Source organism: Diprion similis, chromosome 2 (genome assembly GCF_021155765.1).
Source record: "Diprion similis isolate iyDipSimi1 chromosome 2, iyDipSimi1.1, whole genome shotgun sequence".
NCBI classification, from domain to species: domain Eukaryota; kingdom Metazoa; phylum Arthropoda; class Insecta; order Hymenoptera; family Diprionidae; genus Diprion; species Diprion similis.
The window spans coordinates 16,586,779-16,708,674 of record NC_060106.1 but is presented as its reverse complement, the minus strand read 5'-3'; the positions used below and the strand labels follow the sequence as shown (position 1 = coordinate 16,708,674).

The 121,896-nt window shown below is 43.1% G+C and overlaps 5 protein-coding genes across 5 annotated transcripts; 2 read left to right on the top strand and 3 right to left on the bottom strand.

Moving 5' to 3' along the window:
• Nucleotides 1-9,427: 9,427 nt before the first annotated feature.
• LOC124416525 (cyclin-dependent kinase 5 activator 1) lies at nucleotides 9,428-22,224 on the bottom strand. The gene is made up of 4 exons (XM_046897681.1): nucleotides 21,688-22,224; nucleotides 20,875-21,117; nucleotides 10,181-10,477; nucleotides 9,428-9,554 (listed from the first exon to the last, which is right to left on the bottom strand). The coding sequence occupies exons 1-4, from the start codon at nucleotides 22,120-22,122 to the stop codon at nucleotides 9,459-9,461; spliced, it is 1,071 nt and encodes a 356-aa protein (XP_046753637.1). The 5' UTR covers nucleotides 22,123-22,224; the 3' UTR covers nucleotides 9,428-9,458.
• LOC124416528 (chymotrypsin inhibitor Ani s 6-like) lies at nucleotides 17,764-18,564 on the top strand. The gene is made up of 3 exons (XM_046897684.1): nucleotides 17,764-17,818; nucleotides 18,032-18,165; nucleotides 18,297-18,564. Exons 1-3 carry the CDS (start codon nucleotides 17,764-17,766, stop codon nucleotides 18,471-18,473), a joined length of 366 nt encoding a protein of 121 aa, XP_046753640.1. The 3' UTR covers nucleotides 18,474-18,564.
• A 7,119-nt stretch (nucleotides 22,225-29,343) lies between the features above and the next one.
• LOC124416271 lies at nucleotides 29,344-30,748 on the top strand. Its single transcript, XM_046897201.1, has 4 exons — nucleotides 29,344-29,590; nucleotides 29,936-30,219; nucleotides 30,334-30,464; nucleotides 30,546-30,748. The coding sequence occupies exons 1-4, from the start codon at nucleotides 29,344-29,346 to the stop codon at nucleotides 30,691-30,693; spliced, it is 810 nt and encodes a 269-aa protein (XP_046753157.1). The 3' UTR covers nucleotides 30,694-30,748.
• Nucleotides 30,749-35,946: 5,198 nt separating this feature from the next.
• Nucleotides 35,947-41,652, bottom strand: LOC124416526 (protein gustavus). Its single transcript, XM_046897682.1, has 5 exons — nucleotides 41,400-41,652; nucleotides 38,832-39,061; nucleotides 38,379-38,709; nucleotides 38,004-38,162; nucleotides 35,947-37,916 (listed from the first exon to the last, which is right to left on the bottom strand). The coding sequence occupies exons 1-5, from the start codon at nucleotides 41,422-41,424 to the stop codon at nucleotides 37,777-37,779; spliced, it is 885 nt and encodes a 294-aa protein (XP_046753638.1). The 5' UTR covers nucleotides 41,425-41,652; the 3' UTR covers nucleotides 35,947-37,776.
• Nucleotides 41,653-41,691: 39 nt separating this feature from the next.
• Nucleotides 41,692-112,122, bottom strand: LOC124416270 (POU domain, class 4, transcription factor 1-like; the record flags this gene model as incomplete). Its single annotated transcript, XM_046897200.1, has 2 exons — nucleotides 111,513-112,122; nucleotides 41,692-41,821 (listed from the first exon to the last, which is right to left on the bottom strand). Coding segments are annotated over exons 1-2 (573 nt in total), but the record flags the coding sequence as incomplete, so codon positions are not given.
• Nucleotides 112,123-121,896: the final 9,774 nt, after the last annotated feature.

The window sequence follows — 121,896 nt, the reverse complement described above, 5'->3', positions numbered from 1 at the left end:
AATTTTTAGTATAATGGAATCTACTTTTTCACGTGAAAATTAATAATTTATTATAGATTATTTTAAATGGTTAAAATCGCATAGATAAAAGTACCAAAACATGAACTAATAAATGTCTTTCTCATGTCGCCATTTTTCCCAATCACCACTAATCCCCACCAGTTGTATAATATAAAATGGTGCTCAAAGTTTTTGTAGTGTAAAGATGGCCGACGGAGCTCGTACCGAAACATTGCCAACAAACACAACTTGACCTGCACTTTCGAACATTTGAACTTCTATAAAAATATACAATATTGAAACCGAAATTTTTCCATCTACCCAGCTGAGCGGAGGATAGTTAATCATACTTTTTCTATATTTAGACTAGCAATATTTTCCGATGAAATTCAAAATTATCCCTCCAGCTTCGCAGCACGCGATCAAGCGATTCAATTCAATAAATTTTGGTGAAAAATTGAAAATTGAGTTGTAAAGAGCATCAGTACTGAACACATGGTTTCACTTACTGTCCCTTAAACCAATGCTTATCACCAAGAAGATAAAAAAAATTATAACTTGGCACGACTGGACCGTAATTAGATATAAATTCACAACTTTATCTGGATATATTCTAAAAAAAAATCCATTACCTTTGGCGTGCTTCGCATCATCTGAGTCTTTCTTTATACTCCTTCGTTAACACCAAGATAACTCCGTTTGAGCTCTATTATTGTGTTCTCAGGGTATCCAAGGCGATCTTTCCAGTTCCATGACCGAAGCTAATTCAATGGCAACAACATGGAACGAGACTGTGACTACTAAATACACCTCAGTTAACTCGAAACTTGACGAAGTGGTAAGCGTGACTGCAGCAACGATGAAATAGGTCAAATTAGCTCAATAAATAAAAATCTCAACTTTTTGCAATAGGGATGATCGGATGAAAGCATTCATAGTCCTCTACAGCTCACAAGTTTAATTCGTTGAATGTCGAGTAGATTCGTACCCAGGGTGGCATCACTACAATTCAACCTCGGGAAATTCATTCAGATTTTCTGATAAAACCCGCAGAGAAAACCGACACAAATTGGGGTGGAATAAAAGTAGTGGGAAAAAATTTGTTGTTAAAAAATATTTGCTGGATGAAAAAAAAAATTTACATTGTTTGTACATCAGAAAGCAAAAATTCATCATCACGGTATCGTAATTACGTAACTGAAACACTTCGAAGAATGAAGAAACGATAATTGTCATTTTCAACTTACGGCGATTGAAGGAGTATGAATTTCGTAACCGAGTACGATTGTTAAGTTTTTGAAAGTTGGGATGATTTCAAACGTATAAATCTCCATGATTGTGATTTTCAGACTGCAACCAGCTCGGATAATGTATCAACTGCTCTTGCTCAGTCGGCATACACGGCAATATTGACCCTCACTGACGCCCTTTACAACCTTTATTTGACAGTGGTAAGTGGAACTTTAGTACAGCGATTGAACGGGTAGAATAAAAAAATAGAGACTGGAAAAGTCCTGAAGAGGTTAAAGTTATCAAGTGCCAAATCTATTTCACATAGTCGATACAAAGTTTCATGGCTTTACGACATCATACCCCACATTTAAGTAGTTTCCCTAATGTAAGAGTAAAACTTCTACCGGGCGACGTAAAAAAATCCGACAAAAATCACAAAAAATCTCACCATGTATAAAACTCAACATCTCTGTCTGTCTGTCCGTATGTCAATTTATGATAAGATTTTAATTCTTTTTTTTCAGGGCAAAAATATTTTTCTTACGTTACTATCAGATCAATAGTTTTCGAGATGTAATGATATTTTTAAATCAAGGTGGAACGCAAACTCACACTCATGCCGACACTGTTTAAGCTCTTACAGATAGATGATAGTTACGTTCAAAAAGTCTTTTTTTGTGAAATTTTCGAAGTCTCGATAAACTTTACAAAAATGTCCGCGAGAACATACGGCTATGTCTAATAGTTTTGATACAAGAAGGATTTTAAAATATTCGCGGGTGAAGTTGCAGGGGGCTGCTAATTATACATGAAAAGAAATTCGCATCTACACGATAAGAATAATTATGACATGAATTATTATAAATACAGAACCTCCGGTAGGTACCTGGGAAAGAAATGTAGTCAACTTTCGACGTGCTTCGCGTGCTCTGACAATGAGTGGTTCCTTATCCTCTTATTTCAACTCTACGAAGACTCCGGTATATCTGAATAATTGTGATCCTTAGGGTAACTGAGGCACGAATGGAATTATTTCTTTTTTTCAGATTAGTGCATTCAATGTTGCTTTGACCACAATTGAATCCTTCAATACAAATAATACCGCGACTAATGCAACCAACTGCGCTATCAACTACACGACTAAAATGACGACTGATTTTAACACAACAGTATCAGATATGTCGGATTTCTTAGATGATCTGTATGAAATGGCAGAAACAGCGAGCGCGTGCACTACGAATGCGTGTATGTCCGGGGTAAGTTACACTCTAATTTTTCTGTAGTACTATCATATAATGAAAAAATTTCGTTACACACTCTGCACAAAGGTCGAATCGTATTTTCAGCGTTCTCTTACTCAAATGGCTCAATCATTCAGCATGTTAGGGGAAAGCAGCTCTTTCTTCATTATTGATCTTTTCCGAATAATTTCCGCACTTTTCAAGCGCAGTGGTTCGGTAGAAGAAAAAGTATTCATCCACTATGTGGATACACAGTGCAGCTTACAGTAAACCGCGACATTAAGATATTGCAAAAATATTTCGTCGACCAATCAGAGGAATATCGAAAGTATATAACGCAAAAAAATTTCAAAACTTATGTAATGCGCGTATATAGCTGGTGAACAATTGTTATTAAGATTGTTTGTTTTGTGACGGCTTGTATGAGATTGTTCGGTATGAGGTGAAAGTGGAGGGTAAACGGTTTGGTGCGCGGATGCGAATGATTTGTCCCTTAGGTGGTGAGTGTGGCCTGTATTTACGTTTTTCTTTTCTAACGTATGCACGTCGGTCTAAAACGATATTTTTGCGCAGGTGGCTAGTGATGCTACAGAGAATACTTCCGAAGCCTTTTCGAGTGCGATGGACGGCGGAAGCGATTTTATAGACGCCTGGGGCGAAGTACTTTCACTATTGGAATCATGTGCAAGTGGTTCAGACTAACAATAAGATCCAACAGAATAATCAAAATGTGCAGAGGCACTGCGTGCCTAGTAGATCATAAACTTCTTCACAAGTAATATGCTAAATTACGGTATGACATCCAACGTATTATATGTATATGTATTCAAGTCAAATAATGAAACACAATGGCATTGCAATTTTCTTTAATGCATTTCACACCAAAACTTGTCAATTGCACATTAAAAACGTGAAAAACGGTGATCACCACATCATCTGCAAAATTCTTTTTCACGTCAATTGATTACGTGTTATGCACTAGCAGATAGGCTAGGGGTCTTGTACGTCGCTTGGAATATTTTGATGTCGTCAAATCGACCTGCTACATATGCGCAACAGCGGAAAACTGCACCACGACGATGTTTTTTCTCGTTTTAGAATATTTAATACGGTAAGTCGAAGAGTATAATTGCGTTGTCACCTCCTGCGCTGATTCTCATAATTTCTTCTAGAAACAAACAATTTCAAAACAATACAGGGGTATTTAAATTGGTAGGAAGATAACTGATCAAATTGTTCTTCACAGTCCGAGGAATACGATTACAGTCCCAGAGCGGTGCTCGAAAGCGGCAAAGGCCTCGCGAGTGTCAATAATTGCGAGAAACTTTCGAACCGCGTACGTTCAAAGCGAACTGCGCGTGGCGAGTGCGCACGACGCTGGTTTATGTTTGTGGAATTGCCGTCATCCATAGCGTCGGGCGTATTATTCTGAAGCTGGGAAAAGAAAGCCGAAAGTGCAAAGGTGATGGCAGAACCCTGCATTACCGACTCATTTATTGGATCACGAACTCTGATTCGCGCGAAAATGCAAGCAAGAAATCAATTTAGGTATCGGACGATGCGGGAGAAAAGTGTGAGCATAAGGCGGATTGATTTCGTAAAAATGATTATTTGACGTCATTTTTATTACGATGGATCAAAAATGGCCGGGGATGAATTTTCGAACTTACATTTATTTTTAAACAAATCAATAACATTGAACTCTCATGTTACGGGTTGTATATTGTATTGTTGTACAGGTAATAATGCATCACACTACGCAGGATAAATACTCCTGCAGCTGGCCAATACCATTTAGGTTCATTTAAGTTCAGATCACAAATTATTATCGTTTACTTATAATATGCGTAGAATATTATTTTGCTATCGTCATTTTTTTTTGTTCTGTTTTTTCGTGAAATAAAAAATAATAAAAAATTCAGACTAGATACGAGCTTCACCATAATAATAATAATAATAATAATAATAATAATATATATATGTATATATAAGAAGCAAATTAACAATAATAATGAGAATAACGGATAAATTTAAAGACATTCGCATTATTTGTATATAGGTAATACTTAGTAGTTCTATCATCTAAAGTTTAATGGTCGTTCTGCCAATTAATTAATTAATTCATTATCTTCGGATGAATTAGCTAATTGAATATTTAAAATTCTAAATCATCGTTTTTTTTTTTCAATTGCAAATGATTTATACAGGAGTATGTTTTACAATACAATATATGTTTGGTATTTGAGTATTAATTAATTAATGTATAATTAACTATTTTGGCTTGAGCTGAATCTGTTATGCTACTGGCAGCACGGATATACTGTACTGTATATAGCATTTACGTGGCTTCGACTTATTATAAACAATATTGAATATTTGTAACACCTCGCATAAGATGAAAATCTTTCAATCCTCTCAAACTCACGATTAGCCTTCGATCAAAACGTTTCCTTCCCTTTTATTCATCAACGTTCCCTCTCAACGTATCGTGTAAAATATTATGAATCACAGGCCAATTGCACCAAGCTCGAAGGCGATGACTACGGAATCGGACTAAATCCCGATCCCAAGAGACTTTCAACCACGATCGTATGCCTTTCTATTTATTCTGTTATTTTTCTTCTTCTGTCCGTTTCGGTCAATCGAAGATTCGAGTTCAAGAAAATTACGAATTTTTTCGCGTCGGTCAGGAGCAGGATTTCTGATTTCTGATTAGTCGCCGTAGTCATCGTACGTTCAGGACCGAATGCTTCAGCCGGATTAAAAATATACGTTACAGCGTAATATCAAGTTATTCACGCATGTATACAATTTATCTATATACTGGAATATCTACGCTATGTCCCGACACTTAACACGTGGTTCCCTATGGTGAGTAATATGTTGTTAAGTGGGTATTACAATTACAACCTGATAAATGAATCTGACACCGTAAAAATAGAAAATTCTGTTTGTGATGAACAAGAAGGTAAAAACACGTGGGTTGTTTGCTTATTATTTACTTTTTGTATCGATAATATTTGTTGTTTTTTTATTTTTTTTTTGTTTTTTTGGTTTACTCATCATTCTCATCATTCGATTATTATTATTATATGAAAAAATGTTATTTCACTAAGAAATCGTTCAATCGCGTTCGATACAGATCGCAGTCAAAAGTTTCAGAACATCGCAATATTCTATTTATGTATATTCGCAACCGCACGGTAGACATGAGGTGTATTTCTCAACACAATCTCAGGTTACAGGCTGCAAGTTGCCGGCAGATCATAAGGAAGAGGGAAAATGAGGAACGAGGACGGGGGCAGGTTGATAAATAAAAGTGAACGTGAAATAAGAAATGGGTATAAAAAATTTACGCCGACATAACAAACACATATCAATCACAGATCAACGTTGAAATAAATAAATCACACTGGACAAGATCTTATAATACTATAATGCTTGAAATAATGAATATATCGCAAACTGAGAGAGAGAGAGAGAGAGAGAGAGATGAATAACAAAATTTTCAATCCGCTTTGCGGGGCAGAAAATTGAAAGAGAAAATGAACATTCATCCTCTTTTCTCGAATCGATTTCCGGGTACATTCCTACAATATTGTAGTACGGCAGAACTCATATCGCGTCAGGGGTTCGTTCGAACCATACACGTATGTGGAGTGTACCATGAGTGCATGCGTAAGTACACGGTTTCTCATACGGAAAGGTATAGAATAATAATAACATTAATAACAATACACCGCAACTCAGTTTAAGTAAGTAATATATGCATACATATACGCATCATGCTTGGGGTCATACGACGACAACCCAAAGTCAACGAATAATTTGAAATCGTGATAACGCGGGGTGGGAATCAGGTGTATCAAACAATACCCTTGTTTCCACTTAATTGGCTAAAATTTATACTAATTAATATTGCACGCGCCGGCACTGGGCCACCTCGCAAACTCCTCGGGGCACCAACATCTAAACTTTACGAAACACGTGTTTGATTCGAGGACCGAACTTGGCGATCACGACTCCGCCATCAATCGGCATCAAATCTACACCAATCATACTACACTTCTTTCATCAGCTTCGCTGCGTGTGCGTATAACGCGCACTTCACGCTGCAAGCTCCGACTTTCATAGTTTCTTCTACACTTTTGTACATCAAATCGAAAACGAACAATATGGAGGGGGGGGGGGGGGGGGGAGGGGGTACCAATTACACTTTAATAAAGCCGGGCAATGCCCGCTGTTCGCCAACGTTCAGCGGGTATATAATTTGCTTGAATTTTCTCTCAACGCACTTGGATTGTTTCACCGGTTCGTGAGCATCGTTATAATTTTTTTCTTACAAATAGTTGTCTTCTATTAATCAATTAATTTTTCTCTTCCGTTTTTACCTCACTTGCTTAAATTTATATCGTTTATTAAATTTTTGGTTGAACGTTGTTGTTGTTGATGTTGTTGTATTTTTTTTTTTTTTTTTTGTTTTTTGTTATGGTTGTTTTTTTACGTTTTTTTCCTCTCTTTCCAGTTTACGGGTTACATCTACTTACACGCTACAACTTGTCATTATATATCAATATTATCATAATTATTTTTATTTATTTCTTTGTTTTTCACTTTTATTTATTACGAACTACTTGTCATCAGACCTTGTTTTATTATACATTACATAAATATCGTCCGCAAACCGCGATCTAGGCAGGACCGACCGGCGACATGGATTATACATATGATACGCGTCAATATAGGTGTGTACCGCGTGCGCAGTAAGGAATTATACGGAGATACGAAGGCATGCACCGCAGCCTGCAGCTATTAGTTTCAACGCAATATTGTACAGGACATCGGGGATTCACCCTTAAGTCGTATGTTATACGATCATTTCGTCGCATATGTATCATAATAATTTCCCAACCAAAATCAGGCGCGCCGTATGTGTTCAAGTTTTTGACGTTTGCGCACTTGCCGCGATGTGAGTTACGACGACTCGTACGTAGGTACATTATATCGTCTGCATTTCCAATCACAGCTACAACTCAATCTATACAATATTGTATAATTTGGTTATAACATGTCAGGTTTAACGTTAAACGCTTCTCGCTATGCGTAATATGCGTGTGTATATATATATATATATATATAGGTATAGGTAGGCCTTGCCAGTTAATTGCGAATTTTCCTTCCTCCCGTGCGCTAACCCTCGCACACTCGTCAACGATTCGCAATCAAACGGTGGTCACGTACTCGCACATCTCCGTCGACTCGACGACGATGCTGTTCGCAAACCAAGGGTCCCCGTATTTTGGGCCCTCCTCGCTCCTCGCTCGGTTCGGTCCCCGCGTCGCGGTCTCGGCCTGCATCCTGTACCTCGGAACCTCCTCGCTGAGCGACCTCTTCGCGTGGTGTTCGACGGCCGGGACTTCGAGCAGAGCCTTCGAGCGGATTAGCTGCGGCCGTTGCCGGCTGCGGGATTTCACCTCTTCGGATTTGGCGCGCCGCACCGTCGTGCAGGGTTCGAGAGCAGGACTGGGGGAGGGATGCTCCTTCCATGCACCCTGGTAAATCGGAAAGGGGGATACCCGGTTCAGGAAAGTCCACCGGGCGTCGTCGTCCGGCTCCGTCAAGGTCTGCATGGGGGGCGGAAAGGAGGTCGGAGTCACGGGACCGAAGGAGGACCAGCTGTCCTTGGGACGTTCGTCCCGCGGGCTGCGGAGCGTTGGTTCCACCTTGGCAGTGCGAACGCCGGAAGCCGGCGCGTCGGTGACAGCGATTTCCGGAAATAACTGACGCCCGATTTCCGGGGAGATCGGCTTCTGCTTGTTCTTGCAGATCTTTGCCGCGGCTGCATCGCCCAGCGACTTCTGAGTCCCGAGCCAGCTCGACCCTCGCTCGAGAAGCGGCAACGAGAGGTGCGTCTTACCGGCAAACCGGAACTGCTGCAGCGCCAATTTTCCGCAGCCTTCATCAGCTCCGGGTTCATCGGCTTGCTCCCGGAGGTCCCACCTCTTCGAGGTAGTCTGCGATTCGACCCTCGTCTGCCGCCTGAGCTCGCGTCCCGCGGGTTTCGCTCTGGCATCCGGGCTCTTGGCGGTCTTGATCATCGTCGTCGTACTCTCCGCGTGTTTCTTCGAGGCTTTGACTTCCGGGCTCGCCGACCGCGCGTGATAGATCCAGGACGCCGAGTGCTCGTGATGCTCGGGGGAGGAGGAGTCGTTCGCCGGCGACAGAGATCGCCGCTTGGCTTTCGAGCAGGTGCACCGGTTGTTCCCGGGGTTCGGAAGAACCTCGGGCACCTGGAGGGTCCACCTCGCGTCGCGGGCCATGCGGGTGTCGTCGCTGTTGTGCTTACGGAGGTGGTGACGGGGCGCCGCGGCGTCGGGGTGTAGCGTCCATTTGTCGGTCTCGGCGCTATGGTGCTTCCGCAGGTCGCCGCGTTCGACCGGCCGCCGGTCCGCGTCGGAAGCGAAGCTACCGCGCGGACAAGTGCACTTTGACCTTGAGCTTCTGGCGATGTCGACGTCGGTCTGCGACGTGTGAAGCTCCCACCGGAAGTCCGCGTTCCCTGCCCTCGACCCCCGCCCCCGGAACTCCCACCGCGGCTCCTCAGGCGACAGGAAGCTGTTCGCCCACCGCGTCTCGACGCTCCGGTGCTTCCGCAACGTCTCCAAGCAGCCCCCGGGCCGCTCCGTTACGCAGCTGCATTTCATCCCCGAAGACGTCGCGCCCTCTTCCACGTCCGGCAGCGGCGCCGGCTCTATCGCGTCCAGGTCCTCGATCGTGTACGAGGCGCCCTTTTTACGCTGGAGGGCTTGACTAGATCCGCCCTGCAGACGAGGGTGCGCGGCACCTCCGGAGGTCGACGGGGACGGGGACGACGGGGACGACTCAGGCCGCGGATGCTCCTCTTCGTCGGCGACCCGGCGGTCAGAGCGTCGTGACGTCACACCCGTGTCTGGCGATGCGCACCAGCAGGTGTGTGTAACTCCGTCAAGCTGCCTTGGTTGGCACGGCGATTCCGGAGACGACGAGGCTCCGCTCCAGACCGCTGTCAGCCAGGGTTCCTCGATCTCCTGCTCCGCATGCCTGCGAATCACAGGAATTTTCTCAATTACCACCACAATTATGAGTTTTCTTCTTCTTGGAAGGATTCCTTTAACGATGTATAATTTTCATTTGATGAACAAAAAATGCCCATTTATTTTCAAAAATCAAGACTTTCACTTCGAACATGTACCAGATTGTTTTAGTTTGATATTTCAGAAAGTACTTTGCTTAATCACAGGGTAAATTAATATACTAAGGAAATCTGTTTGATTTTTTGATATTAGATCATCGGGTTCAGAATAACCTTTGTTTGCCGCGAAAGACGTCTTCAACAAGTACACTTCCCGGACATCGGCTGTAACTCGATTATAATTAAATATTTGCACACTAATAAATTACAGAGTGTTCTTCGGATGATACTTTTTGAAATACAAGATTTCTAGAGAAATTTGATATTACGGTTTTGTAAAACAAAATGTCCAAAAATGAGTTGTTTATCGCCTTTTACGATTTGGCATAATCTCTCGAATAACGCTGCAATATTTAATCACAGTCTGCCACCATTTACTTCAAGGAAAGTTGAATAATTAATTTTTTAAATACAATCGCAGACATTCGCAATCGTTGACAAAGGATGTAAAGTGTGGTGGAATTTCCATACTGACCTTGAGCTCGGTGAAGATCTCCGTGAAAAATCCGGGTTCGCTGTTAATGCGAAGCATTTTAGCGCTAAGTCGATTGACAATCAGGAGACATCGGTCCCAGAACTTGTCCTTGTTGTCCTCGATAATGAAGGGCTTCAGGGGATAGCTTATCTCGTTGCCCATGTAGCTGTAGCTCAAGTATAAGCACGTCAATACCGTCGCCTGCAGCTCCTTCTCCGAGGCTTCCTCGCCGTCGACCAACTCTCTAACCAACATGTACACGAACACGACGTTCGCGGGGTTGATGAAGGCGACGTCCTGCCGAAGGTAAGAAAAACGAAGGATTCAGAACGAGGCGGATTCACTTTCGCCTGATTGCGAGATAAATCGTGGCTTGTTAATAATAATGAATTAGGAAATTATTACCTATCGCCCAGAAAAGGCACGCGAGTACGATTCCGTGACGAATTAGATAATTGGAAGAGACTAGTAGCAACGATTCCTCGGCCATCCGTAAGGAGATATCGAGAGTAATTAAATTGATGTTGTTAGCGCCAGGCAATTAAGACCTAATCCTCTTAAGAGCAGAGTGAAAAAAACCGCTCAAATTTTTTACAAGTATCAAGCAGGGCGGTGCTTTTCAAAATAGATTCTATTTTCTCCCTAATTCATTCAATATCTGTTCAGTGGTTAGATATTTTGCAAAAATTGGGTTCTTTTCCCTTTCAAGATAAGTGTAATACTATAGTTCGCGTGCAGAGGAAGCCGAGTGAGCCCGTTTTATCGTGGCAGACAGAAGAGTGAGTCACGGTTCGTATGTCGCGTGTTTTAGGGCTTGTAAGTCCGGTAGCAGACGCCTACAGCCTTAACGATCGGCTAATCAATAGCCAGGTAAACCCGAGTCGGTTTCGCCACAGTGTAATCTCAAGTATAATAATCTCCTCTCAAAGTTTATCAATGAATTAAAGAACAAAAGAAAGTAAAAAACTGTGCGCATTAAAATTCATCGCTCGAATGTTGGTTCCAGCAGCAGTTTCTCAAACTTGGTGTCCTTGTTTCAAAAAGTTTGGTACGGTATATGAAACCGGATGAAAATGGTGTAAAAACTCGCGCCATTAATTCAGAAAAGCTCGGATCGGTCGGCAGGTAAACAACCCCAAGATTCCTACTTCTGAAGGAATCGTTTCACACTTTGAAGTGCAATAATAATTCCACAGAGGACATAAAAACGGTCTACGCTGGCTGCACGAAAGCGAGCAAAGCGATTCAGGTCGCATTCACGGCTGTGACCACATTCATCTAGGGCATCGATCGTTCTCCAGGTATCTAGTTCATCCGGAACCACGGCGACAGGGGAATCCGCCCCGAGAAGAGGAGGAGAGCCAGCCTGCGCACTCTGCCTCCGGTCCATGCACCTGGCTGAACCTTGTACTTATCGTTAGCCGGGAAACCCACTCCGCTGGTGGAATTAACACGCGAAAACATTTAATTAAAACTTGTGCAGCGAAAAGCGGGCAACCGGAAACGCAGTGAAAACATCTCGCTAATTGGCATCGACGAAAACAGACGAGAGTGCCTCACGTTTCTCGTGTAATATATCTGCTCGAGCAGATTTTTTCAGGAGATTCGTTGCAGTGAAATAGAGTGAAGAGAAAAGCTTGCTTGGTAGGGTCTCGTGACAAGTGCCTTCAAGTCAAGATGTCGGTCATGCCAGAAGTCTTATCGTAACAAGCGGCACACTCCGAGCTTCCATTATAGTCCAGAACCATTCTACTCGGAGAAATCCTGAGCGATATTCTCAATTCCCCTTCTCAAACCCCAAAGGATGTTGAACCAGGATTCGAGGTGGACCTTTCGACGTCCTCGAAGTCGGTGAGGCCTCAGGCTGACCCGACAGGATCGATGCCCTCGATATCGGGGGCTCTAGCCATCAGCCTGCTGCCGTAGTCGTTGTAAAATTTGCACGTCCTTGATAATTTTATTGCCTGTGGTGGCAGCGCCATAACAGGGTACTTTTATATATGGCGTGATAGATTGATATTGCACTTCAGAAGGATCGTTAGGACGATAAACTGACTGAAAACGATATCTGATGATACGTTATGCTAATATTATCCACTTCTCGCAAAATCAAAGTGAATTAGTTCCAATTAGATACGATTACACAGAATACACGACAACAAAGAGAGATTCGTGTTGATCACTGTCAATCTGTTATGTATAATGAAATTGATTCGAGCTGTGACTTTAAGCCTTTTCTTTTATCACGACTAAAATTGCATCATTTCTCTTTCGCAAGAACTTGTCTAGATTTTGGAAAACTTTTATTCTCGAATTTCTTTTCTTTCGAACGAGTTAAGCCTGCTTTGATACAGCAAAAACGATCAACAATTGATATTCGCGTTTCTTGTATCGAAAACTTGTGCCTTGATCATGTTAAACGTGGTACTCTTGTGTGATCCGGCGAAATCTATTCACGTCGGTTTAATTTTGATCCCCGGTACGGATTATCCCACGGAGATAGCGGTTTCCGCGATTCAACGGAAGACGTCGCAGCCACCGGTGAACCTAACTAATCGCCAAGGAAAGTGCAAGTAATTGATTTCTCGAAATCGGATAAAATGGCTTGGTTTGATTTCACGACGTCTTCTCGAGCCTCGGCAATGCCGCGGGATCTAGAACCTATTATAATGACGCATAATGTAACTTCTGTCGTAGCTTATGTACGTATAGTCACTTGATGAGGTAGCCGCAGAGCTTAGACGTGGTATTAACACCAGAACTACCAGACCAGTTAAAATGACTGGTTTTATAATTTCATTTGAAAGTTCCTTCTTCACGTTAAATTTTTTCCCGCAATGATGTATGTAATGATTTTTACAACGATAACCAAAGGAGTGATATGATGAGTTTTATTTTTGTTTTATTCGACTGGCTTTACAATTTCATTTCAAAATTTCTACTTCATGTTACATTTTACCTCGGTAGTTCTAGTGTTAGTTAGTAACCCTGTACCGTCAGTGTCGCAACTGCGTACCAAGCGTACCAAGCATGACGTAGATGTATCGATGCTTGGGTGGTACGATTGCTTTTCAGAAGTGTTAAGGCAGGGCAGAGCGAGTTACCTGGAAATTTCCGTGCATAAATGTTCAATTACAACGCCACCTCGCAGCAGCTTTTCACCTAATTAAATAAATTGGGTCAGCTTTGGTCATGGCTGGTGTACAGAACCCAGTCGCTTAAAAACCAATTCATATTGCGCTGTTGTATTTCGGAGAAGTCATACACTCGCTTACTCGGAACATACATCATACGAAAGTGCAAATTAATTATTGCAGATTCAAAAAAAAAAAAAAAAAAAAAAATCTTCTCGGCTTACTTCGTTTTATACGTTTTCCAAATTAGACAGCTTTGGAATCGTACTGCACAGAAGGAAGCCAATGAAAAGTTACCGAGGTTCAAATTAAACGACACGTGCTGGTTTCTGGATTTCAGTAGCCAAATTCATGCGCTTGGCACACAGTACTTCCTCATCTTCTAACCATTTCATTCATTTGCAGAGATTCTTTCTCGAAATTCGATTCGACGTCAAAGCGGAACTATCTATGACTGTACGACGTTGAGTCGATCGGTCGATATTGGAGGGGTTGGCGCCCTCCTTTCCCCCTTTTACGCTGCCTCACCCTGGACAACGCCACCCTCGTTTTAGTCTCGGGTCACGAAATATGTTGACGCCTTGCGCTGATGTGGCCGCTATACCCAAGACGAATCAAAACCCTGTAGAAGATGATTAATCGAAATTATCGACCGGCGACTCCGGCTTAAATCATATTATCACACCCCGGGCTGAAGGGTGAAGAAACTAGAGCGGTGGTCGAGGAAATTGAGAATTCTTTCAGCCCCTTAAGAAATCGGGTGATGATCAACGACGGATCAGGTTGTAATATCGACTGCAGGATGAATCATTGAGATCTCGTTCAAAATCGAGAGCTGCATAGTTAATTCAATTGGGATTCAGTTTTTACGAGGTTTCGAATCAGCCGATGGTCGGATAGCGACGGTTCTTTTTACCTTTTTATCCTCCACCTGAAACAAGGCGGGCGACTCGCCACACGTGCGCAAGACATAACGAAGGACTTTTTTGGCTTCGCGGTTGAGCTGTCCAGCAAGAATCGAGAACACCCCTCTCGACTTTACGTCTAGCTCGCGTCCCGTGAAGAGAGAAATTTGTTCGTTCATTGGCGTCGACGACGTCAATGACGAGCCGCGCTGGATCGCGAAAATATTGATATGGATTCCCATAATTGGATTTTTACCCGTGTTCCACGCTCTTTGACGCCGACCAGCGATGGTTGGTTGGTATAATTCACCCTGCGATTCCCGCCTGGCAGTAACGATGCTTCCGTCAATTTTACTGCGCAATTCTGATCACTTCTGGTGACGGACGTGAGGTTAAACGCGGTATATTTCCCAGGTGAATTATACCTCTGACCAAATTCCTTCTGGAGGCCGTCTGCGGAACGTGCGGGTTACCTTGTACGTCAACGATCGAGTTTACATTACTCACCGGCTGTAATATCTTATTGTCTTGAGTCCCTGATGAACAACCGTTGTATTGATCTTTAGCATTTATTTATACACGCCTGACCTACACCATGTTTCATTATTGACGCGCGCGACGTAGTTAGGCATACGTCATTGAAATACGTCGTTACTTCGAATTTCAACATGTTCAGATATAGGTATAATGCAAACAAAAGGTTATCCTGAAAGGTATGGACATTGAAAAATTTTTTAGAATATATCAGAAAATTCTCAGCATCGTTTTGGTGCCTGATAAATTCCTCGAATATACGGAATTTAGTGAAACTTTTGAATGGATTTGTTTTCCGGCATAGTTATTTACGAAAAATGTCTATCAAGAAAATATCTTCAGCGGAGAAATCGTACGATTCTACCGATCGGAATGTGTTTTTTTTTTGGTTTTTCTTTCTTTGTGTTGCACGTATTGCAATAACAAAACTGTGGAGTACGTCGAGAAAAAAATATTAGCTTTTGTTTGCAATATTTTTTATTTACTAAATATAAATTTATTGACTTTCCGTTCAGAAAAATATGATTTAACCAATATTTGAATATTTTCTCCGGTGTTGTTTCCAGTCTTCATCGCTGCATCACATGATTGTATGATTACTTCAAATGGTGTTAACGGATATATCGATAGTAAAAAATATTTTCATCCCGAATGCTTGCGTCGCCACGATTGCGACGAAAGTCATCACTCGAACTATTATAAGAACAGATCTTGCACGTAGGATGCTTCATGGTTTCCCGTGAGTTGGATGCACATTAACCTTGAAATCAATTACAATTCTTACATGGAGTTATCCACAACTTTCCATGCACTATGCATAAAAATCTTCAAAAATTGTTCGTGCATGTGATACAGATTTCAGGAATGCCACTCCGATGAAGTAATTACTTCGAATCATGTGATCATCCCAAATTGAATGGCCCGAAAATAGTAGATGAGAATGAATATCCTTATTGTCGAAAAGTCATGGTTGATGTGTTACTTCATTTAAATAATTTTACTTGCAAAACCCTTTGCACACTTGGCTGTCAAATTCACAATGTTCACCGTAACAATAAAGAAATGTCTTTGGCCGTACCTGCGATTACTACGATATTGAACAAATGACAAGTTCAATAATTGGCTCACTGCAATTACGCACATAAAAGAAGTCGTAGTCAAATGTTAAGTCAATAACGGAGGGTATTTTGAAAATTGATTGTTCTCATCATCAAATTCAATTACGGCATCACAATAGCCTATTCAACCTGAATTAGCCCACGTATTTATTCTACCTACGTTAACGATCCATCACCAATTAATTGATTATTCATGGAGCGTTGAGTTTATACGCAACCGTGTGTGTTATTTTTATCTTATCAGTTATACAGTACAATACGCACTGGCAATATCGAATTTAATTCCGGTAGTCTCGTGTATAAGCCATTACTTTCGTAGATGTTAATCTACTACTCGAAAATGGTTTGAAATGTGTCTCTGAAACTTATTTATGTAGGTTCTCACAACTGTTCAATTGAAAATATTTAACAATTGACATAATTCTTTTTTTTTAAGTTAGAGTTAATAAAGACATGAACTCTTCAAAGACTAGATATAAGGTCGATTCTTACATTCGCCGAATGAAGCTAGCTGGTATTGAAATCATACATTCATCGTAACTGATTTTGAAAAATTTTACGTCGGAATGCAAGCTAACGGAAATAGGCCATGCGATCATTAGGTCATTAAGTTTTGAGAACGGATAAAGAAATTGCAGTAACCGAAGCATGAAGATTAGAGAAAAATGACCTCAAGTGACTGCGAAAAAGGACATGGGAATGAATAAAAAAAAATAGGATGAGCAGCAAGGAGGGGGGGGAGGTGGATAAGTAAAAAAATGCTGGCTACTGCTTTTCCAATCTCCTCACCAACTCCTATAATAATAAATAAATGTATTTATAGCTGACAAAAACAAATATGTACTGATTATAGTAAGTCTATATTTGTCGCCAGCAGTTATTACTTCGTAAGCCGTCTAATTAGATCGCATAAAATACGACCCAAAAGCCAGAGCAGATTAGAATTAACTCAACCTCAATCGCAAATATGTATCTACAGCCTGATAGCAACAAACTCTGTGCTATATAGATGTAGGTCATTGTTCTGGCCTTTACCATTATCGGCGCAATATATAGTAACCTTCGTTTCATTTGAAAAACAATTATTGTAGCGTGGCGCATGTGCTTCCGCCATTGTTCTAAACACTTGAACAATTCTTCGAACGAATTGGTATGCGAATAAAATAGTAGGTGACCAGAACTGTCTTATAATGTGACAAACGATCGCCATAAAATGTTGCACCTTTAACATACGTGTATATAATGATATGATATAAGGTAATCAGGACAAGACACATAATGCTTGTGACTCAAATTAAATAGAATAAATAAGACGTGCTAGAGATTGGATACCTAGATTTTTCACCAAACACTTGAGTTGATAAATTTGCAAAACTAATGCGTCATGTTCTTACCAAGAAAGCACATCCAGCTGATCCAGAGAAGATTACAAACTTGTTAGTTGTATTATTCCGTCACCACATTACGTGGAACAATTAGCAAAACGATTAAGATATTTTTTGTCATTCATAAAATATGCAGATACACTTCTCCGTGGCGAAACTAGACAATTCCCTTTACCACAGACATTTGACTAAAAAATTTGCAACGAACAAGTGAAATATATTTGTGTGATTATACTCGTACTTCCACACAAGTGATCTCAACCTATGTTTTGATACAACTGAATTTTCCGACTGTAGCACCTCTGCTGTAAGTTCGGTTCGAAACGGATCGCGCAAATAATTGCGGACTAAAAAACGGTCGCAATTGTACAAACAAGCAACGAAGACGAAACATTTCTGTAAGTCAAACAACCGCTGCGTAGGCTGTGTAAGAATCGTGTTAACTGCTTATGAATTCAAAAAAATACTTCACCAGTATTATCCGAGCCGTGAGAGACCAATGTCGAAATGATACGTAAGCCGTCTGTTTTTTTCATCATATTCTTACTCGACGTGGTGACATGTAAGTATTTCGTGTTCCATTTCGTCCTTTTCACGTTCACTCTGCGTCAGTCGAATACTCTTGACTTTTCCGAATAAATTGGTCATGTTTGTACGTCGAAAAGGCGACACGAATCATAAAAAAAAATATGTAAATAATACAGGATAGATATTTATGATATAGAAAATGAATATGATATTCAGCTGAACTATTTTTATTGCACAAATCAATCAGCGGCTAGTTTACGACGAGGTATAATATCGACTCACCAAACGCTCCCGTATTGCGGACCGAACACAATAAGGACGGAATGTGGAAATCCCTGTCAATTCACATGCGGTCAACTCAAGCCAAAATATTGTCCCAGGGTAGGTAATCGGTTTTGTGTACTTTTAACTAACGAATTATCGCTATAAGTTTCGCACTCTATTAATGTTTGGAAAACGTTATCGATTACCAATATTTTTATATTACATATAATTAAACAGCTATTTTTCAGGTTTGTATACCTGACGGATGTGTGTGCAAGCCAGGATACGTTAGACGCGACGAAAACGGTCCTTGCATTCCCGAATCATGGTGTACAGTGGTGGCAGAGAAGTGGAATTGGATCCAACGTCCTCGACCGAGACCCAGAGGCGAAATGGCCGGACCAAAGAACACGTGGAAACACTAACTGTGAATACTGTAAACGAATGGCACGTACGAAGAGTCGTTGGAAATCTGTCCAAATGAATCCTTTCGGGAATGGGATTAAATATTTTGTGTTTGAACGATCAACGGTCAATATTGATTACCTATTAAACACCTCTGCCACCTTGATAATCAACGTGCGTTTGACGACCCGTCACGATAAATGAGAGGAGTTGAAGCGTTCAGCAAATGTAGAAAACCACCGACCGAAACAACATAATCATTTTCGAAATGGTATCACTGACCAAGAGGGCTGTTTACTTATTCAAAGTTTAAACTTTTGGAACACGCTCCGGCTGTCACGCATATCTAGGCGGGTAATTCCGGCGCTTCGTCAAGCGAACGTTTATTCGCAAGCTGGTTAATTATGTGCAACTTGAAGGGCAGAGGTACCCCCTCCACCCCTGTGTCTCCTAAACAACCTAAATTCCCTCAAGAATTCCCCAGCAGACGTAATTTGGCAAGTTCCAAACCCTCGGGACTCGGAACGCACAACACCCCTGCAGCTTGTACGCAGACGTGCTTATAGAACTCATAGAGCTACGCGGAGCTTTTCGCTACGTACAAAGGGTGAATGCCCTTCTACCAGCTACGCATTTTTCTACGCGTTCCCCGCGGGGGGCTGATCAGTTGGCTCTGTTCCACGCGCGTGTGTCGGACGTAATCACGCTTCCTTACATACACAAGCACGATTCACGCAAGCACCCTAGTTTTTCGCATAAAACGCACCACCACCTATACATCTAATTCCCGCGCACGTGACCCCTTCGGCATTTCTGCACACCCTCCGGAGTTTGGGGTTGCCGAGCAGGCATTGCCCTCTGTTGGGGCGAGGGTGGCGTCTGGCTCCCGGATGACGTCCCGGCGCATCCGGCGCTAACGAAGCTGTCGAAAATTCGAGGAGGGATTCGAGGAAATGTGGACGAAGGCTGCGGTTCGATTTGCAAAACTCGAATCGCGCAACCTGTTGTATAGAAAATAAATTTGCACGCATATCTATATCGAGATTTACGCGGGGATAAAGTGATTGCGATTCTTTCCCCATTTCGCTTTGGCTTTGACTTTGATAGGCAAGTTCCCCTTTTCCATGCAGCAGTTTCCTCGTCGCAATATCGACGCGTCGACGTTAACGTTATGCCTGCGCCGCGGGGCGTCGCGACGTCCCTTTGCGGCTGGCGCAATACGGATGCAATTAAACCGCGTGTAACCATACGGATGAAAGCTTCCCGCTGCGTGTTTACTCGCGTGACGTAGCAAACGCGCCTCGTAGCCTTTTAGGTGCAGTGCGTAAGGGTGGCTGCACCACAGCTGGGGGAAAACTGTGCGTTCGACCCTGATCCACGTTACCTTGGAAATCTCCCTGCATAACTCATGATCAAAGTCATCAAATTTTCACTCAACGAGCTCGAGTCTCCCGCTATAATTCCCGAGAGTAAGTCACACCCAGCCGACGACGACGACTCTTGCGGGACTTGGACGTAAAGCCTCCGAGATCTCGAGGACCCTTTTTTCAAGTCTGATAAGGACCGTGGTATATTGTTCGTTACGGCTAATGGGTTTTCGGTGAAAGGAAGCAGCGCGATGTACGAGTTGAGCTGCGGGCACCCTCTCAACGTCCCGCGTCGCGTCGATTCTTCGGATAGGATTGCACGCTCCGCGAGACACGCGTCCCTTTCATCGAGATCAAGACTACAACCAAGCGAACCACGTTACGCTAAGAGTCCACTGATCACTCGGTGAAAACCTCGACCATTTTAATCACCCCGGCTCGGAACGAGCTTTCCTGGAGCTCTCGAGTGCAGGGGATGTTAAGCTTCTGGTGACCTAATCAACGTTCGATAAAATTGCACAATCGACATTGGCACGGAGTGCGTTATATCAGCCGGTCTCTGAACGTCACTTTCAGTTTTACGGTCCGATTTCATCGCCGGTTTAGGGCTGCGGCCGGTGAAACATATTGCAGGGTGAACAAACGCCGCTCCCCATGTCGAGCGGAACGAGTCCAGGTCCCCGGGGATAACAGGGCGCATTTTGACTCGTCTTCTAGCGAGTGGATCCAACCTCCGGTGGCAAGGCTTGGGGGGAAAATTCGAACGACCTTTGCGCAGGCGCTGCTTTCGTAAATATTTACGATCCACCACGTCGGATGATGTGGGACCATTAGAGAGATTGTTTTGTTGGAATACGATTAGGGGCGATATTTTATCGGATTACCGCGCTATCGACCCGGTCCAGTTGAACAATGCAAATTCAAAATGGAATACAGTTTTAACGAAGGCAACGCCACCGGTTAACGTTCTCTGCACGCTGATTATTATCTGTCAGTCACCGCAGACCATTTCGAGCGCTCTTGGTATATTGTTTATTGGTTTTCTTTCACTGACCTGCCATCCCTGAATGAGCAGCCTCCGGTCGACTTTCTTGAGCCAAACGACCGCATCGCCAGCCTGGAAGTCGCGCAACCGTGTGCATTTTCCATGCAGGTAGACACCGAGGCACTTGAGCAGCTCCGACGTCGAGGCCTGAATAACAGTCTTCCTCGGGCCGGGGGGCAGAGGTTTTTGGACCAATTTTTCGCAGGTTGGATTGTGCGTCGTGTGATTGTTGTTTGTCACGGGTACTTTGATCTGTGAAAAGGGTGCAGGTTCTGGTGTGAAAATCGTGGTAAGCGCATCGTTACGGAATGCGGTTGGTATACGTGTACTTGCCAAGATATTATCACAGCGAGAGCGATACGATCTGACGTTGATGAGTAATATCGTGTTAATGTCATGCAATGTCCAAAGTTGAAGAACTGAATTTCGTTCAAGGTAGGTAATCGTTACTATTACGCGTATTTATTCTTCGACGAACTAATGAAACAGCTATAGGTTCAACCTCGAATTAGTCATTGATTATCGGCACTGAATAATAGAAGTTGCAAGAACTGTCAATGTCGGAGTTGAGAAATTAGAGCAAGGAGGATAAAAATTAAAAAATAAAACAATCACAAACATACTGCAAACGGCCTACGCGTTATCTAGACATTGATAAGGACTTGGACAACGTTTTGACGTCGTGCGGAGAAGGATGACGAGGCAAATCAAACTCATCACCGCTTATCTGATGATTGCGAATTGACAGCATGGGTTTATTATAATAAGTACTCAATCGAAATATAATGAGAGAGGCTAGTATACACGACGTAATTAACTCACCTGCGGGGTCTGTATATTCTTGTTCTTATCAACGATGGGTATATTGTCGAGAGGCTGTCTGAAGGTAATGTTTTTATTTTTGTTGTCAAGTTTCTTCTTGTTGTTATTGGTAGTGCTGAACCGTTTCCACGACAGAGCGTTAATGAACAGCGAGTGCTTCTTAAGGTTCTTGTCGAGGGCATTTTTCTCGGATATTATCCTCGCGTTGTCGTTGCAGTTCAGATTGATATTATTGTTCTGCAGCGAGTTGTTGTTGGGTTGATTCGTCGGTGCCGGAGCTACCGAGGACGTGCTCTTGTTCTCGCGATTCTTGGCGTTGTTCAGCTGCTCGTAGTTGAAGTTGTTCAGGGTGAAATCGGCGGGGTGCTGGTGGGCCGCGGTCGGGTAACCGGACCCACGCCGGTCCCGCGGACTGAACGACAGCACGGTCCCCATCTTCTTGTTTTGCGCCCTGGCCGCGGAGGCGAGCTTCGCCCGAGTCGGTACGGCGAGGGTTTGGGGCTGCTGGGGCGGGGGTGGCGGGGGTGGCGGTGGCCTGGGGGGTCGCGGGGGGCTCGGCGAGGACGCGATTAGCGGGAGGGGCGGGGGCGGGGGTGGCGGTGGCGCCTGCCTCGGCGTCGAAGTCCCGCTGGGTCCCGTCAGCGAGGGTGCATCCCAGGGCTCAATGGCCTCCTCCACGGCGGGACCCACCACCTCGCTCAGCCGACCGCCCAGCCTGCCTTCGGTCTTGAGCTTCGGGCAGTTAATATGGCCGCCCTAAAGAACGGAGAACCCCGGCTGCTCGGAGACGATCAATACCCAAAACCCCTAGCGAAACGATCGCGGAACCCCGTCGTCTTGGCCTCGTGGCTGGTGCACCCTGCTGCACGACCCTTGGAATACTCAAGGCGGTGGTCCTTGCTTCCGCAACCTGGGGGATATGCACCGCGCTACAAGGGTCCCGGCAAAATGGCGAACGCGCGATCGATTCCCCTTCACGAATCTCTCGGCACCCGCGTGCGGTTCCTCCGCCTTCTTCCTTCTCCTTGGCGCCCGCCGTTGATCTGCTTAATCTCCCTTTCTCTCCTCGAACGATTTGCTGATTTACGATTTATTTCAGTTATACTCTCTTCTCACCACCGATGGGCTTCGAGTACAACGTTATACGGTTCACCTGTACGGTTGAGCGTTTACAACGAAGCACTGCACTTGTTGTTTACTATGGGTGACACGGTCGGTTGGTCGTTGGAAGGCCGGCGCGGTCATGCGAGAAAGTTCTGCATCTTTGTGGAGTACAAGCGATACAAGCGATACTTGTTACACACTTATACGAGTATAATAATTCTCTATCACAGTCCTCCGCACGGCGTCAATAAAACGATAAATTACTCTCACTATATCACAGTCTCTACAGGCGTAGAACGAGGAGATGATAATCCGTAATGTGTGCAGTTAATGCGACACGCGGTGACTATCGGAATACTCTAGAAACACCTCGTCGTCCGCTCGCGTCAACGAACTACACTTGATCGGTTTCACAGCGCCGATGATAGCCTCGAGGGCGCTCCTCAGGAGAGCTGCAACTTCTGTCAAACTGTCCTGTTGGTGTGGTTTCGTGTCCGCCAGCCAAGACGAACGCCCCTCGGTGTGCTCACTGCGCGCGCATTCGTTCGATAACGCGAACGGCCGCCGTCGCGGGCGTCAAGGGTGGCGGGGGCGTAAGGGAGCCTCGGGGTTGGAGAGACGAGGGTGCGGACTCACACGCCGAGGGCTCCTTCGCGTCCGTGAAGACATGGTTTGCCTACCACCCGACGTTTTTTCAATCCACCGTCATCCCCGTCCTTACGGTTTGCCAGAAAGAGAATGAGGAATGTAGAAGCACCGAAAAAACGGATGTTTCGTCAAATTTTCGATGGACCCGGGATTAACGTGGGTTCTAATCTTCTTCGTCCCACGCGATTCCTCCGAGGCGCGGCGGGCAAAAAGCTCTTCGCCCCTCCTCTACGCCGAGATAGCCAAAAACGACGGTAAACAGACATCGAGTGACGCACGTAGTCTGTAACTACATGTCCGAGGAATGATTTGATTGAATCGCGGATAGCGGCTGACACTTCCACGGGAAAGGACCAACTCAGAAATTACGTTTACCCATTTTCCAAGCATCGTATCATGAATAATAATACTTCCTCGTAACGATGATCGCAATCAAAGTTTCGCCTAACAGGCTGCTCGCATTTATCAGAGACCTTCGTCATTGAGTTTGGTTTCCGAATTGAACCTCGGGTATGCGGCGTGATGGAAACCGTCTCTGTCGCGGGCTTCTACGAGGGATTTAATTATCCTTGATTTATTATTGATATCGTGTGAGCCCCGCTGTTCCTCCAGCTCAACTCACGCTCCCCCTTCTCGACCAGGGAGCCACTGGAGCGGTGCTTCGCCTTTGGAAAAGACGGAAGATATCTGAAACCAGGGTAGCAAGAAGTGTCGAAAACAGACTCATAAATCAAGATCCCCCCTCGAATCCGTTTTCGCAACGTCATTTCAGCCGCTTCGTCGCAGCGTGAAATCGGAAGACCGAAACACAGGCGCGTGTCGTCACTTTGATGTATGTATGACGTGCAAATTTCGATCCAATTAAACGTTTTTTTTTTTAAATTTAATTACTATTTTTTATAGTCCTGCTTTTAAATCCGTATTTTCCTCCAATATTTCACTCGTACGAGTATATTTACGATCCTCTGAAAACGGTATGAGCTAAAGATAAGGAGGAAGTGATTTCCAGTGATAGGAAGATACGTGCAACTGTATTTTATTATCTGTAGAAAATTTTATACATCTCGTTCAAACACTGTGCTGCAGCTGTCTATCCGGATGAAAATTCGCTGTCAAGATTTGAAAAAAGCCGATTAATTAGCGCGATATTCGGTTCTTGACTAGCCAAACTCTCATCGAGTGTTTGTGTAATGATGAGAGATAACATATGATACCTAGCCGGAATTAATGCAGTCATGTGTTTATCGCGTGGCCGAACGGATTAAGTCCGAAATAAACTAGACTAGGTCAGGCAAGATGGTGGCTTTCGCGTTTCGATACGAAGTGTGGCAGTTTTCCGGGTTAATCCGCAGCTTGTCGATCCGTGAAGACCACTAAATATCGGACACGTCTCACGAAAGGGTGGATTTTATCACCCTCACAAATTCCAACACCAGGCGATATGTTTTTTTTACTCCATTTCTGAAGCTACACTACACTATTTACAGACAGCTTTATAAACAGCTTTTCTAGGCATTTGTAAACGCAGGCGTGAAATCCAATTTCCTCCTAGTACTCGATCGTTTGTCAAAAATACAATGGCGTGACGGCTAGGTGTCTTCTGATATCAAGTAAAAATCATCGACATTGGAGTTTACGAATTGCCTAGAGCGAAAAGCTCAAGTTCGTAGTGCATTAAGAAAAATTTGAGCTCACTTACTACAGAGACCTGCAGCAATAAAGTGCAAATCACTTTAATAAGTGAAAAATCAACCATGTAGTCTGAAAATATTATTAATAATTTAATTTTCTCAACTCAATTTGCTATTAAGTATCGACTAGCTCAACGAACTGGAACTTTGGATAACCGTCAGGATCTGACTTTTTCTGGGTGACCACAGCACCACCTTAATCTCAATTATCAAAGCGTGTAATTTAGATTCCACATACAGACGCACAGATGGCCGTTAATTTTGGGTGAAAGAGGCCTTCAATTGCGAAGTTCCAATTACGTTGAAGCAAGGATTTGGGAATTCAGCTCCTTCCTCGAGCACCCTGCGCTGAAAAGTTCGTGGAAGCCTGTTAAGCGAACCTTGGGCAAACCTTGAGCTTAAAAACTGAAAGGATGAAGGACGTCATAAGTGTTATACGTCCTCGTACTCGGACGCAGATATCTAGGTCCAGGCCACGCAACTCAAATACCCCCGTTTAAATATAATGCAACCTCCTTTTTCCCGCAAGGGTTGCGCCACGCTGGAATGGCAATTACATTACATTGTTGGGCAAAGAGCCTGTCGCTCACTTTTTTGGTAGTATACTCTTGAGCTTCTTTAGCCTGAATAGCCGCCGTGGCATGCTCATCGTCGTGCCCTCTTTCTTTGCATCGTCTGACGACGATTAAACCTCGAAGAAGAAAAAAAAGACACAGTGGCTTATAAATTAAAAAATGAAAAATGAGCGGTGCGACTTTGGTTGAAAATTCGTCACCTCAGTCTGTAAATAAAAATAAAATTATAAAATGATCGAGCAGGTCGTGCGAAATTGTGCCGGAGTGGATTAATTAATGAGACCCGGTAACATTTCCTCAGATGGATAAACCCACTCGGGCGTGATTTCCCGACGAAATAACATTGGCCTAGATCTGGGAAATCTGCAGGTAGAGGTAAGTTGGGTGGATGGGTGGATGGGTGGGCGAAGCCGAGCTGTGATATTATTATATCCCGGATAGTTAATTACCTCCTCAGGTTGGCTGGGCAAAACAAAAACAAACCGATCGATGCTCGACTGGCTGGGTTGGCAGAGCAACGGAAGTGAGAAAACAGGGTCATGAAACTCGGCTAGTCGATTATCAGAAATTTTTCTCCCGTCATGTCATATGAATTAAATCATATAAATTAAATCGTATTAGCCATCTTGTATTCGCATCGCGCGTGCAGAACTTTTTCACTGAAACTCGGTCATTACTACACCCGGTTATAAACCAGAATCCCGGAACTCTTGCTATTTTCTCCTCCAATCACAACTAGCGGTAGTCTGGACGGTTCACAGCTATTTGAACAGCGAACTGCCTCGCGTGTTCTGCAGTGGTAATAGCCCGCTACGATCAGACACAGCAGCTCATTCAGCATTAAAGCTGCTTCCGATCGGATTCCGTTAGTTATCCGACGCTTCCACTTTGTTGGGGTAAAGCAGATCGGAGTGATAAGAGAACGATATGCGCACTGATTCGTCGCGGTTTGATTTTCCAAGCTCTTCCCTGTTGACTTCGAAAATTGGGCTATAAATACTGGAAAAGTATATTACGCTTATTTTTTTTCTGTAGTATTGTATTATACAACTGTTGTATCTCTCGAATTTCATTTTTCTCAATGAAATTGCGCGCAAGCGAAAGCAAACCGCTTCATGATTTCAATAGGTAGCCAAGAAATGAGACTCGAGGGCCGCGCATGCAGAAGAACCAGAGGTTCAGTTAGTGCAGAAATCGCAGGTGCTGGTACAATATGAAGAGGGTTGAGCACGGTCTAAAAATACACTTTTCCGATATATCGACGCATCGTGGTGCAAATTGTACGGCGGATGTGAACAAGTTTTGACCTCGATAACAGATTACGTACGTGGAATGATTTTAATGAAAGACGAATGACTATGAGACGAAATTCTGAGAATTATAACGACATGTCGCTCTGCCAGGTAAATATGTTTCATATTATGTACTATCCCACTGATACATACGTCACCCAAACAGCCCATACGTGACGCCAGGAATCCAGTTCAGAAGATCCCTGAAATGTAAATCTAGCGGCTGTCTTGGTCAATCCGAGAGAAATAAACGCGCACATTCTCGACATTTAAGATGTCGTACTGAAGTAGGTAGGTAGATCTCTGAGACCTTCCTTCCGTCCGCGGTTAAAATTCCAGTCCGAGAATACGGGAGGATATCCAGCTTGTGTATCTACCATAAGCTGATCTTAGAATGACAGAGGTCACGGTAGGGTGGTTGGTAAAGAAATAAAAGTGAGCAAAATTGATGAAAAGTGAAGTACGTAAATTGAAATTTAAAACGGAACAAAGAAAGGAAATCAATATTCACGAACACGTTGCTTTTGCCCACTTTAATGTATAATTAACATGTAATGAAAATGTTCTATAGACTCGAAAATCTGATAAATCCTCCAACTTAGTGTTATACATATTTTCAACAGTTATGGAAAAATTCTATCCACAAAGTTAATCGAGTGTTCTATGTTTTATAGTACACATTTACATGGCCTTTAAAATCTTGACTTCTCATTGAATTTAGAGGATCAGGAGACGATTTTACGTGAAATTACTGCCTCTATTGAAAGATGTACGAAATTAGTACGAAAATTGCCAAAGTGTTAAAAATGAGACGCGGAATTTGGAGCGACGCACTCCGCAGGGGCAGATTTAGGCATGAAACGTAATCGCTGCGATAAGGGTTGGGTAATCCTCGTCCCGAGATTTCCGCGATTCTTCATTGATTCGGAACGAGCGAAAGCAAAGATTCGATATGCGCCGTCAGACAACGTCATGTATCAGGTCCTCGGCATGGGCGCATGGCGTCATCCCCTCTTGCCGCCCTCGCCTCGGCTCCAGACAGCCGAACGTTGTGTCCGTCGGGTGTGCAGCCCCTCCTCCTTTGCCGCCCCATCGCCATAGCAACCCCTGGAGTTCAGACTCCCCGTCCACCGGAATCCCATTCCAGAGCGGCGAGAAACCCGCGGGTGGAAAGAAGAACTACCAACCTACCATCGCCTCTTACAATCTACGGCAATGATACGGCGTAGCCTTAAATCCTGTGACTCTCCGCTTTCGCCCTTGGGCAGAAAAAATTCTCGTAATACTACCCGCGACGGATAAGATTCGGCATCATTTTTTTTGTTTTTGTTTTTTGTTCCCCCACTTTTTTCCTCGCGTGGAATATAACACCTGTACTTGAGACCGTTGGTCAGTCTGTACGAATAACTATACGGTGAAGCTTATTGTTAGATGACAACGAGGGAGTGGTAAATTGACGTATCATGTCGAATTCGATAAAGTAGTACATATAAGCTCTGATTTTTGCAGACTGACTTGAAACGTGAAAGCACGGTAGATTCGTGTATAGCTAACGCGGTTCGCTGCCTGTCTGTTGTTTGTTTTCTCCCATAATCTGCACCGTCATCGGATGGTTTTGCGCATGATATCCAAGATGTTTATCACAGGTTCCACTGTTCTCGGCATGCATTCATAAGCAGCATTGAAATAATAGATATGCAATGCGATTGATGCTTGGTTGTACTCGTAAAGTAGGTATTGTCAGTTACGAGGGGTGGATACCTGGCTGCAAGACTCGGAGTTGGGTGTCTGAAATCAATACCTCGTATAGCATATAGAGAAGTTCGCATCATCGGCAAACTCTTCGAAAAGTTGAAGTAGAATTACCCCTTGGAAACCCGAGAGATGACTCATACGTGTCCAATCGTAGTTTTCGATCTCTGCCAAGTCGAACATCTATGTCGTCATGAAGAGACGTTCGACTGGGCGAGTAGCCGGTTTCCCGTATTTTTTAACCGTTCGAATGAGAACGAAAACGGGATACAACTGACGGAGAAACTTTCAATACTTCTCAAGCAGATACGCGCGAAACCCTCGAGGAGAAAATGCCGAGTTCATGCCCATTTCACTCAGTCCGTTCAGCGGAGTGAAAAATTCGAAGTACTCAAAGAAATTATTTGCATTACTCGAATTGTCCCAATCTGACAAAGCGGAATATAACAAATTAACTTACGGAGCCTGGAAATACGCTGGAACAAATTGACGAGTGATTAAGTGCCTCTTGAATTCTCAGAAGAAGCCGTTTGATCGCCACAGGGTGACATTCGTCGCAGTATTCTTTCAAGATCCGTACAAAGCTCGATAATGATGACTCTCGGACTCCAGTGGAAAACAGCAGTGCTCAGCTGCTGCTGTTTCGCGATATTCTGCTCGGCTAACGATCAGGTGCAATTTACCACCGTGGCGTCTCTGCAGGAGAGTCAACTCGTCGCATCGAAGGAAAACAAAAATCCTGACGGCGGCTGGACCTGGAGTCAACCGGATACGGCGTCATCACTCATCTCCGAAACGCAAACTCCTCCGCCAAACTTCCTCTCGAGTAATTATTTGTCAGGCAAGTAAAAGTGGCTAGTTTTGAGGGAGTAATTCTTCTTCTTTTTCTTCTTCTTTTTCAAATTGCCACGTTATGGCAAATATATATGATTATAAATTTTTGCGAATTAAACGTTCGCGTTGTAAACGACTCGGGATGTCACAGCACGGCGTGACAAAATTACGAGACTGACTAATGAGACCCGTGCAATACAATTTTAAAGGTCGGTAGTGACGTCGTATATGTTAATCGCACAAGCCTTGAAGAGTCGTTATTATCTGCCACCCGTTTACCTTTGATAAGTTTGTTTATTACCCCCATCATTTACCGCTGATTATCCTTAATCAGGACGTAATTTAATTACAGGACAGAACTTCAATCGAAACGGGGGCGTCGCACTGAGGTCGGAATATTTTCCGTACCCGTACGAAGTCGGTCCTCCAGTAGACGATGCGCATCCTGTGTTCGCAAGCCAAAACACTGACAACACTCTAGCGTCGATTAAAAAGCATTTTGCCATTGTCAGTTTCATTGGGCTTCTTCTACTCTTCGCAATAGTCCAGAACAGCATATCTGCATCGAGGCAAAAAGAGGTCTTATCGTTGCGCGAGAAACGTGACGTCGCCGCAATCCATGGATCGGATCCCATGGTTCGAGGATTGGAGAATCCCTCTTGACTTTCCTGAAAAACAATCTTCTCTTGAATTACGGCCAACTTAGTGCCAGACGATGGTTAGGCGAAATTAAAAAATTGTTTTTTTCAGCTCCCCGAGATCGAAGACGTCTTGAGTGAGGATACCAAGGTACGTTGCATGCAGCGTACTCTGTGTCTTGAGAGTAAAAAACTTGGTCAGCATTTGGGAAGAACTGGAAAGCTTCTGGCCAGTTACTTGACGTAAGCTGTAATTATTGCATTTTCAAACATCAAGCATGCATATTCATAATTGCTATCGGCTGTTTACTCGTGGCATTGCAGACGAACTGTCGAAAATTCTTTGGAGGATTCTTCCGGCTGGTACAGACTCCTTCAGGATGCTAGCCAGGCGGGTCTTCGGGGGGAAGATTGTAGAATTCTCTACAGGGATTGCAGCCCCGCTGAGGAATCGAGACCAAAGCTTGATTAGATTGTTGAAAAATAATTGAAATTTCGATTTCCACATTCATTATCATACGTGACTTTAAATATGGGAAAGATAATCTCAGTTTACCGTATCGCAAGAGGCTGTCATCTCAGATAGTTTTCAGAATGATTTGAAATTGGGTGAAATAAGATGAACTGCCCCAGCAAATAATTATACGATATACATTGTAGTCGATCTCAGTTAAGTTCTCCAGGCACCCGGCTAAGAGGTCAGATTTTAAATGAATCTACCCTACATTTGAAACTTTATTTAGCTTTCTATATGTGGAATAGAACAAAGTGTGAATTCATTCCAACTGTTATACTGTTGAAATAATACGATAAACGGCGCTGGGAAAACTGAGTCAAATGCAAGTTTAACATATATTTTTCCCAAGCATTACACGTAATGTTTACTAATGTAAGTTATATATACAGAATATATATATTTTAAAGTAAACTAATCAAGTTTTATTTTTACGTCAAGCATGCATTTATATGTATTATACGTACTTGGTTTCTGGAGGGCTCCAAATTTTCGAATATTTTAAACATTCGTCGAAAAATATTTGCGGTATATCTTGTTAAACGAAGTTTTCGTGAATTTCTTCTCTTGATCAGCTCGGAATATCAGGCAAAAATATGAATTGAAGAAAATGACTGGGACATAGCTATTATTTTCAGTTTCATAGCAAAATTCATGGAACTTATACTTGGATTTTTCATAAGAGAGTTTTTTGCATTTTCTATGCAAACAAGCCTTTTTAAACTCCTGGAAATTCCTAGAAAACGACGTTCTGAAAACGGGTTATCAATATTCTAAAATCCAATCAGTCAAGCACCAAGAAGTGGAAAAAGTTAGACGCGAGTCGGAAAAATCTTATAATTTCTTATTCTCGAGCTTTTTGGTTAAAGTTGAGTCAAAGGTATGCAGACCAGACCGATGAATGATTTTAGCAGATGTCAAAGGTTGACTCTCGTGTCCATATTTCTCCTTGGAATGATTTGGAGGTGATCTGCGGTGAAAAAATAATAAATTAAATATGGCAACTAAGCTGAAGGATCGCACGAAATATTGAGTATAAAATTCAGTGAAATCACGAAAAAATTAACAGGCTAAGCAATGTGAACAAATCGGATGGTATAAGTTGAAGAATCAAATACGGATGATTAATGTTTTTTTTTTCAATTTTAATTACAATATGCTGTGATTTTTTTCAGTTTTTTTTCGTTTTTTTTTCTTGTTTTTTTTTTTGTATTCCTTTATCCGCTACAAACATCGACATCCAGCCTGAACTATTATACAGCAGTCTGCTTGCATTTCACACACTTTTTCATCACTTATTAAAAACCTACATTCGTCGAGCATTATTCAATTATAAAAAAATATCAAATCACGAACAGAACTGAGATAGTTAATAATAATTAATTAACTAAAATAACGCTATTATTATTATTATTGTTGATGTTGTTATTATTATTATCAACATTAAGTTAGGTAGGTATTACATATCAATATTTGCCTCATCTCATTCACATTATGTGTCCGTATCACTACTGCAATACCGCACTAACTAAATTCTTACTTACAGAGATATATGTATATTTATTGTATATACACACACATATGTTGTTGTTGTTGTTGTTGTTATTATCGTTATTATTAAAATTAGTCGTGAGATCGCTTGTTGCAATAGTCCAGGCTTAATTTAAAAACGTAAAATTGTTTAAATATACACGTTAAATGGCAGAAGATCTTCCGAGCTCGCCTCGTCGCTTATATTACATGTATGTATATATACACATATTTATATATATATATACGAATATGTGTGTGTGTGTGTATAAATTATCATTACACTCTCACATATAGTTAACAAACTTTTACCAACCAAATTTTCCTCGGAATGCAAGCAGGAGAGACCAACTCCGAAAGAGCCGTCGCCCCCTCGCCACCTAAGGCAGGCTAATATCTTACCGTAAATCTCTCCCTTCCGTCGCTCTACTTTCGAACTTTATCTATCGTTTACATTTACAGAAATGAGACATAGATTTGACCAGGAAACAGGTAGGTATAATTATTATACAGGCAGGTGTGGTATTTCGTCAATTTGATTATCACTAATAATTTATTTATTTAGCTTTTTTTTTATTTCATTTATTTCTCTCTTTTCTTTATTTAATGTAGGTACCAGTTTTTAAATATTGGTTTTTATAATATACGGCACTTCAGTAAGAGTGAGACGGTTCGTTTTTCGTCAATTCAATAACGAGATTATTATAAGGATTTCTTATAAATGATTATTTATCACGTAGTAATCACAGGAAAAGCAAAACAAAGTATGATATAGTAAAATAAGAATAAGAATAAAAAAATAAAATAAAATAAAAAATACATGTCGCCTACCAATTTCCTACTGTCGGTTTGCAAACTGAGATGGAACTTTCTTGTGTCATGCTACGTGTAGATTTACAATCACGAAACTTATTTAAATTTCACTGATTCCATTCATCTCCATGATTGTAAAATGAAATTTAAGCAAAAGGTATAGCTTCATTGCCTTCCCCACCGTCCAATAGAATTGACAACCCAATTCAATCGTCTTCGAGTCTATTTTCATCAATCTTTCAGATCTCAGTATTGTATGGATCGTAATTCGTGGAAAGGGCGACGATAAATAGCCAAATGAAAGATGAAATATCATTAACAATATTGAATAGAATTTTGCCAAAATTATACTTGAAAAACCTAATTAAGGCAGTGGTACACGAAAAGTCAGTTCAGTTAACTTCTGTATACATAGATGAATTAGAGTGACATCATTAGTTTAATCATAGTTAGACACATGATTGCATTTCCACGTTCACTACTAAACTTGATTCCTGCTTGCATCCCTTTACATATCGCGATGGGTTTTGCCTTCACTCGTTATTACGCTTATTGTTGTTGTTGTTATTATTATTATTATTATTATTATTATTATTATTATTATTAATAATTAATAATTATTGTTACTGTTTTTATTATTATTTTATGATTAAATTATGATTATAAAAGTATATTACTATATTTACACGACTTACACAGTAGTGCTCGAGTTACTCAAATGCTCGCAATTCGATCTCTTTGCCCACCTCTTAAGCCTCGGCAAATTCCCTGCTCGGAATGGCACTGTCATCGTTCTTCACCTACCAATTAAATGCGTATCTATTGCATATCAGCTCAAATTGAATTAAAGAAAATGTAAATAAATAAAACACGCACACTCATCTAAAGCTAAATGACGACGACGAAGACGACAGCGAAAACGAGATCGACGAGTATTTCTTGCGAGTTCTTACGTGATATTGATTATCAACACTGATGTTAAAGGTATATACTCCTATAATATCTTCTTTTTTTTTACGAAATCCCTCGTTTCAAATCGGAGCTTGGAAAAGTGATCGTTACTACTTTGCAAATTTAAATGAAACTAATATCAAGCACGAGAAAATGAGAAAATGAACTAAATGAATATATGCCCGCACTTTTGTATACTTAGAACTCGCAAGAAAAATAACGTATTAATCCGTCGTGAACTTTTGAATACGTGTCTATCATTATATTTAATTTTAACGTTATCACTGCAGTTAAAGTCTAAAAGTTGAATATTCCGTACTTGAATATTCTCTGAAGAGGCTCTGTAAAGAATTCTGGGTGTAAGACAGAAAGTTCACCAAACGGTCATGAACACGATATAATATATGTACATGTGCATTGAGAAGAAGAAAATGTAAAATTATGCGGTACAACAAGAGAAAAATAGCGAAAACAATATCACGAAAAAGAAAACACGGTAATTTGTTTCTTTTATTTATTTCTTTATTGATGCCTTGTTTAAAGTATAGGAAGAGCGCGGCCCAGAAAATCTTTACAAGCCGCGCATTCTTATCCGTTTATGCGATTCTCATACTTCTCATGCTAATGGTTACACAATTTTTATTTCATTTTTTTTTTCAACTTGATCGCCGATACTCGCATTTAAAGGTGTATTTTTTTTTGTCTGTTTTTAAATATATATCAATTTACCATTCATCATTTAATCTACATAGTCGGCGTCAATCAACCCTACGATATAAAAGGAATTCATATTAATATATACCGACTATCGTAATTACTTAATTAATTAAACTATCAATTAATATAATAATAATGACAATAATAATGACAATAATAATAATAATAATAATAATGATAATAATAGTAATAATATGTACAACGTGATCATGCCTATTTCTGTTTTTTTTTTCTATCTCATGCTCAGATCGTGAGACGCGTCGAAATATTATAAAATAGTATATTATTACAATGTGTAATAGTAGTAATAATAGTAATAGTAGTAGTAGCAATAAGTATGTTCGTGACTTTATAATTTATTTATGCTATTATGTGCATTGTTTGTTTTCTTCAAATGTCATCAAATTAAAATGTTTTTCTTCCTCTTTAGGCTCATGTACGTCGGCGCCACGATGATAATTAAAATAACAATAAAAAATACGCTTAACACATAACGTACTTTATGAATTATTATTATCATCATTATTTGATGAGCGTGTATCTTAACATTTATCACCGTTGTCTGTTTCTTGAAGTAAGAATTCTGACAATTTCCGTACGGTACGTCGCAACGCCACGAGCCGTTTAGCAATCACACGTCATTCATTTAAAAACCAAAACACAGGTTGCGAGCACGTCATACTGTCTAAATCCGACAGTTGCGATATCACATCGCCCTCTCAAATCTGTGTTGTACAAACAAAATAAAAAAAAATAAGAATTTATATACTCTCCTCGGAGACCAGTTATAAATTGTTGATGCTGTTAATTTTCTATTGGTATTCGTTACATTACGGTTCACATTTTCACCGCTCCATTATGCGCGGATGGATAGTCGTTGGGTTACACTGACGTAGGTTTAGATCGATGACAGTTTTAATTCATGTTTGGAATTCTGCCAATGCCCATGTTCAGTCAGTTTGTCTTCTTCTAGCAGCAGTAGCAGCAGTAACAGCAGCAGCGGCAGCAGCAGCGGCAGCAGCAGCAGCAGCAATAGTAGTAGTGTAGTAATAGTAGTAGTAGTAGAAGTAGTAGTAGCAATAGTTGTAGTAGTAGTAATAATAGTAGTAGTAGTAGTAGTAATAGCAGTATAGTATTATCATTTATTGTTACTTTTTGTATTTTTAGTTACTTCAGTTTAGCCGAGGTAATAGTTTTTTCATTTACTATTTCTTTCTTCTTGTTTTGTAAGAAAATTCACTGGATGGTTGCTTTTTACTTTTATGCAATAGTCCATCGCCTATACATATATTTTCTCTTTCGATTTCTTTCCCACTCTCTCTCCACTTTTGTGTTTCTACGTATCAGTCGCTCCCTCTTCTTCTTTATCGATCTTTATACTAGCCATTTCCTTTAACCTGTCATCATTTTTCACACTCCATGCTAAAATTTTCCACTGCAATTAGTTACATCTAGAGCACGCTTATAAAATACTTGAAACGAACTTGAGTCCATCGAAAAAGTGGCTCAGGCAATTTCAGCTGCGGTTGTCACACTACTACACACAGATTTCTATTTTTTTTTCATCTTCTCTTACTTCCTTCCCTCACTACTATTTATCGTGCTGGTCATTTTAGTTAAAAATTACAAAGTTTGGTTTTGTTTGGGTCATTCTGTTTGGTTTTTTTTTTCTTCTTTCGTCCATTTGATTTAAGAAACTCGCCCTTTGCGGCCTCCAGGCTCGACTAAGTCTAATTTTTTATTTTACTGGCCAACCGTGGAGCACCGCCGAGTCGCTGATCAAGATTGTTCATGTGTTTTGGTATCTCTTCCTCAACCCCGAAACGGTTTTCCTTGCAGCCCGCCCCACACATCACCTTTACGCGAACGCATTACAATTTTTGCTTTCCTCTTTTTTTACATCTTCATTTTTCTTTTATAATCTAACAACGTATGAAACAAAAAAATAAAAAACGCGGATACATGTGATGTGAAGCGTCCAACGCCATCCCGTTGGTGTAATAACAATTAATAAATGCTCTACGATTTTAATCGTAAGGACAACATAAAACAACAATATCACCTAATAGTTTAGCGTTTTTCCTCATATGTTTCTTTAATTAATTCATTTTATGTTATTATTTTTTAAAAAATTTTCTGGGTATTAATTTTTTTTTGTTTTTTTTTTTACAAATTTTCATCTGTTCTTTCTTCATTGTCTCTTCGGTGAGGTGTACTGACTTTCTTAATTTTTTTCTTTTTATAATTTTTTTTTTTTTGGATCGTTCGAAGGAAGAGGAGAAATTCTTTACAGTAGATGAAGCCATCGATACTGTTCTTCATGTGACGTTTAAAGCCACTATAATTATCTGATAACACTTTCAGCTGTTGCTGATATTTTTGTTTTTTTTTTTTTGAATTTTTTCAACGTGTACAAAACAAATTTTCATACTATAAATTTTGGCAGAGGGAAATTTTCTTTTTCTTACTAATTAGTTCATTTCTTCTCCTTGTTTTATTTAATTTCAACCATTTCTGTCTAGATATTTTAGACAGTCGTCTGGAAGATTATATATATATATACCATATAAATATGTGTGTTATGTATATACGTATATATGTATAGAGGATCCTACGCACGTGTGTGCTGCTGATGCGTATTATCGAACACTATAAAGAGAAACACGACAGACTAGACTTAATATTAATAATCGATCTTCCTCGAACGTCCCAACTCCCGACCCAATCCAACTCGAAAAACAGAAGGAAAAAACAAAACTACAAAAACAATAAAGAACTTTGGAATTTCGATTTAGTTTTTAGGTGCGGCGTGTGTCTTGTCGCTTAATAACCAACCGTTCGCGACACACGTGGTCTTTTTTTCTAAGGATTCAGTCGATCAGAGGCGGGAGAGATTACTGCAATTGCTTCCCGTTGCGTATCATCGGCAATGGTACTATCATAATCTATCTCTGTCACTTCATGGTTGTTGGTGTCGTGGTCGTAGTTACTGATGCTGATGCGAGATGAAGCCGGAAGATCACTCTGTGGTTACCTTCTGTCCCGGTAGAGGAGGTACGTTTTTATTGCCTGGGGCAGTCTTAGCTCGTTGATTCTGCCCTCGAGTCTCTGCTTACCGACCCGTTTTCGAATTACTCTCCGGCAGAGGTCCATCAGGGGTAGAGGTTCGGCTGTAAATTCAACGAATGCGCGAATAAGTTATTACTCTTCGACGTCGAGGGTAAAGGATGACTTCAAATAAATATTTCTCCACTCACGATCAAGGCCTCCGATGTACTTCATCGTGATTTCACAGTGTCCCCAAACAGCTGAGACTATCGGATGAAGTTTCCTTCCTTTGAGTCCTCTGAACGCCACTCCCAAGTACTGACCGTCGACGACGAAGGATAACGTACCTTCGTCCATGTCCAGGACCACTGAAATTTTACATTCATCAACTATTGTTGTAAAAATTTGTTATTCGTTTTTCTAATTACGTAATTGACCAAACTTGACAATTTGTAGAAACTGCACGATCTACTTTCAAAAGACGCCATAATCACAGTTCGAAATTGTCCCACTAAATCCTCGTAGGCTTTGAAAACGTTGGATATAAAATAAAGTAGACTTAAAAAATAAAAAATAAAACTCACCCAAAAATTTGTCAGGAACGATGAACGTTTCGTCCGATTTTAACAGGGCTGGATACGTGACTCCGTTATTGTTTTTCGCGTCGTGATAGAGTTTGTTTCTACCCAGGTCCCAACCCCAGCTGAGCTGGTTGTTGCCGACCAGACTTTGGTAGCCAACACTATGAAGAGGTGCTTCCGCCGTCGCCACGCCGACCACAGCGTGCGTTCCTCGCTGCCGCGTACTCCAGTGTAATTCCCAAACGTGGAGACCCTTCGTGTACCCGATGCGCCCTCGTATGCAATCCGTGCTCTGTGCTACGGGATGGCGATGAAAGGTCAACTTGTCGTCATCCTGAAAATTTTTCCAAACTCCGATAATAAGAAAATCTATATACCTGATTGCGAAAAGTTGTGGAAAAGAGTGAAAATAAAAAAAGAGTGTATCCTGGGATTTTGGAGTTTTTCGAAACCTACCTTGACGAATATATTGAGACTACGGTCATCGGCGTTCCAGCTATGGCTGATCTGCGTCTCTCTCGAGGCGGGCGGCATGTCGAGGAGGACATCCAGGCGAGCTGGACGCGAAAAATCCTGCGCCAGTTCTCTGGGTACAACAGGCTTGTACGTGACTGCTCCGCTGCCAACAACACCTACGCCGCCTCCAGTTCCCGCACCGCTGTCACGTGTCACGCTCTTCACGCCGCCTGTAATTCCAAGTATGCATGAATTAGAGAGAGAGAGAGAGAGAGAGAGAGAGAGAGAGAGAGAGAGAGAGAGAGAGATAAAGTTGCAAACAAAAAGAAAAATTGCACAGCTGCCACGGATATATACAGACTAATGCTATTTGTTCGTCGCTTTAAGCTTGCAATATTTTCGAAAAACCGTAGGTTGCATGTACCTAAAATGCGCGCTTTCGCATTATACCTAAGGTTCCGAAGGTCCCGAATTTTATTTATATCACACATGCACCGATCGAGAATATCAGCATTTAAACTACAGCGTGTAGAATATTTGTTGAGAGACTTCATTTTGCAAACACAGTCCGCCAATTACAAGGCTGTACAAACATCACTGTCGACATATCGGTAACTGTACCTGTACCTGTACCTGTACCTGTACCTACCTATATGCGCCTTTTGCACGTTTCGACGTGTCCCACTTGCGCTGTCGTTAACGTTATTTTAGCCCAACGTATTTGCGTGAGTTTCGCTTTGGATGGAACATTAAAGAGTTTTCAGCAGCGGAGCTCAAAAGCGCTTCTATCGTTTTTCGAGACGCACTTATCGGAGTGACCTTTTGACCGAAATTGAAATATCTGAATCTCGTACGGCTGACACGCAATGCGATACTGCATACATTAGATTTCTGTTTCTTTTTCTTCAGTCTCGCCTGTTTTATGTCTCATTGATATGCCAGATATTTTCCGACCAAGCGTATATGTAAAACGACCCAGCGAAGACATTCACATTCGTGTCCATATTTCAAGCACCTGTCCATCAGGCGCCAAATCGAGGAAGTTGTTGACATTTGATCTACGATAGTCTTCAAGATAACTGCCCATTTTTCTGATGCAGTTAAAAATTTCTCAATCCTTCAGAAGCGAATGAAACGAGAAAAAATTGACAACTTGCGTTGTAAGTATAACGAGTGATTGCTGCTGCAAAGTTTCCGCGTTGAATCAACTGGAGGAGAAAGATCGACTAACAATAAGACGTAACAGAAGAATTGATTGTCGCTATTACGATCCGAGGTTGACCGATAAAATTCTTTGGGGTAAAGGAATAAACAGAAATCACAGCATGACAACTCCAAGTCCAAAAGAATTGCGAGAAAATTTCCCACTGTAGCAGAATTATTTCTCCACGCAGCACCACCGAGAGGAAGTATAACAAGAATTAAAAATACCTGATATCTATAAGAATTTAGGGCAGGAGGTGAATCGAGGAAAACTAAGGAACAGCGGGAAGATTGCGCAGGTCTCCGTCCGTGAGTTTGTACATAAGGAAAGTGTCTCGTAGAATCCCGCCCTCGGGTTAAAGTAGCCGGGACTCCGTGGTTCTCGAGATCCCTCGGTAACCGTAGTATAACGTATAATATATCTCTTTGGAAGAAGAAGGTCGTCGTCTGAGCCGGAGGCTGCAGGGCGAGAAGGAAATACACAGGGAGGCTGAAGTGTGGTACTTGCTTGCGCAGCTGTCTCTGCGGTCTGAAAGCCTCGAAGGGTCGAACCTTCGGCCGAGGAGGGTAGCCGACCCTCGATGCAGAAGTCTCTTTCGAGGCCCTGACGAACCCAACCTAAACCCGAACCCCCTGAGTTCTGACCCTGTGGCCCATCCCGATTTCTGGGGTATAATAAACTCGGCCCTGATCCTCACCGCAATCGTAAATTCTTCGATCCGACACACAGCTGGAAGGTGTCAAGACAGCCCTTGATGCCGAGTAAGATTAACGCCGATGCTTCTTGCGCTGTACATTGTATGATGTTTTGTCAGCGTGTGTATCGTTATACGTAATATCTGCGACGGAAAAACTTTCACACGTTGGGAATTTCTTTATAGGTATGATAAAGGTATCTGGTAAAAAATTGTTGCATCGTAAATGCGATAACTTTTATATGATATTTGAAAACTTTGATATGATTTCAGTGCCAATCACAGCTTTTAAAATGCATTTCTGTTCGTCGTATACGCTGTTTCCAATTCGAATGTCACCCATATATAATATAACAAGCTGAAGCGTATCATCCAAGTTTAATTACGTTCTCGATCTGCGACAAAAACATATCTCCGATCCAATACCAAGTTACGCGGGGCTTCCCGGAAGATCCGTCGATACATGCATCTAATTTCTCTCTATAACTCTAAAAAACTGTCGTTATTTCCCGTGGGTAACTAGCTCTGCGTGAGATGAAACTATATAGGTATAATATATATATATATATATATATATATATATATATATATATACAGGATATATAAATCCGATCCCGCGTAATACGGATCGGGAAAAGTTTCTTAAACCCAATCGAATATATAATCTGACCTGAAATCTTTTGGCCCATGTTCATGCCACGGTGGTGGGATCGATGGTGGGGATGATGCCGGTGATGGTGAGGGTGGTGACGGTGATCGCTGCACTGCTTCCCCGCGGGCAGCTTGTGTCTGTGGTGGCGTGTCCCTGTTGTCGTCGTCGTCGTCGTTGTAGTTGTGTGTTGATGGTGGTGGTGATACCCGGTGGCCGGTGGTGGTGCACCCCCGTCCAACCCGCCGCCTCCGCCTCCGCCGCCGCCTCCTCCTCCTCCTCCTGCTCCTCCTCCTCCTCCGCCTCCTCCCCCTCCGCCCCCGCCGCGGCCTCCTACCGCCCCCCCGCTTCCAAGACCCCCGCCTCCCCCGGTTCCTCCAGTTGCCCCAGTTGCTCCGCTGCCGCGGCTTCCGCCCCCGCTAACGCAACGACTCGCTTTATACCTGTAACAATGATGGCAAAAACAAACGTCAGTTTACAGATATATGGTGGGTTAATGTGGGTAGGTGGTTGTAATAACAGACACAATATCGAGGTGTCAAGACGACCTGTAACCTTTCTAAATGCAACCATCGCATAAATCAACAGCTGTACAGCGGTATTGTTGAAGCACATAATATTAAAGGTCGTTTTTAAGGATATATTGTTTGTGGTATAATTATTATTGTGATATAATATTATTACTGCGATATAAGTTTTGAAATACGAAAACGACAGTGTACTGTCAGTTTCGTGTTGGATGGATTACAACCTTCACATTTAGAACTCTTGCAATTCCGAAAATGAGTTGAAAACTTTTTTCTAAAAATGTGTTTCATCAGCACTTAAACTCAGGTGACAATTAATAGCTAAACGTTTTAATGTTCATTTGAATCAGGTAGTGAAGATCGAAAATGAAAATTTGGTCAAACACCTTAAGCCCCCAATGTTTGATAGAATTAAACTTTCAAATTGAATTAATACTTTCAAAAAATCCAATACGTTTGGATGCTAACTCTGGCTGCTAGCTTCAGCTTTACTTTGTTGATGATTTCAAGTTCAAACATCATTTCCAATGATTCAGCATAAGCTCTTATTAATCTATGTTATCGCAACATCGGGGAATAATTTCTCACTGCACGTATACAGCAGGTGGATTCTGTATATGCAGGACGTGTTACAAATCACGTGGTATTTTGCCATCCGCGATTTATACACAAGCAATTCGATACTTTTCATCACATCGAGTAGGCAACAAGTTTGTATCCTCTTATCATTTCTCTACGTTATACATGCACACATTGCAGCTACACCTGTGCATTCGCAGGTTAAATTATTATGCAGTGAATTTAATACGCAAAATAATACGTAACGTACTTCGCAGATTTTTCATTGTTGAAAGTTACCTATTGTAACGCGGTATATGAGCGAGTCGCTATATTGTTTGACAAAGTTAGCGCACGTCAGAGGGTTTTTACGTTGTTCAAGAGCGGAGTTTTCTCCTGGTTTCATCTACAACGGTGTCGAATTTTGTTACCGAAACTTTCTTCGCACAAAAGATCAAGGCGAGAAACTTCGGTATATAATATCAGATAGAACGTCATTTGAAGAATGAAAAGACCTGGACGGACAATCGTTCGTCATAAGTTTTTTCCGCTTTATATATTTCCTTTCTTTTGGATGAAAGCAAAAAAAAGAAAAGCGAGTTAGAAAATAAAGACGAGTGACGTGAAATCGTTTAATAATTGGGTACGTAGCGTACTTTTGCAACGAAAAAAAAAAGAAAGAAAAAATTGACAGACAAACTGTACTGAATGTGAAGCTTCTTTAATGAAGCGTTAAAATTTCAGTTTAATCATAAAAAATTGGAGAAACGCTATTCGCGATGTCGAGAGAGGACAAAGAAGAAAATGAACGAAGAAATAATACATTGAGAAAAAAAAGTAAGACAACAGTACGTGCAAAGGATCCGTTAGATTGGTGATTGCGAATCGAATCAACTGATCTGTGGTAAGTGAAAGGTGAGCAATTAGCATTTTTTTAAATCGATCTTCTGTTTTTCGACTTCCCTTTTCGCAATGATGCACCGCGCTAACGATCAGATCAGTATTTTGTCTTCTATAATTTTTACCAAACTGTACCAAAAATATGGTGAGAAACCAAACGATCGGAGAGACGAGAAAAGGGTGGTGAAAATAAGATGAAACTAACATCCCACGCTTGTATAAAGAGACTGTTCGTATAATAGCAGTGAGAGAAATATCAGGGACAAATGTCAACTCACTCACTCTCTATAATACACTCCTAGGCGAGATTTTGTTACCTTGACCACGTCTGGACTTCGCGTGCTTGCGACAGCACATCTTGCAACCAATATCCATCCATAAACGGGACGGCGAGCATCTCGCAACTTTGAGAAGTCGCACAGCGAAATGCCAAATGACAAACTTTCATATAAATTTGTTACCGAAGGGTCTTTTCATATTACATTATACATCAACATCGTATTCGTCTTGAGGAATAAGACTAAAAGTATGAACTCGCGTGTTTTGATTGAGTTAGAAAAAGAAAAAGAAAAAAAGAAACATATATAATCACGGACAACTCATTATACTGTAATTCCAAAAGCAGGAGTTGCTGTTTCCAGAAAATACTCACGATCAATTACGGATACTCATACTGTTGTTAATTCGTTCAATATTAAACCGAATGTGAAAAAACAAAGTGAATGTTCATCGCGTGATTCATCCGAAGACCAGCACCCGGTATGTTGCGTCAGGTACAGACATGAAACACACACGTCTTTGAATGAACAAGGATCACACCAGCTGGAGTATTCCGGATTAGCACGGTCGCGTCAAGGATGGAGGGTGCGAAAAATAAGGGTACAGGGTCGATGTACCTGGGGCTATTAGCATAAATTAAGGACATCGAACGACACTAACGTCGCTGATACGAGCCGTTGCAGAATACGATTCGCATAAAGAGGACATCAGAGATCAGAGCCGATTGGTACAGCATTGACCACAGGCTACACCGATGGATGCGCGATGTGCAACTAACGGGAGAATCACTCGGCTGACACAACGTAACTGCTTGCTGTTTCTGCTGGTGTTTCACTGACTTAACCAGAGGCCATGCTACTTCCGTCAGCGCTCACTTCCGGCCACGGATACCGAGTGACCAACAATTCCCGTCAACTCTGCCACAGGGTTTGAACAGACCGTGGCGATTAAATGGAAACAAATAAAATCTGCGATCTCACAGCTTCTTGTCGTCGTCATGGATTGTCTCAACTCCGAGATAAGTCTCAACAGCTAACGTCATTCGATCTACAAGCTAAGGCGGTTGCACTTATATCATGACATTTCCTTCGGCCACACGAGGCTGCTTCGAAAGTACCGTCGTGCAACCAGATTAGATAAGAGTCTCAGCCGAAACTCGAAACATATTTCCTCGACAGTTATTCCACAGTGTAAAGTCACCGCGTAGTTTAGCAATAAACCCTGACAATTTCCACTCACCATTAACCAGAATGAAATCAATATTTTCCAGTAGTATGCGCGTGAAAATATGGCTTACGTGCGAGTTTGCATCGAGAAGTTTTGGTCACCAGCTGAGGTTTATTTCAAAATTCCACATTTTCGTACGATTAAGTGAAATTTTTTGTGCCTTTGAGGTGTTTAAAGTTTTCCAGGTGACTGCAATATTAAATAGAACGTAACGGAAGGTTTCCAACTTTGAAGTTGCGATGAACCGCATGCAGCAATCGATGGTTATCGCAATGGAAGCTCTCTATCAGCAGAGTGACCAGACCACGAGTTTTCACCGTACAAAGAGATGCATTTGTCGAATAGTTTTCGACCACTGACAGTAGGTACGACACATGAGAGCTTTTCTATGTAGGCTAAAACCAGTCAAATTCAAGACTTTGTTAACTTCGCGTCTTCTTTTTCTTCTTCTTTTCATTGAGCCAAACAAAACTCACAAAATCAATTTCACACGAATAGATAGATTGGATTTCTGATAAGTTTGAAAAAGTTAACACGCTAATTTCCCGCGCCTCAAGAGTTCCGATACAAAAATTAGATCACTATGCCAGATATATTTCCCATTTATGAAACAAGTGCGGATCCAAGATAATAAAAAAATTCATTCGAGTCTCTGATATGCACCCTGCAGAATTTTTTTCATCCATCAACGATTTGAACGACAATCCTCAATTCCGTGCAATTTCGCACGACACGATGCATTTCGACAAAAACAAATCGACAATAATCATGATGATAAAAAAATATTTTTCCAATTTTCTTTTCGATGCATATATTTGAAAAAAAAGCAAATAAAATAAAAAGAGAAAAAAAGAAGAGTAGACAGAGGGAAAAAAAAATCCCTGGAGCCGCCAGTGCGTTTTGGGCTGGGTGGAAAGCATGGGACTGTGGCAGGGGCGCGTCTGGCTGCGGTATTGATCGGCGACTCCCCTCGGCACCGCCGCCGCGTCCCGAACCATCCAGAACCACCCCCGACCCCCACCCCAAGCCCCCAGGCCCCCGCCCCCGCGACTCGAGCGGTAAAAATACCCCGGGAAAAATCCTCGACGCGAGGTGTATACCAGATATATATACATATATATATATATATATATATATATATATGTACGCGTAGACTATATGTAGAGATGATTGTTGTCGAGAGATGCATAACCGTTGCGTTCGAATGGGATCGTCCCATCGGTCGGACTGTGGTCGACAGGACACAAAAACCCCTGCAGACTCCCCATGTCGGGCGAGGGGCAGCGCTATGCAGTCGAAGGGATGGAATGAATTTGATAAAAAGCAAAGAGAGAGAAAAAAAAGATAAAGATTTGAAAAAAAAGAAACACGATTCAAAGCGTCGCGGTAACGACGGACGGAATTCGCCGCACTTACAAATAAAAAAAAAATTAAAAAAAAAAAATTATGGGACTGACGTTTGATTTTACAGATAAATATTTAATTACATGTACTAGCTGTGACAGATTGAATACGTAGCGTAGAACGTAGTTTTGAACTAACGTTGCTTTTTAAAGTTATATATATATATATATAATACGTGGATGTTTTATTATATTTATATGTGCAAATTCGATCGCGAGGGGAAAATATGTGAACGTAATTTTTCTTCTCTCTCCCCACTTTGCAAATCTTACAACTAACCCCATTTCAAATAACCCAGAGGTATAGGCCAGCGGCAAAACTACATACTCAGACAGGTGCAGAAAGGCAAGAGATTAAATCTCCGTTGACAGGTGTCATTTGCGTCGATTTATAAAACTTTCAAGTAAATAAAGTACGACGGAGTTGCATTTGTTACATTACTATACTGCTGCAACGTTTCGAAGCTTAGAAATATATTACAACTTTGCCGCGAGTCAATTATTCTTTGAGTTGTTATACTTGCCTTAGTATCGGGTAGCGGGAAAAAAAATTGCTGCTCTCTGAAGTCTGTGCAATCAGGTGCAGCATGGAGCGATTAATAATGTCTTCAACCTAACTGTAATTAGTTGTTTCAGTAGACGGTTTTTTTAAACCACATTGATTATATTTTCGTAAGCGATTGATTGTATACAGCTGTGCAAAACTAGTATACAAGTTTTACGGATCTTGAAAACAAATTACTAATCGTTAAAAAAAAAAAACAATTTCGTGAAATTCTTTGCATTCATCGTCGGTTTCCGTCGCTTCTTAATTTACACGAATGCAAAACCTGCTGGAAATTATCGGTATTTCCCCGACTGCGGAACAATATTTTTCTCCGAAGTATTTCGCATCGACCGTATTGCAACAATGTACTGAAACAACAATAATATAAGAATGTCAAGCCCGAAGAGAAACCGCAGAGCGTCTGCAAAGCGCGAAGCGAAGTCTGGCTCGATTTTGAATCGTATTACAGGCATAATAATTGATCAAACAACATGCCAGGTATTCGAAGTACAGTTTATACACGGTGTTATGTATATATCGAATAGCCCGAACGACGAACAAACGAACGAACATTAGTGCCAACCCGTCGACACGCACCGTAAATAAAGGTGCAGGCAGGTATGGAAGGGTGGAGGGGTGGTAGTCGTATATACCCAATACGGTAATTCCCATAATTCCTCCATACCCTATTTCCCGTATTGGTCCGATTCGGTATCACGCGACGCGAGTGGCTCGAGCAAGTCGATTTGACTCTAAATTCGTATCGCGTGTCCCGTTTGTAATATTCAAGATAAGATGGTACCAAGATTCCATAATAATTTCTCCCAAGAAGAGTAATTTTAACTTTTCACTTCGGCTTCAGAGCGTGATAAAAATCGTCGGTAATTCTCAATTGAAAAACCGTCAAGAGTCAGTACGTATAATGGATATTATATCGTCGAGGTCATCTCGATTTATAACAGCTGATGCGAACGGACTTCTCGCACCTGTCAGCCGGCTGCGTGCACAAAAGGCCCAATTGAAACAACGGGGCCTGATGATGGGCTGCCTAACGCTGTGCCCATGTAGCTCAGCACGATTAAAGACCAGATTGTAAAGCTAGAAAGAATCCGTCAATCTCATCTCACCGCTCCTCTCTGTACAGTAACAGTAACAGTAACAGCGACAGCAAAGCCACTCCCAGCAGCAGACGCTTTTTAATTTCAATTGAAATCGACGAGACAATACCTTCCGATTAAAATATATAACCGATATTTTTATCCCATTACTTTTTTACTCGCCATCCCACGCTCAGTGCGCATAATCCTGATCACAAACGGATTTGGAAACTTTCAAGGATCGATTTTCGACTCAAAAAAAAAAAGGTGTTCTGATTATTTCATTCACGAGTATGTCTCACCGCAAACGGAATCGCAATTTCGGACGTAACCTGGGTATTTTCAAGTGGTTCGAGGATATGAAAGTTGGAATACAGCGCACAGAAAGGGGTACGTACGTACGTACGAAGAAGAAGAAAAAAACAATATGGGTAAAAATGTAAAGTGCGTGATTGCCCGAGGAGAATACACGGGCGAGTTAAGTCATGCAAGACAGACGTTGACCAGCTGTTTGTCACCGCAAACATGCGCGTGTATATGTGAAATGCAACGAAGAAAGAAAGAAAAAAAAAAAAGAAAAAAAAAACGTCGTGTATAACGATTAAAACAGAGACTGCCGTGAATCAGAGAACGTTTCAAAACATGGCCGGATCGGGTTATAAGTATTTCGCAACATCACCGCGACGACAGACGGAGTTGAGCTTCAAAGAAAACGGGAAATGTACCATGTGGTTAATAGATGGGAAATATTAAAACCATACCAAGGCTCATGGCGTACCTGGTAGCCGTAGTTGGATCGCGTTATCCTTCGGATAACTTCTTCTTAGAGAATTACGTTTATCGTAAGGTATCCCCCATGCTACACGTGTGCATTATTTATAAATACACGTTATATAAACTCGGCTTCATCGTTGTCGACATTTTTACACACCTGCCACGCGCCAACGACAAGGATTAGGAGGAGGAGGAGGACGACGACGATGACGACAAGTACTGCCTACTATCTATATACGCGACCTTGTTCCAACGACTAATTTCAAGAGATTGCTTCGTAAAAACCAACTCCATATACCCACATAGGTAGACAAGATATAATCACACGTAGGTATAACATCCGGATGAGATCAATGTGCAAATTCGAGTCAAATAGTTACAACCTCCACGGACCAGTTAGCGGGCAAAAAATCGGAGAAAGGAAAAAACCTGCGATATATAAACCGCATTAAACGTAACTGTGCCGGTGTGGAAGGAAAAAACTCGACGGAGCCCTACGAATTTCGCAGTTCCAAGGGCGTGCGATAATCTTACATCTCAGACGTCCAATTGTCTGTTCGACCTTAGGCATACATTCCGTTTAATCTGCCGACACGGTATAATCGACCACCGACGTATTATTACAAACCCAGCGATACAAATTTGGCGAGAAACAACTTTTGTGCCGTGATGACGAAACGATCGTCCGTCTATCTGTCCGTACGACCGGCTGAGATCAAGTCGGATCCGTCCAGATGTCGAAGATTTTATCAAGGTTTCACCTTCCGTCGAAGGAAAACTGAAAGGTGCGCGAGCGCGGGTTTCTGGCACGCTGAATCGTTGAGACGTCGTCCCCCTTCACTCTGCCAACCATACGCACGTCGTCTGGCATCTTATAGCGTATTCGATGCACGCACGCACCTTGCGCATGTTCTTTTCCTTGTCTTTTGATTTTTTTCTTTTCCCCTTTTTACCTATCCTCGACACCGTGACTTGTTAGTCTCGACTCCTCGTCGCGTGTAGTTCGCCAGAACTTGGAAGGAGCGTTCAAGTTAGCAAATCGCGATACGTATCCTTATATGTATATATATATATATATATATGTATATGTATAACCTCATCGCGCCTGCGATTGAGGGGCTAAAATTTCAGACGCGTTCATATCGCGTAAAACCGTTGACACGTACGTCAGACGTTAAGGCGCAGAGTCCTGCAGAAGGCGCAGTTAAACACTAAAGAAACTACTTATACCTAACCGTGTGGCTAGACAATGAACAATGTACATTGTTACCAACGGAATCATTGTTAATCCTCAGTCCTCCTCCTCCTGAGACCGTGTTCACATAATTAGGCTGTAAACGGTCGAAGACAATCACCATTGTCTCTCCCTTACCTCCTGCGAGGGAAGGAGGGAGGGAGATAATAAAATCGGGAGAGGACACAGGGTACATCCAGATCACCGGACTTCCAAACTCGACGCCGATTTTGGAAGCGCGTTGCAAAAATCCAAATCCCTCCCTCGCGAATATATTCTGCGGCTGCAGTTGCCATGAAGAATCATATATAATCGTAATTATTGTTGTTATTGTTCCTGAGTTGCACACGATGATGCCGCACACATTCCCAAGATGGCGGCGACGCTAGCAGCGCTTGGTAGCCGTGACCTTGTCTGGTCCCGACCCAACCGCCTGCTGCACCATTAATACAAGTATAAAACACATCGCGAAAGAGTGAACGTAAATCCGACTGAATAATACCTCACGCAGACGCGTCTGATGCAGCAGCGAGCGTCCTTTTTAGCGACGTGCACCATCCAAGGTTGCATGGAAAACAGAGAGAAATGCAACAACTGTCAGGAATAATACACCGCGGATTGTTACCCAATTTATTATAATGACATCATGTTACGTACGTTTCGAAATGATCGTGCAGCGTTTGAGTGCTCGTTAGTTAGTCTCTCGGTGGGACACAACAATGTGAGGACAATTAGTCAATGCCCGATTGCGAGCTTCAAACTTACGTATTTAAACTACCACAGACAGGCATGGCATGGATTATATCTACAGATGAAACTTGATTTCTTTTAGACTCTTTCGTTCGGTCCAGCAAGGATCAAGGTCAATTACGACTCAATAGCTAAGAGTCTGGCACACAGGCGTCACTTGTATGAACAAACCAATAAAACATCTCGCGTTGTCCCGACCTCCTCGCGTGTTATTTGCCAACGACTGTCGAGCGACGAATGGTGCAGTCACGAAAATGTGTGCCACCCGGTAGCATCGATTCGGATATTTATTTCTGCAGGTAGCCCCCCTCCTCGTCGAGTAGCTAATAATGAGACGGCGAACTTACAGGAATGTCCATTGTCCAGAAGATTAGATACCTAAATAAATACTTTTCATTCAATCCAGTTATCTATCACTGGACAATGCGAATTATTGCCAATGCCATTAATCGCTCCTGAGATAATATCGTGTCAATTTACGCAGACTCACATTTTTTTTTATTTTGAATCAATAATACGTACGTCTGCCTTGAAGTATCAATTTCAATGAAGTCGTACCGTATTGATACTGCTCAAGTGAACTCGTATAATAATTTGACGATATACCAACGAATGATGATCAACGACAAGCCTTCATCAATGTACCCTAGTTTCTTGTCGTTGTACCGAAGACTCAAATTTTCTAAAAGAAAAGAAAAGAATGAAAAACTATAAAATCACAATGCAACCGCCAATGAATCCGTATTCCGCCATTCATCGTCCCGTGAACATAGAAGTCCCGTTGACGATCAGTGTCACTTTGAATATGTACAACGCAAAATTTGAGTGCCCATCAAAGTTTCCTTTGTCTTGGGCATGATTCTGCATGAGTTTGAGGGTCTCTAGTTCCCTCTCGACGCGACGGGTTAAACAGTGAGAAGAGAAGGAGGGACGACGGCATGGCAAAGGAGGGGAGAGTGGTTAGAAGTAGGGGCAGAGGAAGCGAACGGAAGCCACGAAGTTTCGCCGCAGTTCCCCGCGCAAAGGTCTCGCGTTTCACAACGCAACGAGTGTAACTTAATGTTACCGCGTTGGTAGCACGTTGTCGCACATGCAGTAGCTACCGAGCAAAGCACCCTGAATACTACAACGACAACGACGAGGTACTTGTACTTCCTACGAGGGTCCTCGGTGACCATCATCGTGCTTCCTGGATATGAAACCGAGGGCCAGAACTAGCCACACGTGCCAGGTGGCATACCTCTGCCACACGGCATACAAAATTTCCAAGGTAGGATGAACGGATGAGACGTTTGTACGCCGTGCGTCCTTCACCGGATGTCTGCGGCGCATGCGACATTGACACTTGGCTCGACGCGTTATCCGGGGCGATGATACCTCAGATGAGAAGCGTCACTGCACGACGTACGATGAGATGGGTTTTCCCTGAATTAATTATCCAGGCCGGATGTATCCTCTCGTTGCATCATGCAGTATCAAAAGTGGGGAATTTTTTATACTCCGAGCAGCAGAAGATAGCTTTAAAGGATGAAATTGGGGTCGTTAAGAAAAAAATTATAAAAATCATGCGATTCTTCTCTTTCCTGTAATGAGGTTTCCACTCTGATAAAAAAATGTTTTCATGGTTTGTTGTGACAAACCACATCGTTTAAACGGATTTTCCAGGTATTCTCGATCTCTGCTTGTTTCCCCATAAGGCAATCCCACGATGATTCTCTGACATTTTCTTTGACATTAAAAAAAGTGGGTGTATCGGTAGAGAAAAATCCAGCATTGCAGTAAAAGATCAACGAGAGGTGTGATTAAGATATACAAGAAGTTGTTAAAAGCGAAGATAATAACTCGATGCACATGTTGAGTGTATAGAATCGAACGCACGAATATGGACGGTACCATCGTGTTAGCATCGTGTAACGTGTCTGGTGGCCGTGAATCCAGTGAAAGTATTCCACGATCGCAGCAGCAGAGCGCAGCGCAGCACAGCACACAGCTATGTGCACTCAAGCAAGTGAAAATCCGTGTATCGTCGGCGGTTCTGACATTAAACCAACCAACACACGCACACTGAGTTGAAAACTTGGCAAGCGCGTTTGGTCGATCATGCTTTGTCCTTAAAGTCTGGAAACGAAAGATGGACTGGACGTGAACACAACGGCTAAGAAAAAGAAGTAGGAGTGTAGATTTGAAGACTGGACCGTAGACCGCTTATAATTGTCCAGCTGAAGGTCTAAGGCCCAGTTCAAATCTCCGTCTTGATTAGAAAGACGTCTCTAGCACCGGACGCCAACAATAATGGAACCACTATAGCACACTGAACACGCGTGCAGTGCGCGCGTCGCGACGTCAACGAAGTCTTCTCCCTTCTCTTTTCGCTCGATTGAATGTCGCGAATCGTGACCACCGCACCTAGGTTCATTCATAGCCGAAAGTGGTAGCATGGCAGTTAACAATCGCGTTTCGGCGAACAAAGGGGGCACCGGCTATCGGGGGGAAGCAGCAGCCAGGCGTCCGTTACGGGTTCGAAAAATCGCGTTGGAGCCGCTGTTCGAGTGGACAAGAGGAGGCTGCATGGAAAATATGAACAGGACCGGTTACAAACGACGATCTCGATCAGGGAGTCGCGGAACGTTGCAACGACGGTACGACAATCCTCTCGGAGGAAGCTTGTAACCAATTGAAGAAAAGTGGTTACGTCATGCACCTCGCAATTGCACCAATTCAAAGTAGTCACAGTCTGCCAGTGGTAGCAGCACAAACCAGAACTCTGGGGAACATGAAACTTTTACTCTCCCAAAGCCGTTTTTGATTTTAAAAACGATAGTATCCTTCGACTGGTCTCCGCGATGAAGACCAAAAAGCATCTACGTAAAGTCTCGTGATGATAGGTCCAGGGCCCGTAATAATCTCGTCAGTTATCAAAGTCGTCTTGTACCTGTAGTCCATAGGCTTGCGGCATACCCGAGAGGCTGCTTGTGTGCATGTCAGGGGTCTAAAAGCGGTGGCCTGATCCAGGCCAAGAGCCTTGAACCCGCAGAGACGACGACGACGACGACGACGAGGCCCTTGGAGCTGCTGGAGGAAAGAGACCAGAGGCACCCGCATCGCTCCGCCAGGGGCCTACCGTACGGGTCCATTGTGAAGAGCGAACTTCTCTCAGGGGCGAAAGTGTGCGTCCGATAGCGCGTTCCAAACACAAAGACGAGAATGCTGGTTCCTCAAACAATTTGTGTGGGACTCTCGTGTCTCGGCTGAAGAATAAGAGAAAACTATGGAGACGTTACGTTTTGGTAGAAAAGCAACGTCCTCTCAATTTTGTCTAGATAAGAACACGCTGTAAGGAGTCGTGGAAGCGACGAAGGTTGTCTGCAACTTATATGACGAGCAAAAAATAATCAACTTTTATGGTGCGTTTGAGCCACGAAATATGTAATATATAGTTTTTTCTCTTTACTTTTTTCCTCTTTTTTACTATACGCTTGTAATAATATCTCAGGCAGTCAAGGTGATATTTTTTTAAGGCTTAATCCAACCTTGAGCAGAGGAAGAGTAAGGCAATAAATTTTCACCTGCACATTTCCCACGAGTCTTCAGTTTCGCGTTACAAGTTATCAAGATTTCATTACTTCCGGGAATAAAAGTGGCCATAGTAATTGTGTTCAGCCGTGAGCCATGATACATTTTTTGTTATGATGAAACACGTGACTCGTTGATTACCGGTGGTGAACCGCGATCGTTTGGTTCGTATTTTTTCGTCTTTACCAAATTGTTATTTCATTTTATTTTCCACAGTCGAACGAGGAGACTGCCCAGTCTCTAGGCGTCGCGAGGTCGTTGGCCGAGAGTGAAATGCCGAAAAGCATTGGAACGCGCGAGTATCCGGAATACCTTTCCAGTTGGTATTACATAGCACCGATTTTAACGCTGCAAGAGCGCTTTCGACATCCATACGCGAGGAGGAACGGTATATTACACCTAATACTAGCCTCGGGTTCCTGATGGTCTCTAGTTTCTTGTTATCACGTATCACGTTCCGAACTTCGTTGTGAGCGTGCCGGTGTAAGGCACTCAAAGCTGCTGCACGTGTCTGCACGGCTAGCGGAAATGGAAAGACACCCGTGACTGAATTATTATACAGTCGAAGAAGAACTGTTTACGTTCACTTAACACCTCCAATTTTCGTTCAACAACGAGGAACGCTCAGCGACAATCGAATCAAGTTTATTCCAGGTGGTCGACGAGGAGCGATGGTTTGACCTTGGTGGAAGATACCTTGCACCGTTGCATTCCTATCTCTCTCTCTCTCTCTCTCTCTCTCTCTGGCTCTTTCATCCTATCTCTTTCTGTCGGTTCTTTTGCGTTTCTTTCATCGTCCCTCTGCCCGATCGTTCGTTGGGTTCGTTCGTTTGCTCGGTCCTACGAAGCGAGCGAACAGTCCCACGACCCTTGGGTTGTTGGCTGGCAGGCAGCAGGCTCGATGGCTGGCTTGGCTGGCTTGGCTGGCTTGAATTCCCTTCTCTCCCCCATGGGCTTCCATCAACCATTCGAAAAACATCAGCCCTCCCTTTTTCCTCCCTCCTTACCGGCCAAAGTATCGGACCAGACAAAGGAAGAACGGAGCTTGCACAAAAGATCATCAGTCTGAATCTGGCTAGCTAGGATTCACAGGCAAAGAATAAGATTCTTTTCTCGAAAGGGAGGCTGCTGTGTACGTACGTGTGCATTAAATATATAGTGTAGGTAAAACTCCGGTTTGCAACCAACTGTATCATCATCGTCCCCTCTGCAGCAGCAGTAGTAGAATCAAAGAGAAATGACTCAGGAATATCACATACACCATTCACTCGTATGAATCTTACGAAGGAGAACAAACTAACCGCTTTTTCATCCTCTCTTTTTTCTTCCAACAAAGAATGAGTTCAGGCGTAAATATACCTACATATAAAATACGTACATCGTTCAATATCTTCTTTTCCAATGGAATTAGCAGTTCACATTGATAACACGCGTGTTACGTAAGTATAAAACGTATATATATATATATATATATATATATATATATATATATATATATATATATATAACACACTAAAATCCGCAGTATCGATCAACTAGCGATTGAAGATAAGAGTGCAGATTATCGTTAAACTTTCCGCTTGTATACAGATCACTCCAAATTAATTCCGGTATTGAATGTCCGCGCCGACGACATATCGATAAAACTGTTACAACAATACCGCGAATGGGTCCCATAAACGTCGATAACGTGGACGAAAAAAAAAAAAAAAAAAAAAAAAAGTAAAGATGCAAAAAAATAACGAAAACGAGAGACTGAATTCAGCGATTGGGTTCTCAGGCCAGAGCATTGGAGAGGAAGCCAGTCGCACAAACACGTTTTATCGGCCGGGTTGCGTCAAGCCTCGAGCATACGGCGGCCCCCATATCGGTCGAAGCCCTCGAGCTGGGCGTCGTATTAGATACGGCGATAACGGACAGAGCGGCTGCAGCGACGGCATAGCGGCGACGCATGTGCAGCCGCACCGTGTCTGCAGCCTTTGCTACAGAGTAATTCTTAGGAGGTTTTCTTTTGATGCTTGCCGTTTCTTCGACGTCGTCGTCGTTGCTGCTGCTGCTGCTGGTGGTGGTGGTTCGACGGGGATAGAATTTCCTCAGGATCGGGATCGCGGGCTAACCGGCTGCAGTTGAGCGGGAGGAAGGAACGAAAGGAGTCGTCGTTCTTGCGAAGCGGTAACAAAGCCTCCGCTTGGCGCATTAAACCAGCAAACCGAAGCCGAGACGAGACGAGACGAGACGAGACGAGACGGGATGGTTTAATAGTTTCGCAAAAACTGACCGTCTTGAAGCTACGGTAAGAAACTGGGAGAGGATAAATGCGCTGCATGGCAGGCCGGCGTCGCGACGCTTCGATGACTCGCCTCGAGTTCTTTGCTCGCTTTGTGCAGACCGAGTGTGCGCATATATACATCCTTCAACTAACAAGGGAAGACAAACCGCAGTGGTTTCTTTCGATGTTGAAAAGTTATATAGCCAAAACATCCCAGTCTCTCACACCTTTTCAAGCAAGCAAATTGGTTGAGATAGAAGATGAAACATAAAATAAACAGTCATTTCTGAATCAAAATCGAGTTTTCTGTATACTCTGACGTGTTTTCGATTCTGGAAAGTAAGTTCTGGCACAGAAGTATTACAGGTTAAGGAAACTACTGCATCGACAAATATTAATTGTTGCAGGGTAAGTAGGCGATTATAAACGCGACAGAAAATTTGCTTTCACTTGAGTTTTTAACCTGCACTTCCGATTTACGATACCTCCGATAAAATTTCGAATTTTGGGTCGTCGCGTGGACAGTTTGGTCTTTCAACATCAGGGGTGGAATGTCCGGGGAGAGGGTATTTCTGGGAAAACGGGACCGGCGTGTACTGGCAGTGACTAATTTGCGAATGATTCACGCGTCGATATTGTATTAACAAATTTACGTACGTGTGAAAAGTTTTGCGTAATGATTGACTGGGGGGGGGGGGAGGGGGGGGATTTGTAGAGTATCAGGATTGTGGGTGGTTTTAGGCAGACGAAACTGATGTTGATCAACAGCGATTAATTAGTGAATAAATGTCGCGTTCGAATTTTTTTAATTCAATTTCATTTGCACTATTCTCACAATACGTGGCGATACTAGCCTAATTGTAAGCTGGATTTGCCGCGATGTTTTTTTTTTTTCTTTTTTAAAAACGGCTAGAGCGAAAAATTTTGTCCGTCCGCAATCAAAGAGCATTTAATCAAAGACTAATTCTCCAATTCATACTCACTTGTTGTGCTACATTGGCAGAGCTAGCTTAACGGAGGTGATTAAGATTACGTGGCGATCTGCAGGCCAACTTCAAGTGCACGTTGATATATCGCTAGCGCCCACGACTTTTCCCAAACTCAATAATACAAAATAATGAAATTTATCAACTGCGTAACTTTCTTCGCGCTGATTTGCATATTCGTGAATTTTGTCGATAATATTAATAACTCATTATTGCACGGATTCAAAGTCGTAAAATGACTGCGATTGAATGTCAGCTGAGAAATAGCCACACACCTCATATTAAGATTTTAGAAATCGAATGTTCGTAACTTTTACCAATACCAAATTTCACTATTCTAATGAAACTCTAATTCCGTCAATTTTTCTTCCCTATTGGTGAAGAAAAGCCAACACGTCACTTTGGAAGACGAAAATTATACAACGATTATTCGTCAAACGAAAGCTCGTCGTCGTTCTCCGTCAGCGCAAAGGTGTGTTTGCACATATATATGCATGTGTGCGTGCGTGCGCGTGTGTGTGTGCTGTGTGCGTGGGGCAAAAGTCGCGCAGTTTCACAAATGGGTCAGCGAGCAGAGCCCGGGTGTCTGTCTGTCTGTTTGGTAATATATTTGCCGTCGCGCTTACGAAAACGTTCTCTTTGCGTGTCTGAGCCAACCGCGCGTGCTGCTGGTGCTGCCTCGAGTCGTGTGCGTCGCGTCTCGTCTCGTCTCGTCTCGTCTCGTCTCGTCTCTTCTCCGTGGTTTAAAAAAGTTATTAAAGAAGCGAGAGCCGCCAACGCAAGGGCGAAGTCCCGTCCCGTCCCGTCCCATTCCGTCATCCCATTCAAACTCGAGGCTCCATTTTTTTAACCTCCTTTATCGTTAGCTGCTCCATAGCTTGAGTGTTTCTCACGGTTCTTTTATCCGTTAATTTTTCTCAACAATTTTCATTCCAATTTGGCAATTTTATTCTTGCAAGTCTTTCCATTCATCGCATCGATAATGTAATGGGTGAATATACGGCAACGGATATAACATGGCTGGCGGTTTGCCACACCGACGACAGACCTCGTCGCCCACATGGTTTCATGCCGCGTCGTCGTTGCCCGCCAGGATAAACTTCCTGTGGCATGGAGTTTATTTTCTCTTACGTCACGCGGGTGACGAAAATCACGGAAATTTATAGCATTATTGGCACGTAGGCAGGCCGTCATCATTTCCGAACGTTGCCCGTCACTGTCAGTTCCGAGGCAATTTTCTAATATCGGGAACAGGAGAAGAAGAGGTGAACCGTTTTGGCCAGCTTGCAATGCGAAGTTAGCGTAGTTTGGTTCACGCGGTACGCGATGTTAAAACCATCAACACAAATTTCGCAACACCTTGCCCAACAGCTTGCCCCTCTAAACAAACTTGACGCTCCCGTATGTACGTCTACTTGACATATTTATTTTTCCTCTTCCCAGCGAATGCAAAAGATACATTTTATTCTATTTGTTTAGTTTAATTCATCGACTGTACCTATGTCGTGTTGCTTTTTTTTCTTTTTTTTTTATCACTGAGACGGGCGATAAACGCAAGGTTGAAGGAAAAGGATAAAAATTTCTTTGACAAAAATTTTTCACGCCTGTATAATCTTTCAATAACGTAGCTATAAATCGAAAAATTATAATTTTCATAACCGGTAGCTTGAGAGTGAAGGTATAATGAATAAATTGTTATTATATATCTTGGTTAGATTATTAATTGCTCTACGCAATCCTTTGCCTCGTCTGGTCCACGACTAAATCGCGTTAAAAGAAATACTTTACGATGCGCTGTGAATTCTTCACACGTGGCGAAACATCTTCTTCGCTCAAAGAGTAATTAAGTTCAACACTCACGTAGGTATTACATACATGTACGATTTTGGCGGTCGTCACAGCGTTGCGGCAATCAATGAGCCGGCTGCACGCTCTATTCGTCAACGGAGGTCGTCTCGCCAAAAGTATTTCAACTCCGACAAAATAACATTTATTTCCACGATGGAATTTCAAAGAACTATCTCTCAGCTAGCTGGCAAAAAATTGGAGCAATCATATAGAATGAAATTCTTTTTTCGCTCGTAATACGATTTAGCTTTAGTATTATATTAATTATTTCTTTCCGTTATATTCCATTGTAGTTATAAAGTGATGATTTATTTATCAATAGGTTTTGCGGAAGAATGAAATATCACCGTTCAATCAGAAAATGAATTGTTCGACGGGTTTGATATAAATTGAAATTTCTTATTTTTCATCACGTATGACTGGCAGCTCATCCGGCCTCGTCGATCATTCGAGTATTTCATTCGGTTAGCAAAACAAGCAAGAAACCGTAACAACTAAGAAAGCAGTGGTCGTTTCTGCGGGCGAAGAGGATAACAGACGGACCTTACAATTAGCCGCGACGCCTCCCAAATGTCTTTCACTTTAGAAGGTTGGAATGTTCAGTATAGTTAGACGCCTGCCTGCCTAGCTGCCCGTCCGCAGTTTGCTAAACCCAGTAGAACGTCGCGTCGTGCCTTGGTAGCTACGCTAGAGAGCATGGCATGGTTTCGGCAACGATCAGCGACCGTCGACGTTATCCAATAGAATAAATCGTCTGGAAGCGAAGAATGTAAAAGAAGAAGCAAAAAAAAAAGAAAAGAAAAATTTACCGAGTCTAATGTTCGCGAGAATATAGAATCTGATTGAGAGTAGTTGTTTGAAATAGAATCGTTATTATTGTTGTTTATTTTTTTTCGCTTTTTAACTATAGGTATTTATATAGCCATTTACAACCTTACGATAAAGAACAAATTTTTGTTGCAACATAAATGTTTGTCTCTGTTGTGTAGTCCGTAGAAGCGGTTGCAAGCAAATTGAAAGTCCGAGTCACGGTCCAGACTTGTGTCATGGATTCGCATTAACAGACGACCGGTTCCCGTCTAATTAATAAAGTACAACGTGCTGCTTTATAGAGGCAAGTTATTAACTGGAAGAAGGGCGACGATGAATTGAACCAGCTGCCGTTGGTGGGCTCTGCTGTGTTGTTACGATGACGAAACCACTCGTCGTCGATGGCTTATAGGCTGGTATAAAAGCCGATGGACAAACAGTTTGGAGTATATAGCGCTGCTATTTTCAGTTGCGAATAAAAATCGACCGCCTGTACCTTCTTCTTCCTCTCCTCCATTGACGTTCCGGAAAAACGCGCCTATAATTCTCCTGGTTTATGTATGTGCATACGCAATACACACACGCGGTAGGATCAACATATTATTTCCGGAATTCCATCAAATTCTGAAAAACGGGAAACGGCAGCTTTGGATCGTACAAATTATTATGTCTTCGTTTATAACCCGGTTCCGTCTAAAATCTCTAAAATTATCCGCCCACTCGCTACTGCTCGAAGTTGTCAAATACGTGTTGTAAGTACATAGAAAATCATTGCTTTTCATTTGCTGATTAACGACTGAACTTAAGTTTCAATATTCCTGTCAAATTTACATATTCTGATACCTCTGAAAACGTGTCTCTGTGAATCGAATGTTATTAATTCTACCTTCTAAATTGTCAACACCATTGCCATGAATTGCTACAAAATGATAAAAATCTAACACGAATATATTTGATAAACCGAAACAGACACCCAAGTGCGTAACGTGTCATGTTTTTTTTTTCGCACGCAATCCGCACTTTACGTCCTCCATTTGCAACGACTTTACAAGCTAGCTGATTAGGGTGCGATTAGCGTCATCAACAGCCACAAATCTAAATCCATTAAACTCGCGGGTACAGAGGGAGAGGGGCTGTAAACTATCTCGAGCTGCTATGATCAGCTGACCGCTATCTCCAGCGTCGGGATTGGTTAGCGAATTTAATGTATACAATCTATAATATTATGCTCGTGCGAAAAGGTTACGCGATATTGTTTTACGTATAATATTCATTACGTATAATCGATCAAACTTCATTCAAAAAACGCAGACATATCGAAGACTCACAAAATGAATAAGCTTTCCACTGTTCCTGTTACCGTAAATAAATATTATTACTAGTATACGGAAGTGTGTGAATTTTTTAGGTACAAATTTGGAAAATTGAGATTTATCCCGTACGTAGAATTTTAATAGTTGGATACTTTCGTGAAAACTTATTAAATTCTTTCAATTCCTTGCTGTTCCGAACCATTTCTGACATAATACTCGATTCGACCGTAATAAGTTCGTCTGAAATTTAATGCCGAATATGTGAAAATCGCCCGACGTTAAGACCCGCATGTGCGTGCCAAATGTTAAAAAAAAAAAAAAAAAAAATTCAACCTTAAACCAACCCGTTTCGTCGTCTTTTCTCCTTGAAATTAGATGTTTAATCAAGAATATGCATCCGGTCTGCGCGCGAACGACGAAATGTCAAATCTTGAAGCTCGATTAATTCAACCAATAAAATATCAGAATCCATGGCAAAATTCTTCAGTACGTTTTTATAATACATTTGTAATATGTAGGAGATTAGCATAAGCGATCAATTTCGCGTTTCAAAAATATGCATTTTTTTGGTTTCATTGGTTTTTTCATTTCTGGTTATATGTTATACATTTATATATACAAATATATATAGTTTTGTCGCGTATACGACGTATTTAGACGTGTGCCGCGGTAACACTAGCCTGTAAGGTATTTCGAGTCTCCTCCCTCCTCCGTTCCCGACATGCTCCGCGTCTTCCCGAAGCACAAAGCGTGCACGGATACATCCTGCCAGGCAGGCTGTCGGTGGGACTGAAGCCGAGCCGACCTGCTTCGACTTTGTCTGGGTGACGACGAGAAAGACGAAGACTCTGGATATGGGAGTAGAATTCGAGGCAGAGGCCGAGCCTTTGTAACCATTTAAAACCGGCGTTAAAAAAAGGGAAAACGGCAGATTCAGGAGAAGGAGATGACGAAGACGAAGACGAAGACGGAGAAGGGTGCGCCAAGAAGAAAAAGAAAAACAGTGGCGACAAAAATGAATGCGCATAAACACCTGCGGCTGGAGATTGCGATTTTAAACGCATATGACGCGTCGGAACGAAGGAAGAAGACAGAAGTGGTTTTATCGCGTTTATTGACCTGCCACCCCCAGTTTCATGTTTCGTAGTAGACGTGTTATTGCGTTACACGTACGAGGAGATGCGGAGGAGGAAGAGGATGAGGATGAGGATGAGGGGAGAGGGGAAGAGAATTACCCATAGTTTACAGACGTCGTCTCGCGCTGTCGACAGTGTAAAATGCATGTACCTTGAAAGGCGTGTATAACACCATCCGAATAAACACTACATACGTATATATACAGTAAACACATGTCCAAGTTGGGAAATAAAATTATGACGTTATGTTATTACTTCTTCTCTGCTGTATCTTGTTTTTCGTCAAGGATTCGACCCTGGTAACGACGCGGCGATCGAAAAAGCCAACTTTGTGAAACGCGATATATATATATACGTAATTTTAAAGGTCGAACGAAATAAAAGTGTGAGACTGAAGTTATTAACGTAAACAGGGTAAAGTTCAGTACTCAAAAATCATATAGTGACTTTGAAGTAGTCAAGTTTCTCAAAATAAAATATGAATATGTTTAACCTTGATTATGGCTTACTGCATTTCAACGAATCCTAAAATTGCGAAATAACATTTTTGCGAAACGTGACTCGTCGCAATAACTTAACTAACTTCTCTCAGGCTGATGTAAAAGTCCGTTGCACAGAGGTGAGTTTGAAAATCAAGCCAAGGTAACGTCGCATATTTCCAAACAATTTCAAAACAAAATTGTCGTTGTTATCGTTTTTTTCTGTTCAGCGGTCAAGTCGCAAATCAGCAGATATAAATGATAAACAAACTTCTATAAACTCTCCGAATCACCTGACCAGGTCACCCACGGGGATACCTTTCTTTCGCGTAATATCTGTATTAACGATTATGTTTCGATTTGTTCGTTGCAAAAACTGAACAACGTTGTTGAACGACGTGAATAGTGAATATTGTGAAAAACCGCGGCTTTATCACATGCAAAGTTAAATTCAAATCACACTGCCTGTTGCTATGGGTTGATTTAATCTTTCCTCGATGGAATAATAATAAACACACGTTACAACGTAAATAGAATAGATAAGCTTAAGGGATAAAGGAATAATGAAAGCATTATTTTTGCACTAATCACTTTTCATTAAAATCACGACTCGTTGCTTACAGACGAGAGATGGAGACAAAGGAACGATGCCGTTCATCATCTCTTTTTCGCACAAAAATCACTAACAATATCATACGCTGTACAATTTACAAATAAGTTTGTGGTAATGAAAAAGTAACCTTTCGGACTGGCACTTACGTTCGTCGCGCCTTCACTGCCCAATCCATATCGCATACGTATCCAACGGTTTCACAATTTTGTTTATCGTTTTTTTTTCCCTTCTATTTGTGTTTCTCTCTCCCCCTCTAAATCTCGCTGATACTATTTGCGAGTTTCGGCAAAGGAGTTTATTTATTTATTTATTTATTTTTTTTTTCAACTTTTTTTCCCCCACTTCTTCCTTTATATTATTACAAATATCTCGTTTTTATTGCACTCGCGGAGACACATACAAATGCACACACACTAGAAGCACCACTTCCTCCGTATAATCTTGTAACTTCTTGGCGTAGCTTTGATTATTTATTATTATTACTGTTGTTGTTGTTGTTGGTGTTGCTGTTGTTGTTATTATTATTCTTGTTGTTCTTCTTGTTACTATTATTCCTCATATAATATGAATCGTTAACCGCCGCTCGATTCGTAAATTAACTCACGTCGCACAGAACTGATGATAAAGTTACGATTATCACGTCCTATGATTAAAAACAAAATAAAATACAATCTCAAACATAAATCACAACTATCATTTCTTCTTGTTTCTCTCATTTATTCGGTTCACTATTATTATTATTACTATTATTATTATTGTTGTTGTTGCTGCTGCTGCTGCTGTTGTTTTTGTTATTATTATTATTACAATACGAAGACGAAACACACTGCAGAACAAATCAGCTCCAAATGTTTATTATACCCATGGCGATGAAGATATCGACAATGACATTACATCCTTCCTTCCACATTGATTGATAACAAAAAAACATACGAACATGTGTGTGTGTGTGTGTGTGTAGGGGTAGGGGTATCAAAGAAAAAAAAAAATGAATAGAGAATGGGAATAAAAAAGCAACTATTCCAACAACCACCACGCCAAAAAATTCGCCTCTAACAGGGCCACGACGCTGCCACTGTGACGGCCCAGCGCTGACTGAAGGCTTCGTAAGAACCGCGGCGCCGTGGCGCGCGCATCCATCGAGAGAGGACGCGAATCAAGGAGAAGCGGGGGAGCCGAGGGGTGGGAAAAGCGGCGAGGGGCGGTGAAGGGTAGGGGGGTAGGGGAGAAGAGAGGGAGGAGAAGGAGGAGGAGGAGGAGGGAGGGGGGCAGAAGGAGCCCTGCGGTATGCACAACTCCGTGATCCTGGGACCTGGACACTGCCTGGAGCCGCGGGTTCGTCGGACGGACGGTTGCATTGGGTTTGTAATCGAAGGATCTCGTGTCGGACGTAGAGGGAAACGCGGGCGTCGGTCCTCGTACCCTCGAGACCCGGGAGAAGCCTGGCCAGACTTCAGGTAAAAGGAACTTCTTTGGATCTCTTGGTCATAAGGCTCCGAGGTTAAACCAATGACAAATGCCTCTGCTGTTGCTGCTGCTGCTGCTGCTGCAGACGGTGAAGGGAAAGGTGAAAGCACCTCGACGACACGAATCGAAGGTCCGCTGCCTGTCTGAATGCAAGCACGCTTCTTCTGCTGTTGCTGTTTGCTGCTTCCTTCATTCCGTATCACTTTATAGTTCGAAAGTACTTTGTTATGCGCAGTATCGCGCATTACCTAAAGCACACCTCGTGGGAAGACCTTGTGTCAAGTACAATAAAATTCTAGAGTACTTATAGGAACTACATGTCGATAAAAATTTATCACATATTATTAGGATTACAACGAAAATTTTCAATTTTTTTTAATTTATATTATACCTCATATTAGGTATACGCTGAACTAATCAAACATGCTAATTACATGAAATTTTGTCTTCAAAATTCATTGGGTATCAAATTTTCCGCACGTTTTTTCTCCGTATAATCACTCAACTACGAGCAACATTTTCATGTCGAATTAATCTATGTCTTGGGTATAATAAAAGTACGGAGAGCAGTAGTGACCACCAATAAAAACGATTACAGCCAAGTATCAATTTCGTGGTGAAAACAGGCATTCGTTGCGAGAATTCAGAAACGACTCCGAGCTGCAAGTCAGCCGTCTACGACGACTTGACGGGAGTTCGGACGGAGAAAAAAAATCTCGGCTATTGATTTTGTCGCTCAGCTGAGAGGAGCGAGTCGGCCAGGCAAGCCGAGAACCCGCCCATCCGGTAAAAATCCGACGCTGAACGGAGTCGCGGATGAGGAAAATTCCGGTCAATCTTCAGCGTCGAAAAGCGCGAGACGTCCAACCGTCTGGTTCCGCTCCTCGGTTGCCTCGCCGTCGACGGCTCATGAAAATATTCAAAAACCGTTCTAAACGGTCGCGGTACCACGTGCGTTATCTCATGCGGAGTATCAGCCGAGAACCGGATAAGAGAGTGCCTGGACGATAAATACAGTCCGCTTGTCTGGGGTAAACAATATCTGTACTGTCGCGTCGCGTCGAAACGACGCGCGTAATGCACTTCGCGTGCCTATGACGCGTGTGTAATTTCACCAGAACCGTATGATTCTCATTTTATCTCGTACTCGTATGTACCAATTCTGATCGGCGCGATGCGACGATTCCAGGTCGTCGCCGCCGGAGGCGATTTTGCCTCTCAAGTTATCAGCAGCTTTCCTTTCGGTTCGAAAGCTCCAATTTATTTCGGACGGATGTTGGCTGCGTGTAGCTGACTGTTCTTTATCAATACATCTGGAAAAAAGGCCCTCACTTTGAGTTCCGAGTATCGTTTTAGACGGCTAAAATTTACTAAAACCTGACTGATCGAGTGCCCTGATGTCAAGGGATTGTTTACCTCCGAACGGAGAATTTATGGGCCTCTTGATGGTAGCAAGAAATGCGCGATCAGTACTACAGCCGTGAAACAAGTAGAACAAGGAAATTTCATCAGTCGGGACTTCTTCGGACGGAAGTCCTTGCATTGGCCCAAGGTCCCGTGGAATCCTGGGCCCCGATGCCTTAGGTAACCACGTAGACCTGCCTTCGTCTACGCACCGATTGACCGTATTTTCGGTGACACCCGAACCCGACCCGAGCCCAAAATCCGAACCCAAAACGACCCTGCAGGATGTCATTTGTGAGTGGGAACAAAGACGCATATACGAAACGAGCTTTTGCACCCATCATCATAATGCCCACTACCGATAGTGAGTTGAACAATGGAAATTTGCTATCGGCGGGATTCGCAATCGCCATTGTTGTCCCTTCCAAAATCCACTTATACCTATCCACCGACGTCCATCCAAGGGTCCGTTCTCCGGTGATGGTAATGGACTCGAACTGATTGCTGGCAACCCTCATGGTCTCTTCTGGGTTATTTTTATTGTTGCTTGTTTTTTTTTCTTGTCTTTTCGCCGTTTCACTTTTTGCGAGGTTCTACGAGCTTATTAACTGCACATGCAGGAATTTAATTAGCCGGAACTGAAAAACCAGCGCCCGACGCGACAGTCGTGGTGATTATACCCTCTACCTTATACGAATTAATATCATCCCTCCGAATATAAAGGGGCTAATCTTTCAGCCGGATTAAACTCGAACAATGCCTACTACTTTCTCCTTTTCAGAATTTTCGTTGTAGTCCGGTTCAAATATGACCCACAAACCGTTTCTGGACATGTTCATGAGAATCGGACTTCATTTGTAATGCTTTGCGAGCAGGAAATTGAACGGCAGGAGGTACCGATTTTGTAACGATTATGTCGATTTTCACGTTTCAGTTAGTGTATGATGCTCGATGTAAGTATGGGTATTAGTATTACTGAACTGTACTAACAATTGTCCAAATGGTTATAGACTCTCTAAATAGGAGTTAGTTGTAAGTCTAACTGTTGCTGGAAAAAATCAGTGTACATACACTGAAAGTCAGTGAAATATCAGTGAAAACTTACTGAATCGTTAATGTGTATAGTATGAATTTAAACTACTTTAGATTCATGTGATAAATTTGCCAACAAGTGTAATATTGAATGATTGCTTTCAATAAAGAATTTCCAACAATCTGTTACAGTATCGCCAGATTTACACCGGTTGTAACAAAATCTTTATCAAATCTGGCGCCAATTCCGGTGTTAGTTTACCGGTAACCAACAACATCATTGCGGGGTCAAAAGCCGAGATCCGGAAATTAGGAAATACCAATCCGAGCACGCGGCAGCGGATGCGTGGATACACTTTGACGTCTCGGAAGCGCAAAAGAATCCCAACAAAAGTGTCTCTCGCGATTCCCACGGTGGTTGGTTGCCGCGCGGCGTCGACTGACGTCGATGAAACGGCCGAAGAGACGTGCGCTGAATCCGAGGAGCCGAATTTCCGAACCGGGTATTCGCCAGCGGAGAACAAGGATCGACGTTCTCTCCGCGAACCAGGACTCCTGGAGGTTCGCGGTCGTTCGGTCCGGTTTGGTCTCCGGTCTCCGTCACGTCGAGCCAACCACCGAGGATCGTTGGGAAACGGCCGAGTGAATGTCAGGCTGAAGGACGGCTTTTGTCAGCTCCCGAGACGACGCCGAGTGTCGACCAACCGGCTCTGCACCGTGGGTGTTGGTCGCCTGCCGGTCCGAGTTGTGCGTGTCTTGCACGCCCGAGATGAGATGGTCCATCCCATCCGGATGGAGGGGATAATGCCGCTCGAATTTCTCGATACCCAGAGCAGAAACCTGAACAAGCGTTGACGATGACACAGTCTGTCTTTCGAAAATGACGAAGAAGTTGCAAGACGATGTAGAGTCCCTCCGTCCGCAGGTGATGGTGTCGTTGGCGTTACGGTGTTAATTGGTTTCCCACGTTTCGCAGTCCGCAGTCCTGAGTTCAGTAATGGCCAAGGTTTGCTCATATGCAGTTTCTTCTCGTTGGTTCGCATGCCACGGAGAATATGCAAGGAGTTATATCGTTTGACTTGACTTGAGTAGCACGTTTCCTGGTAGCGGATGCGTCAGGGACGGTGCAGGTGCCGGGTGTATTTTGTCATCGTGTCGCAATGTGAAAAATACCGGGCCAGGCTGATGGGATTATTACTGCAGTTGGTCTCTTAGCGAAGACGACGCAGAGTCAGAGACTTGAATTGCGAAAAAATTCAACGGTCGTGATTGAGCTGCACTAAAGAGCCGATGGTGAAATGCTCCGTAGTAACGGAGAAGTGAGCCGCTCTGTTCTTCACAGTCTCGGATGTGTGAAATCAATTTTTTGTTTGTTTCTTATTCAAATTCGTTCATTCCATCTTGATATCCCATAAACACGACTTTGTCCGGAAGATCGGAGGGGCAAAGGAAGAAGCTTTTTTTCGTTGTACATGTGCGAGCGAAGGCGACGGAGCCTTTAATTCTAATAATTGGGTACCTGCATCGGTCGATGGGTCGTCGAGGATACCGAGGGGTGCTCATCCCTCCCTCCCTCCCTTTCTTTCCGCTGGGTTCAACCCCTGTTTCATCGGAGGGTATTATAGCAGACCGAACAGTTTCGCGCTTTAAACTGCGTGTAGATATAGAGCTCGCGTTACCCTGAACCCTCCCGTTCCAACGCGTGAGTTCGAGCCGTGTCGAGATCCGTCGCATACGGACATACCTACACGCCACACATTCGCACCTGCCATGGAAGTTTGCCCTTCCTTCGATCTAAGATCGCGTACCTGGACAGCCGCCTCTCGCTTCGCGGGTACAGTCGTAGGCAAAAATTAGTCGCCGTCGATGCAAAGTAATCGGTAGCACGCGGCGACGATAGAGTCTCTTGTATCTTTGGCTCCACGGCCAATTTCTACAGGTTTCAGAAACATTTTAAAGTGCCAAAAAATAACGCTCTGATGCCTGAATGCAAATTCCGCATTGACATTGAGCGACAGGCAGTAAGGAACATACTCTCGTGGCGTTTGTATGGATCGACGTTTCCTAGCAGGAATGAAAACCGACAAGGCACGGAGTCGATTGTTGGCACCAAAGACGTAGGTACATAATACGCGGCGTGTAGTTACGTCACGTTTAGTGCACGCAGACGTAGAAGTTGAAAAGGCACTTCAAAAAGTCCTCCAAGGTCCCAAGTTATTCGATTGTCATCACCAGCTCGACGCGTGGAATATTTCATTTCCTTTCCTTCTCTCTCTTCTCTGACATTTCTCGTTCCGTTCGTTTCTTCTCCGAATGTACCGTCGTCTCCGGGTATAATACGCACACCTATCTTAGACACATCGGTCTCTCGTTTACCAGTTCATTGTCCTAGTGCTCCACACCGTTTCGGTCAAGGCCCAAGGTCAAGTACTTCTAGCAATAATTTCATATCAGGACGTTGAGTTCTCGGCTGTTTAAGTGAATACTCGGTCGATTTCATGCTTTATTAATCCCGCTAAATGCACGGGCAAGCGTGACATATTCAGTACACTTGAGTTTGCTGTATGTGTTTGTCTGTGCAACCGATAGAAAGGCTTTTTATACACGCCGCGATGTTATTGATACTCGATTACTGCCGAGTGATCTACGCGATAGATTCCAAACTCCAAAGTCTGATACGTGCCTTCTGTCGGTATTCTTTTTTCTCTCCTTCTTTTATGCTGGATAGTCTCATCGCAAATCCGGGTTCGACACATTCATCCTCAACTATCCGAGAGGATCGAAAAGCGAGACAACCGGTCTTCGGAGGACGTGAATTACGACCATAAGCCTGAGTCTGTCGGGGTAGTTTCCCATCGTCCCAACCAACTACCACAACTACCACCCCGAGTTTGCCGATCCGACATGACAGCATGGAATCGTCGGCACATGCCGGGCAGTTGTACCGGCGGAATCAGCTGTTCCGTATCATCGATTTCTTCATCCTGTTTCATCAGCACCCCAGGCGTACACACAAAGTACGTCAGCAGAGCAAAGATTGTCTCTACGAGCTGTGAGCGGTAGAAATAAGCCTTCCGATCGCGGTTCAAGACGGTTCACGCGAGCGAGGTCATTCGCACACGAAGCATAGCAGGAGGAGGAGGAGTGGCAGGCGATGAAGAAGAATGAAAAAAGCCGAGGAGGAGAGCACAACAGCTGGAGCGTGTTTGTGGCTCGTACCTACCTAACAAGACTTATGCGAAGCGAGTGCTCCGCACGTTGTACTTACTTGTACGTACAACGTACTTGCCGAGAGAATTGCAGGCAATATGTACGTACGTACTTATGTTGTATAGGGAGAATAAAGAAAGAGCGGCCATCTTCGAGGAGGTGTTGCGAGGCAGAAAATGGAAATATTGTAGTGAAACGGGCGCGTGGCCTCGCCGCCGAGACTTGGTTGTTATACGGTACGCGCACCTCGTCTCCGCAGGCTCTTTGTTAATTCTGTGGTAATTGCTGGTGAGAAAGGGTAATGGGAAGGAAGCCATTGTCCGTTTGTCTGAGTGGCAATAAGCGCCACAGTTGCCGAAGGAACAACGGACTTTCGTCGTTTAATAAGAAAAAAATACAGTCAGCGGCCTGATATCCGCAACGCGGAGTAACACACCCTGCACGCGACGACTCGGCAACTATTCGGCGCGACTCTGAACAGTCATAATAATCCCTGAAACGTGAGCAGAAATTTCTAATTTCGTCGGTTTCCAATTCCGGGACGAATCGTCAAGTCAACCGCGACGATGCAGTCGGCCATTTTACCTTTTTCTCGTCCAATGCTCTTGAAAGTCGATATCGTCTATCAGCTCATTGAAGACCAGCGAAAATAACCAAGCAGTTCGATAAACGAACGCGCTGAATATTCACCCAATCGATTACCGTCTAGGGAGGAGGGGGGCAGCGGCAGAGGGATGCGAAAAGTAAGGAATATTTCAGACGCGTTACTTTCATTTTAAATTAAGGCACTGAGAGGAACCTTCATCGTTGCTCAATTGCTTGGTAAGAGACATGAAATGCTGCTATACTGATGGCGCTTCGCTCTGGAAGATCCATGGCCCTTGCGAGGAGAATTGACGCTTATTTTGTTCAAATCGCATGCAGAGTGCGGATGTACGGAGGAGCCATTTTGGTCGTTTCGGGACACTTTCTTCGTCAAAATTTGAATAGAAATTGCTAAGTACGTATAAGGATGTCGAAAAGGCTGGCGAGAGAGTTCGCAGAATCAAGTACTCTGACTACATTATACGCATCTGAGAATGAAGAACGGTCTGTTTATCAATTTTCTGCAGTAAAGTAAAGAGTCTGGAAGGTAAATTATGCGAATGTGGAAATGACTGGATGAGTACTTTCGCAGCGCGTGCAATTGAGTAGTACCAACTCTGACGGTGGACTTGGATGTTGGAATCCATGCATATATGGATGTGTTTACAGGACGCCTGGGGAACCCGTTATTGCGAGAAAATTAATTCCGCATTTCGGCAGCAGCAGCGACATATTGCGCGGGTCGAATATCGGCCGAACGTGCTTGAAATATGAAATCGAGTAAACACTGAACGGTGGTGACTGTGCAGTATGCATGTGTGGTGATTGGAGGACTCGCTGTCGAAACGAGTGATCGCATCGCAATTTTTTGGGGAGATGCAGCGTTGGATGTTGAACAAGCTTCTTCTCAAAAAGCAAAAAAAAAAAAAGAAAGATGAAACGGAGATAAATAAAACATTTCTTACCGCCAACGTCACGCTGGGGAAAAAACATCTGCTTACCTGCAACAAAGAAAGGAATATCGTCAATAACAGTCGTTAAACGTGTTGCAAGTATATGTGAAAATACAAAACCACTTTACTCATACATATATTACTGTGTCGTAAATACTAGTCGACAAATAGAACCTGCAATATAATGCCAATGATGCAGCTCGTCATTGCTGCAGCACCGAGTTATCCAATAGCCGATATATATACATACACTATGCAGCTTCGTGCGGAAAAGCTTTAATTTTTGAAGAATTTGGGTAATAGATATTTTCTCACGAGTCGAGGTTCTATCCGGCTGCGGATTTCAAAAATCGACAAAGCTCAGGGAGGATCTCTTTGTCGCGATCCTTTCTGTGTTCGACTATCCGACTGTTTTTCTTTTTCCACTTTTTTCCCCCCTTTATGGAAGTCCGCTCACACTTTTGTCAGTGCATGCGAGGGCGTAGGGTGTGGACGCACCTCGGTCGGTTCCCAACAGGAGGACCAAATCGAGGGGCCCCCTTCGATTGATTGTGAGTGCTCGTCCACCGATGCAGGTATAACAGAGCGCAGCTGTTGGCTGGGGCAGCAGCGCGCGAATGAAATCGGTTGGTTGGCACCACCCACGCCTTCGGTCTTCAGGTGACAGGAACCTCGGAAACAGACACGGCATCCAACAGACGACGGACGGCCTATACAACCACGATATTTTTGCACAGCTGTCCTTTTTGCCGGACTTTCGAAAACCTTTCTCTCTCTCTTCCCGTCTTTCCATCTCCTCGTTCTGTAGGTTCGCCTTCAAGGTAGGTACATGGCTGCTGTAGTCCAGCCTTGAAGGGTTTGTTAAAGAACGAAGGTAGATGCAACGCCGAAGGATACACTCATTTTGCTACGTCCCGAGTCGAAAGGAAGGTTTCCGTTTATTCGGAGTCTCCCTGGACTGTAAATTGCACGGTAATATTCATTGGAAAATTTGGAAAGTGGAAAAAGCTTCGTTAACTCAAGGGGTACAGATTCATTGGCAGCGACAGAAAGTATTCATTGGCCAACCGAGACTACAGATAACGGAGGGCATGAAGAGCTGGACAATAATGTGGGTTAGACTGTTGCCAATGAGACTGCAAACTGGAGAAGGTGACGGAGGTGAGGAGGGACAGTGGGTGCGGTAGAAACGCGCGTAAGAATAAGCACGTGTCAACTGTGATGAAAAGGTAACGAGAAACGTAGAAAGCAAAACACGCGGTTCAAGCACTGGGAATTCCTAATAAACGGAGCCTGTTATCATCTTCTCTGAAATAAAGCACGTCGTTCCAAACCCTAGGCACGAACGACATTTCCCCACATAGAAAATGATTCAACGTCCATTGATCGTGGGCTTGAATCGTCTTCGAATCGATATAAATAAATTACAAAGGCATTTACAGTGACAAGCAGCTCGTATGTCCGCGAGAACCGCTAACCGAAGTTGCTGTGAAATCGAGGATGTGTTCTGAACGGAAAGTCCCATTCGGAGGACAAGAGGGATTCTCCGATTGTGCTTTCGTCCTTCTTTTAGCATCCTTTTTACAATTGTAGATTGGCATTGGTACTTGGTATAGGAGAGATGATGCTCGTATCGTAAGTATGCAAAGCGTGTGTATAATTTGTCGTTACGTAAACGGGAAGTGGGCAGTCACGAAGTGGGTATAAGGAGATATAGGTGCTTTGAACGCGTGTTGTTTCTGGACAGGTAATCTCTGCAGCCGGTAAGTGTTGCTCGTAATGACACCAAGGTCTTGGCAGTGCCGCTGTGTCCTTCGGATGTTGTTTCAGAAAAACGCCTATTCGCTTCTTTCGTACGATGAGGAGCGGAGGAAAAAGAGGAGGAGGTGGAGCAGTAAGAGGAGAAGAGGGAGGAAGAGGAGAGGAGGAGGAGAGGAGGCACCTAGCAGTGTTGTATCACGTACTCGGCCGTTGCGACATTGCATACACGTACGAACCTAACGTATCGCTGCACGAAGCCAGGCCGCAACCAACGTCCTATCGGTGCACGGTTCCATTCTCGCTGACCCTGCAATCACTACTTTCGTCTGGTGATGTCATACTCTGCACACCGCAATTTCCCGTGGGATTTTCTTGCCCAAGCTGTGTTTGAGGTCTACATGCGCAGCAAATACTGCACATAAACGAACCTTTGATGCTTACTTTACAACAAGTTACAGAGCTCATGCTGGTTCGTTATCTGTCATGGATTGCTCGCAAGACGTGAAGAATATCGGGGTAGCTTCGTTGGTTCCTTCTTTCCAGTGTAAGGAACCGATTAGCACCACGTGGTTGGGAAGAATGCAAGCCACACGGTACAGCGGTAAATAGAATGTCGAGCGAGTTGCCGGGGTCACGTGACAACCGCAAATAGACCGGTTTGGAAAAACCTTGCCAAGGCACGAAACCCGCCTGCGTTATAGTGTGGTCTACTGTACAGTGTGAATTTTTAACGACCGCATTTAACCGGGAATCGTCGGTTGATAAACCGAGTTTCGCTGAATCTTAGCTTACAACCGAGTTATTCGTTAGATGACGGCTTCTTTCCATCGTTTGTGGAACGGAATCGAATATTCTCGTACCCTGATTGTGTGCCGCAGACGTGCCGCGAACTTATCGTTGCTTGCATCATTAAACTTCGTCGAATGAAAGTGCAAAGTTCAAATCTTCGAAGAAAACTTTTCATTACCGCATTGACGTTATCCGTCTCATAAGAACTCTCATGTCTCGAGTAATGATAATCATCACCGCTAGCCACACTGTACGGTTAGTCAGGTTTCTTATACTTCCACTGGGTTGCTTGTGAGCTATATGGTCGAGGCCGAATGATGATCACGATACTAGCAATGCCGTACTTTACGAACGAATCAACGTTACTCCTCAAGTTTCTTCACCAGTAATAGTGAAAAAGCGTGATTTGGGCTTCCACACCCGGGTGGAACTTCAAGGGCGGAGACATTTGAGCGAGTTACGAACCTCCGAGATTAGGCGACCAGACCCCGGAGAAAAAACGGGGTCGGAGATCAGGCGAAGATCTGATTATGGGAACGTTGAAGCCCGCGGGGCGCCTCGAACAAAGGCGTTTTCAACTTTCATATTTTTTTTGGCCGTCTCGGACGGCCGCACTTGGGCTTTGGCGATAGCACAGGGGGTCATTGGCGCAGCGTGCCAACTACAACGGCTACTGAGCTGCAAAGTGGAAGAAGGCATTCAGAACCGCGGCGACTATTCAATAATTGCTTCTCTGCTTTCAGCACAAGCGCGTTTATTCACATGAAATTACGTCCACAGACGCACGTATAAATGATCCGGGAAAGTAGTAGCTGAGAAGCTTTAGCACGGCCACGGCCAACGTTCAAGATCGCGGAAGAAGATAGAGGCGGTAGATCGGCCACAGAGCTGCTCCCGCACTAGAAGACTCGGGCTTAAGTGGATCTACTTTGATCGTCCGGATAAGGAACGTTAGTTACAATACTTACCAAAAGATAAGATAATTTCTCCATGGATGGTTTCCGAGATTACAAAAAAGGGCAAATACAACGCGTTGTACGGTGTCTTCGAATTTTCGTCATTCTCCATTGTACGCGCGGTTGATCCCCGGTCGTTGGTAGACTTATCGCACTTTTTTTTACAAACAAGGACACACTTATATATATATAATAATAATCCAGTGTAACAGAAGTCAGTGTATAAATGAAATTCGAATCTGAAACGAAGCTCGAGGTGTGTGGGACATTGTGAATTTGGCCGTTGGAGACACAACAATAGTGCGTTATACGTAGTGTGATAACCCTGACAATAATCGCGATTGGGATTAGTGTGAAAAGTCGACGGGGTCTGTATTACGGTCGTTGTAAGAGCGTGACTGTAAGAGGAGTTGAGTGACGGTACCTAGACCAACTGCCTGACGGTAGTAGCAGCAGTTGTAATGAACGGAGCAATTTATAAATTAGGGTTAATAAGACGTTGAGGAGCGGTGGGTTACAGCGGTGAAATGCAGTCTTCACAAACAATATTTACTACATCCTAGACAGTTGTATGTAGCAACGTTATATATCCTTACAGAGAGCGTAGACGGAACAAGCTTACGTTTAATTCAAGCAGTAGCAGGTAATCAATGGTCACGAGTGAACGGGTTTATTAACGATTTGTGTCGTATTGGAGCAAGCTAGAAAGAAACTGTCCGGGAGAACCTTTGCGAAGGAAAACAATTATTGCTCTGATATTTATTTCTAAGCCAAGGATTAGGCGTGTCGCATTTCTAGCGCGGCGACGACATAACTGATGTCAAATGTACCAGAAACAGCAACGATACCCACACAATGCTGGACTTTCGCGTTCCACCGTCACCTGCAAGCATGTAATGCGGAAAATAGTCTGCCCACATGCGGCACGTGGCTGCAGCATAAAACTGGCGAAAGGGCTGCAGCGGATACGAGAGTCTGCAGTAGGAAAAAGGGTCAAACCGCGATCACGGTGTGCGAAACTAATCGATCTGGAGATATTGCGGGAATCTACCTTGAAATCAACCTTGCTTTCATTGTGCGCATTCCGCGCGAATGGTTGAACACTCGGCTCAAGAGCGCAAGTTCTGCGCTGCAGCCATAGAGAGCATAATGCTGATGGTGTTGCTCTGCAGCAGGCCGGGTAAACAGAGAGACACGCGCTGAATCCAAGACTAATTATGACGTAATTTTAATGCCCATAGCTGAGCTCTTACGCGAGCCGGTGGCGCTGTTGGCAAATGTATAACCAAATCGGTTTCGCAGCCGTTCCTGAGCGCTGAGCGACGTAATTCGATCGGGTCGCGTAATCCCGTGAGCTGCTGCAAGAAATCGCCGCACTTTTTACTATTTTCAATGAAAATTCGATTGAAATCAAGTTAAAACCTTCGAAATAATCGAAAGGACTGCAATAACGCCGGACTTTCTCCCGACGGTATAAGGTGTGTACGTAGTACCTAAGTATAATATCGCGACATGCAAATTGTGCCTGTCATTTTACCTAACAAGTACCGTTAAATGGCCTGCACGTTACATTGATTGATATCACGGTCGTTGCCGTTTCCGTCCAAGTGTAATTACATATTTAAATTAAACTCACCGAGCCGTGCATCTGCAGGCAAGCAGGCAGGCAGGCAGGCAGGCAGGCAGGCAGAAGGCTGCACTGGAAAACGAAAATTACCGACCGAGGTCGATCTTGAAAAGATTGCCAGTATCTATATAGGTATAAAGAGAAAGAAGCTTTGACCCTTATTCTCCCGCTTTTTGGGCACCATTTTTGAAATCAGCAACGCCACGACGTCGTCTTTGTATATCGCTCGCTTCCTGTAGGTATATGTAGTCGACAAGTCTGAGACGGTGGGATAAATTTGGAACACACGGGCTATATGGGCACCGCGTGGCGTTTTCAGCCGGGTTTTACAGACTCGAAATTCGAAAGGTCATTGCCCTAGTTTTTTAGGGTGTGCCTGCGCACATATGTTCGAGTGCAGGAGGGGGGACGAGGGGCGGGGGGTGTAGGTTGGCTCATGCACGCTCACGTCGTGCCATGGGGTCCGTTTACGCGAGCTTCGAAGCGACACGCGCGAACAGCTGTAGGTAGGTACTCCGCTCTCTCAGTACGAGCACGTATAATATATTGATTACCATGGCGTTTAACCCTGCCATAAATGACCGTTCATCCATGTCCGCATCGATGCTATATTCCGTGCGTTACGTACATCAAGGGGAATAGAAGTTGGAAGCCGAGTGCATGCGGTAGATGGCCAGCCTCGCGGTCGTGCCGTGCATTACATATTATAATTACGACGTATATTTAAGCGTAAATACTCGTGTAAGATTAGTCACGCGTGCTGGATATACCTCATAAGGAAGTGTCTCGCGAGCAAGTTTGAGAAAGAGAAGGAGGAGTCGGTTGGAATATGATTATATTATCCACCCTGATGATCTGTTGTAAGTCACGTCTACTCTTTAAACTCCTTTTGGCAGTCGGAGAATCTTCGACGATTCCCTTACTCACAGACAACGAATGGTGGACTAATCGAGGAGTCTATGAGTTAGGAATTGCTGCGGGAATTCTAAAATTTCACTGTATCACTGCACTGTCTTTTCCAACTACATCGTAGTTTTTGCTCAACGAAAATAATTCTGTAGTGGTTAGGAATTTAGATCTTAACCAGATCAGAAACTTACAACAACCTTGAAGTTTCCAGACTAAAGGTTGAACCTATTCGTACATCGATAAAAAGAAGAAACAAGAAACGAAAACTTTGTAATATCGAATGCAAATATTTGTTTGGAAATTTTTTTTTTTCGTCGACGTAAGTTCAGTACCTAACTGAAAGCCTTGAAAGTCACTTTTCGAAATATTGAAGAGATTAATGGTCGTCGAAGATGCTGAATGACGGCAATTCCTTTATATCCTATATGCGAGAGTTAATTTTCGTAAAAAGAAAAAAAAAAATAAATAAATAATATGCGTACCGGTGCTGAGGACTCATTACGGAATCCTTAAGCGGCGTTGATTTCAATATTTTCGTCGTTTCGGTCGGCGGTTGTGGAATAACGAATAACCCGCCTCGTGCAAGCATAAAGTATAAGGTACCTACAGAGACGCGTTTGTGAGAGTGGGCATCGTCTCTGGCCTTGACTATCGAAGGTGCCTGACCACCTAGGAGCGATCAGCGCAAAGAGCAGCAATCAAGACGGCTCAAAAACCGCGGATCCTTTCAAGTTGGAGAGTCAAAAAATGTCCCACCCTGGCGAAATAAAACTAATAGGTAATCCAACGAAACGGAACAGGCACAGGCGCTAATTATTACGCCCGTTTAGGTATGCATCGGCATTATATCCAATCTTTATACCCGAGACCGACGAAAAGTAGAGGCTGACCCTCCTCGTCGTAGTCATCGTCGTCATCGTGGTCACCGTCGTGCATGTAGTGAATAGTGAGTCATTCGTCGAAAAGAGGGAAGGCAAACACCGCTAAAAGGAACGGGTCTGACATAACGACCAAATGAAAGGTATGTATGTATGTATGTATACGGAGTGGCAGACGCGTAACTATATATGTAGGCACGGGTATCTTAGAAACGCACGAACGTTAAACGCGCACCATTATATGTGAAATATAGCCAGGTATTCACCAATGTATTAAGGCACATTGCCGTGTATTGCCGCCGACGCGAGAACCGCCGACGACGTTGCTCGCGGGTTCCTTTCAAATCGAACGCGACGGTTTGGTCGGTCCTCTTACTTGCCGCCTCAGGTTTTTGCTTCCTCTTACTTTTGCGAAACATTTGCATTTCAGCGAGGAACTATTGCTGTTACTGTTACTATTACAATTACTATCTACTACCACTAATGCTTATAGCACTCGTATACTATTATTCTAGCTCGCAATGATCCGCTCACTTGCAGTCGTTGTATGTACCCAAGTTATAAGTACACTGTACATATATCTATTACTTACTTCAACACTGCAACGATACGAGGTATCATCGATGACTTTTTTCCAGATGTTATTACAGTTGACATTCAAAGGCACGGATCATCCATCCTTTTCTAGTCTGGACTTACAGATCGATCAAGAAAGGTGCGGTCTGACCGAATACCGAAACTATATTTTCAAATAAAATTTGACAGGAAAATATGAAAATTTGAGGTATAATTGATGACCACGTTAAAGAACATACATACCTACGTACGTTTATAAATATGTTTGTTAGATGGACGATTATAAAAGATTGAAAGTAGGAGGTTGCAGGAAAGTAGAAACATTTGCGTTTCCAAATTTGCCCACAAAAATTATCGAGGTTTATGAACTCGTCATCTAATTGCCAAAGTGTAAGACCTCGAGGATCACGTAGGTATTCAGTTGTGTCCGGGAATCGATTTAACCGAGAAGCCGTATACCGTATGGATGAACGAGGCGAACAAAACTAAAGAGAATAAAAATTTCCCAGCTTTCCGTGTCGACGCGATAAAAAGGGTATATATAATAAAAGTGAACAAAGAATGGAGAACCTGAGTCGCTACGGCGAAAGTCAATAATTTCCGGTATTTCGTGGTCAGGCGTTACTTTATAGTTTCTTTCACACGAACGCTGACCAGTGGTTGATGCTTGGCTCAATGACTGACACAAGTTCTGTGAATGCATGAAATACAGACCACACACATATATAAATATATATATATATAATCCGGATCGGTGTTACTGAATGAAAGCCGAAACGAGCTGCAGATAAAACAGAAGCACAGTGTGAATCTCGAAGCTGAAAGTGCGCACTACAGTAACGTAATTGTTTTTCTTTCTTTCTCTTCACACAACCATCGATAGAATTATATCAATCCTGCATGTATCAGTAAAACAAATAAATATTAAAAATGAATAATTCGACCTGTTTCACTGTGTGTTAATTTTTAATTTGGCAATCATGAGGCAATTTACACTTATAGACGGATGAATCAAGGTCCCGATGCAGGATGCAGGGAAAAATAGACAGCTCGGTTTAAACGCGAGGAAAAAAAAAAAAAAAAAATAACAACGAATTTGGTATCGAAAAAAAACCAATCAAACAATAAGAACAAAACTTGACGCAAAGAAAAACTGATATGTATATTGAATTGGTATGTGATTTGCCCATTAATAGCGCGTGCGTTAATCGCGATAGCTTAAGGCGGTTCCCAGATCTGCTTCTTCGGCTATCGAACTCGAGACCTTAACCTTTCCTGTCCGCCAGTCTATTCGTTCGTCTTGTCCCCGTCACGACACCGGAGCAGGCTGTCCAGCTAGCGTGGTTTCTTTCAGGCACATTCACTTCTGGATAGCACTAGACCAGATTACACTCCTATCTAGTATGTCATGCCTCCTCTCTCCTCCCCCCTCCCCCCTCCAATCCCACTAATTCCCCTCTCACCAAAGCATTTGCAACATTTGCGGTCCTCTCACCATGTCCCACACTGATCGCTAGTAACGAATGCAAAGTCCAAAGCTTGCGGGAGGTGTGTTAAGATTCTAGGCGTACGTACGTACTTTTGTGTCGACACGTTGACAATATGTATACACCGCAGTTTACGGACGTGTTTAACTTCATTTGGGAAATGATATATGAGTTACGGGCGCAAACTGTAAAAGTTACATGGTGAACTTGATGTACCTATATATTAGGAGTTTAAGGAGTTCGGCGAGTAAGGAATCAATACTTTGTCTCTGATTTTGTAACGATATAGTCGTACTTGTTTAGGATCGATTGAATTCATGTGTTCGTAAGTTAAGATGATTTTCCTACGAAATTAAGACGCCAAATTTGTAAATTATAAAAAATTACTACAGCTCACCAATGTGTGGATTTGATAAATTCAACTCAATGTTCGATTGTGTCGTAACCGAATTAGAAAAACAAAAGTAATGATTTTCGTCTCACTTTTCGCGATGCACCATATCAGTACTCGTTTGGCTGCCTTCTGCAAAATAGAATGAATTGGGGTGTAAAATGCAGAAATCAGAGCTCTTTGTACGTAGGTATTACAGAGTTCTGCGAAAATTATATAGTTGCTGACTCATTGTTCTGGGCGAGTGTCGAGGCTTGATGAAACTTTGAACTTGGGTGGAGAAACTTTGGCTCTCAATTCTGTTCCCGAGGTTGTTTGTTCCGCGGGATGACGTGTCCTTGCAGCCCTTCGTCCTCCACGCCCCGGGAGATTGTCGGGGTCTCGCGTTGCGATCCCTTCGATCATTAGAAGGCAAATCAATGACTGAATTCCACCGGCTTCGAGAAGATTTTCCTGTCTGTGTACGTGTATTTCCATGTGAACGTTATACGTGTGCCTCACCCGCCATCGCTATTTGCAATTTCTCTGATCTTTTCAACGCAGGGCTTTGAATCTCGTGCGCCCGCTCGTGTTTCAAACTTTATTGGAAAAGCAATTGGAACCAATGAGAAGAGGGAGAGAAACAAGGGGTAGGGGAGGGGGTGGGGGGCGTCAGATTAAAAAAGTTGTTAAAAAACAACTAACTCAACTGATGCAACGTAACGAACTGAGGCAGGGTTTTTAAATCGTTAGAATCGGGTTGGATGGAATTTTTTTTTTTTTTATCGGTGACAATGCTGCATGCGTGTAACACGATTAGTACACGAGTACCAAGGTGTAGTCGAGCCGGGGCATCATACGATGGAATGAATTCGACTTTGAGACAATAACAATTGGCATTGCAATTGACATCAAGAGATGTAGTAGCAGATCATGTTGATCTAAATGGTGGTTCGGTTGGGCGAGTTTCTTGATCAAGCGATGCTGTTGCACTGCTGAATTCATCCAAGTGCATTCCGTGTGCAATCCTGATATACACGTATTACCTTATACACGACGATTGAAATTCCTGTTGAAATTTGCAAAAGCGCGTCGACGTCTGAACCTGGAAATACCGAGGTTGAACGCGATGTAAAAAATATTCGTTCGTTACACACTGCAATCAGTTATATACGCGGTTCTGCACTTAAGAAAGATTTGCTAATTACCATCGTCAGAGTGAGGTGGTCAAGCGTATAATATGTAGGTATAGTTATACCTGTGGCAGCTCGGTCAATGCGAGAAAAAGGATGTTTCCTGGCCCCTCACAGGATGAGACGCCGAGGTAGACGCACTAACTAACCAGGTATATGCAGACGGATGATCAGCATTGCTAAGAGGAAATACATGCGAACGGTAGTTACAAGCAGGCGTTAATTTGCCTCAGCAATCTTTTGGATATGTATTTTCGAGTCTCGCAAGGGCCGCGAGCAGCGCGGGTCTTACTATACCTAATTACAAACTCGTGTCAGACGCGTGCGCCTCCGACGTCGTCGTGCAGTTCGTTATCCTATATGGCGGGCGAGAGATTTCTTAAGGTCTTGCAACGATCACCCATCGGTGTATATGGAAGCGATTCTTTATTTTCTGTATGTAATCGGTGAACAGCGAACAGCATCAGCCTAGAAGTAAACAGCCCGCCATGCGCCATCCAGTAAGCTCATACACTACAAATGTCCCACCTATCTAACACCTGTACATACCTAATGCATATACATATTATACTCTGTGACATGGTTGGCGGTTTGGTATTTAGGAAAGGCCAGCCGACCAATGTCACAACTCGTTTGAAAGGTGCGAGAATCCTATGGAAGCACACGCGTGTATCTATTATAAAACACAGTATATATACGTATTTACGATTACTTGCGTATAAACGTTCGCGCCTCTCACGTGGTGGAATTGATTATTTCAACATTTTTTTATTGCCTTCGGTTAATTTTTTTTTTTATTTCATCGTAATGTAGGTACGGGTATCAAAGATCGCGAGAAAATACTAGTCTTACCTTGATTTGTTCAACGTTCTTACACTCTGTATATTTTGACATCGGTTTAAATTAAGTGAAAACTTATTTGAGAGGGATAATTTGATCTTGCGAATGCTCTCTTCTCTCCGAGATATCGACATTCGTCATTTCCTCGTCAAGGCATGTCGTGTTTCAGTAACACACCACGTCGAGTAACAACGCGTGACGTACCTTTAACAAATGAAAGGTATTTCTGCCAGCTGATAGAGACCCTATTCCATCCGGGAATAATTCCCCTCGTACAATAATGGTATGACGAAGATCGTGAATATTCAGTTCCCGCGATGAAGCCGAAAACTGTAATAGCACGCGTAGAACTTCGGAAGACCGGTAACTGCGCGTTTCCCATGAGTCAAGCGTCTTCAACCCTTTCAGACTTTACCTTCTGCCGTCCGTCTACCTTCTGCGGATGGAAAACGGGTGTTTTTGGTGAACCGGTTCGACCGGTTTGCGTCTTGACAAAAAAAAAAAAAAAAATACAAACCGGGGATCGGAACTTCCGAGGGCACAAGTCCTCTCGAGGAAAACTGATTGTCAGTATGGAAGTAAACGAAGAAGAAAGGAAGGAAGAAAGGCCACGGATAGGTAGTTAGGCGAATTTTTTTCCTTCTTACGGTTGGGAAAATTTTACCGCATATATATTCTTCCCAATCTGCTTACATTGTAAGAGACAGCTGACTGAGTTAATTCATTCCGAGGTCAAATTTAGTGGAAACAATAATTACGAGTTATCTGTATTGATGAGGAATAATCTTAACTCCAGATTAAAATTCACCTTTGATTAAAAATTTCCTCATACAATCGAGTGACATAATCTTCACATACGAATGGGAAAGGCCAGGATTAAATTAAGCTCAATTGGGGGCGCGCATAACCTGATGTAAGCGACAGGCAAGTATATTTATCACAAAAGTGCGTGATTTACGCGAATGGTAATCACATCTACATATATATATACACATTACCGGCGTTTCGATTGTTCGATTTGAATTTTGGAATAAGCCGCGAAGAGAGACCGCGGCCAGAGTCCGAGGATGACAGAGCAAAGTTTTATTGTTTTCCCACCACGGAGATAATTACAGTAAAGTGACAAACGACTGCAATAATGGGTAAGTATAATGGCGTATTCGACGGAGAATCGAACGAACCGAAACGCCTCACAACAAACAGGAAAAAATTTATGACAAAGGGTTGTTTTCGACGAGCATATACATATATACGCGCTTTTCAAACGCCCCTATACGCATATACACGGAATGCTTCGCGACGAGGTCGTAAAGTTTGCCGATTGAAAATCCGGAGAAAAGTTGCGTAGTATACTTGATTGGTAGGGGTAGAAAAGTGGGGTGAGATTTTCCCTGCAGTTCATACACAGTTTCCGCACACTATCTCCGTTTCATGAATTTTAATAATCGTCATACAGAAAACCACGGGAGGAAAATTTTCATTTGGGGGATGGACTCGGCTCATCGCATTGTAACATTGGATCCTAAAATGATATGAAATTAATAATCGTGTCCAGTAACGGTAAACAGTTTTGAGAAATTGAAACGCGACGCTTTCCCACTCCGACCGCTTCCTCGGAAAATTGATTTCATGAAGAAGTGAGAGCTGTATAATCGGCTTACGAATCGATGCATTGTTACAACAGTTGAATAAGATCACTCGGTAAGCTGCAGGCGCATCCTTGGATCCCGAATCTCTTGGCAACGCAAGTTGAACTTTAGAGAACGAATAGAGCTGACCCGCGTACCCATAATAAACCCTCTGGACTGTAAATTTCCTGGAGAGTTTCTTCGTCATAGTTTGAAGAAAATTGGACGCCCTCGCCTCGAGGATGAAGAGAGAGTGACAGGGGTCCGTCGTCGACAGGGTGGTTAATCGGGATCCGTATAGTCTTGGGAGGGAGTGGAAACGTTTCAAGTCCAGGTAATTTATCCAAGTTACATAATAAAGGAAGGACTCGCGGGCGCCCCTCGGGATCCACGAAGGATGTCCTCCGGCCGGCGAACCGAGAGGGATCAAGGCGGGGACGGTTCGTCTGCGAGGAGCTACGCCAAGGGGAGGTCGTTTATTAAAGGGACAGTTTGACCGTGAACCAAGGATGGGTTTGCGGCAGCCATCCCTGCGCGGAGGGACGCGAAGGGACGGCCTGGGTATCCAGAGGCTATTGTGGGTCCGGTCCGTGGCAAAAGGTTTCTGAACTCGGCTCCACAATGGAAGACAGCTCGACCCTGGTCTTCGGATATGCATGGAGGCCCGGCGTTTAAAGGGGTTGATATACGCCGACTATGGGACCGTTTCTGGCCGGCTTACTTATCGGCCACCTAGAATTCTATTACCTAATCGCGCACCGTTCACACGAATTCCTTCAAGCCTTAGAAATGGCGAGTAACATTTTCCACCACTCGGCAGGAACTGGTACGGCAGACCATCGGTGTATGCTGGAATTGTCGATTTACCTCATAATCAATCACAGAACCTACTTCTTTGCACGCAGTGCTGCTAATCACCGGGTAATTTGATCACAGCAGCTAGACCTCTTTTATAGTGAAATAAACCTCGGCCGTTGCCCGATTCGTATGCCTAATACAATGGAAAAAAATTGCGTTGTTGCTCTAGACGTTTGAAGGTGTGTCTGTAAAATTGGTAAAGAAAAATTTCTTTTCTTCTCGTTCCATTTGTATTCGATTTGCCTGTGTGAGCAACAAAAGACTGCTGAGGTCTGTCCAATGAGTTTATACGTGTGCGTTAAACAATGATCAAGGCATTATATGCACATGTATATCCTGTCGAGTTGGGAAATAAAATTATTCTCAAGCTTGAAACGGCTCGTTTTTATCCTACCGTGTCAACAACGAAAGAAAATTTTCTATCCTTTCCTTTTGTTGGTTTTTCTTTTCTTTTTTTTAATTTTTTTTTTTATTTTCACAACAATGAATATTTACTACCGAGGACAGTGCAATCGTACTCGCGTACACATTATTTCTGCAAACAGAAGACCTTGTGAAAGTTATATGATACGAAGGCTGCTTACGCAGCAATTGACATGATTCCGTGCACACGTTACATTATGTGTTTCGAGAAAAATGTGCTTCGACGGTTGCGGACAATCTTGAGACTACATAATCTACTCGATAACGGGCGAATTCGTACTTCGTTATTTCGGTATTAAATCAATGACTCCTCGTCACAAGCAGTTGCAACGGGATGACCGTTACATACGAGTCGACGCATTCCTGCAAAATCGTGTGGTAAGAAGCGCGTTGAAGAACCACCGTTTCCTGCATATCTTAAGAGGTGTAATAAAGCGGTGCTGCTCTTTAGGTACTCACCACGTTTTCAAGGAGTCGTGCGCATTCAGGCAGTCCGATCGTTTATTTTTTAAGAAAAGTACCGTTCGGCTGCATCACGGTTTCAGGAAATCGTTCGGCTTGCCTGGCACTCCGCGAAACACCGACTCGGCATTTGGTGACCAATTTTGCAATGAACCCCAACGCGAGTGGCTCGCGCTTTAGAATCGCGTTTCAAGTGACCAATTGTGAAACGAAATAGGTTTGAATATGAGAAGCGATTTCTCTCAACGCTATGACGACGAGGAAGGCTGCAGCTGGCTCGACACGTTCGTCAATTGTTTCTTACTCTCAGAGTCTCGACCGTTATTTTGCTAACGAGTTGACGTCACGTGACGATCGTATGCCCGTTTTGGTACCCAATGACCGATACCGAGAATCAAGGAGGAAGCTGTAACCCCGCACTCCGGGACTCGAGTAATTTCGTCCTGTGCCGTTCTCCCGCTCGGGTTAATCCCGTTTGACAGGATCACCGTACCGGAGGCTGAGCCCTAGATAAACTGGATCACGGAGACGCGGATCTACTTTTTAGACGAGCGAAAACCGGCGAACGCGCTCCTCGCTGTTTTGTTACGGATCGCGTCAGTCGGACGAAAACAGGTCCAGAACTCGTTTTATCAGTAGGTAGTCAAAGGAACTGCCGGGGATTCACCGGCTAATGCTAACACTGTGAGTGATTTAAACCAGCGCTAAACTAAAAATCAAGCGCGGCGAAGGAAACGATTCCGGTAGAGAAGAATTGAATTTAGTTAAATTAGGAAGAAGTGAAAATAAAATTTTTGATTACCAGTATTGATGGTCTTTGCATTATGAAGGTAAAAACGAAGCGTGTTATCACGCTTGCACATCACACGTGGGTTCGTAGCTACGCTGAGCTAATTACACGGAAAAAAAAGAAGAAAAAAAGTACCAGGTTTCACGGGGACTCTTTCTCAATGCCTCCAACATTCGCGGTGCCGAGTATAAAGGAGACTTGTGACCCCACCAAGGTGGATTCTTGATTGCTGCCACGATCAATCAAAAAAGAAATTTCGCCCATATTTCATCGTCGAAATTCGGACGATGCGTGGGGCAGGCGCCCAGCCGAGTTGAAACGAACAAGTCTTATAATTTCGTCGCAAACACGCACATTGCGCGAGTTCGTAACCGGGCTGTGAAGTTTCTCCGTTGTAGAATAGAGAAAGAAAGTGATACGGTCAGAATAGAGAGGATTGCGTTGCTCTCTCACTCTCTCTTGCTCTCTCTCTCTCTCTGTAAAGGATGGCCAATATCATCTTTATTGGATCTCCATTTCCCGGGTAAATATCTCTCAGTGGTGTGACTGACCACTGGATATCCGATGAACGGTGGTTTCATCCACTTTTTTTTTAGGTCAATGGTGTTTCTGCGAGGACGAAACGAGCCTTATTCCTCCAGGCGGAGGCTTGGATAGGCCCGAGTTGTTACCGGGTAAACCTGCGGGGAATCACCGACGCAACAGACAAGACACGAGTCGAATTGGTAAGGGGACGGGATAGTCGAAGGATAGCTTGGACACATCTTATGCATTATTCAACGGCAGCGTTCTCCGTATTTTCAAGTTTAAATATTTGAATACCTCGTTGCCGCTAACGTCGAAACCAAGTTAGGGAAATATTCGTTCGCTTATTCACACGGGATTGTCCGCTCTTTAGGGCCAACTTCAACAACCTTCCGCATATATCTGATACCCGCGTCAGCTGACCGTTGTTTCGCCTCTTTTTTCACACTCATCCGACTCGTCACAACCTCGAGGCCTGCGATAATTTTGAAACAAGTGTAAAAGAAAAAAATGAATTACGCGTCTCAAAAACTCTCCACGAAGACGACTCGGTCGTCGCAAGGTTTCGAGTAGACGATTCCTATGGTTTCAAGTGTCTGGATTTTCTTAAAAAATTCCTTACCTAAGATGCGTTAACGTAAGTTGACACTGACCGATGATCATTAAATCACGATGGTTTCCGATTTTTTTAACGGTTCGAGAAAAAAAAAAAAAAAAAAAAAAAAAAAATCGGCGTGACTCGAATCTGCATTTTTTCCCATTAGTCAAAACCAGCTCATACTGGCTACTTAGATTATAAATCACTGTGCGTGTTCGTAGTATTTCATAGAGATGGAGAAACGTCTGAATAACTTGGCTTAAAGTTGCGAAAGTGCGGATTCGTCGGTAAGTTCGGAAAGAAGTAGGTACCAAGGAACGTAAATTTTCCAAGTGATTTTGATACTGATTAAGTAGAGCCCGGTTGACGTCAGAAGCTTTTCATTTCGGTTATAGCCCAAGTTAAGTTATATCTGGATTATCCGGGTACAAGAAAGCTGGAGAGGGAGCAAAAGAAGGAGAAAAGAGGATTGGGGAAGAGAAGGAGGGGTTCGACTCACGGGAGGATGCCGGTGGTGGTTTTAACCGCGTCCCAGTCTTGGAGAAAGGCGGCAGATATTACCTCATAACTTTGCGTCGTGAAGCCACGAGTAGGTATAAGCTATCATCGTGCGGGAGCCCGGAGGAAGAGGCGACGAAGAGACTCTTCGCACGCGTGTTGGTGGGTATAAGGACCGAGGACGGGGACGAGGAGGCGGACGATGGCGTGTGTATGACTCCTATGGAGAACCGGGGTCCTTTCCGGAGGTCCTAGACACGGCCAGTACGGGATAAAATTCCAGAAAACGAACCTGTGCGAACGTCCGGGTACGTCCTCCATTCCATTCCGTCCCATTCCGGTCCATCTCGTTCCATTTCATTCCATTTCCTTCGGAGCTGCCGAGATCGGTCGCTCGAGTTTGGATGTGGCGAAGTGAAGGGTCTCTCTTCGCAAGGGGTCCGCTAATGGAAGGGTCTCTGCAGGTCTACGGCCAAGGCGGCAATGCCTCTGATATATACGCCATTCGTGACAGGAATTCGCGACAGTCTCGAGGTCAGTAACGTGCCTACATTCGCGCCTTATAGTGTATCCCATGGCCCACGAGCCTCCTCGTTCCTTACAACACTCGTGTGACTACTCCGTTCATTTCTATAAATACCAGGCTGACTGACAACGAATACCGCAGTCCTTTCATTTTTCTATCCGAATGCTTCGCGCCGCACTAGGCATTAGAACCAACGAGTCCTGTGGAAATGCTTGGTCAAGTCGATAATGCCGCTGTTCCAGGTCCATCAGTGACACGAGTCACCGTGCGTTTGAATTTCGGGAATCAAAATCTAAGGCGGCGTTACGACATTCTTCGATCGGCATGACACACCTACGTCGATGTGTTACGATACAGGAAACACAGGGAATTCGAACTAATTTTACTCAGCATTCCAGCAGCCTGAAGCACCGCAGGTCCGAGGTTCGAGGTCTGATAAGAGAGGCACCTAACCGCTGTCATCCAACGGGGCATAAGTGAGCCGAGGACAAGCGCGTTGCAAAACTTTAAACACTTTACTTGCAAATTAAAGTCTAACTTTGCAATCTCCGGTTGCACCGAGCTTACCGTATATGGCTTCTATGCGCACATGCAAGTACCTCCCTCCGTGCACGCGTACACACGGATGAACTTGCAAATGAGTGTATGTGACGTGTGCTTCGATACACGGTATATGTATCTGCGTACGTCGATAGTGCGTTACGGTCTTTATTTTTCTTTCTTTCTTTCTTTCTTTCTTTCTTTCTTTCTTTCATCCCTTTTTTTCCCATTTCATTTTCTCTCTCTCTCTCTCTCTCTCTCTCTCTCGCTCGACAGAAAGTCGGAAAGTAAAGCGAAGGAATAAATTGACCATGTAATTATATACGTCCGGGTAATGTGTGCGCGGTAAGTGGAGAGTTGAAAATTGAAGACCCTCGATTACTTTCGGAGTTTATTACACTGAAGCTACGAAGAAGGATGTCGCCGACGACCACCACCGTCGAAACGTATTATTGTTAATGATTTTCGCACAAATTTACCATCGCGTCGAGTAAAACTGGGTTGCGCGTGGCTTAATCGAACCGCTGCCGTTCAGATCCGCCACTGGCAGTACTTCTGTGCCACGAAGCCAAGGTCCAGCGTTCTCCTCTGCATTAAAGTCGGCCGTCAGCTTTGCTTTCTGTGCAATGGCTGGTGGTGGCAACGTCGTCTGTTATGCTTTTTCAGTCAACTCAAATACACACGACGACTCTTCGTCATTTGAACACCAGATGTATCCGTTTTTTCGTGTACTTAAGGCAGCAGCACGTGTGGAACTTCGGAGAAGTACGTGTAAATACGAGTTCAGGGTCAGTTGCTACGGTGCAGGCGTTGCAGGAAGAAAATTTAGGAAAACTTGATCCGAGGGAAGGACAAGGGTAAGATACAAAACGATACCTATCACCGTTGGATAATAATTGCGTACTAAGTCAATTATCTTATCTTCATTATAGTTATCGATATCGTTGAAAGTACCAATCTTATCATCGATATACTCGCACGTCTCCTTATCGAGCTACCTGAAAGCACATACATAATTGTTGGTTAATCCTGAAGGAAAGTTTGCAGCTCTGTAATACTGTAAGAGCTTCGAATCGGGAGAATTTGAGGCGTTTCTAATTTAGGCATAAGATAATCGAGTTGACGATTAGAATCGAAGTATCACGAGTGCCTAAAGGTCACCGCAAAAATTGCGAATTTTTACACGGCAAGAGCCGAGTGTACAACGACAAGTTCTTATTCCGAATTATTCGAGGTTGCGTTCCAGGCTTGAAGTAAAAGTTGCGCAATAATTTGTCGTTTTCCTTTCTGTCACGTACACGTCCCAGATTAAGTTCGAAAAATACCTTCTCAACTCTTATTAGCATACTACGAGATTCTGTTTGCAAAATAAATTAGACAATTTACGAAACACGTTAGAAAGCGAGTCGAAAATACTCGTTTAGTTGTCGTACTTGTCCACTGTGCGTGGGTACGCTACTGCATCCAAGTTTGTGTGCGGACAAATTATCGTCCAAACATTTGACGTGTGCGTAAACGATTCTCCATCTCGTCTTGTTTCGAAGGATCTCGGGAGTAAAATATTGTCCGTTAAATTAGCTGAAAATTTTCAACTGGCTCGTCTCTGTTTCACCAGAAAACGATCCTCAAAGTATCAAAATAAAACTCTGCATGTTTGTTCGCAATCAATTATAATATATTCATACTCATGCATGTACCCCGACAACTTTGATAAAACGATTTACCAATCAGGTTATTGGCAGTCTGCGCAAAAACGCGAAGGTCACGCAAGACGGTTGACGAAATCTACATTCAAGACGTACGTCTTTGTGCTTGTGACGATCGTAAAGTCTCCAAGCGGTGCAGACGCTGCGTTCAACCGCGAGATTATAATATACGAAATATTCCGACACCTTTACCGGTCCGCGTTTCAAACTTACGCAGCCCCGACAATTTCTGGATAACTGTTTAAACTATACCGGACAACCTGGTAACAATTTTCAAAATGAATTGATCCATTTAGAAGATCCATATCACATTCATTTTCTAGTTACAGCTTATCGCCTGTATAAAAACAGAGTTTATACATTGTCTAAAAAAAATGTCTGAAGATTCTTTTACGTCTTCTCGATTCCACCAACACTAGCGTTTGGGTTACTGGAAGAAATGAGAAAAAATAATGCACAAAAAACGACGAAGCCTTTGGCAGAGTTTCGAAGTTCGAGACACTGATGTAAAAATTGAAAAGCCCTGAGCCGTCAGTTTCGCGTCATGTCTCTCTGTCGCGAGTGAAATCCGTCAAACGGGAGGAAGGCGAGTGCACAGAGTTTCGCATCCGCGGAAAGCCGGGTATGAAAACTCCTGAGCGAGCAATGGCCGCCAGTGGTGCACCAGGAGGTGAAGTACTCGCAGTCGCTCGGTTCGAACGAGCAATTCGGTGCCGATCGTCGCGAAGCTCGAGCAACGGAGCGAGGCGAGGGTACGTTGGGGTGTGTGCCAGTCACCGGGGATTCCCCCACTCTCGCCCCGTCCTATACCCCCCGCAAGGATCAATACTTACCAGTGTTATCATGCTCCTCTACCGTGCAGCGGCTGACGCTGCTGTTCAGTTAAAGGCTCGTTCCCACTGCGAAAATTTGCAGCGATTTTTTCCAGAGAGTGGTGTAAATATTAATTTATCATCTTTCATTATTTCACCCTTTTGCTTGCAACGATTTATTGATAAGGGCTGGCATTCGAACCGGAAGCGATAAAAGCGAGGGTAATTTGTCTTCCATCAGTGCAAAAGTTTATTAATTCAAAGAGTATATATGTATATACGTATACGTACGTGTCCGCAGATTCCGTTACGGTAAAATTATTTGACATCGAAATTGGCCAGTAAAATTTCAGCCGAGAATCACCGACTATATGTACATTATATTGATAATGCTCAACGGGTCGAAAATAGTAGGTAGATATCGACGTTGGAAGTTTGTTGGATTATATGCAGAACCGAGAGATCAAGGTCTACGGTATGATAAAATTGCAAAACTTGATGTGACGTAACTTTCGAAGAGATTGGTTGAAGCAATTTTAAAATCCGGGTCAATTTTCATAATCCTAACGTCGATTGGATTATCTTTGACTCTTGTAAAGTTTATCTATCAAAACATGTGCTGAACTGTATAGGTTAAAAGGAGAAGAAACAAACCCGAAAAAAACGTGTTATCAGAAAACATGCAATAAATACGAAGAATCGTACTATTGATAGTAGTAATAAGTATATAATTGCGAAAGTTTTATCTACTTCAAAAGCTCTGAAAAGCAAAAGGTCACAAGTCTAGCAGAGTCCGCGATTCGGGGCTATCTAACCATTTTGCGTTAACATTTATGATGCACGTAGAAACAGGAACGATACACAAAGAATAGGCCAAAGTTTGAGCAGTGAAAAAGTATATTTCTTCTTGTTTGTAAGCCACTCTGGGAACTATCCAAAGTACGATTATGGAATCCAGCTTCAAGAGATAGAAGAACAAGTCAAGTTCTTTGGTCAAGTGATACGGCCAATTTGGATTAGCGAAACTCTCAACTTTGGTAAATCGCAGAACGAAAGTTCTCCTCCTCCTCCTCCATTCCTCCACATCCTCCCCGCTTCGGACAACTTTGTACAACTTCGTGTAACTTTCCAACGCACAAAGACGATCCTCCTGAAACTGGTTTACTTTGCGCTACTTCTTTTCTTATCGGTGCTGACGTTTTTCGCTAGCCACGTAGCAATTTGGCAATCAAACAATCCATCAATCCATCAATCAATCAATCGTCGCATTCACGAATCGTAAGTTCGCAGCAAGCCACGATTAGCCATTGTTTCGACTTTTTTCACCATCAAGAAAGAAATTCAAGAGTTAAGGGTGTGCATCACCAAACTCAATTACGCCCGTCCACACGGTTATCTAGATCTTTATATTCAGCTTATCGCGATCCATTACACCCCATGGGTCATTAGGCGATGCTAATCATCGAGAATAATTACGTTCCTAATAACATACCTCGACACTACAGTAGAACGGCAGAACCTCGACAGTCGTTTAGCAGTATATTTCACGGAAATTTTCTCGGTGTAATTCACCACCAAAGTCCGCTGTGCAATATATGTATACATGCCTAACTGTGAAGTGAAATTTCACGCCAAGAGTGTGAAATCTTCTTTAAAAATTGCTTTTTTTTTTGTTTTTTAAACATCATCCGTATATAATAGGATTCCCGCACACGAGTAGGAAGAGGATCTGCCTTCGCAAAATTTGTCTCAAGAAAAACGGCTACAGTATTTATGCGAGGTCGTAAAATCAAGGTGGGCTGCAAAACCCGTCACTTACGTACGTACGAGTCGTTTGCAGGTATTAAAGCATTGGTAAAACGCGTGCGTTGCAGCAAGTCTGATGAACGATAATAACGAGATACGTACGTTCCAAAACAGATCCTTAAAAGGATACACAAGCCCCACTTTCTCTCCTTCTCTCCATCCCTCTCTCTCTCTCTCTCTCTCTATGTCTTTTCCTCTTTTTCTCTCCACAGTATTAAAGACGGGTGACATGACCCGCGTCAAGTTTATAAACTCATTGCCAGTGTATAAACATTCTTTGCTTATAAACTAATTATCGCCAGGGGATATCAAATGTCGGTCTTGGCTCTCGCTCAAATGTACAGAGAAAGAGAAGTAGGAGTAGGAGTAGGACGACCACAACGCAGATCAGATGAAGCGGAATGAAAAATAATGTAAAAAAAAAAAAATAAATAACAAATGTAACAAATAAACGTGAATAATACGGTGACGAAACGAGTTCCCATATATTTTATTCGTGCCAATGCGTAAACAATTACGCACAGGTAGGTTAAAGAGTTGTACGCGTCGATCATTAACCCGGCCTGCAGCCACAAGGATGAATAAAACAACGAGCTCAAGGAGCTCGATACCGATCTTCTATCAAAGGTACATACATAGATTGTAACAGCGCAACGCCCAAAGGCTGGTCGAATGACGAATTCGCCGATTGCAAATACGCACATGCGTATCCACGTAAAATCGTGCATCACGCACGATTATAATCAAGGGTGGAGGAGCCGCGCCTTGTATATTTAACCACCACCCGATACCAGAGGTGCGGCATAGACGCTGATTGAGAGCCATCCGCAGCAGCCTAGGTGTGGAATTGTAGTATAACGAGGAGACGATGTCGCCGCATTGGTTTTAGACGCCATTCCATGTAGTCGCCTCTTGCTTCCGAGTTTTTCCGACCATTCGCTCGCTCGCTCGTTCGCTCTATACAGAACCGGCAATAAAACACTCGGCATAAGCCACCGCGTTAGCCCGCTGGCCAGTATAACATTCGCGGACGTATGAATCGTCCGTCCAGAGTCCCCGCTTCGCACGTCACAGGCATTGGTAGCCCTGTTGGTTTCCAGGGGTTGATGCCCTTGCTCCCACTGCCAGGCAGGGCTTGTTCGCGATGCGAACTCGGACTGACAACCTTCGCTGTGGCGCAGCAGATTCAACTATGTGTGTTAGAAGTGAACCTGCAGGGGTGGCTTGCTTGCAGCGGAGTGATACATGACGACACCCGACATTCGCAGGGATGAAAAAGACCAGAGTCCGGGGTGCGTTTTTGTAAGCAAGTTTTGCAAGTTTTTGAGCTTTGTTAAAGATTTGATATTTGCACCAATGCAATGTGTTAATAGTTGGCAAAGACGTCTCAGGATTGGTTAGTCTCTCGATTCTCTGTGAATTTACTCGAACCCTAACAATGTTAAATGTTAGCGTTAAATGATGTAAGGAAGTATGAAAATTTCAATAATACATACTAAATCAGCAGATAAAAGTCGACTTTTATAAGCAAGAGAAGCTCCGGTAAAATGTTGACTGATTCATTATTTATTCATTTATTTATTTATTTTTTGTTATAGCCCAAGGAAAGTTACTGAAACTTAAGGAATAATGCGGAATTTCGAAACTTCAGTTCATCAGAGTACTTCGCAAAACGACAAAGCACTGCTTTGCCCCGAGTTACTTCAGGATCTGAGGGGTGAACGTGGAGTGCGAAGGCAGAATGGGGAGGGGAGGGAGGGGAGGAGGCTCTTCTACCCTTTCCGGAAAAGAGGGTATATGGAATAGCAACGAGGGCGGAAGAGAAGGGGTTCAATGTCCCCCATGCCACGTCACGATTTTAACGCGGTACGATCGCGGAATGATTATACATCTACTCGCGGCAAGTCGGATGATTGTACATTATGTATTATATATATACATGTATGTATGCCTGCAAGGTAGACGTAGGCATGTGTACGTGAGGGTAAATGCACGGTCAGAAACGTGTAGTAAAAATAGAAAGTAAATAAATAAATAAATAAAATCCATTAAACACGCATTATACACATACGCAAGGAACACACGTGGTCATAGGGAGAATTAATTATATATGCCAAGAGATTAGACACGGATAGCTGAATTAAATTAGTCCGAAACTTTTAATACAGGGAGCGAGCGAGCCACAGTGTGACCGATTGTAGAAGGTTTCCTCCACGTAGGTTTAATTTGCATTTTTCAATTCGATTGCGAATTGAATCTCACAATAAGTCTCTGTCGTGCGCAATTTTACAGTTTCAGGATAATCCGTAGCCCTGAAATAAACGAAAATTTCGCCGCTTCCTCGACGGTTTGCATCAGGTAAGAAACGCTGCAGTTTCGTGCATCCCTCGTGAGGTGCAGGCTGCAGGTCGAGAACCCTGCAATAGTTTACCACCGCATATATACGGGGAAGTGAAATATATACAATATACATTTATCACACCTCGACTCTGTGCATAATTTAGTCAGAGGTACACGCAGATGTTCTATACAGCTGCACAGACAACGACGAGGCTGTAATATGTGCGGTTCGCTTGCTTGCCCCGTGACGTCATCGGCCACCGATCGCAGATAGCGCGTTCGCTTACGCAGATGCATAGATTGGACCCCGTTTTGCTATACAGTTGGCTTCCTGGCCCCGGGGTTCAATAGTCCCTAATAGGAAATTGTGCTGCGCTGCACGCATCCATGTTCGCCTACGACTGTTTTTTTTTTTTATTTCTTTTAATCTTGGCGAGCAAAAAGAAAATGTGGAGAAAAAGGTGAAAACGTATCAATTATAAAATTATGATCGATTAAAATCGAAACTTTGTCGAATGGCGAAGCAGTTGTTTTATTTTTCTCGTTTTTCTTGTTTTATTTCTGTGTTTTTATTATTATAATATACATCGGTGAATATTTTTTGCTGGACGACCGGTTCGATATCGTATAACTCACACAGCGTATACTGTGAGTATTTCGTCGATTTGACAAAATAATTCCCTACTTCATGTATAATGAACACACAGCAGTTTCTTATTGCATGGATATTATATAAATTACTTTCATTAGTGAACGTGGTAAATTATATTTTTTGAAAACAACATCAATTTTTACAGTATATATAATTTTGTTTACGCATTTTCGGTGTTAAAATGCGATATCGACATCTGATTTATGCAAGATAACATTTGCGACCTTGTTTTCGTATGAAATTTCGATATCATCGCGATGAAATTTCATTTCAATCATCATGCGAATATACCAATCGCGTGTTTAGCCCGTACAGACTACGAAACGCTACTTGAAAAACCGCGATATCAAGCATGTTGAAAAATTCTGCGTATAAATTAAAAAGTCGAGTGAAATACTCACGCAACCTGCACACATATATTTGCTGTTCGACTGATATCTTGGCAGACACCTTTCATCCGGATAGCTTACCTGGAAAGAGAAAAAGAAAATAATATAATTAATTACGTTTTATGATAATTTAAACCGTTGAACACAATCGCTCACTTGCATGTGTATAAATACAAATTATACATGTAAAGGATTCTAAGGGCTGTTTCAGCGAGTCGCTTTAAGGCTGCAGACTCGAAAACACCTGGACGGCTCACATGTGTGTGCCCGCTGCAGTCATATGGCCAGTCCAATTAATTGCGAATAAAAAAAAAGGAAGAAGACTGGGAGTAGAGGGGGGGGGGGGGGGGGGCAGCCGTTATTATTAAGGTAGCTACCGCTTGTTATGTTACATCGAGATAATATGTTGCACGTATATTCCCGCCTGCGTATATCTACCCACAATTATACCCTGACTTGTCTGTGCGATTTGAGCCAAAAACCAATTTATCTCACAACAACAGATGTTTTGCGGATGTTTTCCATCATTTATTCATTCATTTTACATCTGAAATAAAATTGCGATTGTAGTAATTGGATACTGTACTCACTTGGCAGTGATGAAAAATTAAAAATATGTAATGATATTGTTAATATGTAATGATACTTTAATCACATGAATTGATATTATATTGCCAATTGGGTTCATGGGAGTAAGTGAAGAACAAAAACCGATTGCGTGGAAAAATGATCGAGTTTGTTTATTAATCGGAAAAAAATGATCGATTTAATCGAAAATCGATTATTTTTGGTCACTCGACTGCAACGCCTCCGTCGATTCTGGCTCTTTTCTCGGTCGCAGCAATTACAGAAGATCGCGGCTAGTCTAGTCATGGGAATATTCGTCCGGTATAGCGTATAATAGCTTCTCCGAAAGCGATGAGTCTATGGTTAGTCATTTCGCACATTGAACATACATGCACATATATACACACACACACACTTAGCCAAGGCGAAATAAACTCGAGCTATTTTTTACTTGGAATCCGCAACTGTATCCCTTGCGTATTACGTTTCTCTCGCATTAACGCATTTTCATCTATCTCGCATTTTCGCACCCGCGTCATATTGAGTAAAATCTGTAATCACGTTCAGGAATAATTTTCCTTACGGACCGTTGGCCGATTATCAAAGCCGGAATATTACGATATAATTCCGGTTTATTAACATAAAAATGAGAGGTTCGATCGGTCTGGGGGTTTATCGCAACCGTCGCCCCTACTAATATCGTTTAGTAGGAACCCCTTGGCGCGATGGAACTTCGCGTGTGCCTCAGGGTTGTTCGTTCGCACGAGGCATGCGACGTGCTATCTGCTACAGTCAACAGCAGCGGGGGGCCGCCAGCTCGAGTGACACAATGGGCTGATGAGAAGGAGGGAAAGAGGCGAGGCAGAGGTAAAAGAAGAATGAATAAAATAAGGGAGTGAAAGATGAGGAGAAAAAAAATGGAAAAGAAAAAAAAAAGCACCGCCTCCCTCTGTTCAGCCGCAAAGATAGCTTCGAGCATTGCTCCGGGATGAGGAAGAGGAGGAGCCTTGAGGCAAAGCCCGGTAGTAATTGCGTGCGTGATATAGCCGAGATTTGCTCAATCTCTGCTCCTGAAAGAAAGTGGAAATTTATTTGTAAAGCCTTGGCAAAATCTTCTCGAACCATCGCGAAACGCCCGCCACTCGCCTTTATTTGTCGGAATTAAGAATCTGCAGATTTTCTGGTGAATATATTATAACAATGCCCGATGAGATTGTCTCGAGATTTTATTCATTTTTTTTTTCTCTTGAATTTATATTCAGGTTAGATTATACCAGATAGGACCAGACAGATTGACACTTGGAAATCCGTTCCGCGCGATAAGACCGCGAAATAAGTTCTGGTTGAATCAAAAAATCAAAAAAAGGTAGGAAGGACGATAAGGTTTGTCTAAGAAATTTTTACACTGATACGGTACGGGCGAATTATGAATTCGAATAGTCGAAAACGTAGTTCACGTGATAATAATTGACTCGCGGTTTTCAACGATTGTCCGTGTCCTCGATCTTTCTACCGTTGGTCACTCGGTGTATAATTAGTCTCCACAGCGTATGGACGAGCAAAAAACTGAATTTTTCCCAAGGGCAAAAGCTGTCCGATTCCCCGTCGAACTGTACTATCACGCACGCACGCACGCACGCACGCACGCATACACACACAAACACACAGGTAGACGATAAGAATGAGTTCTATTTAGTCATACTAAGTCAGAGGATGAACTGGAAAGGGTCTTGTGTCTAGGAACTGGCGGTCAAAGCTCGTGGGTAAATGTAGTTAAATTAACAAACTTGGGGGGTGCGATTAACGTTGAACTGAGGCTCGAAGCGTTGATAGGAACTCGATGCCAAACAACAACTTTGTAAGCCCTCAAATATTTTGTCGTCTCAAACGCGGTAGACATTCTCTCGTTCTTGGTAAATAATATAGGTACGTATAAACGACAAAAAAAAGATAAGCCGCGACGGTAAACAATCGTCTGTAAACTTACGGTCAGTTCCAGACTGCAGCTTGCACCGCGCTTATCGCTTCGAAGTAATTCTCGCGATTAGATGACTATTCGGTAAAGTGGACTTTGCAACTTTCGAAAGCCCTGCAACACAGTCGGCGCCATTAGTCTGCAGGACCACGTGCTTGAAAATCTATGAAACAATCTGCCGATCCAATTTCCGAGGATCCTTGGCGATAAATGGATGAAGAGGTGTCTGCGGCCACCACGTCCTCCGCAGGTATATTAAATTTCGAAAATTCAGTTCACGCCTGTAGGCAGACATATTGTTGAGAGCTCTGAAGAGTGCCTGCAACTGAATAGCCGGTAGAAAGGGACGTCTGCGCAACCTGAGCAGGGAGCAAAGTCACACAACAATTGATTATGGTATATACCTGCGAGTTTGGTTCCCCTGCAGCTTGGTTTCAGCGTTACCGACGCAGGTAACTAGCCCTGCCAGTTTAAAGTTACAGGGCTTGCGATGATGCATGGCTTGAGCTGGCAGAGTAAGTGATTCCAGTAATAAAACGTGAGTAATTACTGAACAACTCAACAATCGTCCGTCAACCGTTGAGTATCTTCTTCCCTGCCGAAAACTCGGGTACATGGCTGTATTCAGAATGTTATGGGAGCCCATGAGGTGTGGTCTTATTATATAATCAGTCGACATTGAAATTAGGTGCGAATTAAGGGTTACCGAACAGTTTTTCTTGTTGTTCATGTAACATGACTGGGATTTTAAAGAATGAGTATTTCAGTTTGCACTAATCGTATAATACAACACCACATGGACAGAGGCGAGAAATTATCGTTGGGAAGAGTAAAGCGGATTTGAATAATGATTGAACGGCAGTGTGCGGCATAATCGATTTTGCGGACATTCAGGGATTAGGCTAGAGAGCCTAGACGGAATTAATTTTCATTGTTCAATATTCCCCGCGTCCTGACAGCAAGGGTTCAAAGTTACGACCCCATAAAGAGCGCTCTGATACCGCCAGATCACAATTTGCGCCAAGTTTGAATCGGTAAAATAAGATGTAAGCGTTCGTATGACTGATCCTCATGACGATAATTCGCACATTAATCGCAAATAGTTAACGTGAGTATAACGTCGGTTTACGGTATTCACGTCATACGCGCACCTTGACAGGGAGAATTTTGTGAAGGGGCTGCGCTCCTCTCAAGGGAATTTTTTCCTCAACGTAGACTTATCGCAGCAGTTTACTAGTCTTTCAAAGTGTCTTCAGGTTAAAGTCGGCATCTGTCAGATGTCGCGTCGTGCCGTTAGAAGAACAGGTCAAAATAAAAGTAACTTTCTTTTGACGTACTTTATACTCTAGACAGCTCAGCATTCGCAGAAGACATTCAAAATTTGGACAGGTTATACCGCAATGACTTCGTCGTCTCGGATAAGTATCTTGGTTTACCCATACGCGTCATATAACGACAGGAAATTCTTTAAATTTCCTTCTTTTACAGATATTTTGTTCGACCCACCAAATCTAGATTCAGGTTTTATTATATAATTTTCTATTTCTATAATTGATTTTAACTACCCCAATGGAAAAAAAATATTTATTTCCAACAAGTCAAAGATTTTTTCTTCCAATGACAAGAAAAAATACGTGACTGTTGGTCATCGATGTTCTACAACATACACAAGTTGCAACCAGATCAGCGGGGGACACCAAACTGATGTACCTCGTGAGCAATCGTCTTCGAACGATATTCGTAGTTCTAAAAAAGTGTTGAACCAGAAGTTATATTCCTAAGATTATTTTGTTTGAGTGTCAACCTTGATCCTTGCTACAAAAAGCTGCCGCTTGCGAAACGGCGAACGGACGAGTGGCAGGATAGTGGTTCGGGGTATGCAAAGTCGTTTGAAAACTGCGAGTTTAGAGTTCGTTGAATTCGCGGGTGAGTCTCGGAGCGAGTGGATAGGGTGTACATATAGTGCAGAGCTTAGCCGGGTAAGTCTCGCTAAGCCGACGGATCGATGTACGAACGGCTGCAGAAGCCGGGGTGAATACCTTACTCCTCTCTACGACACGCCGGTGGATGCACGTAGATATCGAACGACGATCGCCAGGCGATGGCATTATCCGTTCGAGTTCCATCAACCAATTACCGGCGTAAAAAGGAGCGGTTGAGGAGAGGCGTGCGTACGTGTGTATCCAGGTCTTAAAGGAACCGCAACAAGGGACACGGACACGCCGGGGCAGAACCGAACCTGAGGCAGAAGAAACCCACTCGCGGATGGCCCAGGCGCGGTGGCATCTGTTCTAGGAAGGCAAAACGGCAGAGAGAAGCATGTATCTACCACCACCGGAGAGAAACAGCTGTGGCAAAGTGGTCGACATCGAGGTGGGGCAGAGAGAGAGAGAGAGAGAGGAGAGAGAAAGAGAGGTGAGGCGAGGCCATCGGGCGGGCGAAGCGACGTGAGTTAGGAACGGGAACTTGGTGCACCGGCAAAGGGCGATAAAGGCCAAGGGATAAAGGTGCGGAAAAGAAAGAGAGGAGCCGGCAGCGTCGCCGGGTCGATAGAAGGGTGGGGGCCGTGCTTCGAGCGCGGCAACGTCGCAAGTAGTCTGCTTTAATTCAGTGGTTCTCAAAGCGGTGGTCGGCTAATTCTCACCCCGCCGCGTTTTGTCACCGGCGAAAACACTCGCGATCCCCATTATCCGTAGAGTAAGTACCTACCACGGGCAGCAGTGTAAGTGTAGGCAGCAGGAGCAGCAGCAGCAGCAGCAGCAGCAGCGGCAAACCCTCATCAACCCCGTGAAACAATGGACCGACTCAACGCAGAGCAGGATCAGAGGAAGAACCACCCTTTGTGCGACCTGAGCGCCGAAATTCAATGTGCCCACGTGCACGGGCCTCGTCTTGCACCCCGTGGTCACGGCACTCGAAGCTTTTCGAAGCCATCGAAAGAAAGGTAAAATGAAGGCTTGGTTGAGAACCAAGTCGGCGCTTCGAGTGATGGACTGGTGCACGACCGTGCGAGTATTGGCGCTCGTTACGTTATACGTATTCGCTGCGTACGCGGTGTTCTATCTATATCCAGGACGTACTGAAATGCTGCTGCACCGCACACATGCACGGGGGGAAACTTGGTAAATCAGTTGTAAGTGGTTCTTGACCTGGGCGCGTCAACATCGTGCTGCACCTACACCGGCAAGTTGGCTGGTTCGATGTTGCGTGCCTGCTATGTACGCGGGGCTTTTAAGTCGTAAGAAGAAACTTTGTTCGATTCGCGGCTTACTGCCGCCGCCTGCGCCAACCACAGTACGTAGGTATAAGATGAAGAAGATACGGAAGACCTGAACACTCTGCAATAATGGAGAGTAAAATCAACGGCAAATATTCCGTTCAAGTCAGTGGAGAAGAATCCGCTGTAGGTTTACACACGGTTACAGGTGTGTTGGGTATTGCCAATGCTGACCCAGGAAGTGAATCCGCATTCTTTGCAGTGTCACGTTGTTCGAGGTAAAACGAAAACACTGTTTCGTGTCATTTTTAGAAAAAAGTTGTGGTCTGTAGATTGTATATCAATTTCTTGCTTGGGTCATTAGGTGCAGTGTATCATTTGTGCCGTTAACATGAGGTGATAAAAGCATTGTATAGAAAATTTTTTATGGAAACGGGACGAAACTTGGTCATCCGTTGATCGCGATTTGCGCAAAACGGGGAGTATTTTATCTGAGTCCAGCGGATGATATTGACGCGGGCTTCGAGCTTTGTGTACGTATATATAGCTATTATTGGTGAACTTTTACGCCTTTCAAACTTTGTTCTTGTGGTAGGTATACGCACAAGCAAATACATGTGTATACACGTATATACGTATACACATTTAAAGGAAAAACTTTGGTCTCCGAAATTAATCTTGAGTTAGACCTACACAGAATTTTGAACATAGCGGGATGAGACTGAACTTTTCCGGATGTTTGTAACGTAAATGTTTTTCCCCGTTGCGATGGAATTCCAAAGATTAAACGATGCGACGATGAGGAGGGGTGATCAAAGCTCTTTGTAAATATTCAAACTTTTCTCTCTTTATTTCTCTTCCTTTTGTTGAAACGAAAAAAAGAAGAGAGAGAGAGAAAAAGAAGTGGTTATGCACACCAGATGAAATTAATAACGAGCCAGTCTCGCGGTTAAATTAACCCGAGCAAGTTCCTCGACTTTGTTTGAAGTCAGGGGCGAAGCCGAGTGGTTCAATATGGCGGTGTTGGTCCCTTTTTAGGATGCTGTTAGTTCGGATGGTCGCTCGCTCGGTCCGTCGAGACGACGACCCAAAAAATAAAGAGAAAAAGGATTAGAAAAAAAGCGGCGGTCTGAGGGTAAAAAGAAACGCGTCCGCACCTCCTTCCTGTGCATTTAACGTTCGTCTTCTCTTCGTCCGAGATCCGAGGCTCCGTTGTGAGCCTCCGGGCTTATCCCTGAGGACAGGAAATAATCGTACCTATAGTATGTAATCAGCGAAGCTCTGTATGCGTGTAGATATACTGCCTCCGCGATTATCTGCGTCTAAATTATTGCTAACGTTTCCCTGCATGATATCGATACGAGCGTCACGAATTTTTCGCTCTATTACTGTCTGCAGACTTGTTTGCCTGATAGCCGCGGCTTTTGTGCCATGTTTCTCGCAGCGCAGCGCGAGGGCCGAGTTCGAGAGGCTTGGCAATACCGTGCCAACCCATCGGGAAAAGATGTGGTGAGACGGAAGGCAAAGTAAAAAAGAGAAAAAGGAAACACCAAAGAAGAGTTAAAGGAAGAAGTAAAAGGAAGGCGGAAAAGGGAAAATAATTGTTCGCGGACCAGTGGCGACGACGGGCGTCGTTTCATCGCAGTTTTTCTGGACTTTACGAGAGAGCATCGTAGCGTAAAAGTATCGTATATAATTTTACGATATTTTTATACCTTGCGATGCGTCCCGCTATACATATATATTTATATATATATATATATATATATATATATATATATATGAACTCTGACGGTAGCTTGTCAGGGTTCAGCCATCGTGCAAGACGAGGTCAGACATGGATTAATACGACTGCCGAGTGTAGTGACATTTTTTTACCAACGTGCATCAATTTTTTATGTACTACAAAAAAAGGATTAAATAAGGCGGAGGAAAGTACTGTGCGAGGAGAAAGAATTAATGAAAATTACGAAACCACGATAGAACAGAAGGGAAAGAAACAATGCAGATTTGGCAAGGTTTTGCAGGGTTACGGTGATCATGCATTTTATCCTACTCACGTTCATCACCGGCTTCTAGATTCAGTGGGGATTTTAATTTTCACGGAAGGACGAATGTGTATTTTGATTCATCCTCTAGATTTTTCATACCTGTGAATTCTGAAAATAGGATCGTATCTCTTTATGTGTCAAACATTTCTTCGATTGCTTTTTTCTTCTTCTGCAAGGTGTAACGTAACATGTAATTATCGTTACCGAAGAAATGTTATTTACATGTCGACTGACGGTAGCTTTTATCCTACTCTTTCAAAGATTAAAAAATAACAAAAACAGTCAAAGCCATTTCTTGGCACCAAAAACTCCACAACATTTTGCTACAGAGAAAGCAGCGACCCGCGTGTAACACTTGAAAATATTCTTTTGCATCAACTACAAGCAGCTAGCACAAAAAACCGATCCCCTAGGAGATAGGAACCCAAGAATATACAGAAAACGAGAGACCGGCCATTCTTCCTTCGCTTCCCCGTCTTCGGGAGGTCTGGATAAAATGCTCCTGTGGGCCTGATGAGCCCCACCATGCAGGTTGTGGAAGGCAGGAGGTCCCGTTCTCAAAGGTTTCCAACCTGAAAACCCTTTCGTGCGGAGTTTCCTAGACAGTCGCTGGATTGAGGCCCGCATTTACGCGGAGCTTCGGGCTCTACTTGCCTCGGAATACTTAAGGGCGAACAATGCGTACGCAGCGTACGTCAAAACAATTTTCTGCCAATTTTATGAATGAAAGAGTCTACATCGATTGGAAAAAATTCCATTCGCTTTCTGTCGTGGTTTATATATATATATATACACATTTAAAAAAAATAATTTTTCAGTTTGTGAGGCTGAAACGTTTGTTCATACCTGCACACCTGTATTTAACGAAAGGGATTAGGATGTATTGAATGGCAAGAAAAACTACTGCCACCCACTCTATTATTTCGACGAAATTCTTTATCGTGAGAAAATGATTTAAGATGATGAAAAAATCAATACTCTACAATGTCCGTCAAGGAGATGAGAATATTGAAAAATTTTAAGGAAGTGTAACCGGCCAGACTGTATTTGGAACTGAATTCGAGATGCAATTTTTTTCTTTCTTTTTTTACAAATATCATATTAATGCAACGATTATTGGAAGGAACAATGAATAACAATTCAACGAAAAGACACAGTGAGCCGGTTCGACCATCGTACAAAAAAAAAAGAAAAAAAAAAGAGTATTTTGCGCATTCGAAAATTGAAACGATGCAAACCGGTCAGCGATGATATGCGATAGCAAATAATTGACGAAATGTTAAATGTGTAAATGGCCACCAGGCCAAACGGCGCTCGTCAACTCAGACTCTCGATCCTCTCTCTTTTTCCTACTGTACGAAAATGAATTTGCAAGGTACACGGTCATTCAAGTTTCGTCATCATGTTTAAATGTTTACCGGAACGATAATTGGTCGACAAGCTGACGTGCAATTAAGCCTCTCAACCAAGCGCAAACATAACTATCTGAGAAATTCCCGATCGGTTGTAGGCCTGTAATAACCTTCAATCCTCGCCGATATTGAATACCATGTATTTATTGAACCTGATTTGTTGACTGAAAGAATGACGTGTCTGTAGATTTCAGGTTTGTTTATTCTTTTTCATACATATCTGATCACACGATCATTTACAACAGCTTTATTTCGTCGAAATTGAAGGTCACTGACAATCTGCAGAGTGGATTAGAACACATAGCATATCGCAGTTGTCTTCTCAAATTCGTATAAAAAGTATTTGGGTAATTCAACTGATATCTTAAACATAAAAAAATCAAAAAAGAGAATAACCGCAAAAATTATATACTAGACCGAGGAAGAGAAGCCAAGGTTTTCCTTAAACTTCAAGGCTGGCCAAAGTTGATTCTTTTTCCCCACCAAGTATATGTGTATATATACCTAATATATATATATATATATATATATATATAGGTATAGCATTTCGACTAATCCACGGACTTACACAATACGGGCAAGTGTAATTTTGTTCATTAATGAAGTGATACAGTTGCTTATGCAGTACCTAACCAATTAGGCAGGAGAAGGCGTCCATAGGTGTTGAAAATTGTGATTCAAGTCTGTTGCATAATTGTTAACAGCTGTCCGCGACGAGGGTTTCATCGGTCGTACACATGTGCACGTTTATATTTAGATAACGCTAGACTTTTTACAAGCCGTTCGTGTCAGAACCTCCTATTATACCCACGGCATGCAGGGGCAGCAAACGAAGGAACGAACGAACGAACGGCAGTACAAGATAGATACACGCGGACGAACGGTGCAGGTTGTTTCGTAAGCGCGCGTATAGAGACAGGTGATGGAGTACAAATCTCTCAGCTGCATGTATAAATACATTATAATGAGAAAATATAAATAAGATATTGCACACCACGAATCCCTAGGCAGTACGTAACGATCTATTTTGATCCTCGATCGGTGATATACCCCGCGACTAATTGATCATATAGTTGGCATTACACACCCGCCGAGCACTACGAGGATTAATCCGAACGCGTGAACTCGGCGGTAGGTAGGAGGTACAAGTAATCAAAATACTGCGATAGATAAAATAAACCAGATGAGGAGGTGCAAACGCCTCGGTATACAATAAATTTGAAATAAAACTCGGCCTGTATGGTCGAGTGTGATAAATATAACTTTCAAACGTAAACGTTTATCTACAGATCTTACATGCTTACGATTATCTATACCATGCGATCAGGGCTAGGTGCAGACGATGAACACGCGCACCTTGTTGCGGAACAAGGAATCCAAGTCACTCTGGGGAGAGTTGAAGATAAAATTTTGTCGACTCGATCCTCTCGTTGCACGAAAAAAATTCTAAACATTAATTGATTCTTCTGTAGTTTCGATCTTCGATCTTCGATCTCATATCCGTACAACTGTGATTCGTAACCTGCAACGACAAGTGCCATAATCTCTGTTCTCAGAAAGGTGGATTTAAATTCCCAACCGAGTCACCGTGTACAGTAATAACGACTTTCTATTCGTGTATTTATCCATTAAAACGAAGATTCAACACGAGTCCATTCACGATCGGTCATCAGCTAAAAACCACCGAAATACTGACTCGTGTCCTTTTTGTGCAGCATCACTGACCGTCCGATCGATGGACCATTATTTTCCGACACAAACAACGAATTCGCGGATGGATATAGTGATCGAGAGAGTTGTTTTTGGGGGAGGGGGAATCGACGATTGGGAGTATCAACTGTTGTGGCGCATCACTCGCAGAATAATTTGACATAGGCGTGGTGGTGGTACCTGTATGCGTAAGCTTCCACGCACCGAGTGGATTTTTGGGCTTGATGGTGTACACACGGCATCCGTTTCACACAAGGGGGATGCATCAGCGCTGCGCACACGCGTGGTGGAAATGCACGGGCGTGCGCGCAAACATACAAGCGAACCTGATTGTTGATTGGATTTGAGGATGATCGCGTTCGGGCGACAAACGCGGATTAATTCCCGTACCAAACCCTGCGACCATCCAACCCTCAAGCGCGAACCCGATTCACCCTCGCGATAAACCCCTCCGTCCGTTCGCCACCCCCGATCCGACGTTCCCTCCGTTTGTCCGTCCACTGGAGGGACGGAGGACGAGGTTCGCGCGAATATTATTCGCTTAATAACGGGATATTGGCCGATGCAGATCCGTTGATTTTCTACTCTTCCATTCCCGATTCACCCCTTTCCATGCGTTCATATTCGACAGGTTTTAGCGGCGGAAGAACAGAACGGAACAAAACTGTTCAACAGAATCGGTTTTTCTGCCGCTCATTCCAAAATTGATCGACGTCGATTTTCACAATCCCACGAATATGGTATCGGGCGATATAGATATAGGAAAACCTCCGGGTCCGAAAGCCATAAACTTTATTCTCACTGGTCAAGAAGAGAGGATCGTAGCCAGTTATGCATAAGTCGTAAATTTTTATAGTCGCTTCTCTTTTTGCTCGATCTAGCGCAACAGAAATATATATATATATATATACATAAGTCAGTTTGACATTCATCCAAGTTTATATATATATGCATGTAGGTAAGTACTTGGTTTACGAGAATATTCTCCGAATTACACTGTCAACTTTATTGCGGAAATCAATTTCCCTGCAGCGTTTATCGTTAATTGCGTGCCAATTAATTGCGTCCCCCTCTTTTTTTTTCTTGGTCTTTTTGTTTTTAGTCGTGCAGTCGATCGTAAACGTCGCTATTATTGTTTGCACGCGTCGTTGATGATGAAAGTTATACATCAAATTATTTGGACGCCGCGGGTTCAGCAGCAGGTTAGTGTAATATTTGTTATTTACTATGTTTACTGTTAGATAATATTTGCTTTGGCATGTCTACCGATTCGGTCGACCAATTCCAAGCGAACAAGGTCAGTGTTCGTTAACGTGAAACGATCACGTGCCCTTCCAGCGTACCAAAGTTTAATTGTTACACAGTGTAGTATTAATAGCTAATCGTCTATATGTACATAAACCAAAATGTAGCTCAAGCTTTCACATTTTTATAGGTATCATTTTTATAACGTGCGAATAACGTGCAGTCGACGGCACTGACACACGATTATATCGTGGTAAAATCGCGATTAACAGATTGAAGTTGGCTCTTCATTTGCCATCGCGATCCGATTACCGGTAATAAACACCCGCAACGTGATCTGGATATGAAAACTTCATTGTCTGCAGCTTCGGTGACGATGACTATAGAATAAGGGATGATAGTCGTTGCAATCTCCGGGCTGATTACGCTAATTGACAAGCAAGACTGCAGCGGGAAAGTGATAATAAACAGGTAAACTTATAACTATGAACCTGTGAATTGAGTAAATTAACAAAGCAATCATTATTAACGATTTCTATACTTCGCTGTCTTCGCAAGAGAATAAAAATATAAAGAAAGAAAAGAATATTCAGTTTTTTTTTCTCGAAACCGACACGGGAGCAAATAAATATGAATAGACTTTAGAAAGTCTTTTTGAAAAAATTCGCAAGGCTGATTTGAAGAGAAGTCAAGCATAATCCGATGGACAAAACCTCATCACCGAGCAGGTATTTTGCGTGGATCGACCATGAATAGTTGAACAAAAATAGAGAGATGGAAAAGGGGGAAGAGGTGGGTGGAGGGGGGCAATTTGTCCAGCGTAAAACTAAACATGTATCGAAATAACCTGCAGGATTACGTATCTGATGAGAAACCAATGAGGAAAAGTATCGTTGAAACACCGCGATTGAAAGAACAAAATTAGTGCGTAAGTTCGTCTTAGCATGACAAATCTGATCTGAATTTGTATTTTGACGGGTCAACGTATCAGCATCTTCGGGAAAATATACGGCAAGGAAGTGGATACAAGGACTCACTACTCACCTAGTATCCATACCACGGATAGGCGGCATCCCGTGTCCGGCGATAACGGATGAGCCCGATAGTAGAACGGACCTGAAATATCCTTGGGCGAAAAGCGCGAGGTTATTATGACCGTGAAAGGATCGTTGATGAAGGAGTTGATGATGTCCGTGGCAGAAGTGGTGATAATGCGGGGGCGAGTGGACCCGGGGAACGGAGTCCTGGTCCCACCACGAGACGCACGGTACTCCGAGTCCCGGCTTGAGGAAAGGGTGCTGGAGGAGGCAGTAGGCGAGGATGTGGTGCCGACGGTGATGAGGTGCGAGTGCCGCGTGGAAGGCGGCCGGGTTCGGGGCGTTGGAGGGCGGTATTCGAAGGTCTCGAAGAAGGGCCCGATGGTCGCGGTCGCGTTCGTCACTGCGGCATGAGTAGCGAGGTAAGGAACGAAAGTCACGTGGTAACATGTCACGAAAACATCACGACCGCCCGTTAATCACACTCCGCAGGTTTCGTGGTCCTCCCTAACGGGATCCGGGGTGTCGGACGAAGCGAGGGTGCCGCATCCGCAGCCTGGAACAACAACCGCCGCGAGTTCGACGCTCCCGCAGGGGAACCGGACTCGCACTGGAACGCGCGCGACTCTCGCCGACGCGACGCAGGGATGAAACGACGGATCCGCGGTGAAATCCGGACTACGCGAGAGACGCGAGAGACGCACGTTGGCGCCCTCGTCGCGGCGCGATACCAATTTCAAACGGTTCGCGGGCTCCGCGTGACCGGGGCGTCGACCACTCGCGAGGCTCGCGACGTTTCGCGCGCAACTGGGACGCCTTCACCTCCCCCCTCCCGCCCCCGTCAATTCATTCTGCCTCTCTCTACGTCGTGGCGCTTCTCCTGCTTCAACCTGCTCCTGCGTACTCCGCCAAATTCCCGTCTATTGATCGTCCCGACTAGCTACCCTTCCTCCTTCCTCCTTCCTCCACCTCTTCCTCTTCATCCTCTTTCCTTCCTTCCTCCCTCGGCACGCCACTGTACACAGTCAGACTTATACACACGCGAGATTTGACAAGATTCGAACTTTACGTGTGTAGTAGCTCCGTCGTCGTGTCCCTCTGGCGCATGTGTGTGTGTGTGTGTACCTACAAGGTAGACGCGCTATGTAACAACCAACAATTAGATTCGCTATGTGTCCATGTGTATGCCTACGTGCACCGCTCCAAGCGTCGAGGAACGACGGTTTGACCGGTCCAGGGACGCTGCTTTCCTTTTTCAATGGTTAAATACGAAGTGATTTTATTAATCTTCTACTTTTTTTACATCAGATGAAATAAAATCTCACAGACTTTCCGACAAATTTTCTACCGCTAATGTACCAGACGATAATAACGCCGTACCGGTCGGTGAAACCGTACATGAGAACAAATAGTGCAACGTATCCTGGGCGATGAGTAAAAGAATAAAACCGAATGTGAATAGACTAGAGGTCAATTGTGTTTTTGAAATTTGGTTAAAGGTTTGTTGCGCCAGGTGGAATGTTGTTTCCAAGGCCTGTCTCACTCTCGTAGTGCTGACTTCGTTTCGAATAAAAATCTGCAGTTGTGCATACACGCGTGAGAGAATTGAGCTGAGAGACTCGGTAAATTACTGTGCGATCTTTAGGTTCACTACCTGAGGCGCAAGTAAAGTATACATCAAGAAGTCGTTGCAACGGCTGGTTAGGTGTTTGAATTTAAGCTTACGTAGATAGATAACGAACTACAATGAATTATAGTTACACACCAGAAGATGAGGAAGAGAGATAGATATACGTCTGAGATTGCGTTATACGTGTAAACACACCAAGCATACGAAAGAAAATACATATTACACCGAAGCCATGAAACGATAAAGTGATTGTTCGCGTATATAGATGCGTCATATGTCGAAGGCCGATATGAGGAATATGCCATGCCAGGCGTGTGTGTAAGGAACTTGCGGATCGGATTGTGTTTCCCCAGTTGCGAAATTGATATTTGAATATCACTGGGATTTTCACCTGCAAGCTATCTACGTAAATACCGGCGATGTCGTCTGTAAAAGACGAGAAACGCGCGTCAAAGGAGGCGCGTAAATCTATTTAAAATTGCCACTTATCGCTTGCAGCTGTAATATAGGTGTGTGTATATATATATATATATACTTATGGCGATGCGCACACCTGCAGGTATATAATGCACGTGAAGCTTCAATTCCGCTCTTTCATTTCCGCCGATAAAACCACCTCAATTTTCACTACCCCATTGTGTATTAGCCGTTTCACCCTTACGAGAGACAGACGACAAATTTTCTTCAATTTTTTTCTTTTCTTTATTGTTTCTCATTTTCACTTTTATTTTCGTCGGGGAATTTTAGAGCCGAAATTTTCCTGGAAGAAGGGTTCGGTCAGGACCTCGATCCTTTGCATAATAATTAAGTACTTGTGGAATTGGCCGAAGCTGTACGTCCCACATTCACATCCGAGTATCGGACGATAGAGATGAGAGGTTTTAAGATCCTCAGTCGTGCCTATGTGCAAAAATGATTGCCGTTGTACCCGGTGGTCCTTCTCGTCTCGTTCCAACTTTTTCTTCGTCTCTTTCTTCACCGCCTAACTCGATCGGAAAGTTTACGAACCGCCAAAAAAACAGTTCCTCGAGGATCTCGACTATATAGTATACGTATGACGTGGATACTTTGGCGGAGTTGACTCATGGCAAAAAGGTCTGAAACCGCGCGTCAGTGATTCCAGTTCGACAGAAATTGTCCCCCGCATACTTTGGAGGATCTCCAGCGAGGGGAAAAAGTCCTCCGAAAATCTTTCCTCGAATGTCACTTCAACTCGAAGCAGATATGCGTCAAGTTTGCAAAACCACGTCGACTGATTAAACAACAATTGTAAAATAATCCCGGCCATTAACGACTCCGTGTAAAATCATCAGTTTGTTTCTGTTTTCAATTTCGAATCAATGATAGGTGTACAAAAGTTACGATGTAAGAGTAAAATTTTTATGAACCCATTCGCTTCCCGATCCAATTTCCTTCAAGTCACAGACAAATATATACATTTTTCTTTTCCGTTGCAGAAACAACACCGAAGGTTAAACATAAAGAGTAAATCTAAACCTTTGTTTAATAGACGTATAATACCTAGATCGCGATAACGCGATGGAGGACACAGTGTGGGAATATCGTTCTGTCTGAACAGCTAATTCGAGGTGAAATTACGAGGCACCCGATCTGCAGCAGCGGTGCAACGGGCGTGTGATTTATAATGCCGTGGCGATCGAGATCGTTGTCGATTAAAAATCCACAAGCATAAGTTACCGATATATATTATATATACAATATTGTTATGATCCGGCTGCAGCGAGTTTAATTTTTTTGCATCGGCAAATATTATACTTGATAATAATAAGAATGACGAAGGCAGGATTGGACGAGACGTTTTGGCAAATTCCATGACCTTCCTTTCCCCGAGACCAAGAGATGGTTTCTTTCTTGCATCCTGTTGACCAACGTTCGAAAAATATGATATTACACATAATAAACTGAGAGTGTGGCTTGACCTCGCCCGTCGTCGATGGTCAGACACGGTTCAACATTTCCTCAGCGGTTCTGAGCATACTTGACATTGATATAAGAATGATTAATCGATCGAAACTGATGATACCGGGGAGAGTATATTCAACCGAACACTTCGACGGCTACGCATGAGACGAGGGATCAACGTCGCGTTTAAGATGAAGGTGTAAGGTAGGTAGGTTATAGGTAGGTAGGTACATATGATGCGGAGTAAAGTTTATTCGTGTTCCCTACGTCGCCAAAAAAGATACGATCTTCCCGCTCGTCGTCTAATTTTACTTTCCAAGTTCCACGTCGGCTGAGCACCTCGGCGATAGTCTGACACGCGCAAACTTCTTCTTAGACGGCCTCCGAATATTAATAACGTCACCTGAGTCTCGTTGCCGACGAGCTTACACTCGCCACTTAGAATCTGCTTTTACAGTCTATATAACTCTCGGGTTAGCGAGAGTGTGCGAATAAAAATTGTACGTGCCATTCCTTGCGCGCAAGGTATTTAAACGATAATTCCCGTTCGTAAATATCGCAAACATTTCCTCCAAGAACCGAATTGCGATACGTCGAACAACTTTAAGGATCTTTCAAGCTGACCTCTTCCTTCCTGTCGCGAACTTTGTGATCTTCTTTGATCTTCAATAAGAAGATCAAAAAAGGAACCTGCGGTTTCCACGCGCCTGCCTGTAGATTTTTCGATAAAAATTATGGAAAAGTGGATTAATTTTCCAACGACGTGGCAAGCTGCGTGTGGATGAAATCGTACCATCGCACCGCAGAGTTAGGCAGACTATATATCTACATGTGCCCGGTTAATTACGGTTGATAAAAGTTTCGGCCGAGCAAGCTGAAAACGTTATATATGTATATACGTATGTATATACAGAAGCATGCGATGGCGGTATGAGTAATTGAAATTTACTTAATAAACGAAGCTACGGCGTAATTAGCGTCTGGCTAATTCAGTAGCGAAACTGCAGTCAACTGCGAAACAAAACAGAGAAATAATCGTCTTGCAAAGCTGTAGGCGAAGTGTTTTCTTTTCGATTTTATTATTCATCTCGCTACAAATTGTTGTAATTGAATTAAACGTGACTACAGAACGAAATAATCGATACAAATAAATTTCTCCAGGTCGTCAACCAGAGATTTGATTTTATCGACATAACGGTAAAACGGAAACGGCATTGTTAGTCGATTTCATACATTCGTTTTTTCAACATACAAAAAAAAAAAAAAAAAAAAACAATACCATGATTTTGGGAATAACGGATACAGTTTCTGTCCTCCATTTTCAGGTTAAATCTCCAAGTATTTAAATCAAGTATTTCACCCTAGGGGTTTTCGTTAAATGGAAGATCATGTTGGATGGTCATAAATCGGCTGCAAATGTAGAGAAAATTGCTCTGTAATTTTTTCATACGTTTATTTATATATTCAGCCCTCAGTCTCCAAGTACATCGTATATATTCCAAACGAGTCGTGGATGGTTTAATTTATTATATTGTTTCTTAATCATTTTTCAAGCTGTATAAAGTCGTATTTTATACGTTTTTATTAATCTTAATTGAATTTCGAATAATCGTTATTCTCCATTGTACAGGAAGAAGATGTGCGTGGAATTTCATTCTAGTGCTTAAGAATTAAGTACAAAAAAACACCAGCAGGTAGACTCAGTCCTCGAAATAAAAATCTAAGAAAATTAGAGATTAGTTTGTTTTTTTTCTTTATATTTAAAACCGATATACGACCATCCAACATTGATATTCCAAAAAAAAAAAAAACATACAACAACCACCTTAATTAAACACACAACGCGTCTGATTATAACACATATAGAAATCTTACTTACTCGATTTAAGTAAGTCGACTTTCCGCCATAATAGAAGGTGGAATATACAAGCGAGTGTGATGATACTCGAAGGCACGTGGCGAGTTCCGGGGTACCTTTGCTGCATACGTCAGTGCAGTAGAACCTATATCCAGAGTGTCTAGTCTATCGAGTCTATCGTAACTACGCTGCGCGAGTGAGGGGTGTTCACCTCGCAATGAGTTATCGGCCGACCGCAAGAACCGCCGACCCGTACCTCGGTCGGTTGGCTCTAGAACTCTTGCCTATAGCAAGTAAGCCACACCAAACAATCATGCAGCGTGGCCGCTGTATCGCGAGGAAATTACAAACAATTTCCTTGTGCAGTATCGCCTCGCGGTCCAGCTCGCCTTTGCCTTATCGAGCCGTAACACTGCTGTTAAACGGATATAAGGGGTGTCCGAGTAATAGCCATTCAAGTGTTGGCGTGACGTGGTTTTTGGCAAATTTTTTCATCCCACTTTTAGTGATGATGATTGGTAATATTTGCTTGTTTTGCTTGCTACTGTTTTTAACGTTAGCTATAAGGCTTTTTGAAAAGTTGGCAAATTGACAAATCGACTCGTTATTCCACTCTGGGAATGGCAGAAATGCCATTTGTAGTTACATTCTGATCAATTCATTCCTACTTTGTTAAATATTAAATATTATTTATTATTGATACATATTAACACGTTCCGTAAAACGCGAATTCATTATTCATTGTCATGCGTTATATATTGTCTCTCTTCTTAAAGGAATCCAATAAACATTATATTTGCTGGGATATTATTATTGAGCAATTCATGCATTACTACCACCATCTCCTTTTAAGGAAATATTTTTTTATTATTCTCAAGCAAGCGACGGGATGTTGGCTTTGAGATCGCACTTCGAAATTCCTATGTTAGCTAACGCTTTCCCGGAGTCCTTACTACCATAGGGTAACATTCGATAACGTTTCTCTGAATGGCCTACCGCTGTTTTAGCGTCAGCTAATTCTTGAATGGCCTCCAAGGAGGTCCATAAACGTCGGACCTCAACTCGCCGAGAAAACTCGATCAAGGGTATATACGGTTGTTCGTCTTCAAAAATTCCGTCTGAACATTCGAGAGTTGGACAACGTTCCGTGAATCAATTAAGACCGTCTGTATCATGTATTGGTCTGTTTCAAGGCGAAGAATGATTTGAACCTAGAATCCACCTCACTCTTTTTTCCTTTGTCAATGATACATAAAAATAATTCTGTGAAATATTCCACAGACTATTTGAAAGCTCTGTATGTATGTAATGTATAAGCGAAAGTGCAGCAGTCGATCCAAAGCTCTCTACCGCTAATAACATGCCTCGTAATTATCCCCCGCAGTAGCTATACTGCAGATCGAGCATTCATTCCACGCGTTGAACTACCCGGGTGAATCCTGTCATGTATTAGTGATTAGATTCACCCCTTAGAGCCGTGGCAACAGCAGCAGCAGCAGCAGCAGCAGCAGCGAGTCGCGTCGTCGACACAGAAGGGGAGTTCTCTGTAGTACGTAGCTATAGGGCAAGCCCCGTGAATTATACGGTCTCCGTGTAAATGTGCAGTGTGTTACAACCGAATGACGTGGCTGACGATGAAAACGTGTCGCACAACGCCCGTTTTATATGCTCTTCGTTGTTGCGTTATCGCGGTGTTCTAGCGGCTCTAAAAGCAAAATTGCATCTATTTTCCCATTGGCCAAAGGGATGTTGGACGCCATTTAATGCAAGGATACAAAGCGAGGTTCACAGTTCTAAAATGTTCACAAAACCGGTCCTCCTCCTCCTCCTCCTCCTCCTCCTCCTCCCAAGTGCTAGAAGCATTTCTCACGCGGAGGGTGTTCTTCATATCTGTGTACACTACACAAGTCCATCAAAAGTGCCCCAATTAACACTCACGTTTCCAACTCGCGTTCTACCTACTTACTACCGAATTACGTAACCAAGCAGCTTAAATCCGGAAATTCTTTGTCCCACTGACACGGTCCTACGAATTCCATCGGCGAGACACGCGTCCGTTGTGGATGCAGCTGGTAGAGAGGAGCGGTGACTCAAAGCGAATCCTTAATTTCACTAACGACCATGATGATCACGTGACCCCGGCTCGATCCGTCGCGTCGTCGGTTAGACGTGGGTTACGCGAGTTCCGTGGTGTTGCTGGAGGTTTGCAGGGTTCTTCTTTCCTCGTCGAGTTTATTTGCAAACACATTCTCGCGCAGCGTTCTCCTCTCATTTCCTCTCCTCTCCTCTCCTCTTCTCGTTTCCCCTGGACTTGACTCGCTCGAAAACAGAGCAGCCATGTCCGTTCATTAAAATAAATGGTGGATTACGAGGGAGAGATGAATGGCGCAAGGGTTGCCCGAGTTTCGTCGCTGATTGCGTGTATCGTGAAAGTATGTGCCTCGATTCTCTACGCAGCTAGCGGGGCCCCCGGGCCCCAGAGCCCCAGTCCCAAGGGTCGATTCTGTGCAGAACGCAGCGTGTCTAATCACGAGCGTTCTTCGTCCGCATTCGGGCGTTTCGAGTTTCATGAACGGACGGTATTATTGGCGCTCCGTTTCGCGACGCCGATTCAGAGAGAGGAAGAGAGAGAGGGGGAGAGAGTAGAGACGAATAAATCGGATTTTGATCAAACTTTTTCCGAGGCACTCTTCGTAAGAGGGGGCGAAATTGAGCTCCGGAGGAAAACCGTTTTACTGCAAGCGAATGGCGAGCTCGGTGCAGGTATAAAGCGGGCACTTGGCGCTGGGCTCGACTGGTTGTTAGGTACGTGGTCCGGGAATCGGGAGGAGGATTTTCCCGTGTTGACTCAGCGCGAGGAAACAGATTCTATTTGACTCGAATTGAAACGAAGCCGTGGCCCACCCGACGGTTCAAAATTAACGGGCATGGAGACGCGACGGTTCGATCACCGGTTGTTGCACGCTTGAATAGAATAAGTCCGTAGTTGACGGTTAATCATTTTTCTCTGAATTTACTCTTCTTCTGCAGAGTTTCGCCGCATTAGAAAACTCGGCGATAAGTATCGGGCCCTGGACGCGTTGCGGACACGCGATTTTGAAAATTCAAATGATTTAGAAGCAAGCCGAAGAACCGCAAAGACGAGAACCTGAGAACCATTTTTATTCTCTTCTTCTATTTTTCTTCTTGAATTATTTAACATCTATACTGTGTATGTATGTATGTATGCATGTATATAAGATTGAAGCGCGATAATGATGCTAATGGGAAAATGAATAAATTCAGTAGCAAAAACTATTGTACAGAAAAGTTGGACGGTAGACAATACCTACGCTCGGCTGCAATGGAGTAGGAAAGTGTGGAAAAGATTCGCAACTTAATCGCGGTAATGGAATTTAAGGGTTTTTCTTCAGCAAGTTTTGCCGGCGTCGAGTCGTCCTTTGCATGAGTTAACTTGAGCCAACTTCAGTGGATTCTTGGTTGATTAACAAACGGAGGGGACGAATTTGAATCCAGGGAGCTTGACGAGGAGACTCGCAACGCGGATGGTAAGAGAAGAAGGAGCGAGTTCGAAAATGTATAAGAATAAGGCTAAACTAGGATAACGTAGGTATGTAGTACGTGTATATATACACGGATCGAAACGAAACGAAACGAAACGAAACGAAACGAACTTGCAAAGATTTCCTATCTTTGGGGCTGGAAACTTGGCGAGGGAATTCTTATCAAAATGCAAATTTGCCCTGAGTTTTTCCCTCCTCGCTTCTACAACCACCTCCTATTCTCCCTCTTCACCCTCGCCGTCAGTCTTACACTTGCCACCGTTTTTTTTCCTTCTCTTTCTACTTCTGCAGGGTATGAATCCTCCGAAGGTGCAAAAGCGATGGCGAAGGTTAGAACGAGTAGCCAAAACTTTGATCTGAATTGGATTGATCGCGGGCTAAAAGCTATCCGACAATGTGAAAACCATACGTAACACACCGCGATAAAAATGATTCTTTTATCGGAAAGCCGGATTTTCCCTGAATATGGTTTTACGAAGAGTGAATTATACTTCATGTTTATTAAAAATAAATATCGCAAATGGGATAATTTATTTTCGAACTTAACAGCTGAGCAAAGGAACTCATTTTATCGACTGTTTAGTAGGGCGGATGAATATTTTTTACATAATTAAATCAGCCGTGTGAAGAAGTTTTGAAAATTATTCTTACATGAATATTCAAACTTACTAGCTGCCACTGTTAATTTTTGGGTTCGAATAAAAATAGCAGAGCTTCGCAGGAAGTTGGTGAACTTTTCACAACCAGGTATTTTATTCAGACGTCGTAGTTTCATTGTAAAACCAACTACCTTCATTTCGCAAGATACCTACTACTATGTAGGTATTCCGAATACTTCACATTCAAGTAATTAACTAATATAACTTTCTGCAAGTCTCAGAAGCACGTGATTTTATGTTACAAGGTATGAGATATAAAATAAACAATCAAACAACCGTGATAAGATTCTACACATGTTAGTAAGGGAAAATTGGGTCTTAACATTGAGCTCTTGGTATAATCATTCCATCGTTGCATATGTAACGTACCATTTGTATTATTCAAAAATACATTCAGTCAACGAGTCACTTGTCGTCATCGTAGTATTGGGTCAAGTGCAGGTTACCGACAATTCGCTTGAGCACTGTATCGGTGCCTAACCAAATCCATGGAGTCCCTCGAGCTTACTTATTTTCACTTCCAAAATCCGAGCGGCAGAAGCTTAGGTATATATAATAAACCCGAATAGCGAGATGCACGGTGAATTTGAAAATAAAAATTCATTGTCTCTACCGAACCCCTCTGTCAAGCGGTCTAGAAAAAAGAAGCAAGAAAAGAACAAAAAAAAAAGTTCTTCCCCCAAAGACCCTTTGTCAGCTGGGATACTTCCATTCGTTGGACTCAGCAGTTCCACGGGGTGATCACCCCTAGAACTTCA

Coding starts and splice junctions, on each gene's coding strand:
- LOC124416528 (XM_046897684.1), top strand. CDS start 17,764: ATGATACGTAAGCCGTCTGTTTTTTTCATCATATTCTTACTCGACGTG. Junction 17,819..18,031: donor CTTACTCGACGTGGTGACAT/GTAAGTATTTCG, acceptor CAAATCAATCAG/CGGCTAGTTTACGACGAGGT. Junction 18,166..18,296: donor AGCCAAAATATTGTCCCAGG/GTAGGTAATCGG, acceptor GCTATTTTTCAG/GTTTGTATACCTGACGGATG.
- LOC124416525 (XM_046897681.1), bottom strand. CDS start 22,122: ATGGGGACCGTGCTGTCGTTCAGTCCGCGGGACCGGCGTGGGTCCGGT. Junction 21,118..21,687: donor AGAATATACAGACCCCGCAG/GTGAGTTAATTA, acceptor CCCTTTTCACAG/ATCAAAGTACCCGTGACAAA. Junction 9,555..10,180: donor AGATCTTCACCGAGCTCAAG/GTCAGTATGGAA, acceptor TGTGATTCGCAG/GCATGCGGAGCAGGAGATCG.
- LOC124416271 (XM_046897201.1), top strand. CDS start 29,344: ATGACTCTCGGACTCCAGTGGAAAACAGCAGTGCTCAGCTGCTGCTGT. Junction 29,591..29,935: donor CTCGAGTAATTATTTGTCAG/GCAAGTAAAAGT, acceptor ATTTAATTACAG/GACAGAACTTCAATCGAAAC. Junction 30,465..30,545: donor CTTCTGGCCAGTTACTTGAC/GTAAGCTGTAAT, acceptor GTGGCATTGCAG/ACGAACTGTCGAAAATTCTT.
- LOC124416526 (XM_046897682.1), bottom strand. CDS start 41,424: ATGAACATGGGCCAAAAGATTTCAG. Junction 38,710..38,831: donor GTCTCAATATATTCGTCAAG/GTAGGTTTCGAA, acceptor AAAAATTTTCAG/GATGACGACAAGTTGACCTT. Junction 37,917..38,003: donor GTACATCGGAGGCCTTGATC/GTGAGTGGAGAA, acceptor TTGAATTTACAG/CCGAACCTCTACCCCTGATG.